The following is a 144179-nucleotide window of genomic DNA, read 5'->3' on the forward strand; positions in this document are numbered from 1 at the left end:
ATTAGCAGTTGACACAAAGATCGGCAATACCATATAAACTAAAGAAGATAGGCAAAGATTACAAGAATATCCGTGTAAAATCGTTCGATAGTCTAGAAAATGGCAAATGTCATTTAACGTCAATAAATGATAGCTGTTAAAAAATAGGAAACCCTAACAAAAAATTCGATTATGAACTGACGGGCCACAAGATAAAGGACGCCCCTAGCGTGAGAGTCAAGGAGTCACTTTCCAACTTCAAAAATCTCCCATTATAATGAAACTGCTAAGAAAGCTAATAAGATGTTAGGATATATCATTAGCAGGAACAAGTCCAGTGACAGGGGTCGGGGATTTTTTTCCCCCTCCAAACCTCTCTTGAAACTATTTTATAACGTGAAAACCCTCATACGTTCCTGTCTATATGTAGATCTCATCTATATTCTATAAGACTCCCACTGTATCACTTTGGTTTTTGCTTCCGAGGGCTGGCTGTTTGTGCTCCACCTAGATCTAGTTAAACCATGCAATACCCGGCAAACTGCTGCGTCACGTGATTACTTTGTGTGGCTGATGGCTCCTCAAGGGAGGGCCGTTTTGAAAAATGTTTCTTTCCCTACACCTGTAGCGAAGCTTTGGAACTCTACGTTCTTATGTCTTTCCCAGTAACTATGACCTGGCCCATTTTAAAAAACAGGTTTTTCACTTCCTCCAAAATTCGTAAATACTTTCCCTCGTCACTTTTTTTTTTTTCCCTCTCCTTCTACAATATCTATATTTCAATTAAGGCCCGGCCTTGATGTGGGCTTTTGTCCGTTACTGGAACCTTGAAAAAAAAAAAAAGCCACGTCCACCCGACAAAACCACAGATCATGAAGTACAGTGATGTGTGTGTGTCTATGTGGGGGAGTGCAGGGTAAGCGAGCAGAAATTGCTCCGCCTTCACTGAGGTGCCCTCCTCCTAAATCGGTTAGTTTTGTAAATGATAATTTTCTTCTTTCCAACCTTTCTCTTGTAAACATATAATATCAAACGCCTTCTAACAGTTCTTTGACTCAAGTCTGACCACCGGTGCTACTTCATTAAATGTATCAGTGATCTGCAAACTTTTCTGACGGCTTGTTTTTACAACTCGTAAGAGTTGTTTGACAAGTCGGCCATTGTATTTTGTTGGTCTTCCACTTATACTCTCGTTTTCGACATAACCTCTCTCTCCGTACCGCTTAAGAAGTTTATGTTCGGTCAAAGCATTAATTTTCAGCATTTCAGCAATCTGTCGCCCACTTAAACCCCCATCACTTAAAGTTACATTTGTTTGTTTCTCAATTCTTTTCCGCTCAGCCATATCGCTCGCAGACAAGTAAGCAAAAGAGGGACAACTCTTATTTTAATGACCAGTTACTCCGAGAAATCGTACCCAATTATGTTGTCCGGTTCTGTTTTGTAGCGTAAGTATACGACACCAAAACCCAGAACGACTTTGGTACAAAAAAAAAAGCAACCATTGTGTGGAAATTGTAGTTGTATCATGGGCATGAGGAGGTTTATCTTCATCGTTGCATGATACTCGACTTGCATTTTCCCCAAGTATATGATGTCATTGTAGCTGTAATGTGGGATATTCATTTTGAAAGGTCATGATCTTTTCTATTCACGAAAGACTGATGAATAGCACTCGCAAGATACCAAAATTTACCATCATCGTTACATTGGTACTAACACATGGATAATTTGAAGAAATACAAGACTAAGTCCTGATCTTTTCTATCCTCGAGTAATGAATTTTAGTTACATTAGTGCTAGCACATAGATAATTTGACTAATACAAGAACAAATCCTGATCGTTTCTATCCACGAGTAATGAAAAATAAAATCAAACACGACATTGCCATACCGTTAACCTATATTTTCAGTAAATCTCTCCAGGTTGGAATAGTCCAAAACTATCGCATATACTGCCACATTCAAAAAGGGAAGTTGCGAATTGCCTGGCAATTACCGTCCTAGCTGCCTCACATTAACTATAGGAAAGCTTCTGGAGTCGATTATTGCAGATAAAATCGTAGCCTACCTGGAACACCACAGTCTGATCGATAATACACACCATGGTTTTGTACCGCAGATCATGCCTTACAAACTTCCTTGAATTTTATCATTATTTTTTCAATACTCCGATAAGACAATAGCAAAATATCATATTTCTGGTCTTCCAGAAAGCACGTTTGGTTGATGCATAAAGTCCGGGGTTGCATATGAAATTGGAAAGAAGCTTGGTTATGTGATAGGAGGCAGTCATAATGAATGGCGAATCATCACATTGGTCACCTGTTACTAGTGGGGTCCCCTAGGCATTCGTACTTGGACCTATACTTTTCTTTATTCATGATAGCGTTACTACCGTACGGCTGAGTAACTTAAGTGTCCAAATTAGCAGTTGACACAAAGATCGGCAATACCATATAAACTAAAGAAGATAGGCAAAGATTACAAGAGGATCCACATAAAATCGTTCAATAGTCTAGAAAATGGCAAATGTCATTCAACGTCAATAAATGATAGCTGTTAAAAAATTGGAAACCTAACAAAAAATTCGATTATGAACTGACGGGCCACAAGATAAAGGACGACCCTAGTGTGAGAATCCACGAGTCACTTTCCAACTTCAAAAATCTCCCATTATAATGAAACTGCTAAGAAAGCTAATAAGATGATATATTATTAGCAGGAACAAGTCCAGTGACAGGAGTCGGGGATTTTTTTTCCCCCCTTCAAACCTCTCTTGATACTATTTTATAACGTGAAAACCCTCATGCTTTCCTGTCTATATGTAGGTCTCATCTATATTCTAAAAGACTCCCACTGTATCACTTTAGTTTTTGCTTCCGAGGGCTGGCTGTTTGTGTGCTCCACCTCTAGTTAAACAATGCAATACCCGGCAAACTGCTGCGTCACGTGATTACTTTGTGTGGCTGATGGCTCCTCAAGGGAGGGCCGTTTTGAAAAATTTCTTTCCCTACACCTCGTAGCGAAGCTTTGGAACTCTACGTTCTTATGTCTTTCCCAGTAACTATGACCTGGCCCATTTTAAAAAACAGGTTTTTCACTTCCAAAATTCGTAAATATTTACCCTCGTCACTTCTTTTTTTCTCTCCTTCTATAATATCTATATTTTAATTAAGGCCCGGCCTTGATGTGGGCTTTTGTCCGTTACTGGAACCTTGAAAAAAAAAAAAAAGCCACGTCCACCCGACAAAACCACAGATCATGAAGTACAGTGATGTGTGTGTGTGTCTATGTGGGGGAGTGCAGGGTAAGCGAGCAGAAATTGCTCCGCCTTCACTGAGGTGCCCTCCTCCTAAATCGGTTAGTTTTGTAAATGATAATTTTCTTCTTTCCAACCTTTCTCTTGTAAACATAGAATATCAAACGCCTTCTAACAGTTCTTTGACTCAAGTTTGACCACCGGTGCTACTTCATTAAATGTATCAGTGATCTGCAAACTTTTCTGACAGCTTGTTTTTACAACTCGCAAGAGTTGTTTGACAAGTCGGCCATTGTATTTTGTTAGTCTCCCACTTCTACTCTCGTTTTCGACATAACCTCTCTCTCCGTACCGCTTAAGAAGTTTATGTACGGTCAAAGCATTAATTTTCAGCATTTCAGCAATCTGTCGCCCACTTAAACCCCCATCACTTAAAGTTACATTTGTTTGTTTCTCAATTCTTTTCCGCTCAGCCATATCGTTCGCAGACAAGTAAGCAAAAGAGGGACAACTCTTATCTTAATGACCAGTTACTCCGAGAAATCGTACCCAATTATGTTGTCTGGTTCTGTTTTGTAGTGTAAGTATACGACACCAAAACCCAGAGCGAATTTGGTACAAAAAAAAAGCAACCATTGTGTGGAAATTGTAGTTGCATCAAGGGCATGAGGGGCTCACCTTCATCGTAGCATGATACTCGACTTGTATTTTCCCCAAGTATATGATGTCATTGCAGCTGTAATGTGGGATATTCATTTTGAAAGGTCATGGAAAAAATTACTCCTAAGAATTTAGCCAGCCACCACGTCATTGCTGCTGTAATGTGGGATGTTCAGTTTGCATAATAATAAAAATAATAAAAAAAGAAAGGGCTTCTAAGAAATTAGCCAGCCACCCCGTCATTGCTGCTGTAATGTGGGATATTCATTTTGTGTAATAATAAAAATAATAAAAAAAGAAAGGGCTCCTAAGAATTTAGCCAGCCACCCCGTCCCCTCCCTTTTTTAAACGGTGGCGGCAGGTGCGACGGTTAACCCGACATCCCTGCAAGAATTAATTTGAAGGTACAACGCTTGGGGTCAGTAAAATATCAACATCAGATTTCCACAATATCTAGGGTTTTACACTGATACTAACTAAATTTACCTTCTGCACAAAGTTGGAAGTAAAAAAACTGTTGTATTACAATAATTTTCTATCCTAAATGACTTGAATAATATCTGAATGGAAGTGTATATTTTTGCTGACCTACCCGCGTTTCAGTGTGGTGCCGTAGTAATAAATGGTAAACAATTTACCTTCGGCGCTCGTTGATTCAGGCTTAGCGAACCTGTTTATAGGACTTTGTTTTTTTCGGAAGTTCTGAAATGTCATGTGCCATAAAATATGGTGTTTTATTACCTCGATTTGTTTTTCCATTACCCACAAAAACTTGGGTCGACCTATACCCGAGGCATTTCATAAATTATTGATTTCTTGGCTAAAAATCAGGGGTCGACCTACACGAGATAGACTTATAGATAGCTGGGTGGACACAATGCTTAACTGGTATTGGTGTAGACAAACAGGTTAAGGGTGTCTGGAGTATGGTTCTTTATCACCCAATTTGTTGTTCTAATACCCTCACAAAATTGGGTCCACCAATACACGAAGCTTGGCCAAAAATCATGGGTTGACCTATACACGAGTTAGACCTATAGACATGTATATACGGTATATACTTTATTCATAACAGCCTATACCTTGTTCACTCAATCTGATAGCTGGGTGGACGCAAAGCTTTGCTGGTACTGGTGGAGACAAATAGGTGAAGGGTGTCACATTTTTGGAAAATACGAAGCAAGACAGAGTATAAAAATCTGAACGTACGGTAATATTAAAGGCTGCTTAGGAAGGGCCGATACAAAGGTAAAGCCTACACGACCAGAGCTCTGCCGTATTGGGTAGACACTACGTGTTTTCCGTTTTCAGTTGATAGTATCAACGTGAAACCAATGATTATGTTACGATAGTTAATAGTCTGAGAACTTATATCATACGTCCTTACAGAAAAGTCGGGGGATAATGCATTTCCATAAGAAGTTGATTCTCACAAACAATTCCGTTAAATATCGAGGCATATTTTCTTCGCATAACAAGCCCTCTTCTTGTTCCATGACAACGAAATCAAGCACATTTCATCCATTCCAAGTGGATATGAGTGGTATATTTAATAGTGGTAATTATCCCGAAGCTGGATTTTGTTCAGATACTGAATAACCTCGTAATAGTATTTAGAAAATAATAGCTACTTTTTTTTTTCTAGAGTAACACCATATATAAAAAAAATCCTGTCTAATACAAACTTTTGCTCGTGTAAAATAATAAATTCAGTGACTCTTATGTAACATTTAGCGTTCCTGACCGTGACGCATTCACAGGCTGCCCACGGTCGAACGCACAGGTTCGAACCCTGGTTAATGGCAGTCGGTCCACAATCAACCTAGCAGTTCATCAACTCCTAGGAGTTGGTCGATAAAATGGGTACCGGGCTCAGGCTAGGATATGTATATAATATATATATATATATATATATATATATATATATATATATATATATATATATATATATAATCATTATTATTATTATTATACTTTGTCGCTGTCTCCAGCGTTATCGAGGTAGCGCAAGGAAACAGACGAAAGAATGGCCCAACCCACCCACATACACTTGTATATACATACACGTCCACACACGCACATATACATACCTATACATTTCAACGTAAACATACACAGACATATACATATATACACATGTACCCTATGATTCACTTCCATCTCCATGGTTCCATTTGCTGGTAAGTTCACTGCCAGATAGCTAAAACACTTCACTTCCTCCAATTATTCTGCATTCAAACCCACATCCCAACAACTTGTCCTTTAACCATGCTGAACCCAATAAACTTGCTCTTATTCACAATTACTCTCAACCTTCTCCTTTCACGCACTTTTCCAAACTTAGTCACCAACTTTTACAGTTTCTCACTCAAATGAGTCGCCAGTGCTGTATCACTGTCGAGACCCAACTGACTCACGTCCCTTACCCTCACATCCCCAACAGACTGTTACTCGCCCCTCTCCAAAACTCTTGCACCTACCTCCCTAACCAACCCATCCATAAAGAAATTATACAACCATGGGGACATAACACAACCTTGCCGCAGACCGATCTTCACTGGGAACCAATCACTTCTCTCTCTTCCTACTCGTAAACATGCCTTACACCCTTGATAAAAACATCTCTCATTCTAGAAGCTTACTTCCCAACCATATGCCCTTAAGACTTTCCAAAATGCATCTCTATCAACCCTATAATATGCCTTCTCCAGATCTATAAATGCTACATACAAATCCATCTGTTTTTCTATGTATTTCTCACACATTCATTTCTATGTATTTCTCACACATTCTTCCAAACAAACACCAGATTCATACATCCTAAACCACTTCTATAACCATACCCTCCCATACAGTTTTCCTGGAATACTGAAAAAAAAACTTATGCCTCTGTAGCTTAAACACTCACCTTTATCCCCTTAGCTTTTGTACATTGGCACTATACATGCATTCCGCCAGTTCTCAGGCACTTCACCAAGCTCTATACATAGTGAATATCCTTACCAACCAAGAAAACACGGTCACCCCTTTTCTTAAGAAATTCGACTGGAATACTACTTAATCTGCCGCCTTGCCGGATTTCGTCTTCCGCAAAACTTTCACCACCTCTTTTCTCTTCACTAAACCACTCTTCCTGACACTTTCACTTCGCACACCACCTTAAACAAAATACCCCACATCTGCCAATCTATCATGAAACACATTTAACAAATCTTCAAAATACTCACTCCATCTCCTTCTCACTTTCTTAGTGCTTGTTATCACTTCCCCCTTGCCCCACTTCACCGATGTTCTCAACTATTCTGTTGTCTTACGCTCGTGATTTACTTCCTCCCAAAACATCTTTTTATCCTTTCTAAAGTTTAATGATACTCTCTCACCCCAATTCTCATTTGCCCTCTTTTTCAACCCGTGCACCTTCCTCTTGACCTCCTGCAGTTTTCTTTTATACACTTCCCAGTCACTTTCACTCCTTCCTTGTAGGTATATGTCTAATATCTATTATATACAATCGCCGTTTCCCGCGTCAGAGAAGTAGGGCGAGAAAACAGACGAAAAAAGAACCATCCCCTCATATATACGTACAAGCACAGGCACATACATATCAACATACACATACGCATAAACATGTATAAATACACATGAATATATTCATCTTTGCTTGTCTTCATCCATTTTCGGCGCCACCACGCCCCACATAAAGCAGATTCGCCACCCCTTGCGTCAGGAAGGTAGCTCCAGAAAATCAGACAAAAAAAGGCTACATTCGTTCACACTCAGTCTCTAGCTATCACGTGCAGTGCACCGAAACCACAGCTCCCCATCTACATTCATGCCCCAAAGACCTATCCATGGTATACCCCAGACGTTTCACACGTCCAGGTTTAGTCCAGTGATAGCACGTCGATCCCAGTACACCACATCATTACAATTCACCATGTTCTGCTCTCTCAACCACACTTTATATTACCACACATCTCTCTTACCCTTTCATTACTTAGTCGATCAAACCACCTCACACCACATATTATTATCAATAAATTCATTTCCAACATATGAATCCTACTCGGTACAACCGTATTTATAACCAATGCCTCGCAAGAATGTAATATTCTTGGAAATATTATTCCTTCAAACATACCTAATTCTGCTTCCAAAAGTAACCTCTCTTTCCACACATTCTTCTTCGCTACCAGAACCTTGGCCCCCTCCCCCATCCTATGATCTACCTCCACTTCCATGGGTCCATTTGCTGCTAAATTCACTCCCAGATATCTAAAACACTTCACTTCCTCTAATTTTTCTCCACTGAAACCCACATCCCATATAACATGTCCCTCAACCCTGCTCAACTTAATAAACTTGTTCTTATTCCTTATTACTATCAACTTTCTCTTTTCACACACTTTTCCAAACTTAGTCACCAACTTCTGCATTGTCTCACTCGAATCAGACATCAGTGCTGCATTATCAGGGAAACACAACTTCCCTTTCCCTTACATCCCCAACAGACTGCATACTTGCCTCTTCAAAACTCTGGCACTTACCTCCCTAACCACCCCATCCATAAATAAATTAAACAAACATTGGGACATCACACAATCCTGCCGCACACCGACCTTCAAAGGAAACCAATCACTCATCTCTCTTCTCTGCTCGTATACATGCCTTACACCCTTAATAAAAACTTGTCACTGCTTCTAGCAGCTTACCTCCCGCACCATATGCTCATAAGACCTTCTATAAAGCATCTCTATCAACCTTATCATATGCCTTCTCCAGATCTATATATGCTCAATACAAATCTATCTGTTTTCTATGTATTTCTCACACACATTCTTCAAAGGAAAAACCTGAACCATACATCCTATACCACTTCTAAAACCATACTGTTTCTCCTGTTATGCTTTGTACATGCCTTCGACCTCTCACTCAATACCCTCCCGTACAATTTCCAGGAATACTCAAGAAAATTATGTCTATGTAGCTTGAATACTCGCCTTTATCCCCTTAGCTTTAGTACAATTGCACTATACATGCATTCCGCCAATCCTCAGACACTTGACCATTATCCATACATATACTGAATATCCTTACCAACCAGTGAAGAACACAATCAAACCCATTTTTAATAAATTCAACTGCTTTACCATCCAAACCCGCCGCCTTGCCAAATTTCGTCTTCCGCAAGGCTTTCACCACCTTTTTTCTATTCACTAAACCACTTTTACTAATACTCTCACTTTGCATACCACCCTGACTAAAACACACTATATATGCCAGTACCTAATCAAACAGATTCAGCAAATCTTCAAATACTCATTCCATCTCACTTCATTAGTACATGTTAAACTTCCCTACATGCCCCCTTCACCGACGTTCCAATTTGTTCTCTTGTCTTACGCACGTTATTTATATCCTTCCAAAACATCTTTTTTTCTCACTAAAGTATAATGATACTCTCTCACCACAACTCTCATTTGCCCTTTTTTTCAACCCCTGCACCTTCATCTTGACATCCTGCCGGTTTCTCTTATACACCTCCCAGTCATTTGCATTCCTTCCTTGTAAGTATATATCTATTACTTATGATACAAGATCGCCGTTTCTCGCGTCAGAGACGTTGCGCGAGTAATTAGAGCAAAAAAGAACCAGCCACTCATATATACTTACAAATACATATCAATATATACATACACACATAAAGACATATACATGTATATATATATATATATATATATATATATATATATATATATATATATATATATATATATATATATATATACACATGTGTATATGTATACATATGTATATATTAATACTTGCTTGACTTCATTACTTCCCGGCGCTCACCCGCCTCACAGGAAACAGATTCGCACCCCTTGCGTCAGCGAGGTAGCGCCAGGAAAACAAAAAAGGCTACATTCGTTCACACTCAGTCTCTAGCTATCATGTGTAGTGCACCAAAACCACAGCTCCCCATCCACATTCATGCACCACAGACCTTTCCATGGTATATCTCAAACGTTTCATATGTCCCGGTTTAGTCCAGTGACAACACGTCGATCCCAATACACCACATCATTCCAATTCATCCTCGTCTGCTCTCTCATCCACACGTTTTATTACCACACATCTCTCTTACCCTTTCATTACTTAGTCGATGAACCCACCTCACACCACATATTATCCTCAAACATTTCATTTCCAAGACATCCAACCTACTCCATATAACCCTATCTATAGCCAGTGCCTCGCAACCATACAATATTGTTGGAAATAGTATTCCTTGAAACATACCTATTTCTGCTTCCTGAAGTAACCTTCTCTTCATCCACACATTCTTCATCGCTACCAGAACCCTCATCCCCTCCCCCAGCCTATGATTCACTTCTATTTCCAAGGTTCCATTTGCTGCTAAGTTCACTACCAAATATCCAAAACACTTCACTTCCTTCAATCGTTCTCCATTCACACCCACGTCCAAACAACTTGTCCCTTAACCCTGCTGAACCTAATAAACTTGCTCTTATTCACAACTGTTCTGAACTTTCTCCTTTCACACACTTTTCCAAACCTAGTCACCAACTTTTACAGTTTCCCACTCGAATGAGCCGTCAGTGCTGTATCATTGGCCAAACACAACTGACCCACATCCCTTACCTTCACATACCCAACAGACTGTATAATGGCCCCCCTCCAATACTCTTTCACTAACCTTCCTAACCACCCTATCAATAAATAAATAAATAACCACGGGGACAATACACAACCTTGCCGCAGACCGACCTTCACTGGGAACCAATCACTCCTACTCGTACATATGCGTTACACCTTTGATAAAAACATCTGTTTCTAGAAGCTTACTTCCCACACCATATACCTTTAAGACCTTCCAAAATGTATCTCTATCATCCCTATAATATGACTTTTCCAGATCTATAAATGCTACATACAAATCCATCTGTTTTTCTATGTATTTCTCACACACATTCTTCCAAATAAACACCAAATTCAAACATCCTATACCACTTCTAAAACCATACTGCTCCTCCCAAAATGATGCTCTGTACATGCCTTCATTTTCTCAATTAATACCCTTCCATACAGTTTTCCTGGAATACATAAAAAAAAACTTATGCTTCTGTAGCGTATGGAATCACCTTTTCCCCCTTAGTCTTTGTACATTGGCACTATACATGCATTCCGCCAATCCTCAGGCACTTCACCATGCTCTATACATACAGTGAATATCCTTATCAACCAATCCACAACACAGTCACCCCTTTTCTTAAAAAATTGGACATCAATACTACTTAACCCGCCGCCTTGCCGGATTTCGTCTTTCGCAAAGCTTTCACCACCTCTTTTCTCTTCACTAAACCACTATTCCTGACACTCTCACTTCACACACCACCCTAACCAAAATACCCTACATCTGCTAATCTATAATGAAACACATTTAACAAATCTTCAAAATACTCACTACATCTCCTCACTTTCTTAGTACTTGTTATCACTTGCCCACCTTCACCGATATTCCCAACTGATCTCTTGTCTTACGCTTGATATTTACTTCCTTCCAAAACATCTTTTTTATCCTCCCTAAAGTTTAATGATACTCTCTCACCCCAACTCTCATTTGCCCTCTTTTTCAACCCCTGCACCTTCCTCTTGACCTCCTGAAGTTTTCTTTTTTACACCTCCCAGTCACTTGCATTCCTTCCTTGTAGGTATATATCTAATATTTATTATATACAATCGCCATTTCTCGCGCCAGAGACGTAGGGCGAAGAAACAGACGAAAAAAGAACTATCCAGTCATATATACATACAAGCACAGGCACATACATATCAACATACACATACGCATACACAGGTATATACATATATAAATACACATGCATATATTCCTCCTTGCTTGCCTTTATCCATTTTCGGCACCACCACGTCACACATAAAACAGATTCGCCACCCCTTGCGTCAGGGAGCTAGCTCCAGGAAATCAGACAAGAAAAGGCTAAATTCGTTCACACTGAGTCTCTAGCTATCATGTGTAGTGCACCGAAACCACAGCTCCCCATCCACATTCATGCTCCAAAGACCTATCCTTGGTATACCCCAGACGTTTCACATGTCCAGGTTTAGTCCAGTGACAACACGTCGATCCCAGTACACCACATCATTCCAATTCACCATATTCTGCTCTCTCAACCACACTTTATATTACCACACATCTCTCTTACCCTTTCATTATTTAGTCGATCAAACCACCTCACATCACATATTATCCTCAAAAATTTCATTTCCAACATTTCCAGCCTACTCCGTACAACCGTGTCTATAGCCAATATCTTGCAACCTTGTAATCTTCTTGAAAATATTATCCCTTCAAACATACCGAATTCTGCTTCCAGAAGTAACCTTCTCTCCACACATTCTTCATCGCTACCAGAACCTTGGCCCCTTCCCTTATCCTATGATTTACTTCCACTTCCATGGGTCCAATTGCTGCTAAATTCACAACTAATTATCTAAAACAATTCACTTCCTCCAGTTTTTCTCCACTGAAACCCTCATCCCAAACAACATGTCTCTCAACCCTGCTCAACCTAATAAATTTGTTCTTATTCCCTATTACTCTTAACTTTCTCTTTTCACACACTTTTCCAATCTTAGTCACCAACTTCTGCAGTTTCTCTCTCGAACCAGCCACCAGTGCTGCATTATCATGGATACACAACTGACTCACTTCCCTTGCCCTTACCTCCCTAACCACCCCATCCATAAACATATTAAACAACCATTGGGACATCATACAATCCTGCCGCAGACCTCGCTTCACTGGAAACCAATCACTCATCTCTTTTCTCTATTCGTACACATGCCTTACACCCTTGAAAAAAACTTGTCACTACTAGTAGGTTACCTCCCGCACCATATGCTCTTAAGACCTTCTATAAAGCATTTCAATCAACCTTATCATATGCCTTCTCCAGATCTATATATGCTACATACAAATTTATCTGTTTTCTATGTATTTCTCACAAACATTCTTCAAAGCAAAAACCTGATCCTTACATCCTATATCACTTCTAAAACCATACTGTTTCTCCTAATGTTATGCTTTGTACATGCCTTCGACCTCTCACTCAATACCCTCCCATATAATTTTCCAGGAAAACTCAAGATACTTTTGTTTCTGTAGCTTGAATACTCATCTTTATCTCCTTAGCTTTTGTACAATTACACTGAACATGCATTCCGCCAATCCTCAGACACTTGACCATTATCCATACATATACTGAATATCCTTACCAACCAGTTAAGAACAGAATCACCCCTTTCTTAATAAATTCAACTGCTTTATCATTCAAACCCGCCGCCTTGCCAGATTTCGTCTTCCGCAAGGCTTTCACCACCTCTTTTCTCTTCACTAAATCACTCTTCCTAACACTCTCACTTCGCATACCACCCTGACTAAAACACCCTATATATCTGTTATCAAACAGATTCAGCAAATCTTCAAAATACTCCCTCCAGCTCACTTCATTAATACATGTTAACACTTCCCGACATGCCCCCTTCACCGACGTTCCAATTTGTTCTCTAGTCTTACGTACGTTATTTACTTCCTTCCAAAACATCTTTTATTCTCACTAAAGTATAATGATACTCTCTCACCACAACTCTCATTTGCCCTCTTTTTCAACCCCTGAACCTTTCTCTTGACCCCCTGCCCGTTTCTCTTATACACCTCCCAGTCATTTGCATTCCTTCCTTGTTAGTATATATCTATTACTTATGATACAAGATCGCCGTTTCTCGGGTCAGAGACGCAGCGCGAGCAATTAGATGAAAAAAGAACCAACCACTCATATATACTTACAAATACATATCAACATATACATACACACATAGATATGTATATACATACATATGTATATATTCATACCTGCTTGACTTCATTCATTCCTGGCGCTAATCCGCCTAACAGGAAACAGATTCGCCATTCCTTGCGTCAGCGAGGTAGCGCCAGGAAAAAAAAAAAAAAAAAAAAAGGCTACCTTCGTTCACACTCAGTCTCTAGCTATCACGTGTAGTGTACCAAAACCACAGCTCCCCATCCACATTCATGCCCCACAGACATTTCCATGGTATATCCCAAACCTTTCACATGTCCAAGTTTAGTCCAGTGATAGCACGTCGATCCCAGTACACCACACCATTCCAATTCACCCTCTTCTGCTCTCTCATCCACATTTTTTATTACCACACATCTTTCTTACCTTTTCATTACTTAGTCGATCAAACCACCTCACACCACATATTATCCTCAAACATTTCATTTCCAACACATCCAACCTACTCCGTACAACCCTATCTATAGCCAGTGCCTTGCAATCATACAATATTGTTGGATATATTATTCCTTGAAACATACCTATTTCTGCTTCCTGAAGTAACCTTCTCTCCATCCACCCATTCTTCATCGCTACCAGAACCTTCATCCCTCCCCCACCCTATGATTCACTTCCATTTCCATGGTTTCATTTGCTACTAAGTTCACCGCCAGATATCTAAAACACTTCACTTCCTCCAATTGTTCTCCATTCAAACCCACATCCCAACAACATGTCCCTTAACCCTGCTTAATCCAATAAACTTGCTCTTATTCACAATTACTCTCAACTTTCTCCTTTCATACTTTTCCAAACCTAGTCACCAACTAATAACGTTTCTCTCTTGAATGAGCCGTCAGTGCTGTATCATTGGCCAAACACAACTGACTCACATCCTTTACCCTCACAGACCCAACAAACTGTATACTGGCCTTCCTCCAATACTCTTGCACTTACCTCTCTAACCACCCCATCCATAAATAAATTAAACAACCATGGGGACAATACACAACCTTGCCGCAGACCGACCTTCACTGGGAACCAATCACTCCTCTCTCTTCCTACTCGTACATATGCCTTACACCCTTGATAAAAACATCTCTTTTTCTAGAAGCTTACTTCCCACACCATAAACCCTGAGGACCTTCGAAAATGCATTTCGATGATCCCTATAACATGCCTTAACCAGATCTATAAATGCTACATACAATCCATCTGTTTTTCTATGTATTTCTCACACATTCTTCCAAACAAACACCAGATTCATACATCCTATACCACTTCTAAAACCATACTGCTCTTCACAAAATGATGCTTTGTACATGCCTTTATTCTCTCAATTAATATCCTCCCATGCAGTTTTCCTGGAATACTGAAAAACCTTACGCCTCTGTAGCTTGAACAATCACCTTTATCTCCTTAGCCTTTGTACTTTGCACTATACATGCATTCCGCCAATCCTCAGGCACTTCACCATGATCTATACATACCGTGAATATCCTTACCAACCAATCAACAACATAGTCACCCCTTTTCTTATGAAATTCGACTGCAATACTACTTAACTCGCCGCCTTGCCGGAATTCGTCTTCCGTAAAGCTTTCACCACCTCTTCTCTTCACTAAACCACTCTTCCTGACACTCTCACTTCACACACCACCGCAACCAAAATACCCTACATTTGCAAATCTATCATAAAACATTTAACAAACCTTCAAAATACTCACTGCATCTCTCTCTCACTTTCTTAGTACTTGTTATCACTTCCCCCCTTGCCCCCCTTCACCGTTGTTTCTAACTGATCTCTTGTCTTACGCTTGATATTTACTTCCTTCAAAACATCTTTTTATCCTCCCTAAAGTTTACTCTCTCATCCCAACTCTCATTTGCCCTCTTTTTCAACCCGTGCACCTTCCTCTCGACCTCCTGCAGTTTTCCTTTTTACACCTCCCAGCCATTTGCATTTCTTCCTTGAAGGTATATATCTAATATTTATTATATACAATCAACATTTCCCGCCTCAGAGACGTAGGGCGGGGAAACAGACAAAAAAAAAAAAACTTTCCAGTCATATACACATACAAGCACAGGCACATACATATCAACATGAACATACGCATACACAGGTATATACATATATAAATACACATGTATATATTCCTCCTTGCTTGCCTTTATCCATTTTCGGCACCACCACGCCACATATAAAACAGATTCGCCACCCCTTGTGTCAGAGAGGTAGCTCCAGTAGATCAGACAAAAAAAGGTTAAATTCGTTCACACTCAGGCCATAGCAATCATGTGTAGTGCACCGAAACCAGAGCTCCCCATCTACATTCATGCTCGAAAGACCTATCATGGTATACCCCAGACGTTTCACATGTCCAGGTTTAGTCCAGTGACAGCACATCGATCCCAGTACAGCACATCATTCCAATTCACCCTCCTCTGCTCTCTCAACAACACTTTATATTACCACACATCTCTCTTACCCTTTCATTATTTAGTCGATCAAACCACCTCACACCACATATTATCCTCAAAAATTTCATTTCCAACATTTCCAGCCTACTCCGTACAACCGTGTCTATAGCCAATACCTTGCAACCATGTAATATTCTTGGAAATATTATTCCTTCAAACATACCGAATTATGCTTCCAGAAGTAACCTTCTCTCCACACATTCTTCATCGCTACCAGAACCTTGGCCCCCTCCCTTATCCTATGATTTACTTCCACTTCCATGGGTCCAATTGCTGCTAAATTCACACCTAGATATCTAAAACACTTCACTTCCTCCAATTTTTCTCCACTGACACCCTCATCCCAAGTAAAATATCCCTCAACCCTGCTCAACCTAATGAATTTGTTCTTATTCCCAATTACTCTCAACTTTCTCTTTTCACACACTTTTCCAAACTTAGTCACCAACTTCTGCAGTTTCTCGAACCAGCCACCAGTGCCGCATTATCATGGATACACAACTGACTCACTTCCCTTGCCCTTACATCCCCAACAGACTTCATACTCGCCTCTCTCCAAAACTCTTGCACTTACCTCCCTAACCATCCCATCCATAAATATATTAAACAACCATTGGGACATCATACAATCCTGCCGCAGACCGACCTTCACTGGAAACCAATCACTCATCTCTTTTCTCTATTCGTACACATGCCTTACACCCTTGAAAAAAACTTGTCACTGCTTCTAGTAGCTTACCTCCCGCACCATATGCTCTTAAGACCTTCTATAAAGCATTTCAATCAACCTTATCATATGCCTTCTCCAGATCTATATATGCTACATACAAATTTATCTGTTTTCTATGTATTTCTCACAAACATTCTTCAAAGCAAAAACCTGATCCTTACATCCTATACCACTTCTAAAACCATACTGTTTCTCCTAATGTTATGCTTTGTACATGCTTTCGACCTCTCACTCAATACCCTGCCATATAATTTTCCAGGAATACTCAAGAAAATTATATCTATGTAGCTTGAATACTCACCTGTATCCCCTTCGCTTTTGTACAATTACACTGAACATGCATTCCGCCAATCCTCAAACACTTGACCATTATCCATACATATACTGAATATCCTTACCAACCAGTTAAGAACAGAATCACCCCTTTCTTAATAAATTCAACTGCTTTATCATGCTCTTAAGACCTTCTATAAAGCATTTCAATCAACCTTATCATATGCCTTCTCCAGATCTATATATGCTACATACAAGTTTATCTTTTTTCTATGTATTTCTCACAAACATTCTTTAAAGCAAAAACCTGATCCTTACATCCTATACCACTTCTAAAACCATACTGTTTCTCCTAAAGTTAGGCTTTGTACATGCCTTCGACCTCTCACTCAATACCCTCACATATAATTTTCCAGGAATACTCAAGATACTTTTGTCTCTGTAGCTTGAAGACTCATCTTTATCTCCTTAGCTTTTGTACAATTGCACTGAACATGCATTCCGCCAATCCTCAGACACTTGACCATTATCCATACATATACTGAATATCCTTACCAACCAGTTAAGAACAGAATCATCCCTTTCTTAATAAATTCAACTGCTTTATCATTCAAACCCGCCGCCTTGCCAGATTTCGTCTTCCGCAAGGCTTTCACCACCTCTTTTCTCTTCACTAAATCACTCTTCCTAACACTCTCACTTCGCATACCACCCTCACTAAAACACCCTATATATGCTAATCTGTTATCAAACAGATTCAGCAAATCTTCAAAATACTCACTCCATCTCACTTCATTAGTACATGTTAACACTTCCCTACATGCCCCCTTCACCGACGTTCCAATTTGTTCTCAAGTCTTACGTAAGTTATTTACTTCCTTCCAAAACATCTTTTATTCTCACTAAAGTATAATGATACTCTCTCACCACAACTCTCATTTGCCCTCTTTTTCAACCCCTTGACCTCCTGCTCGTTTCTCTTATACACCTCCCAGTCATTTGCATTCCTCCCTTGTTAGTATATATCTATTACTTATGATACAAGATCGCCGTTTCTCGCGTCAGAGACGCAGCGCGAGTAATTAGATGAAAAAAGAACCAACCACTCATATATACTTACAAATACATATCAATATATACATACACACATAGACATGTATATATATACATATGTATATATTCATAGCTGTTTGACTTCATTCATTCCAGGCGCTAATCCGCCTCACAGGAAACAGATTCGCCATTCTTTGCGTCAGCGAGGTAGCGCCATGAAAACAAACAAACAAACAAAAAAAAAAGGCTACCTTCGTTCACACTCAGTCTCTAGCTATCATGTGTAGTGCACCAAAACCACAGCTCCCCATCCACATTCATGCCCCACAGACCTTTCCATGGTATATCCCAAACCTTTCACATGTCCAGTGATAGCACGTCGATCCCAGTACACCACATCATTCCAATTCACCCTCTTCTGCTCTCTCATCCACATTTTTTATTACCACACATATCTCTTACCTTTTCATTACTTAGTCGATCAAACCACCTCACACCACATATTATCCTCAAACATTTCATTTCTAACACATCCATCCTACTCCGTACAACCCTATCTATAGCCAGTGCCTTGCAATCATACAATATTGTTGGATATATTATTCCTTGAAACATACCTATTTCTGCTTCCTGAAGTAACCTTCTCTCCATCCACACATTCTTCATCGCTACCAGAACCTTCATCCCCTCCCCTAGTATGATTCACTTTCATTTCCATGGTTTCATTTGCTACTAAGTTCACTGCCAGATATCTAAAACACTTCACTTCCTCCAATTGTTCTACATTCAAACCCACATCCCAACATGTCCCTTAACCCTGCTTAACCTAATAAACTTGCTCTTATTCACAATTACTCTCAACTTTCTCTTCCACACACTTTTCCAAGCTAGTCACCAACTAATAGCAGTTTCTCTTGAATGAGCCACAGTGCCTGATTATCATGGCCAAACACAACTGACTCACATCCTTTACCCTACACACCCAACAAACTGTATACTGGCCTTCCTCCAAACTCTTGCACTTACCTCCTAACCACCCCATCCATAAATAATCAAACAACCATGGGGACATACACAACCTTGCCGCAGACCGACTTCACTGGGAACCAATCACTCATCTCTCTTCCTATCTCGTACAATGCCTTACACCCTTGATAAAAAATCTTTCATCTTCTAGAAGCTTACTCCCCACCATAACCTTGAAGACCTTCGTAAAATGCATTTCTATAACCTTATAACATGCCTTCTCCAGATCTATAATGCTACATAGAAATCATTTTTTCTATGTATTTCTCACAAACATTCTTCAAACAAAACCGATTCTTACATCCTATACCACTTCTAAAACCATACTGTTTCCAAAATGATGCTTTGTACATGCCTTTATTCTCTCAATTAATATCTTCCCATGCAGTTTTCCTGGAATACTGAAAAACCTTATGCCTCTGTAGCTTGAACAATCACCTTTATCCCCTTAGCCTTTGTACATTGGCACTATACATGCATTCCGCCAATCCTCAGGCACTTCACCATGCTCTGTACATACCGTGAATATCCTTACCAACCAATCAACAACATAGTCACCCCTTTTCTTATGAAATTCGACTGCAATACTACTTAACTCGCCGCCTTGCCGGAATTCGTCTTCCGTAAAGCTTTCACCACCTCTTCTCTTCACTAAACCACTCTTCCTGACACTCTCATTTCACACACCACCCTAACCAAAATACCCTACATCTGCCATATCATGAAACACATTTGACAAACCTTCAAAATACTCACTGCATCTCATTCTCACTTTCTTAGTACTTGTTATCACTTCCCCCTTGCCCCCCTTCACCGTTGTTTCCAACTGATCTCTGTCTTACGCTTGATATTTACTTCCTTCAAAACATCTTTTCATCCTCCCTAAAGTTTAATGATACTCTCTCACCCCAACTCTCATTTGCCCTCTTTTTCAACCCCTGCACTTTCCTTTTGACCTCATGCAGTTTTCTTTTTTACACCTCCCAGCCATTTGCATTTCTTCCCTGTAGGTATATATCTAATATTTATTATATACAATCGCCATTTCCCGCCTCATAGACGTAGGGCGAGGAAACAGATGAAAAAAAAAACTATCGTCATATATACATACAAGCACAGGCACATACATATTAACATAAACATACGCATACACAGGTATATACACATATAAATACACATGTATATATTCCTCCTTGCTTGCCTTTATCCATTTTCGGCACCACCACGCCCCACATAAAACAGATTCGCCACCCCTTGTGTCAGAGGTAGTTCCAGGAAATCAGACAAAAAAAGGGTAAAATCGTTCACACTCAGTCTCTAGCTATCATGTGTAGTGCACCAAAACCACAGCTCCCCATCCACATTCATGCCCCACAGACCTTTTCCATGGTATATCCCAAACCTTTCACATGTCCAGTGATAGCACGTCGATCCCAGTACACCACATCATTCCAATTCACCCTCTTCTGCTCTCTCATCCACATTTTTTATTACCACACATATCTCTTACCTTTTCATTACTTAGTCGATCAAACCACCTCACACCACATATTATCCTCAAAACAAACACATCCATCCTACTCCGTACAACCCTATCTATAGCCAGTGCCTTGCAATCATACAATATTGTTGGATATATTATTCCTTGAAACATACCTATTTCTGCTTCCTGAAGTAACCTTCTCTCCATCCACACATTCTTCATCGCTACCAGAACCTTCATCGCCTCCCCTAGTATGATTCACTTTCATTTCCATGGTTTCATTTGCTACTAAGTTCACTGCCAGATATCTAAAACACTTCACTTCCTCCAATTGTTCTACATTCAAACCCACATCCCAACATGTCCCTTAACCCTGCTTAACCTAATAAACTTGCTCTTATTCACAATTACTCTCAACTTTCTCCTTCCACACACTTTTCCAAGCATAGTCACCAACTAATAAAGTTTCTCACTTGAATGAGCCGTCAGTACTGTATCATTGGCCAAACACAACTGACTCACATCCTTTACCCTCACACACCCAACAAACTGTATACTGGCCTTCCTCCAATACTCTTGCACTTACCTCTCTAACCACCCCATCCATAAATAAATCAAACAACCATGGGGACAATACACAACCTTGCCGCAGACCGATCTTCACTGGGAACCAATCACTCCTCTCTCTTCCTACTCGTACATATGCCTTACACCCTTGATAAAAACATCTTTTTTTCTAGAAACTTACTTCCCACACCATAAACCCTGAGGACCTTCGAAAATGCATCTCTATGAACCCTATAACATGCCTTCTCCAGATCTATAAATGCTACATAGAAATCCATGTTTTTCTATGTATTTCTCACACACATTCTTCAAAACAAACACCAGATTCATACATCCTATACCACTTCTAAAACCATACTGCTCTTCACAAAATGATGCTTTGTACATGCCTTTATTCTCTCAATTAATATCTTCCCATGCAGTTTTCCTGGAATACTGAAAAACCTTATGCCTCTGTAGCTTGAACAATCACCTTTATCCCCTTAGCCTTTGTACATTGGCACTATACATGCATTCCGCCAATCCTCAGGCACTTCACCATGCTCTGTACATACCGTGAATATCCTTACCAACCAATCAACAACATAGTCACCCCTTTTCTTATGAAATTCGACTGCAATACTACTTAACTCGCCGCCTTGCCGGAATTCGTCTTCCGTAAAGCTTTCACCACCTCTTCTCTTCACTAAACCACTCTTCCTGACACACTCATTTCACACACCACCCTAACCAAAATACCCTACATCTGCCATATCATGAAACACATTTGACAAACCTTCAAAATACTCACTGCATCTCATTCTCACTTTCTTAGTACTTGTTATCACTTCCCCCTTGCCCCCCTTCACCGTTGTTTCCAACTGATCTCTGTCTTACGCTTGATATTTACTTCCTTCAAAACATCTTTTCATCCTCCCTAAAGTTTAATGATACTCTCTCACCCCAACTCTCATTTGCCCTCTTTTTCAACCCCTGCACTTTCCTTTTGACCTCATGCAGTTTTCTTTTTTACACCTCCCAGCCATTTGCATTTCTTCCCTGTAGGTATATATCTAATATTTATTATATACAATCGCCATTTCCCGCCTCAGAGACGTAGGGCGAGGAAACAGACGAAAAAAAAAAAACTATCGTCATATATACATACAAGCACAGGCACATACATATTAACATAAACATACGCATACACAGGTATATACACGTATAAATACACATGTATATATTCCTCCTTGCTTGCCTTTATCCATTTTCGGCACCACCACGCCCCACATAAAACAGATTCGCCACCCCTTGTGTCAGAGAGGTAGTTCCAGGAAATCAGACAAAAAAAAGGGTAAAATCGTTCACACTCAGTCTATAGCTATCATGTGTAGTGCACCGAAACCAGAGGTCACCATCTACATTCATGCTCGAAAGACCTATCATGGTATACCCCAGACGTTTCACATGTCCAGGTTTAGTCCAGTGACAGCACGTCAATCCCAGTACAGCACATCATTCCAATTCACCCTCTTCTGCTCTCTCAACCACACTTTATATTACCACACATCTCTCTTACCCTTTCATTATTTAGTCGATCAAACCACTTCCCACCACATATTATCCTCAAAAATTTCATTTCCAACATTTCCAGCCTACTCCGTATAACCGTGTCTTTAGCCAATATCTTGCAACCAGGTAATATTCTTGAAAATATTATTCCTTCAAACATACCGAATTCTGCTTCCAGAAGTAACCTTCTCTGTTTCCACACATTCTTCGGTAATGCACCGAAACCACAGCTCTCCATCCACATCCAGGCCCCACAGACCTTTACATGGTATACCCCTGACGTTTCACTTGTTCTAGTTCAGTCCAGTGACAGCATGTCGATCCCGGTACACATCATTCAAATTCACCCTTTTTTGTTCTCTAAACCACACTCTTTTGGTCTCTAAATCACACTCTTTTCATTACCACACATCTTTCTTATCTTTCATTAGTTATTCGATCAAATCACCTCACGACACATATCCCTAAACATTTGATTTCTAACCCATCCACTCTGCTCCGTACATCCATATCTGTAGACAATGCCTTGCAACCATATAATATTGTTGGAAACATTATTCCTTCAGACATACCTATTTCTGCTTCTTATAGTAACCTTCTCTTTTCCCAAACATTCTTAATCGCCACCAAAACCTTCGGCCCCTATCCCACCCTTTGATTCACTTCCACTTCCATTTGCTGCTAAGTTCACTCCCAGATATCAAAAACACTTCACTTCCTCCAATTTTTCTCCATTCAAACCCACCTCCCAACTAACTTGTCCCTAAACCCTGCTGAACCTAATAAACTTGCTCTTATTCACAGTTACTCTCAACTTTCTCCTTTCACACATTTTTCCAAACTTAGTCACTAACTTCTGCAGTTTCTCACTCGAATCAGGAACCAGTGCTGTATCATCGGCGAAACACAACTGACACTTCCCAGGCCCTCTCATCCCCAACAGACTGCATAATCGCCCCTCTCCAAAACTCTTGCACTTACCTCTCTAACCATCCCATCCATCAATAAATAAAACAACCATGGGGACATTCCACAACCCTGCCACAGACCGATCTTCACTGGGAACCAATCACTCCTCTCTCTTCCTACTCGTACACATGCCTTACAACCTTGATAAAAACTTCTCATTGCTTCTAGCAGCTCACCTCGCACATCATAAACTCTTAAGACCTTCCACAAAGCATCTCTATCAACCCTATCCAATGCCTTCACATCCCAACTAACTCATCCCTCAACCCTGCTGGAACCTAATAACCTTGCTATTATTCACATTTATTCTCAACTTTCTCTTTTCACACACTTTTCAGAACTCAGTCTGCAGTTCTCTCGATGAGCCACCAGTGCTTTATCATCGGCGAACTAGAGACTCACTTCGCAGGCCCTCTCATCCTCCACACACTGCATACTCGCCATTCTCTCCAAAACTCGTGCATTTACCTCCCTAACCAACCCATCCATAATCAAATTAAACAACCTTGCGGATAAGATCTAGTGAAGCACAAGAACTAGAGATGAGCAATTAAATTTGCCTAACTCGGAAGGTTTACATAGAAAAAAGGAATGATCTAATTATTACCTTTTGAGTGAATAAATACTGATGAAGATAATTGAACAGTTCCCCGACAGATGTAGGAACAGATCGACTTAAGGATATAGCACGAAACTAAGCAAAACATTTATAGAAAAATGTGAAGATGTGCACTTATAGAATGAGCGGTGGTTGACAGGAACAGATTGAACGAAGACAACTCGCTGTATAGGCGAGATAATGGCTTTGGCGGGAAAGAGCGACGTTTTGACGAGAAATACTCGACGGCTAAGAGGTCTTACCGTCTCTCAATATCAAAAGTAAAGATGTTTAGCCGGGAATCTATCAACACACATGATTTGCAAGCTCATTTGGCGGTGTCAGGGATGTTTGACACAGTGATACAAATTATCGTCTTAAAGCAATAACGAATATGAAGTTTTGGCGAGAAATGGTTATTATTATATCCACGTCAGTTTAATATATGACACCCAAGTGCCTAACGCCAGCCCCGATGAAAAGAGGGGTAGGGGGGACGGAAGGGGTCGTTGGCCATCGTTACATAATACCCTGCAAGCACTATGTATCGTGCTGTCCAAATTTAAGATCTTTTCAGCAAGTTAAGATTAAAGTAAAATTAAGAGAGAAATAGTACCTATGAGCCTAAGAACATGGCCGAATCACTTCTTGAAATGGGGCGGGGGAGGTTTGGTGTCCTGGGGTCCGAGCTGTCTCTCGACTGCCGTGCTTATCTCCACCCAACATTAAATTTCGAAGGCCGGAAATTATGCTGGTCGGATCACTAATGTTACTGCTTAAGCTACTAAGAATGAGGTACATTTTAACTTACATATACATACAACGTCTAGGAGGAGCGGAAGTCTTAACACAATGTGAAGAGTTGCCTTTTAAAATCACTTGCAAATATGGCGTTTGGGCGGGAAAATGTTAGCACAAAAATGAACTTGAACCTATTTATGTCATCTAAGTGCTTCATGCCTCTTCTCAACATTGGCCTTTGGGCCCAGAACCTCTGCATGTTTGACTAAAAACGTTATTACCTAGTATAGTAAAAGTAAAGTCCATGTTGACTAACTAGAGATTGGGGGGGGGATCCTGTCTACCTCCTCATCTACATGCTTACTGTAACAATGTGGGACCACTTATGTATGAAGGTTTTTCCTACATGACAGTTATTTCAGGCAACCTTTGAGCTCAAGCACTAAAGTCAGAAGAAAAAAAAATGATGCTCATCCTTAATCAACACTGAAGAAATTGACAAGACACTCCGATACATGGATGCATCAAAGGGGTCTCCCTTATTTTCCCTGATCACTTAAAATTTCCTATGTTCATATACAACACCCTATTTTGATTATTGATCAATCTGTGAAACGAAGATTCACATGCACCAACATGCCTGGATGTACACTAGTTAAAATCAGTCGCATACCTAGCAGCCTAACAGTTACACCAGCACATAGTTTGGACCACACTCGGCTCCTCATATACAACACTCATTTCCCTTCCTCCATAAAAAATTCTCAGCTCCACCCAACGTTCAAAGTCATCACTTACCTCTTCTTTGTTCATCTTCTTCATCAGCTGCAAGTTCAGTATAAATATATCCACGCACTGCCTTAAAAAACACTCTGTCAGCCAGAACATGGTCGACAAAGGTTGACGTTGACAACAAATTCACGCGCTTCAAGAAAATTTTGTCTCATCCCCCTCGCACGACTTCGGTATCATTTCATACATTTATATATAAAAAACACTGCTCAGGTTACAGAAATTTTTATTTGATATTAGATTTGAATAAGAGATATCAAATTAAGTCTTAAAATGCTTATATCACATGTAAAATTATAATAAATCTTCATTTTTTAAGCACAAGTCAGTGTCAGATGGTTAGAATTATGTCGAACTTTGACGTCTCCCGCCAGGCCTTTACTCGGACGGGGCTTGTGTGCTTTCTAGAAGTGATATTCATAGGATGTTGCCCTTATTCCTTCACCTGTGGAAAACAGAGACACATAACTATGATCAAGGATCATAAGGTGAGTTCATAACCTCCATTTTATCCGTCAGTGGATAATTTTAAGTGTAAAGCATATCTGTACAGTACATAGGCCGAGGGGGATGACTCGAGTTACCACATAGTACTATTTGTGATTAATATCTGTGTGTTACAGGGTGAGGGTTTTATATTGTTACCTTACTTGGTATATATGTACCATGTATTTACTTGTATATGTATATACACGGACACAACCTGAACTAAAGTGTGGGAATAACCCTGAAACTTTGACAGAGTGGAATGCCCGTGTTGTGAAGTACCACCAAGTCTGAGGCAGATTACATTGCCACAGAATTTTAGGTTAAGTTTTGGTTAAGTGATCACCGACACCTCTCTTGGGTATGCTGCATACACACACTCGGGGCAAAAGTGCTTACCGTAGTCTTCAGGTCAATATATTATTTATGGCTTCTAATGGCAACTGCCACTGACATGGGCATACAGGTGGTCTGTAAGGTGAAGCGTTAAGGGCTTACATGCACTGCAAGGGCTTACATGCACTACATGGTATATAAATTGGGGTTAGGGATTATTTGGCTTCGGCCTTTACAGATCACAAAACTTGTCCTATAGCACGGCCTTGTTCGAGCCAGAAAGAAAAAATCGTTGGCTTTAAGACGAAATATAATGAAATTATGCAAAGAAGTTCTTGATTATAGATGAGAATTTTCTTATGTATATGTTCAGTTTAGCTTTGCATTCCTATTACCTTTGGATGAGTGATTTTGTTTTGCAATTTTTTTTGGTAAATGAATACAATAACAACTGTTATGTGTGGTATGGATCATTGTGTGTGAGTAAACTATATGAGTTAATAGTGCTGAGAGTTATGTATATTAGGGGAAAATGCAGGGTCAAAGGAGAGGAGAGTTGGTAAGACATTTCACTATTGTTATTCATTGGCATTAGCTCAATGTTTAATCATGGTTTTTACTACTATGATTCAACTAAAATATTGTACATTTAAGATGAATTTCGACTATTAGGAAGGTTAGCAAGGTTTTTTAGGTGCTGTTGATTTTTTCTTATGTGTTCCACTAACCATTCTTTTACAATAGCCCCACCATCACCTTATTTTATATCATTTTGATTTACATTAGCCCCACCATCACCTTATTTTATATCATCTATAAAGATTTATTGCTATAAATCATGCTCTGCAATTGGAGTTTTACTGTTTATTTAGCCACAGAATTTCATGTGATTAGAACAGTTTTCCATGACATTTAGTAGATACCAGTATGCAGTCCTTTTACTCATCTAAATGGTATAATCATTGCTTTTCCTCAGTCTTTGAAGGTTTTTAGGTTCAGTTTTTAGGTCTTTCGTCATATATATATATATATATATATATATATATATATACCTCGCAAACGCGGGAGACAGCGACAAAGTATAATATATAAAATATAATAAATATATATATATATATATATATATATATATATATATATATATATATATATATATATATATATATATTCTTATACTCTTTTTCTTTTCATCTGATTCACTCTGCCTTTATTGGGGCATGTATTGTCCATGCCACAACAGTCACTGTAAAGAAAAGATGCAATGTAAACATTTTTTGAATTAAGATAAGTCAGTGGTAGCTGTGATCTCGATGAATTAATTCAGTGTTCATAATGAAGGTTGGTTGGTTTGTTGGGCTTTAGGCCTATCTGCTATCAGGGTAATTATGGTTGTCAGCATCAAGGTGCATCCACCAACTGAAAAAAATTTTAACACCTTCTGGTGTTAAGGATAATTCGAAGACTTCTCACACTCACTGCACATGTGGTCTATGCAAGTGAAAAGGTAACAAGCACTTCTATTGTTGTGGAATTTTACATTTCTCTGTAACATACTGAACATGGGATGAGGATGTGTGTGAATGATTTAATTAGATGTATATACATGCTTTGTCCACCCATTGAGACTGGGAACAGAGTCAGTGATAATATACAAATTAGATTATACACAAATTGTAATTGTTATGGTGTGCTTGAAAAGTAAACCACACCAAGGTAGAAATTACCATTTTAAAGAAAACATTACAAATGCTTAATATTTATCTATTGCTGGACCTTTTTCTTCTTTATTGGCATCATCAGTATCTGTATCTCTTTGCTAGTGTGTTAGCAGATATACTAGATTATGCAGATCATGGAATGAATAATTTACCTTTTAAGTCTCCAGACTTACACACAATTGTTTCCTGCATTACAGATAAGAAAGAGAAGATTGTAGCGACAAGGATGTTGCAGTGGAGATACATTAAGAATGCTATGCCACTGTGTACCTTGGGGTGGCTTTATTTAGTCCAAGGAATTCCATATGGCTTGCAGGACAAGTTCATTCCAATTCAGCTTCGATCACTTGGCTTGCAGTATTCAAGGTGGGTGGACTTTGGTGAATACAGTTATCTCAACAAGAATTAACCACCATTTAAACATGATCCCCTCTCATTGATGTGAAATTTCCATTTGCATATACTGGATGCATTTGTAGGAAATATGTACTTAGTCATGTCATTTTTAATTAAGCCCTTTATTCCATTACACATATTTTGCATGAGCTAGGCAACTTGACAGTTATTTGTTATAGATGTGTTCTGGCTCTCTTTCAAGGCTGTATGCCAAGCCTGGGTGGTAGCTGAGTTGGTCATGCACAATCATTTTTTTAGCTGTTTTCAGAGAACCATGTAGTTGATCCTGAATTATGTGAAGATGATAGTGATTTGTATGCAAACCATGTAAAGATTGATTTTATGGTCCTAAGCTTTTTGAGCAATGAAAGTTAACCACAATGAAGCAGGGAAAGGTGTTTGTAGCAAAAGCAGAGGCATTGTTGCCAGAGCCCACCTGAACTTGACATCACTGTGTCTTGCTGGTGCAGCTAATAATTTTGTAAGCTTTTGTAACTGTTGTGATTAAAAAATTATCATCATGATATATATATATATATATATATATATATATATATATATATATATATATATATATACATATATATATATATATATATATATATATATATATATATATATATATATATCCAGTGATAATTTTTTATATTTTTTATTTTTAATCAGATTTAAATTTTTGATTTTATTACATGACAGCTAGAGACTGAGTGTGAATGAATGTGGCCTTTGTTGTCTTTTCCTAGCACTACCTTGTGTACATGAGGGGGAGGGGGTTGTTATTTCATGTGTGGAGGGATGGCGATGGGAATGAATAAAGGCAGACAGTATGAATTATGTACATGTGTATATATGTATATGTCTGTGTGTGTATATATATGTATACTTTGAGATGTATAGTTATGTATATTTGTGTGTGTGGACGTGTATGTATATACATGTGTATGTGGATGGGTTGGGCCATTCTTTCGTCTGTTTCCTTGTGCTACCTCGCTAATGCGGGAGACAGCGACAAAGCAAAATAAACAAATAAGAATAATGATTATATTTTATTATTTTTTTTTTGTTGGGAAGCTTCCCTTCCCATTTTTTTCCCCAGATGGTGTCACTCTCATTTCCATCCTTTGATATTATCAGCTTTATAAAGAACCCTCCCCATTGATATAACGTCTCCTATGATAGACAGATTAAAAAATTAGGAAATTTAAGGAAAGTATGTTTTGATGAAGAAATTTGCATGGTGAAATGATAGAAGTGCATTCACTGTAAGGGTATGTAGAAAGAGACCAAAGAAAAAATCTTGAATGAAGCTAGTTAGAGTAGATATTGAGAGACATTCAGAAAATTTTCAGGACAAAGCATTACAGGGCAGATGGAAGAAAGATATGTGTGTACATGATGTGGTTTCTCAGTAAGTAAGGAAAATTTTTCTCTGGCCATCGTTATGTATTGTAGGAAAGCCAGCTAGATGTTAACGATAAAGATAGAAATGGAAAATGGAGTATTAGAGGTTGAAATTTTTGAAAGGGATAATGGATATTGAAAGAAGGCATATTGATGTTGCTGTGAGTTAAATGTGTTGGATATACTTGGAATGTTTCAGCCTGCACTAATTTTAGTGAGTGTGGGAGGCACCTGAGGCTGACAATTACACTGCAGACACTAAATCTGGGTTTGGGGGAAATGGATTGTGATTATGATATGACATTTTAATGTAAATTATGATTAAAGTAATTTGAAAGAATAGAGGATGAAAAGTTGCTTTTTGAATAAATCAATGTAAGTTGTGACAGTGAAGTTAGTGGGTTGATGAATGGTGATGTGGAAAAATGGATTAAAAACAATAAATGATAAAAAGACATGTGATTGTATGGATAGTCATAAAGAGGTGTATATTATAATTGTAGTATATGAAGTTCTGAATTGATTTTGTTATTTTTGCACTATGTAATGTTAATTGCAGACTTCAAATTAAAGGCTCGTTTTAGGAAGCTTTAATAGAATGGTAATGTTTTAAGCATATCATTTGTGAGATAGGGGCATAAGTCTGAGGCTTTTTTTGTATTGTTTGTTATGATTTTTACAGAACTAGTTACATCACTAAGTTAGCCCTTCTCAAGTGGGAGGTTGTCTATCATTACAGATGACATTAAGAATGTTAGTGTAAAGACTTTTCAGGATGATTTGTTGAAATGACACTACTTTTCACATGACTGATTTTTTTCCAGTGTTTCTTTGATGAAGGTGCTCTTGGTGCCATGGGTAGCTAAAGGATTATGGGCGCCAGTAGTGGAGGTGTGGGGTGGCAGGTATCTGTGGCTGCTTACATCGCTTCTTGCTCTTGGAATATCTGCTTATACAGGTATCTCTGAGTATACATTTTTCATTTACATACTTAGTCACACAGTAGAGGATTTTGCCCTTTGATCATTGCTCTAAAATTGATGATAGGGTAACTTGTTTATCTGACTTAGTCTTCCACTTTAGATTAACGTATTTACCTAACATAATCTCCCAGTTTTTTGTATCACACCCTCTTGCATGTTCAGGCCTTGAGCACTTGAAGTTTCTTGCACTCCATCCTTCCATCTCCTCGATGGTTACCCCTTTTCCTATTTTCCATCCATTTCCAACTTGTTTACCCTCATGGTTAGCCTTTCCATATGGCCAAACCTTTTCAACACACCCCATTCTGCTATCATAATACTACAGCTCTGTTTTACTCTATCATTTCTCACTTGATCAACCCTCCACACATCTCATTTTCAACACATTCACGCTCTTTTTCACTTTCTGATCTGTGGCCCATGCCTTGCATTCATGTAACACCATTGGGACTACTGTTTGATCAGACATTTCCTTCTTTGCCCTTACGGACACTATCCTCACTTTTCACACATTTCTCATTGCACTCAGGACCTTATCTACTACCTCCTGGACACTGAGCTCTCTTTCCACACATTCCTCATTGCATCCAGAACCTTAATCCCCCTCATTGACCTAATGGCTAACTTCAGCTCTCATGGTTTTATCTGCTGCTATCCACATCGACTCCCAAGTATCTGAAATATTCCACATCCTATAGCTTTATCCATTCAGTCTCATACCAGCCTACCTGTCTCACTTCCTTCCTGGACCTAATAACCTTGCTTTCATTTACATCAACTCACTTTCTTTGTTCACAATCTATCCCAGGTCTCAGACACTAGCTTCGGCAGTTTTTTTGCTTGACTTTGTGAGCAGAACTCTATCATCAGCACACAGTAACTGCCTCCCAACCCCTGCTACAATAGACTTCATATCTGTCCATCTTTCCCAGATCCTTGAATATACCTCCCTCACCACCTCATCCAAAAACAGATTGAACAGCCATAGTGACATCATACACCCTTGCCAAAGACCCACCTTCATCTGTAACCAACCTCCATCCTCTCTTCCAACTTGCACACATGCCTTACTCTCATGATAGAAACTCTTATTTGCTTCTTGCAGTTTTCATCCCATACCATCTTTTCATAACACCTTTGACTGTGTTATATACTTTTGCCAGGTCCCTTGATGTCAGATACATTGTTTTTAGCTTCAAATTTGCAATTGTTTCATGCCCTGCTTGGAGTTTTCCTTTGAGTGGTAGTCAGCCTTGGTTGGACAGTGTAGTACTGGGTAGATGAGTATCCATATCAGGTTTGAACTTTCCAGTATGTTGCAAAGGAATATCGTTGCCAATAAGCAAGTGGCAGCCTTCCATTTTGAGTTTAGGCTCCCTTGTATTTATAAGGCTGACCATCCACATATATCCTCTTTGACAACCTTACTTACTCATGAGTGAAAAAGAATTTTCTTCAGCGCCTGATTTTTTTTTCAGGCTCTTTTATAAACCCAGAGAATACAATGAGCATAGGATGTATGTTGCTGGCCCTCAATGTATTTTCAGCAGTACAGGATATAACTGTTGATGGATTAGCTCTTCAAATACTTCCTGATGATCAGCTTGGCTTAGGAAACACAGTACAGGTTAGTGTAAGGATTAAAGATTGCATTGGTCCTTAGATTGTTTTTTAATTACTATGATGGTTTAGTGAGTTTGAATATTTGGAATAATTGGTTAAGGAGTTTATAAGATTATTGGAATAGAAATGAATGTTGGTAATACTTTTGTGTGAAGTCGCAATGAGAAAATGAGACATTAATGAAGGACTTTAAGAAGTGCAGTGGAATGGCATTCATTTTTTTTCTTTCTTCGAGCATCTAGAAATTATGGTATATGCAATGCTATATGCCATTTTTTTAAGACTTTCCTAGATCTAAAAAATCATCTAATATCACAATTTTGTTCATGTCATGACACAATGGGTTTAATAAGTCATTTTTGTCTCCCAATACATGTAGAGTACATCACTTTTATAACACCCATTTTCCATAAAATTTATTTAGAAAACTAACGAGTTATTATATAGATTGTCTCAGAATTGTACCTTTCTACTCCCAAAATAGTTTGGGTTTAGAAAATTATATATATTGATGCATGTCTTGCTGATGACAAGTTGAATTTTTTAATGAACTGAATCTCTTCTTCATTTTGACAACATACATATTGCTTATTCTCTACAGGTCACATTTCACTTTTGAATTACCTGCAAATCACTATTCACATTAATGATGATATTTTGAATACATATATTCTCTAATAATTTTTAGTATTAGATGCTGCTTTGTCACATATACACATAGCAACACATGCCATAGTGATGGAAAGCCACACTTCCTTGACTAGTCAATAAGATGTTATTTACTACCTAAGATCACTGTGTAATATTTGCATCAAGAGTAATTCTTGGCTTTAGATATCTTGTAAGTAAATGTGGATTTCCTTCAGTAACAGGAGGAAAATCCAAATACATAGGGCCTACACATTTAAGTTCTGCCTGATGCCAATTTAAGAAGCCTATTTCAACCTCCTGCTGTGGGCTTTATGAAATGAGTGGGTTAATACATGGGTGCTTCTTATTGTGAACATAAATCAAAGGATTAAGGGTTTCAAACTATGAGTGCAAGTGCTGTAGTGTTCACCAGGTGTTTGTCTGTCTATGTATCCTGATGTGGGAAACGGCCATCAAGTTTGATGAGAAAAGAATGATTTATACCAATTTTAGAATAATGTGTATGGTCCATTTACACCATTTTTTAAGGTATGCAGGTGTAAGATATAAACAGTCAAGAAATTCCTCACGTGTCTCCTTCGCCTATTGAGTTTCTAGCTGTCTTGAAGACTTACTCTTTTTAAAATCTTTTAGCCCTTTCAAAATTAGTAACAGTCCAGCATTTGTTGGTTTGCTTTTGACAAGAAAATACATCAGTCTTTACATATAACAGGATTTACTGATGTGATCTCAGAGTGGATAAAGTCTTGTTAATGAAGCAGTCTGTTTTCCTGGATGATGATAATCTTGAATGTATTCAAGTATTACACACAACAGCATGCTGTACTGTATGTGAGGAGATATTTTCCAGAAGCATCAACGATTTAAACGTACGTTCTTTTGCAAACTTGCATCACATTGTTCAAGCTTTTAATGTAAATACTAATGCAGATGCAGTAGCATTTGTGTAGATCCTCTGTCCATTCATATGGGTTTAATGTAAACAAGCATGGAACCTCCTCTTAACGTAAGACTGGATGTTAATGTATTATGAAAGTAGAAGTCCTACCAATACAGTACTTTATTTTGTCATATGATATTCTTTGATAATTTCAAGTAACAAACAGAACAGCATAGTGTGCTGTATGCAAGAAAATATGTCCTTAACTAATGAGCTTTTGATAAGGAGGTACTTTCTTATATGAAGTTCTGAAATAATGAGAGATTGATAAGGGAGGTACTTTCTCATGTGGAGTTGCTTGAAAATGCTTAAGTTTTGAAGTTACATGCAAGTGAAAATGGTGCAGTGTTCACATGGAGTTTATCTGTCCATGAATCCAGATTTAATATTAAACAAATGTATCAGTGCTCCATTGCTCTCCAGCTGTTTTCAAAGTTGTGGCTTAACTTTGGGTGCAGTTTGAAATAAAGCTTTGCTTTTATTTAAGTGTATACACATTCCACTTCATACAGTATTATAATACAGAAACTGAGCCTCTTGAGAAAGTTAAGTGATGTATGCTGTGATAAGAAAATATTGTATGAAGCAAACAAGGATGAAAAGGAAGTATAACTCAACAGTGAAGCATATGGATATAGATATATAGAGAAATAATGATCTGGTGGAACTAAGTGCAGGATTATGTGGTGGGAAAATGACAAATATTGATTTGGAATTTGATGACATATGGAGAGAGTTATGCATGAGCTATCCTGCATTAGTGAGATGAGGTCAGTCAGTTCAGAGTTCAGCTTCCACGTGATTTATCTCGCAACTTTTATATCATATTTCATGTAAACTCTTTGATGATTTTAGTTATGTTATGAAAGTGATATAATTGTTTTTAGGTCCTCTCCATTTTTCTTTGAGCAAAAGATTATGAGGGCATAGGAAAAACTGAGCAAAATTTTTAATGAATTTTGAATGCATTTGTGACAACCACAGTTTAATGTTTTTACTTTTGCAAAATTCATCTATCTCTTCATACCTTTCTTGAAAGAATTTTAATGTTTGTTTTTCCTTTACTTTCAGGTGGTTCTTTATAAGATTGGCTGCCTTGTAGGTGGTGCAGGACTCACCTTTTTGTTGGCTCTTACTAGTTGGCCAGTAACCTTCGTCACCCTAGCTCTTGTGTATTTCTTTACTGCTGTATGGGCATCTCGTTTATCAATCAAGAGTAATTTGTCAGTGGTTTGCCCAGAACCAGAATTAGAAAGTGATGGTGATACCAGAAATATAACATCAGATGAGACTCCTTTGTACAATGTTGAGGAAGATGCAAGGAAGATTACGGCCACAGAAGGATTCTTGCAACCCCAGTTTGATTCACAGTGGAAGCAAATATTTTCAATTTTGAAGAAAGTTGTTCACACCCCAGGAACTTTATGGTTAAGTACTTATGTTTTTCTGTATAAAATGGGTGAGAGAGGGGCCATTAACAACATGCCATTATTCATATTGGATATGGGTTTATCAAAACAAAGTTTAGCCTTTTGGAATGGAACCATTTGTCAGGGACTTTCCATATTGGGATCCTTTTATGGGGGGATTGTTTTAGCAAAAGCAAGAACTAGTATTAAGACTGTACTTATAACATATTCCAGTTTTAGATTATTTATTGTTATGTTTCAGTGTTTTGTGGTTTTCCTTTTTCAGCAACTTTCTTTAGGAAATGAAAATGTAATTATTGTACATTCATTAGGAATTTTATCTTTGTGTTTATTAAGCTATAGTAGTGGAGTGATATCTACAGCTTCATTCACCCTTATGATGAGGGTCAGTAGAGAGTGCAGTGAGGAAGCAAGAGCAAGTCATTATAGTACACTGGCATCCATAGAGGTTGCTGGGAAGCTGCTCTTTGCAACACTTGCAGGATTCATTATTGATAGGACTGGAATGTTAAGGACATTTGCATTATTTACTTGTTTAAGTGCACTTCCACTGTTAGTCTTGATAACTATGCCTGACAAATTATGTCGTTTGAAAAAAGATTAAACTAAACTGCTCTGTTTGTGTTGCCACGTACCAAGAGATGAATGGTCACATGCATGACATGCTGTATGAAAATGATCATAATTGTAATATATATATATATATATATACATGTATATATTTTTTTTCATAGTTTGTCATTTCCCATATTGTGGGTTAATTTCAGGAGCAGATGAAAAATGTCCTGATATGCTCACATGCTCTCTCTAGTTGCCATGTATAATGCGTAGAAACAAAAGCCTCTCCTATCTACAGCCAAGCCTTGCAGACCTTTATGGTATCCCCTGCCCATTTCAAATATCCTGTTTCAGCCCATTGACAGCACATGTATTCCTATGCACCACAATGTTCCAATTCAAATCATCCCATGCCTGCTTCACACCTTGCATGTTCAGGCCTCAGTCATTTAAAGCACTTTCATACTGTCCTTCCACCTCCTAGGTTACCATCTTGTTCCCTCTACTAACAACATGATACCCTCTTAGCTAGGCTCTTGTTACTCACCCTCACCCCAAATCTGTACTGTTTCAATACACCCTCTGCTACTGTCATACATATCTTTTTACTACCACACTTTTCACTTATCTTACTATGTCTTATTTAGTCAACCCTCCTCTGCACATCCTCACCCCAAACATTTAATTTTTCTCTTTTTTGAACTAGAGCTTATGCCTTGCATTCATATGCCCATGAATCTATTCTGTCTTTTACTTCAACTCTACTTTACCAATAGACTTGTCTCTTTTGCTACCATTTCTTTTCAATTCTTTGTAGTTTTTCCATCTCTTTCAAACTTCACAATTTGTTGTTAGCATTCTTTTAGTCTTGCAAGCTACTGTCTTGTTCCTTGCACAGTTGCCTGTCTTTATTTATCACATTCTAAATACTTTATTTTCTTTTTAAACTTTCATTTGTTTTCCGAGATCTTCATTTGCTGTCCTCTCATTTGTACTTACCATCCTCTTTACACTCTTTATCCATCACATTTTTTTGGTAGAAGCTTCTATCATATTCTCTTTCTCAACTACCAACATATTTGAATCTTTATTTCACCATTCTGTACTTCTCTTTCTGCAACTTATACATGCAGTGCCACACATGGCTATGACAGCTTCCAGTAAAGCATTCTTAAATTGTCTCCGCATCATCTTCGTCTGTACTGTTTGACTTTTCAGCACTTCTGTGGACTTTTTTCCTCAACATTTCTTTTGTTATCCTAAACTTGTTTTTATTTGATTTTAGTCATGCACCAGGCTATGAGAGAAGGTTAACCTGCATACAGTATTTCCTTATTACTTTTAGGGTTACATTCCTGGAAATCACCTCAAATGCCAGAACCATGAATCACTGTCCAAAGGGCATATGAGAAAAACAGGATTAGGTTCCATGACTTAGAACTGGATTCACATCGATGTAAATAGTTGATTGTAGGATTTTTACTGAGATTTTATTTCCATTTCCATGCAGCAACAGCAACCATACTTACTGTGGGATGGTCTAGCCTCAGTAGACATTCTATGCTGTATATCATGTAATGTGAATATATTAAAAATGTGTTTTATTTTTTATATTTGACCCTGTCTCCTTGTGAGGTAGCACCAGGAATAAATGAAGAAATATCATATCTACTCATCTGTTCCCTAGCTGTTGTGAAATGCACCAAAACCACAGCTTCCTGTCCACAACCAGGCCCTAGAGACCTTTCTAGGGTTTACCCTGAATGTTTCACATTCCCTGGCTCACTCTGTTGACAGCATTTCGTCCCCAGTATACAGCGTTGTTCCAGTTTACTCTAATCCTTGCATGCCTTTCGCCCTCCTAAATGTTCAGACCCTGATCGCTCAAAGTATTTTTTCACTCCACCCTTCCATCTCCAATTTGGAATCCCTGTTCTTTATTTATTGGTGTTCCCATGTTTTATTGTCTAGCTATCTATCTCTGATGCCTGTTCCCTTTGGAAGCTCCCTTAAGGGTGTGGCCATGCCAAGATTCTCCATAACTAACTTGAGTGCTACATGTTAGCCAAACCTGTAACAGGCACAGGCTACTGGCAGAGGGCAACTGCAGTGTTTTCAGAGGCTCCTACCCAATGTTTCTACCTAATTTTCCTGCCTATTCCAACTTATTATTTCTAACTAATGTTCCCAGCTAATGCTCCTTCTTACTACTTCTACCTGATGTTTCTACCTCATGCTCCTGTCGAACATTCCCTCCAAGTACTTCTATCTGTTGCTCGTGTTATTTTGCCAAAAGGCACGGTAATTGCATAGCTCTTACCACAGGTAAGTCTAGAGGTATGAAAAATGAGTTGTCTACATATTGTGTTTGTGGACAGAATGTCAGCAGTTCATTTGTGGTGGGGCAGAAAGAGGAGACAGCTACCTGGGTCAAAGGAGTGTAACTTGACAACTACTGAAGTGCTGGTTCATTACGCAGCCATCACTTTTCAAAGTTCCCAGGCAGATAGAACTTGTAATTTACTTCTCAGGCTAGTAGCTGCCCACAGTTTACTACCTATTTTATTTGCGTTTTCTTACTGTCTGGTGTTTATAAAAGATATGTAGACTTACTCTGGGTCTCTATTTTGAGAACCGAAAATATTTTGACTGGGCCAGAGTGAAAAGGAGTTTACATGGCTTGTTCAAATTAATCAAACGATAACAATTATCGAGACCGTTTTAGTTCGTACTATCCTAGCCATTAATTGGTTTCTTTTTCGTTTTATAGAATACATTTGATTGAGAAACACTATTGATTATTGACATCAAAAAAGATCTGCATATGTACCTGTTTAACATTTAAAACAGCAAATTGCAATACCTTAACCCGATTTCATTTGGAGTATTATTCACGTAGCTGCAGCATATGGTAGACGTAGACGTCATACTCAAGAAAATTATAAAACAGTTACATATATTGCAAAACAAGAAGTTACTGTGATTCTTAGGTTTTGATGTATTTTGGTATAGTTACAGTGACAGTATATGCTACAGAACCTGTTCTTCAAAAATTAGTATTGTTACGATTTGATGAAAGCCTAGTCGTATTTGGAATTCTTCACATCGGTACGACTTGAATGGACGTCAATATTATGGTGAGTTTGGTAGTCAGTTTAAAAGATAAAAATGAGGCACAGAAGTTTTGCACTTTACCTCTCACGTTATTGGGGAAAAACTTATTTGGGTGATGGTGTCTGCATTATAGAGTTTGATACTCATACAAAGATGTACACAAGTTATCTTGCTAAATTTTGTATGGAAAGCAATCTGCTGAATGCCAGTAGATTTCAAATTACTTTTTTGAAATGGCTCAATGAAGGAATGACTCCATCTTCGAATACTGAACAGTTATATTTTAAGATTTGTACTGTATTTTGCCTCCTTCCAGTTATCCTGGGTCCAATCTATACAGCTCATTGTTTTTTGGCCAAAACTACTAATTATTTACTGGTTTTGTGAGCCATTAACGTATGATATTCACAGAAAAAGTGTCTAAGGCAAACCAATAGAAATGAATAGCACGAAGTGTAAATCTATGAATCGATCTCTGTCCAAATTAGCCATTGGTCGTTTGTTGATGAAACATTTCGGTTATAACACTCTCGTCATTTGATATTCGATATGAGTAATAAAAGTAATTTGAAGGCTTTTTAACTTGCTATGTGATATTAGTCACGAAAGCTAGCATGTTTTCATGTATTATCGCATGAGAATGTGTGAATAACCCTTGCCGAGTTAATGTTTCTGGGAGTTGGTATCCCTGTATGTTAATGTATAGGGTTTAGCTAGAATATATGTAGACCACATAACCTATTGCTTGTGGTTCAATAACTATATTAAGAGGCTACTTATCTAGACTTATTGTATAGACTTCATAACGTACGTCGATCTGTATTTTCCCCTCATAAGCACTATAACGTTGGTAAACCTGTAATGTTGTTTCCCGCCTTTTTCGTACGATCATTTGGGGTGCTGCGGTGCAAGACCTCGTACCTCACACTCACGTTTTTTTGGGCGAGTGAAACTGTGTTGTTGAGATTATTGATATTTCATATTTCTGCAAGACATAAATTTGCGCACACCCGATTTTAAAAGGCGTCAACTTAGTAAACATTATATGTGAATGGACATTAATGGCCCTCAAGAATCTACTGGCTTCCGATGCAGACTGGTCACTACTTTCATTTTCCTGTTGCAATACTGGTAAGTTAATGATAACGGTAGGTACCTGTAGCTTAAACACTCAAGTGGTAGTCAGTGCCATACTTTTATGGTATAGACTAAAATGAGTTAATCTATGGTCCGCGGGAAATTCAAAATGAATTAAACGACCGTTACAGTGTGTGGATGATAAGAAAATTGACTTGTCTGTATATGTTTAGGGCCATTATAACATCCAGTTTTGTAATATTAGGTATGAATGTTGCAATGCTTTCATACTTTAATCACATTACAATGTGTGAAGAGCTTGTTGTCTGTAGTGATGCATGGCGTAAAGTTGGTAGTTTCGCTAATCATTGTTTGGGAGTATAGCAACACTGTACGTGGATACCACACAACTTGCAGATTGTAGTTCGAAAACTGTTGATAAAGGCCAGTAAAACAGACATTTTATATGTATATAATAAGGGTGGTAGACCCGTACTACGTTTTCCCTCCTTTAGTACGAACAGTGGAACTGCAGGCGTTTACAACTCGATCGTTCATTGTTTTCGGCGAGTGAAATGTCATTTAATCTATTCATAAGAATCTTGAATTTACACAGCTGCTTTGAAAGTATTAAATGATAAAACATTTCGCATGAGTGGCCGTTAATATCAGGACTACGGGGTTCTAAAGTAGAATAGTCTAGGCTTTTATTCCGTTTTGATCCTGGTAAATTACCGTATCAGCAGTCACTAGTTGCTTAGGCACCCCAGTGATATCATCAAAATTGATGGCATAAGCTTGGTTTTAACCCATGTTATACTTGAAAGCCAAAAAACTAATACAAATTAGATTTATTTAAATCTTTGTGCAAGATTTTATATTATAGATTCAAAATGATACATTTCCACGTAAGAAAATATCTCGTAACCTCGCTCGTTTGGCACTCGTCACATTGTCGAAATTATGAAACGCCATCATATCTCCCCAAATATTATAATTTTAGCGAAATTGGGTAAGTGGATGTCCAGTGGCCCGGGTGAAAAAAGTTTAATCCTTGATCTGATTCTAATTTAAATAGGTATATCTTTTTCGTATATAGGTCAGATAAGGCATATGTCAACATAGTATGAATACTCTAAGCAAAGAGATTTGTTGTATAAAAGATATAACGAACACAGTCTGAAACACTTGAATTTAAGGAATACAGTGCTTTCTCGCTGAAACTGTTCTGGTCACATACACACGCATAATGTTTATGCGCCAAACAGAGCTACTGGTGTTGTTGAGTCACTGCTTCGGCAATTTTGATGCAAGGGATCGAATCTTGGTGCGAGAAGAGGTGAATGCAAGAGTATATGGGTATGATATGGAGGCATTGGGCACCAGGTGTACGTGAAAATGGGGGTACTGCTTGTCGAGTTGTGTAGTTTCCGAAAATTTGTGATCGGGAATACTTTGCTTAAAAATGAATTTGCTTCGTAATATACGTAGGGTGAACAAAGCTAGGGGGTCAGCAGGCTCTACTGAAGTATGTGTTAGTGACGTGTGCAATGGAGTAAGCTGGATATGAGAGCTGAGATGGGCAGTGGGTAGGATGTCTGATCATTTTTTGTGGAGGAAGTATTAACGGTGCAGCGGGAGTATTAGGGTATGACATGGGATGAATGAGAGTGGGGATCTTTGTAAAGGAAATGGTAGAGAATGTTGGAGGGAAGTGACGGAGGTATTACAGAATGTTGGAGGAGTGTTGTGAGGTTGGAGGGAGGTCAGGGAGATCGGAGAGCCGGAGGGGAGGCTCTGGTGTGGAGACAGATGGCAGGAGACCAAACCAGAGGTCTTTAAGGTGCTCAGAATCTCAAGTACTTAATTACTTATGAAGTAAAGGGCTTAATTTTCTTCATTATTTCATCCCTAATTATCTTTTAATTTCATTTCAATGACCATTATTCAACTCTACTCCGTCCTCAAGCGCCGCTTTATATTGTCTTTCGTCCCACACTAATTATGAAATTACCATCACCTGAAAACACTTGATAGAAGGGATATTTAGAATGGCTATTCGTCTGAGAAAAGCATTAGAAAAACACATTTAAGGTTTTTTAACAAAATGTATACTTTCCTTTGAACTACTATGATGACATGTTGACGGAGATAAGACAGTACAAGATGCAGGAAAAATGATTACCGAATGTATAGAATATTACAGTATTTTCAAGCAAAAATTTAAACTCGTTAATATAACCTTAAGATGCCGTTTCCGGCTATAATGAAATGGATTTTGCTGAAATGAAGAGAAATATTAGTTTATCTATGAATGAAAATATATCGTTTGAATATGTTTAATAGAATATATCCATAAAGAACAGTTGTTCTCTGCTGAGTGATGCCGTAATTAATTCCAAGGCCACACGGTAGTCAACAAAGTTCGAGATAAGTCACCCCTTAAGATGGCTAGCAAATTACCTGGACGAACATATACGTGTGTGTGCGATCGAAGACACCAGTCATCTTCCCTGTTGTGTCCGATGATTAGTTATAAATCTATCGAAACATTATGAGACGCGTCTAGTGGCATCTGGTTGGTATACCTGATTAGCTGGACGAAGATAAACAGACGTTGAAACATGACAGAAGATCGTTCATATCATGTGTGGTTATCACATCAAACGTAATGTCTTGTACTTGTGAGAATGATTACAGTTACTGACTACGTGGTACAGATACCACAGTGATCTTTATTTATGACCTCCTGTAATGAACTGAAAACGTGATGGTATGATAAACTATCGACCCTAAGCAGGTATTTACTGGGTTAAGGGATGTTGTAGATGTGTGTAAACATTGAACCGTATAGGGTCTGCTCATAGACCTGACATGAGCTCATTCTACGCATGTACTGGTGATGTGAGTATGACCTAACTGCGCATCAGTGGCGGCTAAGCACCACCGAACAGTAAATAATAAACTGGCCACTTGTTTCACTGGTACCAGGCCGGGTACCAGGCCTGCCACATGTACATAAGTGGCACAGGCACGTGTGTAGGTTGGCTCAACCTTTCCATTAAGTTTTTGCCAAAATTGAGGAAGATGATTGTCTTTGACTGTACACGCCACATAAACAGGAATTGGATACCAAGTGTCTCGAGAGTCCGTACTTATTTACAGGAAGAATGAACCACTTCCCTTTGATTTAACAAGTGTAGCACATATATGTATACCAAGTCCATGATTCGATTTTAACATGTGTAGTGAATTCTGCCTTCGAATACGGACTTTTGAGACACCGTGTACATAGGTACTTCATTCTTCATGGTGTAAATGAGCATTACAGCTGTACGTTTTCCTCGTGAATATGAAGAGTAGATTCTAGTGTGAATATTGAGAGTAAATTCCCGTGCGAAAGACGAGCAACAGACAGCCCGTTGGTCAATGTTTATCTATTTTGTACTTCAATCCATCAAATCCCTAAAACTAAGTTGATGAGGAGAGGATAGAACACTAAGAAGGCTCATCCGCATCCTCCTCTCCCTCCTGTAATGTCTCTCGTATTTCTCTTTAGCTCCGCGCACAAGTTACATAGTAAATCTATAACCAGTTCTGGGTTCAGTCACATGCACAAACCTAGAAAAAATCTGGCTTCTGGCGTGCCCGTGGGATTGCACCGTCGTGTTTAAGGGTCGCACTGTTGTGCTGAGGGGGTTAAGCGAGAGTCGTCAAAGACGTGTTCTCATGTTGGAAATACTACCAGAGAAATGGCTAGTTGAACCTAAAAAGATAGAATCAAGATGTCATGCGAGACATGATATATGTTCGTTAATTCTTACATGCCAGACGCTTGTCCTCCTCGCTCCCTATGAACCACACACACACACACACATATATAATAAAACATCATCATCATTGATTAATATAACTTTATTTCTGACTATAGCTCCTGATGTATATATCCACGTACATATCTGTCTCCCATAAATGTAATGGAAGACTAATATAATGGCTCTAAGCCCTAAACAATGGAGGGCGTAGATAAGGGGGGCCCTGGCCTTATCCCAGAGGGCGCTTCCCTCTCACACATAAGCCTCAGCAAGCCAACAAGGTGAGAGGCTCATTAACAGTCGGGTGTGGCCAAGGTAAATATTGGCCCAGCAGCTGGCGACACAGTCGCGCGTCCACCTGTTTGTTCAGGTAATGGATGTAGCCTTGCGCTAGCTAGGTGACACCGCCATCTCTCGTTACTGCCTCCCATTGAACACACTCGACTTGCACCTTTTTTTTTTCGTCTTGGTGACGATGGGGGATATATATATATATATATATATATATATATATATATATATATATATATATATATATATATATATATATAAATATATATATAATTTATTTTTTCCTGGTTGATGGAGAGGTTCACGTAAGTGTTCGCTTTTTCCTTTTGATATTGAAGTAAATGTTAGACTTTGCTTTTTTCACATTACGCAGAAAGATGAATTATTTTTTTTATGTAGACCCACGTAAACACGATTGCTTTTCACACGCGCACACTGATGATAGACGTACGCACATGCACGGTTGCACGCATAAAAGTACAGATAAAGTACTGGGAACAATAGGAACAGAAACACCGGCACAAGGAACAATAGGAACAGAAACACCGGCACAAGGAACAATGTAAACAGAAACAAAAGCATCAGGAACAATGTAAACAGAAACAAAAGCATCAGGAACAATGTAAACAGAAACAAAAGCATCAGGAACAATGTAAACAGAAACAAAAGCATCAGGAACAATGTAAACAGAAACAAAAGCATCAGGAACAATGTAAACAGAAACAAAAGCATCAGGAACAATGTAAACAGAAACAAAAGCATCAGGAACAATGTAAACAGAAACAAAAGCATCAGGAACAATGTAAACAGAAACAAAAGCATCAGGAACAATGTAAACAGAAACAAAAGCATCAGGAACAATGTAAACAGAAACAAAAGCATCAGGAACAATAGGAACAATAACATTAGCATCAGCAGCAACACCAGAATCGCTCAGCATTTCATTAACTGCAAAAGAAGCTGCAAAAGTAGGCCGTTACTAACGATCGTAACAACAAGTGGTCTAACAACACCAAGGTAGTTAGAGACAACAGTGGAAACGATCATAACAGCATCATTAGTAACCAGCAGGTTTAGCTATTGCCGTGGTAAATGTTGTGGTCTTGGGCACTGGCGTTTATAACCATATTAAGAAGATGCTTGACGTCATATTTTCACCGTCTGTCCCCTTCAGGCAGAGTCTATATAAACGCCTCTCTAGGGCGCCACTTCCCTCAAGATCCACTTTCCAATTATGACGTGGGCGGATCTACACCCATAAATGCTTCACGCCACCGACGTATAACACTCTTAGAACCCAAGGGGACGGACGCTTCATATATTGCCGGGAAAATGATGCGAGTATATAAATTATAAACTCAATTACTGGGTATTATCGATGTATATAGCTAAGTGGTTCTGCCCCCACCAATATCCTGAGACCATAACTTATAAGGGGAAAAATTAATACCCGGCTTGACTTCATGTTTTCGTATATAAAGAACGACTTTGAGAAAAATCTACGAAGTGAGTGAAAAAGCGGGCTCGCCATTTTGATGTTATGAATTGTTCACTCTATGACCACAAGTGGACGACAGTAAACACGACGTCTGGTAGAGAGACGTCTCTGGTCTCGTATAATAACTTTCTGAAATCCTACCCAAAGTTTAACAGCTCAAGCAAAACTGTAGGAAAAAAAAAAAAAAGGGGCATAGAAGTTGGAAGTCTTTCAGTGGCTCAGGGAGGCGGCAACTCGACAATTCATCAAAGTCTTCCCCTCTCTCCCTCTCCCTCCCGAGTCCGAGGAAGCTCTGAAAGGGAGACGAAAGGAAGAGATGAGGCCGCTAAGATTATGGGAATAGGAGGTCTTAGTGGAGGTGTGGTAGGTGTGGGGGGTGGTGTAAGGAGAAGGTGTATTGACTTGTTAAAAAGTGTTGCTGGGGTGTAAAGGGAAGGTGTAGTGGTTTGTTCAAAGGAGCGTTGGGGTTGTAAACTTAAGGACGTCAAGATATAACGAACAGTTGCCTAGTGGTGTAAAGAGGGTGTTGCGGATGTAACGAATGAGACTTTAGGGGTTTAAAAGAACGTCTGCTTATGAAAAGCCAGCGACTGGGGTGTGGTGAAGGAGTTTCTAGAGGTGTAGGGAAGCGTTTGGAATTAAAGAAAAACGTTTTGATCGTATGGAGAGAATGTCGAAATATATATATATATATATATATATATATATATATATATATATATATATATATATATATATATATATAGACTACCGAAATCTAACATTGTCATAGCAAGTCATAACCAACGCATCGTATCAATGATTGCACTACAACAAGGTTCCATTAAGCCTTCAGTCTGCTGCGCCACTTCATTCCGGTCGAGGTGACGGCTTATTTTCACCACACGTTCATTAATATTAATTGATGAGAGCTGCAGCCGCGCTCCTCGCTGCAGCCAGGTAAAGACCATAATGGAAATTCGACAGTGACGGAGATAGATTGGCCAACACTAGTCTATATTTACACTCCTCAAACATGTGTGACGAATGTACGTACGCTGTGTGTGTGTGTGTGTGTGTGTGTGTGTGTGTGTGTGTGTGTGTGTGTGTGTAATTACCTATTTGAAATTACCTATTTGTACTGCGTCAGGAAATGAGTTTTACTCTCGTGGGGCCACATTTCTCTCCAGTGTGTGTGTGCTCGTCTTTGTGTTTTTGTTTACTTGTATGTGCCTATGTATGTATCTGTGAGTACATATACTATTTGTGATTACTCTCGGTGAATTACGCCAGGCCTCCATTGTCGACTGACCTGACCTCTTTTCCGGAAGTAAATATTTAAAATTGTTTACTGACTCTCGTGTAACCTTGGAGAGCATTGTCTTTAGATTTCACCATAATCAACAATTCTTCCATCTGATTCTGATACAAATTTGAACATCTAAACATGATTCTCCTAATTCCTGTGACTCATACCCCAGCTTCATTTTAATTTCATTTTTTTCCTTTATCTTTAAGGGGACTAAATTCTCCATGAGCACGTTGCGGTGCCCGAACTGTGCAGGAAGGGGCTCTGGTAATATCAAGATGGACCTAGAAAGCCAGTGACGACTATTATCTTGCTCGTGGTACCCTTATTTAGCTTTGGGCTGGACGGACTCTTGAGATACACGACACTGAATCGAACTGGGAAGTGAACTCTGAGGACGCCTAGAAGTGGAACACGGAGGAGCAAGATGGAAGCCGAAGTGGAGACTATGAAGAGAGAAAGACAAGGTCTTCCCCGAGTGACTGAGACTAGAGGGAAAGAGGAAGGAAGACGAATATAGATCACAAGTCATTTGAAAAGGAGGAGAAGACAACATCCTGCATGAGTTCAGGGTTTGTGTTAACGTGGAAAGTAGATAGTCTTAGGAAACATGGATTATACCAATGAAAGAAAGATCAGAGTCGCTCTGCATCTGGGCGGAGGTAATAAGGTCGGTATGATGCAAGGTAACATAAGGTAGAGATTTGGTCATCGAACATGATGAACTTTGTGAAGGCTCACTGGGAGTGGACGATGGAAAGAGGTATACAGATATCAGAGTTATGTTAAGTGACCTGTGGCGCTGTGCTGCTGAAGGTGAACAAGAGAATGAGGGAGTCTTGGTCATCTTTGGTGAAGGTAACAGAAACACTGACAAATGCTGTGTGTGTGTCATTCACCGACAGCTAGTGCGTGTGTATCGCATCTCCATAAAGAACGAGTCTTCAAACTCGGGGTTTGAAAGGCGGGAGTCGAGTATCCTCGATAGCTAGGCACATTTTTTCTGATACTTCATGATTATAATCACTGAGCTTTGCTCATATGCTAAGCCATGATGTCCTTGTCAGTCTGGAAGGATGATCCTGGGTGGTGTAGTCGGTCTGGAAGGATGACCCTGGGTGGTGTATATCCACAAGAGACCTTTTAAGTCCAGGTTCTCGCTCCCTGCTGGCGCACCTGGAAATGTTAGCCATCCCGTTGATGACCGGGAGTACCACTCTTCGACGGCCGTTGGCTGGGGGGTAAGTGTATTCCTAGTCCTGGGTAGTGACGCCGGCTAGGGAGGTGTCGGGAAGCATGACGTATGTACTCGTGTCCGGGACGAACTGCCAAACAAAACCGTCACACTCCACTGGGAAGCAAGCCCTCTTGCAAGACACTGCGATGGAAACCTGTCTAGTGAAGGCCAACGTTCCCGATCTAAACAAGAATCTTGGAGATGTAGTGGTAACACACCTCATTACTAAACTACGCCCCAAAGACTTCAACCTCTTGAACCACCACGACTTGACAAGATTCAGGAAGCTTTCCTCGCCATAGTCAAGAATCGATGATTAAGAACGAATTCTGAACGGGTGGTTATGTTCAGACCAGAAGACACGATCAGCAAGACTCCCTATGGATACAGCTTTAACTACCACAGTTCCGCCCGACTGTTGGATAAGAGAAGACACTAGCGACAGAAATCATCTTCATTGAATGGTACACACCCACACAAAAAGACCAATTAGGTCACTTCAGCACCATCATTCTACGTCCATTCATCTTGTGATTATTCAACTGATACATATGCCAGCGGTCCAGACACTTGGTAGCCACTTTGCTAAATCAGAGCCATTGAGAATACGCAGTTAGCTTCAACCAGAATCACAGTGTGCAGTAAATCTTGCCCAAGAAGTAAGTAACTCTGTAGTCTGCCCCAGTTGTCAAGGGAGGTCTCACGCTGCGAACGTCTTACCACAGAAGCACTTGCCACATACAACCCAATGGGTAATATTAACCTTTTCACTCTTGTATTCCTACTCGTTCAGAGTCTCCCTACGAAGGGAAAAATATCATCGTGGCGATGAGTGCAAGCGACGGGCTAGATGCTCTTACCAAACAAGGTACCCAGAAACCTGCCCCCACCATCGTGCACACTGAAGTGTCAACGATATTAAGAAGTATAATACATATTTTCTCATGTGGAAATTGTGCAAGACATATGTAGAGGCCTGTACCATCTCTACTAGTGCATCTTTGTATGGGTATGTGGCCTCCTTCCCTTCTCTTGACTTCACCAAGGAGTTACAAAGACTGAACCTACTGCACGTCGACGAAATTTCTTCATTTAGGATAATCATGAGTGGAAGAAAAGGATGCACGTTTCATTTCTAGGTCTTAAAAAAAAAAAGGCCTTTGACAACCGCTGGATTATTACGTCCCAAGGGATTTAGTTAAGAACTGTCAGAGTTTAGTATCTATCAGCCAAAAGTACGACCAGTTGCCCGAACTTCAGAACGTATAGAAAGTTCCTAATATCATCAACGTATGGAATTCAGAACTGGAAAGTCGTGGAGTGAAGTTTGATGTGAACAAAGTGGAGGTGATGATGGTGTTCAGACAGACAAGAAAGAACTTTAAGATTTGGTTGAGGACAGATGATAGATTTTACTCTTATGTTTAAGTAATTGTTAACAGATAAGGACCATTATTAACATAAGAATCTGAATTGTAAGTCTCGACAATTAGTGTAAGGAGCAAAAGACACCGCAGAGATGAGAGGACTGAGCCTGATTCAAAGGTAGCAGGGATGAGGAACAGAACCAAGATAAGTGAACTTGATGCGAAATCATTCTTAAGTTTTAAGAGGACGCATCTACGCTGGTATGACCCACTCAGGCGTATGAATGAGGACGGACACCACCCTGAATGGTATCATGCACTGTTGGGTGAGGGTCAGGGACCATTAGGACGCACTATTAGGATGGAGACGAAGTATAGAACAGAAGCTAAGGATCATCACGATACGAGACGGAAGAAGAACAAGTCTGCCTCTGGAATAGGAGGTGGAATTAGGAAGCTTGGCAGAACTAGAACTGGTTCTCGCGGAAAGTCTTCAGGTGAATATTCTTTCTCATTTGTTTATTCATTATCGTTTCATTTCAATTACTTGTTAAAGGTCTCAGTTTGCTATTTAACACTAACGTGTTAATTCGATTTCATTTATGTAATTTGAATTCAAATTTCCTATCCAAATTTCCTTTCAGGTTCTTAACCACCTCAAGACCTACTTGTTTTACATGATTTCAGTTACAGGCTTTTGATCATATGTTCGTTTTAACTTTGCTGTGCATTTCATTTTCTTCATTAATAAGTTGAATGCACACACTTTCCTGCTCATGCAATGCATCAGGCGAGCTGGTCCGTTGTGGTTATGTTGTAATATCTTCCTCTGTAACACTGTCTTCCTACATCGATTAACTGTTACTAAAGCAACGAGGTCTACGCTGAGTCTTCACAGGATATTGAATTACAAACGTGTCTCTAATATTTGTACGATTTCTTGAAGGATTTTCCCGCCAAGATTTTTGCTACGTAGAGCAAAGTCTGCTCGGAAAAGCCCTCTCAAAATAGCTGTAATGTTTAATTGTGGGATCGTAACGTCTATACGTGCCCCGTGACTGAAGCAATGCATCAAGCATGATTCCTGGCATGTGTCATCGTGCAGGACAATATCCGTGGCACCATCAGTCTAGCCGAGGGAGAGCTGTGTAGTAGAATGTTGACGGTGTTTCATTGCACGAAATATAAAGTCCATTCGTGCGCCTTTCGCTGCTCTGTCAGCGTGTTCCAGTATTTCTCTTAACGCGCTACAAGATAGCACTCCGCTAAGTCATCAAAATCAATTCGAGAATAGTTATTGCATTTCATTTGTGATATTCTGTCGATAATGGAAAATACTTGTTTGTAAATTGACCTGTCAGTCTCCTTGTTGGAACCCCCATTGTGTTTTACAAAAGCAATTTCCGTACTGTTCATTCTCTAAATTGTATTTTCTGACCGTAAGGATTAGTTTCTTTTATATACTCCTTTTTTTTTGATAAGGATTTTGGTTGGATACGTAATAAGTACATTGTAACGACTTTCCGTAAGCCAGATACAGTTGCTCTGTCCCGTAATCTATATCAGATGCGTCTCGGAAACCATAACATTGAGTGACACGATCATTTCGAGCATCGACACTCGGCAGCAAAACAGAAGAAAATCCCTTTAAATCACCATCCAAAGCTTCCGACTCTACTTGGGGTGTCCGTCATACGTCGGTGGTAGCCATCTCCCCCCAAAAACATAAAATGATACTCGCCCTAAATCTTTCTCTGAATCGGATAAGGACGAAGAAGCTGCATAAACAAATACTTCACTAGATATTAATTCTCCCTCCTCCTCTCTCCCTCCCTCCCTCACCCGCGCGTATAATACCGGTGGCATAAATTATCATCTCTCTCTCTGGCCCCCCTTCCCTTGCGTCACTGGTGGATATCGCGTGTGTTGTTGGCCAGTCCCGCCCGTCGAGAGAGAGAGAGAGAGAGAGAGAGAGAGAGAGAGAGAGAGAGAGAGAGAGAGAGAGAGAGAGAGAGAGAGAGAGAGAGAACTTTGCGAGAGGGAGGGAAATGAATTATGCTGACAAAGCCGCCCTAAAAGTTCGCTGCCAGCCTCGTCCGTCACGACCCGCGCTCATGACAACCTTTACATTTATCATGCACACTCCTGTGCAGGATTTTTGTGTGTGTGTGTGTGTGAAGCAGAGGGTGGGACTCTCGAGGGTTTCGCCCGGATGTTCAGCTGTTTACATTTGGTGGCTGGTGCCTCCCATCTGGTGCCAGTGTTAGTGGAAACTGTTGATGTTGGGAAGGAAGACTTTGGCTCTTATCTTTTATCATTGTGGATGTGTATGTTTTGTATGTCTTTATATTCTCTTTGTCTAGTGTTAGATGTATATCTATGAGTCATATGTTTTTGTTTATTCATTCTTATATGTTTACTGTGTGTGTGTGTGTGTGTGTGTGTGTGTGTGTGTGTGTGTGTGTGTGTGTATTATGTCTAAATCTCTACTTTCTACTGTATCAAATCGGCCACGTCCCCGGGAGCAGTGGTTAGGCAGCACGTCACAATGGATGGCACCACGGGAGTAGTTCAAGTGAGGAGGAGGAGAAAGAACTCGCCCATTATTCACTCTCTCTGCTCAACACAACACCACGCCTTATGCTGCCCTGTGTACTTACCCTCCTTCACAGCCCCCTCCTGTGACTTTGCTTGATACTTCTTGAGTAATCCTTATCAGACCCTGCCAGGAATAGATTGATCAGCATTTGGTTATCTAAAGTCGGAAAGAGATCCTTGCATCTGCCTCACCCGGGGACCACCTTGTCTCTTGATTCGTAGGGATCTCCTGCCTCGCCCTGCACACAGCGCATCTCTATAGTCTTCTGCTCCTCATGGATTATCTTCCATACGTAGGGCGTCCCTGTAATTAATCCCCCACTTCCCTGAGAACCCTTCTCCCCTGCACATCCACCCACTAACCCTGTAAGCTTCTGATGCCTGCTTCACAGAGGGTCTTAGTCTTCCCACGTACTTGTAGGATTTCCTTATTAATTCCCAGTCTCCAGGGATCTCCAGAAGAACCCCCTAAATTCTCTCGCTCCGACTTGCACCGATGCCACCTAACCCTCAGTGGAACATATATGTAAACCCTCCCTCCCTACATACACACACACACACACACACACTCGCATCTCATAGGTTTCTTTTTTTCCTAATGGATGGTCATCGGGAGGGGAAGCGGAAGGCGTTAGACAGGGAAGGTAAAGTTGAGAAAGAGAGGATAGGCCTCCCATTGGCCTGGCCTTCAATACAGAGAGCAGCGGAGCACCCGACCCGGGCCCCCCCCAAAGCCTCCGGCGGTGGTGCTCCTCCCTCACTGGTTCTCGGACAGGTTTATGGCCTCTCTGTGTTATTTTGCTGGTGAGCCATTATGCTGGCGGCACTGAATCTATGGCCTCCATCCTCTACCCTGATGGTTTTCTCTTCCTCCTGCCCTTAACTTCCTTCCTTTCTCTGTAACTGCTTACTTCCTCCTCCTCCTCCTCCTGCTCTTTCTTTCTTGTTACGACCCAACCATCACATGTTTCGTTGTTGTCTTGTTATTTTGACTTGTTCCTATTTACCTGCGAGGAATTTTTGACTTAAAGCTTCATGAAAAACTGTGTAATTGGTTTTCCTCGAGCATTTCTATTTATAACGTTGTTTTTCCACGTTAGCGAAGTAGCGCCATTAACGGACGAAAAAAAGGCCGCATAATTATCACATCTATTCTCTAGCTGTCATGCGTAGTGCACCGAAATCACAGTCCCTTATCCACCACCAGGCGCCAGAGACCTTACTAAGGTTTTCCTTGGCTGCTTCACATGCCCTGGTTCAGTCCATTGCCAGTACATCGCTCCCCGTGTACCATATCGTTCCAGTTTACTTTATTTCCCAAACTCGGACAACAACTTCTGCAGTTTCTCGCTTAAATCTGCCGTGTCATCTGCGAACGGCATTCGACTAACGTTCCCCATCCCTAGCATACCGTAAGCTCGTTCTATCTCTCCAAGACCCTGGCATTTACTCCCACATCACTCTATCCATAAACAGATCAAACAGCCATGGTGCCATTACACAATGATGTCATTGCCTGTAGCAGCTAATGCATTTCTTTTTCTTTTTTTTTTAATTCTTCTGTAGTATTTGAATATTTCCTAAGTGAACATTTCTCCCTTTCCCTTGCTGTTTATATATCTCCTCTCTGTCCCTCTGCCTCCCTCCTGCCTCTCCCTTCCGGAGCAGTATTCAACGCACTACAGGTGGATGAGGAAGACAGCAGGAGCCTAATGTCCCTTGTAGCAGCTGTGATGATGGCCTGCTTATGGCCATTACGACACATATTTCCCTCTTTACACCGACTCTTTTCCCCTCCCGGTCTTTTTGTTTCGGGTCTCTGGGAGTGTATCTCCAGACACAACATAGATGAGCTTCTCTCTGCATCTTTTTTTCTCGGAGCTTCATAGGTTTTTCTTGTTTTCTTACCTTTTTTTCTGTGCTAGTATCTCCAGACTTAAGCGTCAAGCATTTGGCGAAGAAAACGTAATTCCTCGTTAAAGAAGTCTGCTTGTATTGTCTTGGCTTCGGGTCAATCGTTGAATCTTAAAGCCTGTCATGGCACTGACGATGAGAGAGAGAGAGAGAGAGAGAGAGAGAGAGAGAGAGAGAGAGAGAGAGAGAGAGAGAGAGAGAGAGAGAAGAGAGAGAGAGGTATGCGGGATAAGGACTAGACGTAATGGAAAGGGATTAACCACTTCCAGTAGGGCACTGCGATCGTTCATCAGAGCGGTAACCCCCACCCAGGCCTTTGACCTGACGCTCAAGGGTCAGGTTTGGTCAAATACCAGGCCATCTTACCCAACGGTCGTACCGTCGTGTGTTAAAGGGGTAGTACAATTGTACTCGAATGTTCTTAACGTCCTGCCGCTAACTGGTAGTGTCTCTTGTTTCAGACTATGAGACGAACTTCTTCGTTCGCCACATCAGCGGGTGTAATATACACACCAGAACAGATGTCTCTCACATTTGACCAACCACACGACTATCGGGTTGTCAAGGAACCTCCAAGTTCAGGTAAGTGTGCGAGTTTCCATACAGTTTTAACAAGCATCAGAGCCTTTTATTTTGAGGGTATTTAAGTCATGTCTTAGCCTTAATCTTCCGCTTCTCCTGGACTGAGGTTAATGTGGTCTTTGACTTTGTAATCGGTTCTTCCCACATTAGGGACAAATGCATTTCGTGAAATGACGTCCCGATTCGCAACTTCGCCATTAGAGCAAGCGTATAGCAAGGACGCTTCACTGTAGTGTTGTGTCAATATACGCATGACAGTTACTTGTGTGGGAAAGAATATAAAGTGTTGACCTCCGCTTGTTCTTAACTGATTATTTACGATAGCTGATGCGCAATTCCCCCGCCCCCTCTCTCTATCTCTCTCCTTCTCTATTCATCTTTTCCCCCACGTCAATCTCTGTTCTTCGCTCTTCCTGCCACACATTTGGGTAATCCCCTTTGACCGGGATTAACGAACGGAGATGCCGTAATTACCCAAATATTCATGTGGGGGGTTGGGTGTGGGGTGGGGGGCATTTACTGTGTAGTGCTTTCGCTGACGTATTAAAGCACGACTGAAGAGCTTGACCTTAGCTTAAAGCTGAACCTGATGTCGGTCCCTTTGTTTGCACGTCAGCTTGGCTCTACGTGGAACAGCCGCAAATATCATAGATATTTTTTTTTTCTTGACCCCATCATAGATGAGGTGAGTTTATGGAATTCTTTTTTTTTTAAGAGACGCCTTTTGTGTTTTTTTTTAATTGTGACCTACAATTTTATTAGTATATTTTTGTGTTTGGTACTTTTTCAGTAAATACTTTTTTTCTGAGTTGTCTTTGTAGATTATCATTACTGTTGATGTCTGTAGCTGATGCTTGTGTTATGGTAGATACTTTTTCGTAGCAGATACTTTTCCTGTAGCGGATACTTTTCGTAGTAGATACTTTTTGGTAGAAAATATCTATTTGTAGGAAATACTTTATGTCGTTTTTAAACTGCTTTTTTGAAACTGAAATTTGTTTACTGGCATATACTTTTTTAGTATGTATTTTGTAGCTAATACTTTACGTTCAGGTTTAGCCTGAATGCAGTGGTAACTTTGAATCAAACTCGGTCTCCACAGTGAGCGTGGATGGGGTCGTAAGAACTGAAACTCATACACATTTCAGACTAATATATTTTCATAGTATGTGTTTCTGCACCTTCGTTTTTTTTAAGCGTATTTACTCTCGATGTACGTGACACATGCGCGTCACTGTATAACGTCTGGGTGATTCGAAGCTTCAGTTTGTCAGGTTCATATCCTCCTCAGAACCCGTTTCGCTTGGCTTCCTCCTCCGCGTCCGCGCGTATGACTTGGTCAGAACCCTCAGCGCAGAGGTCCGCGAAGCGCAATAGGCCCCTTGGCTTCTCCGGGGTCTGCGCACGCACGTTCTGCACCGCCGCGCCTCCTGCGCATAATACCTCCCCCCACCATGCGGAGCCCAAGTCACACGAGGGTTAAAGTTGCCAAAGAAATGTAAATTGTCCCGTGGCCTTGATGCTGGCCGTGATGGGTCGACAGAGGTCGAATCTGTATCGGATCTCTGTGTGTGGGGGTAACGAATGGTTGCTTCTAGCGTGATACTGGGCTTTGTGCAGGGAGGGGCCAAGCCTGACTGATGGAAAGGAGGAGGCTAAGGGTTGGGGGGAGGTTGGTGAGGGAGGGAGGAAGGGTTTGGTGTTGGGGAGGAGGGTGATGCGTCGCTTTAGAAAGTATATTGTATAATCTGTCTACTGAAGTCAGGCGAAAACCCATTGTAATATCTACCATTTTTTTTTTTCTTCCCCCTTTTTGCGCCACCGCTTATATGATTAATACCAGTCGCTACAGTGAACTAGCTACTGATAGCAGAAAAAAGATTGAAAAAGAAAAAAGAAAAAAGCTAAATCGTTCGGGGTTGCCCGCTGACGTGAGTTACGAGGAGGAAGGAAGTAAGGAAGGAAGGAAGGAAGGAAGGAAGGAAGGAAGGAAGGGATGTCCAGGTTTCAGATGACGGTCATGTGGAGCTGAGACGTTCACGATACGAAAGTTCCAACAAGGAACACGCTTCAGGAACTTGTTATTCACATGCTCATCCAATGCAATTTATACTATTAGTAATAATGAGTATTGATCCTTGCCATCTCCACGACTCATGGGTTAGGAAATACTTCCAAAGGACATGTTTTACTTAGGGTGTTAGTGATACAGTAAGAATAAACGAACTGATAAATGATTTCATAAACCTTATAGACATATATGATATGTACATATTCATTTAGTGATTTAGGGTTTGTGTAGGAAACCTGAAGAAAAACTCCTATATTAACACAAAGGGACTAAATACAGCGATCCTCAGTGATGCATATGTGCCACAGAGGAAGGCGAGCTCAGTAGCTGTTGGGTGACGTATGTCTGCCAAAAGAGCGTGTATCTTGAACAATCAGGCAGGAGGCTAGCGGATCTCCCCGGGGCAATCACATCCACGTCACCCAACATAACAATATTTCCAAGGGGGGAGGCTGCGGAGCCAGCAGCTGTTTTCAGATAGCTTCATCCAGGCGGACGTGGGTTGCAATTCATCCATCAAGGTGGCTGCTCATTCTTTACCACAGTTTTCATTTGCATTCGTGAGTTTTCAGTTACGGTGTTTTCCCAGCTGCGTCGTATACTGTGGGACTTATGAGGAAAGGTATTGTGTTTTTACTCTTGCTTATGGCGTCTCAAAAGTCGTATTTTTCATATATATAAATATTTCCTAAGTATTTCTTGTCGTAAGATGACCTGCGTCAGCGAGTTTACGTCAGTTTGTTCAACAGAGGAACGTGGAAAGTATCGTCATTCGAAGCACAAGAGGACGATAAGCAGTGAGACTCCCCGAAGTTGGGAATTTTAAACATGAGGATTTTCCCCAAGTTTAATTTAGGAGAGAGAGAGAGAGAGAGAGAGAGAGAGAGAGAGAGAGAGAGAGAGAGAGAGAGAGAGAGAGAGACGCCCGGGTGATGTTCTCTGGTATAAAAGTCTGGAGAAAAAGCTGTTACATATTTGGCTGGTGTGGGTGTTTATGGCTCGTGGTGGATCCTATGTTGTTGCCAGACTCTACCATCAAGATCGGATGAGGAGGGACTGGCAATGACGGTGGAAAATTTGACAGATATCGACACCGTTTCTGTGTCGCTCGGTTTTCGGTCCTCCGTTTTCTTTAGGTTGTTTGACCTGCGCGGAGGTTACGGGTATATTGTGTGTTTTCGCCCGTGTTTCTCTGTATGTTTCGATATACGTGAAGGTTTGTGTGATTCATACTATGGAATTGTTTGTGTATCATACAGGAGTAGTTTTACACTTGTGTTGCCCCGTCTATTAACCTTCTTCACATACCATGTCTTAACCTTATATCTATACAGACGTACACATGCCAGCTTATCTATATCAGGTCATCTGTCAACCAGTCCCGAATGGGAGCCAGCTTATATCAGGTGGGCTCTTAACCAGTCCCGAATGGGAGGATGAACAACTGAGTTGGCTGTGGGCCTTCCGCCCATCCCGGGATTCGAACCTGGTCCCGTTAGATTTCATGGGTCGCAATGACAACCACTGCACTACGGTGTTTGTGTATGCGCTGTATTATGTTTCTCTCTGTATGTTTGTGCGTCGGCCTTTCTTTTCACGTGTGTAAACTCCATACTCGAGTTTTTGTGCAGTCTGTCTTGAGCGTCTGTTTGTTGCATGAACAGCAGCCCAGTGTTTGCTAGATGTAGGTGTATGTTTTTATATATATATATATATATATATATATATATACTTTTTTCCACTAGAAGGTTCTCCTGAACCAAACGTTCAGCTTGTGTTACATATTGATATAATACAATGGTTGTCAGGGTAGATTTCCAGCTGCCTTTGGCCTTCTGCAAAAATTTCCAGTTGCCTTTGGTCGTCTGAGAAGATTTCCAGTTGTCGTTGGTGGTCAGCGAAGATATCCAGTTCTCCAAAGCTGCCGTCAGGCTCAGGTGGCATTGCTCGTCTGATACACTGACGACCAACAAGACGGTCGAAGACGAGAAAACACATGAAGAATTACAGGAATCGAACATGAGATGGAACTGTACAGAAAACTGAAAATATCGACAACGCTTTCATCAAGCGGCCTGAATGAATATCTAATTTCGTATCTCTCTTATGAATATAATGTTTTCCAATTTTTTTCGCTCGTCATTAGACGACACGTTTTACCGACTTAAGGTAGTGTTACATTTAGATTTGGTTTAATGTTTTTGGGGAAATTTAAAACCCGTTTAGTTCCCTTCTCGTAGACTGTGGCTCAGAACACGAATGGAGTTGGTCGTCTCTGTACGCTGGTGAGGGGAGGTAGGCAACGGTAAACTTGGTGTGTTTGTGAGTGATGTGTGTACCTCAGCCGGGTATAAATAAGCTTTGCTTTAGGGTGTTCCCCAGTGTATGTGTGTGTGTGCGTGTGTGACAAGATACATTCAATTAGCTAAGGTTAGAATTATATAGCAGCATGGAGGACATCATTTCTACGAGGCATCCTGGGAGTTAACAAGGGAAGGGGAAGGCTGCCGACATTTTTCCTCCCCCGAGGCCTAAATATAGATATTAAAGCAACAGATGGAATCCCCACCCCCTCCTTCCTCCTTCCTCACCCCCAGCACCGAACTAATACCAGAGCCGATATATATGATGTCATCACTTCCTCTCTTATCTCCCCTCCACACGCTACCTCCGCCTCTCATCTTCCTCTATTTTGCCACTACAATATTAGCTATTCCCATTTTCCTTTAATCTCTAGAATTATTTTTCTTCTGCTCGTATGTTTTTGCTTAACTGGTTTTCATCTTATTTTTTTGTCTTGTTCATTTTGTTACTTTATGACTTGCACTACATCTCTTTACTCTGTCTTGAGTCGCTTTTTTACCTTGCTTCTGATCTTCATAATTTTCTCCTCGTATTGCACTAGTCACCCCCTCACATTTTCTAATAGTTTTCGTTTTCACGTCCTGTCCATTTTCTTTGAACTGCGTTTTTTCCCCCCTTTCTCTGCCATTCTCTTCCTTTTCATTATTTCGTGATTTTTCTTCTTGGCATCTTTATTTCCTCTTATTTTTCTATTCTACTCGCATGTCTTTTCACTTTCGCTTGTCATTGTTCCCAATTTTCTCTTTTTTCTCAATCAATCTCTGCGTTTGTCTTTACATTCGTATCCTTTCCTGTACACTTGTTTCTTCTCATCCTTTAATCATTCTGTACCCTCGTCTCATTCCGTTCCATGCTTAAATCTGTCTCTACTTCATACTTTCTTACATCACTCTCCACTCCCCGTCTCCTAGTTCCGTTCCATGTATTCCTCCTTTCCACTAAGCCTCATTTTCTACTCGTCCCTTTCAATGAATCACTCGTTACACTCGTGCCTGTCCCTCCTCGTCTTCCCACTTTTGCTGTCGATGCTGGTATGAACTGGTAGAGCCGCCAGGGAGACAGTCAGACAGACAGACAGCCACCCGGCAGGACCGGTCGACCGAACCGGTGGCTGTGATTGGTACGGCCGGTTCCCATATTCCACCAGATTGAAGATCTGGGCGGGTCGCTGGGAATGAAGGAGAGCCATGTATGGAAGAGCGACCACCTCCTTTATCCTTTGGATTGGGTCAGATTGGGGGAGGGGGGGGGGGGCCTGCCTCAGTAAAATTTACAAGGGGAGGATTTCCTATATTAACCCAATGGTCTGGGTGTATTTTCTGAGGGATTCCTATATCAGCAGAGGACTTCTATATCACTCTAGGGCATTCTTATGTGGGAAAGATCTTAAGAGAGAAATGAACAACTTGACGTGCACATTAGATGGATGACATGGTATATATATATATATATATATATATATATATATATATATATATATATATATATATATATATATATATATATAATATATATATATGTATATATATATATATATATATATATATATATATATATATATATATATATATATATATATATATATATTATATATATATATATTGTTTCATGAATATTTCACCTTTAAAAGTTCACTGTTACCGAATTCCCTAGTTTTATACGTTGCTACATCAAAAAAAGCCCGAACGCATTTGTTAATGCGTCATAAAGGTGTTACGTTTTTCATATGCAACATATTGTAACTATATCCAGACTTAATTGTTTCACTATCACTTTGTTGAACGATTTTTCTTTTTTTTTTTCGGTTTCACAGGCCATGATTTTATTTATATGGTTCAGATAGTACTTTTTCGTTTATTGCAAATCTTTGACCTTTTAGCAGTTCGCAAAACCCATGACTCTCCCTGAATATCAACTCGTTCACGGTGCATCCCTCTGTCCCATTTATATAGTTGTAGTTGGTACGTGCGTCCGAAAAGATATCGTGTGACGAAGTGATCATGTTGAAGTGGAAATAACGAGGGGAAAATAGGGATTACAGATAGTGTCTTTATCGCAATGGGACTCCTTCGTCTAATTAGGCTATCCACGTGATATTCCTGTTGAAGAAGCTTAAAGCTTGAATGAATTGCTTGAACTTTCGTCACAAGATAAGCGCATCTCATTCTGACCTTATACTTTGGGTTGCTGACATTTAGCGGAATAAAACTAATGTAATAGAAAGGAATTCAAACGGCAACAGACCAATTGGTTCTAACGCGACTGTTTGTGATACTAAAGGACAAACTACTGGATTAGTGAGGCAAGAACAGAAAGACATAATGAAAAACTCTTTGATTATCAAAGGAAGTGCAAAGAAAGTCAATCGTGGATTTGAAGTGAAATATCTATATACTTGCGTGTTTAAACGTGTCCATGATACTGCCCTCACCTCCTTTAAGTATGTCAATAATCCTGTTGAAGAAAAAGTATTTGGCCTCGTTTGAGGTTTAACCCGATTCGTTGAGGGTCAGGTCAGTGGCCATCTATCGTAACCCAGGGGTCGTGCTTTCGTGTTTCAAGGAACACTGGCATTGCATGAAATACCGTCAAGTTCTTGCGTAGTACAAGGTAAGATGACGTGCGTGTGTGAGTTTAGGGGTTGTGTATATATATCAAGAACTAATCCACTCCAGGTAAATACAAACTAGAGGCAGCACATCGAGCCAAACTAAACATCTGTTGCCACACGGTGTTAACCCACTTCCTCGTTGTAATGAGAAATTTTTGGCTATTCTTTTTTCTCTTTTAGTATATCAGGTGCAGGATGTGCACAGCGCAATCTCCTTCAGCAAGAGGCCGTCCATCTCGACGTATACACACAGGAAGCTGAAGCCTCCAAGTCTTGTTTATTTCATTATCAAAAGCTGCTATAAAAAGAGTTCTTTGCATGTCTCGCGGGATCTTCCACTTGATTGCGTCTGGGACTTAAGGAACGGAGCGGGGGGGAAAGTTCTGGCTTAGTGTGAGGAACGGGCCAGGCCAGGCCGGGCCAAGGGGCGCGGCCACTCCTGCCAATGGGGGAGGGAATGCTGGCTGTTGGGGTGGTCGTGAAGAACGAGGCGCGACACGCTAAGAAAGAGAAGAAATTGGGGAGTAAATATACCACGGTAAGATAGATGGTGCAGAGGGTAAGTCTGAGGAAAGAGTGAGGGATAGAGAACGTGAGAGAATTAAAAGAAGGGAGAGTTGTTGTCAGGGTAGAGGGGACTTAATGTTAAGACTTAAGGGCGTGGCATGATGGTGGTGGACGAGGACTAACGAGATGAAGCGGAGGAAGACAAAAGATACAAGACGTGAGAGAGAGGAAGAGAAAGAAGATTCAACCAGATAGGCGAGAGTGTAGGAGTAAGATATCTTCGTTGAAGGGTACGAAGGAAACGAGAATAAACTTTTTATACACGCGGGTTGTGTGTGTGTGTGTATATATATCTCTCTCGCTAGGTAGTGAGGGGAGGATTAAGCAATGAAGGAAGCTGGGAAAGAGCAGAGGATACTGGGGTAGGAAGAGGCAATGTTGCGGAAGGTATAACGAACTGAGGAAAGGAGAGAAAGTGTCGTATGAGAGGGGGAGAGAGAATAGGAGTGTACATAAGGTGGGAGAATGTCGTCCAGTTGAAGAGAATGGAAGAGGGAGGACAAAGAATATGAGAAGGAAAATGATGGAATTTCTACGGAGGTAGACAGCAAAATAAGAATAGAATATTGAATGAATGATTAAAAGCTAGTATTTAGAACGAGGGTACTATCACATTATACATTCCAAGACCTTCTTAAAGGCACTACAGATTCGAGGCAGCCTGCACTCCATTTAGGAGCAGAGTGATGAAGGATTATCCGTTGGAGCGAAAAGGTCATTGTCGAGTCTTATCTTTTCCTTCCTCTGATGATCATGATACAGCCTCGCTGAAGAGATTCCTTCGCTCGCAGTGTAACAACTCGTAGGCCAGAGTCCAGCTACGCCTTAATATAGATGAAAGAAAACTTGTTGGACTTAGGGTTGTCGAGGGAGGTTGTGCGGAAGTCGAAGATTTGATGCCCATCCTGCAGTTATGTTTATCTTTAGTTTGTTGATCAACATAACTGTTAGGAGCTTAGTTACCTCGTCAATACTACCGGGGACTTGGCTATACGAAGTGGCCCTTAAGTATTTCCTATTGTTTCTCACTCTATGATCTGGTTTGTCTCTTGCCTCTTTCTGTCTTATCAAACTTCACCACTGCTTGGATCACTCTGGTTCTTAGCCACACTCACAGGCTATATGCGTCGAGATTTTTTTTTTTTCCCTTCCGTCACAAATTTTGAAAAAAAAACTATTACCGTTTTGAGATGGACCGTCGAAAACAGGGACGTCACACTGTATAACCATCTCCATTGAACACCAATAATTTTTCCCCAGTAACATCATGGCTCTTAGACCAACGACGCGCTTGCAGACTTTTCGTACGGTTTTAGAACGATCATATGAATCAATTACGGACATCTTCATCTGATTTACTCTAGTGTCCAAAAGAAGGAGGAGTTAGCTGGGTAGCCATACGAAATGCTTGACGTCACAGTTCAGCGAGGTTCGCTGCGGTTTAGTGTTCAGCAAAGAACAGACGAGGATACAATTTGATTCAAACTTTTTCCATGTCGAGACTCGTAATGCTCAAAAGAGGAAGTATACCACAAGCTAGTGGCGTCTCTGTCCCGTTTGTAGAAGTGTCTGTCTTGTTCGATGGCTAGGCTAGTTGGCTGGCTGCCTGGTTGTCATGGCGTGGATCATGTGGTATTAAAGGGCACCAGTGTGTGGTGACGTTATCCTAGTAAACATAATATTATCCTAGTAAACATAATGATCATATTCTTTGAATTAACTGCAGTCTAAGGATGAAAATAAACATATGAAACCCAGAGAGGTAATTTGACACGTACTTAAAGTATGGATTGTATATCATTAACGTTAGATTTCTCTCGTGGTTGCATGACACCCTCCCATGGAAGAGAACTTTGATAGGATGACGCTAACCCACACGGTAGCTAGCATGTCAGGGAACTATATGGTAAGGTGTTAGACCCACGTTACATCATGATAATCACATGGTAACATAATACGCCGGGATGTTACACTGTCACGCACACCACACGAACGGGCATCGAATTTGAAAGGGAGTGTGGTTAAGAGGGGGGTTTAATGAAGTAAGACCTGCTGTTAGGGAATACTTGAAGTTGGTATTTGCTGAACGAGAAATAATTGGAAACCTTCAGAGTTAGCTCTCCTGAACTGAGGTATATATACACTTGATAAGGATTCGAATGGTATTCCCATATGATCTTTTGTTTTTTCAAATTTCTTTTATAATTGTTATACGTAAAGGTTGTTTGCTTGGGTAAAACTATACCAGGAAGCAGACAGGCATAGTGGGCTTGACTGTCTAACAGCATCCCCATGACTGTCCCTCTCATGCCGGGATAATTATCAGGTATATAATGCCATTGTTTGCATACGGAATGGTCGGTTAGTATTGGAAATAGCATTAAAGCACGATATTTAGATTTCATTTTAGATATCGCCGAGTTTTAACCTTTTAACTGGGAGAATTTTGCAGATCGAATGCGATCATTGGTAACGAGACTATTTTTCATCTATTATATAGATTTCGTAATAGAAAAATGGGAGAAAAATATTACATGTCGAGAAAGGATGCTGTGGCAACCTGGCGGTCAACCGCTCTCTGGTATAGAGGCCTCAAAACACATTCAGTTTGGTGGACTGCCAGTAACACTGTGATGTTTATTGCCAATGGCAGCCATTTGCAGGCTAATCTGCGCTTGGCGTACGAAATAGCCGCCATGAAAAAGGTCTCTCAAACTTTACAAAGAATCGGGAAAGTAGGTTAAAAGAATTGAATGCTAAACACGAATCGGCGAGGTGATGGTTGCGAGAGGCCGCTGTGTACTGGCCTCGATTGGTATGGATTGATGGTTTAGGTAACTGGAGTGAAAGATATGATTATCGTCCTTGACCGATGAATAGTAACTCTAGGAGATCAGTGAACAGGAGAAGGGCAGAAAAGTGCATAACAACGGTCCACGTTTTCTTCGACTTCCAACTGGTATCTGTGTTACAGGAAATGGGAAGAAAATATAGAAATTCAATATCTGAATCTATATCAAACAAATATGAAGAAAAATACTTTACTATCACGATGCTTTCGTAGGTAATACCTAGTGAACACTGGCTTTTGTAAGCAGTCAGACGTCTCGCTCGATATATTTCAACCCCCTTGAGCACGACGGCACGATCCTCTTGAGTACGACTACAAGGGCGATCATACCCAAGAATTGTACCGACGTGCTCAAGGGTCGTGCCATTGCACTCGAGGATCGCACGTCGTGGTAAAGGGTCGCACTACGTCGTGTTTGAAGGGTGTTGTGTCTTCGAACTGAAGGAGTGAGTCAGTGATAAGCGACAACATGCAGTCGGTAAAACTAAATCATTTACTGACATTAACCTCTTTGTGTGTGTGTGCGCGTGTGTGTGTGTGGGACGGGAGAAATGGCGCGAGTCAGCCATGGCGAAAGGCAGTAATGATATTAATCTAACGTAACAACGCCTCTGCCTCCGCCGCTCCCAGCCTAACACAGCACACATAATCTTTATTAAACCCAGGAAGACGAAGGCTGTGTTTCCCTATAAATTTTCAGAACGATCCTGTTGTGTCTTTTAGAGGAAAGTTTTGTGATAACATCATTCATGCATACGTGGACCAGCGTTGCCAAGCACCCAAAGTTGGCTAATATTTCTCAGTGTTCTTGCCCAGCCCCAAGATTAAAATGACTGAACAAATAGTCAACTCGGCGACACTTATGAGAGCAGAATTTATTTTTGGTATATCACATATCATCAGCGCCGGGTTTACTCTGCAGGATTGAGGATGGAACATAAATCTTAAGACAAATATACTCGAGGTACGAAACTCCATTGGAAGGGTGACTGTGACCCGAAAGAAAGGGGGTGAGGTTGGTGGCAGGGAGATTGTGGGGGTGAGGTTGGTGGCAGGGAGATTGTGGGGGTGAGGTTGGTGGCAGGGAGATTGTGGGGGTGAGGCTGGTGGCAGGGAGATTGTGGGGGGTGAGGTTGGTGGCAGGGAGATTGTGGGGGATGAGGTTGGTGGCAGGGAGATTGTTGGGGTGAGGTTGGTGGCAGGGAGATTGTGGGGGGTGAGGTTGGTGGCAGGGAGATTGTGGGGGGTGAGGTTGGTGGCAGGGAGATTGTTGGGGTGAGGTTGGTGGCAGGGAGATTGTGGGGGTGAGGTTGGTGGCAGGGAGATTGTTGGGGTGAGGTTGGTGGCAGGGAGATTGTGGGGGTGAACTTGATGGCAGGAGGGTTGTGGAGGTGAGGTTGATGGCAGCACGGGGCTGTGGGGGTGAGGTTGGTGGCAGGGAGATTGTGGGGGTGAGGTTGGTGACAGGGAGATTGTGGGGGTGAACTTGATGGCAGGGGGGTTGTGGAGGTGAGGTTGATGGCAGCACGGGGCTGTGGGGGTGAGGTTGGTGGCAGCACGGGTTTGTGGAGGTGAGGTTGGTGGCAGCACGGGGTTGTGGACGTGAGGTTCATCACCGGTCTATTTGGGAAACTGGACGTTTCACTGGTTGGTCTGGAGAGAGAAGAGAGAGAGAGAGAGAGAGAGAGAGAGAGAGAGAGAGAGAGAGAGAGAGAGAGAGAGAGAGAGAGAGAGAGGATGCTAAGTGGAGGTGTTTTTCGTTACTGCTTGGCTGCATATATTGCCAGGGGTTTAACGACGAGATGGCGGCTCGCCTGTTGGTTCTGTATATCATATTAGGATTTAGATGTTGACACTGGACTCGGTGTAAGTGGCAGGGAGGATAGTGGGTGGGGCAGGAGGAGGAGGAGGAGGAGGCATCACCAAGTTGTCATTTTGATGATGTGTGTTTTGTGTGCGTTTCCAGGCTTGAGGGTGAGGGATAGTGTGGTAGGTGGATGGAAGTTGGTGTGTAGTAGGTGGAAGGTGATGAGTGTTCAGTGGGATGGTATGTTGAAGGTTAAGTGGGATGGTAGGTGGATTTTAGGTGTGTGATGGAGTGAGGTACGTGGGTGTTCAGTGTGTGGTCAATAGGATAGCATGTGGTATGTAGGTGGTTAGTGACGTGTAACAAGTGACTGAAAAACACAGACACAGAAAAGATGACATACATAGACGTGCACAGAATAGATAAGGCACAGACGAACACAGACAGAAAGACACAGACATAAACCTCCTACGAATTCTGTCACTTCTGTCGCCAAACATAACTTCTTTTGACTTAAAGCCTTTCAAGAAGGGCGGAGAGGAAAAGTTGGGTCGTCTGATATACTTAGGAGAATATCTGTGTCAGTCGGGAGTCTGTGGCGACTTGCTTATTTATGGTGGATCATCACCATAACCCCGGCTCTCTTGTCTCTCCTCACCTGCACCGTGCCTCCTCGCATGTCACTACGACTTCATCATCTCGCCATGGGGGTGTGTAACTCCGCCTGCCTCGAAGAATGCAACGGAGGATGGTTGTGTAAGTTTACTGAGGCAAGTGATGACATGATCTTTATTGAACGGGATCCCGTAGATGGGATAAATCATCCCAAGACACCTACAGTCTGGGATGGGTGATGGCAATACAGTGTGGCATTAGTGTGAGGTTCCTAGCCCAGTTTATTTATTTTTGTCTGTTGTGTTCTTTTGAATGGATGGTTCAATACGTATTTTCCGTGGCCTCCCTCTGTAAATATATGTAAGTGTGTGTATCTGTGGCTTTGTCTACATGTGTCCGTCTATTTCTCTCTGTACGACAAAAACGTACACACCAAATACACAAGCACATGCTCGTTTTAATGTACGTGAAAATCGGCAAGAAAACATAGCGTCATCTTTAGAAATTTAGCATTGACAGGTTTACACTGGGGAATGTATCCGTCCACCCCAACAGATTTGTCTCCGTCACACTCATACTTTGAGTTTTATTTGGAAAGCTAAACAGAACTGGAAGAGTCTGGAAATGAAGAAAATTTCTCGTTTATTCAAACTTCATTGCTTCAGTGTACTGACAAAGTATTTGTCTTGGTTTAACTTTAGGTTGCATAGCAGGATGGTGTAGACGGAGGCAAGTATAAAACCTGGAGTGTAGTACGTTGAGACACGAAAGTCGTGCTGTTGTGCTCAAAGGTCATCCCATCTTGCTCAAGGGTCGTACTGTCGTGCTCAAAGGTCATCCCATCTTGCTCAAGGGTCGTACTGTCGTGCTCAAAGGTCATCCCGTCTTGCTCAAGGGTCGTACTTAAGTCATACAGTCCTGGTAAATGAGCTATGTGCTAGACGCACAATATTACCTGGGGGTAGTGCATATCTTTAGCGATATAATCTTTTAACATATCCTCCATCTTGTCCTCTCATCATCTCCTTTATGTCTTTTATTTTCATTGTCTCTCATCCCTTCCACTAATAGGACCCTGTCAACCCCTTTTTCCACCTTTCTCCTTCTCTTGCCCATCTCCTTTTTCCATATTTCTTCTTCTCTTGCCCATCTCCTTTTTCCATATTTCTCCTTCACTTGCCCATCTCCTTCCTCCATCCATGTCTCGCAGTCGTTCTCATCCTCAGTCCTACAAACCTCCTTCTCATGTCCCCTTCCCTCCCACCTCGACCAGCCTCCCTACCCCAGCAAGCACCAGGTCCTCTCCCTCCCTCTCTCCAGCACTCTCGCTCTGCCCCATTCACTTTACTTCTCTACAGGATTTATAGCCGAGTAAGCAGCAATATTTTGAGAGGAAGGCTTTTTTTTTTTTTTTCTTCCCCTCCCTCCCTCCAGCGTGCAGCGCTGTCGGTTCCCGCTGGGCTGGCGTGGCCGTCTTGCAGGAGCTGGTGGCGCCCATGGGAGTGATTGGCTCGGCTCTCCTTAAGACTCAACTGTTGCCGGGCTATTTAATTAGGGAAAATGTCCGTTCCGTCCGCCTTCTCCAGTTGATTAAATGCCGCCCCCGTAGCTAGTTGCCAGTCTGGGATATAACTTCCATTTGGTCCGATTCGTTCTAGTGGAGCGTCTGGTGCTAGGGGTCCGAATTTCACCTTCTCAGTGTTTCAGGTTTTTTTTTTCCCCCCTTCTCTGAGGACGATCCTGGACTCCGGTGTATTTTCGTTATCGTACGGTATTTCCCGAAGAATTAATTTTCCTTAATTTGATGTTCATTTGGATGCAAGAAAGTGCTAACAAGTTGGGTCATGGAGATGAGACTGGCTGCGTTGTAGACTTGTCAATATCGACTTTAGAAGCTACAGTTATGGATGAAGTTCAGTCTGTGTTTTGAATTAATTGCCTTTCCACTTACAAGGGCGAGGGTTAAGTGTATGTAAGAATGCAGCTCTTGTGAGAATTGACTGACATTTGCACACAACTTGGATCTTCAGCCTCGCAGGCTGGCCAAGCTCAGGGAAAGTCTCGTAGCTTCGTATAGAAACGCAATTGGAGATGGAAGAGTCTGGATCTACTCTGTGTGAGCATGTATGGTCTTGGAATTACCTTGAACACCTGAAGAAGGTGTTTGAAGAGCTTGAATCGTTCTAAAGAAAATATCCTGAACGCCTTCAGGACTTTGGTGTAATAACTTGACGCTGACGGCTTAATGACCCTGGTAGTAGATAGTCCTAAAGCCCCAAATAATCGGTTAATCAGTCTAGTAATCACATGCCCCGGGGTGAAGGATTAATCGTAGAGATCAATAAGCATTACTCACACCTCTCCTGAAGGCTCATGAAGGCTCATGAATGAGAGTATTCGAAAATGTTACGTGACAGTTGAGAATATTGAGAACAACTTAGAGTAATGCGAAACAAGAATATTTTGATATACCTGAGGGTAATAGGGACAAAGAGGGATTATCGTACCAATATTTGAGAATATCGAGAGACAGGTTAGAATACCGTATGAGAAAAAATTGCCCTTCTAAAGTGAGAATTATTTGTGCGAAGTTTATCAGGTGGACGATCTGTGGTGACGAGGTCCCACCCATGTATAGCGGTCGTGACAGGTAGTGAACCATTACCTGGCCATGACAACGTTTACTCTACCGCCCTCCCATCAACATCCACTGTCCCTTCCCACACCCTCCCGTCCTCTTTCGCGTGTTTAGTCCCTCTCCCCCCACTCCCCCGTGCCCCGCTGCACCAATCCTCTTGATTCAGTCCTCCAACAATTGTTTGCTGGTAGTTTGCACAGCCCCACTACTTTCGCTCTCCCCAGCTTGTCTTGTCCTCTTTTGACTGTCATCTGACATGCTCCTATACACCCTCCTGGTACAACCATCCCTCTGTCATGGGTAATGTTTTGCTCAAACTCTTTCTACTTCCCCTCCTACCATTGAATGTTCTTCCTCACTCCCATACTCCACCATTTCACCATTGCATGTTACTTCTTTGCCCTGTCTTACCTCTTCAACTGCAAATTACCAAATTATAACACAACCACTCCTTCGCAACAACTTCTAACCTGAAGTGCAGCTGACACATAGGATATATACTTTGCCTATAAGAAACTCTCATATACAACACAACCTCTCTCTCTCTCTCTCTCTCTCTCTCTCTCTCTCTCTCTCTCTCCTGCAACACGGCCCCACTCGCACCACACCTGCAGGACGCCCTCGACCCTCAGCGGCGTCCTTAGGATACGTTCGTTCCTTACTGTCCACCCGACTCCTCTTCCGTGGTACTGCTCACAACGTGTTAACACACCTTCACTTGCAACTCTGCCTTTGCACTACCCTCACGTGCAGCACGGCCCGTGCACTACCTTCACGTGCAGCACGGCCCGTGCACTACCTTCACGTGCAGCTCGCCTCTCCTTCAACAAACCCTTCACCTGCACCACGGCCGAGAGGCGAAATGCACGACCCTCACCTGCAACATGGCCCATCCCTACAGCATTTACTACCCTCATCAGCAACGTAACCTGGAACACCTGCAACACTGCCCCCCCCCTCCCCCCTTCTCCCGTGTCCTTGTGTTGCTGCGCCTCCTCATCCAGCTGGACCCACATCCTGGATAAATCTGTTCCAGAATGAGGACCTCTTCCCCACCCCCTTGCTGTGCTGAATGTGTCTTGCCTCCCCTGCCACCTCGTCATCCCACCTGCTCTCCATCCTCCTCGCTCCGCCCCTTCTCCCTGCCTCTCCTACTCCTCTTCCTCCCCGGCGTGGCCCCGCCGCGCCCCGCCCCGCCCCAGTCCTCGCTGGCCCCGTGAGGCGAGATTGCCACAATTTGGTCGTCATCACGTCGTGTGCCTGGCCTGGGCAGGATACTCCTCACCGAGTCCGACTGTTCCACGCGCAAAAATCTTTTCCCAGAGAAGACTTTTCAAGCGACGACACTGAAATAGCCGATGGTTCTTGAGAGCGTTCACGGTTTCCGATATTGTCATGACGAACTTCGCAAAATTCACGCGGGAATTCGGAAACGTATAAAAATATCATTGCAAACTTGCGCGTATCTTTTGTTGGGGCTTCTGCTAAGGATGTCTCTCCTAGTGTTTCCATCTGTGTATAATTCTACGATTATCATACACGTTAACATACGTGTATATATATTTGAGCATTGTAGATCTAGATATGATACAGATGCGAGACACAGACTCTGCCAGAGAGTCTGTAAGGAGAGAGAGAGAGAGAGGCAAGATTGTGTGACGTATCCCCGTGTGACTCCAACTTGAAATATAAATCATCCACTCGTGTCTCGGCTTACCCCACCGGACCTGACACCTGCTCTCCTGTCTCGATGCGTTTTCTCCTCATCGCTCACCTCCTCCTTCGTGGAAAGATAACACTTGGGTTAATACTGCGCTGCTATACGCTATATAAAGGAATGAGATGCAGAATGAGCTGCACGCTGTTACAGTGTAGATATACCATAACGAGATGCTGATATCCAGTACGTTCTATTTTTGCATGAACCTTGAAACTCGAAGATTTAGGTACAGTACTGGGAATACGTACATTGTGGCATGTGTCACATATTGGAAAGATAAGTTGTAGGGATTATGCAAAGCTCTTTGTTCTCCTGTTTCAAACGTTATAGTATACGGTAATGTTACTTGATTGATAAAAGCCAGATGAAACAATCTAATAGTATTAGATTGATTCTAACCAAATCGAAAACTAATCCAACCCCACTAGCTTGACTTTACCACAAGAGTCCATTATACATAAGTCATATAACCAAAATGTTTATCCCCATTTCAGCCAAACTCCAACACCACCACCACTCGTGGGCCAAATGTGACCAGGCAACGCCATGTCTTGTAGCCTAACACAAAAAAATGACGTACCGTTGTTCTGTCTTCTCGCTGCCCCTGTTAACTTCTGCTGTACTCGGCTGCTTGTCTGTGTATTCGTCGTATTTCCAACATCACCCGCGTGTTGATCTGGAGACGTGTTTCCTTGATCTAATCCTTGATTTTCTCGTTCCTGTGGACGTCACCTGCTTTACCTGTAGGTGTCATCTCTGCTTGTCTATTTACGTTGCTTCTGTTGCCTTCACCATGTATGCCTGTGGTGTTCAGACCAGCATGTTTACGTTGCTTCCGTTGCTGTCTCCCGTTGTGCTACTGTTTATCTCCGTCCGTTTTTTACATTGTTTGTTACCTTAACCTGTTTATTACTGCGTCATTTGGTATCTCTGTGTTGCACCTGGTGGAAATCTCCTTTTTGTCTCTGGCTTCTTTTATTTGTCTCCTTTATGCACAAACTCATTGTTTACGTTTATGTACACACTGAGCTGTTTGCACTTCAAGACTAAAGCTTAGGTAGAGTTGTACCCAATATACCGTATCATCACACACGGGAAATACTCTGGTCTGCAAATACTTCATACACAGTGATGGGTCATTTACAGGTGTCCTCCGCTGTGGATGTGTCTCCTCCGTTGACTCTGCTCTTTTGTATCGAGGAGTTTAAGGCAACAGTAAACCGAAACTTACACTCAAGATGCCATTGAATCTTTACATCATTTTTCCCTTCATTTAGGATATGTACTGTTGTAGAGCAAGACGGGTCAGGAAGAATACTCTCCCCAAGATAATCTCAAAGGAAGTATGACTCCGCCCACTTAAATAATTTGCCACCGATATTTGAGAGACGTAGACGATCTTCGTTACACGATATTTGAAAGACGTAGACGATCTTCGTCACACAGTCGCCTCGACGATATTCTTGTACATCAAGATTTTCTGGGTGGAATCATGTTCCCATTTTCCTGTAGTGATTTAAAACTATATATTATTTTTTCTGTTGCTGTAGCCTATGCATTCTCTGTATAGTTTCCCTCCAGTACATTGCATATGGCGTTACGGAACAAAGACTTGACCAAAAAGTCTTTTAGAAATGGAGCAAATCTCTGCTTTTTTTGACGCAGATTGGGAAGGGGACGACATGGCAACGTCTGGTGCACCTGTTGCTTTACTGTGGTTTGCATGTGGTGTTCCCAGGAAGTTAGGGGGAGGAGGAGGGGGGGTCCACAGGTGGCGTGGGGTGGAATGGGGTAGTGGCGGAACTGGAGGAGGGTGAGGCGGGAGAGGTGTTGTTGTTGGCGGGGGGGGGATGATGAGTGATGTGAGGGGCGGGCAAGGTACATACATGGCTGGAGGAATATATGAGGGGAGGGGGAAGACGATGTTATAGGGAGGGAAGGAGGGATTATGTGAAGATGTTGGAAGATACGTTTGGGGAAGGGGGAGAATATGAGGGAGGGGATGGGAGGGAACGAAGGAAATCATGAGGGTGGCAGGAGGAGAGAAACGAAATATGATTGAGGGAAAGAGATCTGAATGAGAGGGAAAGATATGAGGGAGGAGGAAATTGTGGAGCACAGCGGGAGAATATATATATGTAGAGGGAGTGAGGGAAGGAGGAGGTGGATGCGAGAGAGGGGAAAAAAAGGATCTAAAGAGCCGAGGATATGTGAGGGTAGGGAGGTGCGGTAAGGCCAGGTAGGTAAGAGGACAGAGAGAGAGAGAGAGAGAGAGAGAGAGAGAGAGAGAGAGAGAGAGAGAGAGAGAGAGAGAGAGAGAGAGAGAGAGGCTGGCTCAGGCAGGAGTGTAGTCCATCAAGATTTATTACATCGTCTCCCACCGGTGAACCCAGCGTAATGGGAATCGATCCTCGAACTAAATTAAACTTTTTCCTCCCACTCCTCACAAGAGAAGAGAACAGAGACAGTCTCTGGCGATACTTATGAACGTATTAACGCTAGCTCGCTGCATCCATTCCTGCTAATCGTTTCTTTTAGATACAGGAACTCTGCCAAGAACAGTGAACGTTCACTGAACGCGTTAGTTACTTGGGTGGAATTCGTATTGGTGTGTGTCTGTGTGTTTACCTGGGCCTCTCAGAGCGTCCGTGCGTTCCTCTGGTGTTGCTTACAATAACCTGGATTGATGGGATACAGGCAAGACGCCCTTGTCTGATGTTCCTCATCTCTCTTCTTGGGTGATTATGATCACGACACAACACACGGAGGTCTGACATACATTAGAAGCGGAAGTGTACCTAAGTATTACACAGGGATCGTATGGGTTCGAATCCTGGGAGTGGCAGTCGATCCACAACCATCCAAGGTGTTATTCTTCTCCTCGGGGCTTTCGATGAAGGGTAATTGGTTTAGGCTTGTGTGTGTGTGTGTGTGTGTGTGTGTGTGTGTGTGTGTGTGTGTGTGCATACGTTGGAGTGAAGACGTGGTACACTTATACACGTACAATGTTAAGAGACGGGGCTACACGAGTGTAAAACTTTGTTACACAGAAATTGACACACACACGCACACACATTGCCGATGGAATCATTACTAGTTGAATAATACTTCCATGTGAATTAATCTACCTACCAAACACCTCCGTGATATGAGCGTGTTTGAGTATATTTGTGTGTCTAGGTAAGTAAGATGGTTCTAGTGACCATAAGTGATGCCAGGTCAAGATAAGAACTGTATCATCAGATAAGGATTCCTCTTTCCATCAACCCTATGCAGCTAGGCTCAAAATGATGATCTGTTCTTCTACAACCTCGAGACCATTATTATTCTATTCTCGCCTTTATACGTCTCCGTCATAAGATCAAAAATTTCTGGATGATGTTCATCTTTCTGTCATATGTTGCATCCTTACCCTTATGACTCCTTAACGTATGGCCGGATTTTGCTCAACTTGCTGTGGCAACCATACACTTGTTGCACGCTCGACCTTGTTGATTCCCAACCACAAGACCCAGATTTCCCTTTTTTTTCCCCCCACTCCCTGTCGACGTTTCTTCCATTTTCACCCTTATGGTCTTTCATCATAACACCCAAACTCCGGCAGCATGTCTCGTCCCTCTTGGATGAAGGCAAGGTAGTCTGACTCGTGTCGCCAGGGGACATAAGACCTCGAGTCTCTTTGCTCGGTGGAGTCGAGAACTCTCTGCCGGAATTCCCTCGACGAAAAATCTGCGAGAAGGTTTGCATATCGGGATTAAAATCAGAGTGCTCATTTTCAAGACAATGAAGATCCGTTTCCTGGGCGATGATCGCTGAAGGGGGGGAAGGAGTGGCAGGCGACTTCAGGTGGTTGCAGACGACATCACATCCCGGAGGAACTTAAGGGGTCGTGACAAACGACATCGCCAGGGTGGTTGGCGAGTGTCGTCGTGTGGTCGTCGTGTGGCCATGGACGAATCCAGCGGTGGAGATGGGGCGATCCGGGGGGCGGTTCGTTGGTCCAGACGACAGCAGATGGTCGTGGAAGGCAAGGAGTTCGATAGATGTCCCGAGAGTTTCAGAAGGTGGCAGAAACGGTTGCAGACGACATCAGGTGGGAGTAGGAGGCGGGAGTCCTTGGGGGGGGGGGGGGGGTACAAGAGACGACAGGCGACAGTGTTGCTAGAGACGTAAACCCTGTGACACACTGATTGGTCTCGCATATGAGTGTTATGTACGTGACCTCAAACACTTGCCTCACACCTCATACTCGCTTCACACACTTTCCTCGTCTCGTACTTGCTTCACATGTGTGCCTCATCTCACATGTAGCTCCAGCAGCTGTATCAGAAACCACCCCCTCCCTCTTCTTGCACTGCTTGCTATGCATTTTACTACACACACACACACACACACACACACACACACACACACACACACACACACTCCCCTCCATCTTTAAACCATCTTAAGATGAAGTTCGCAACACGTACCTATCTACGTATTACAAGTCGTCTTAGCGTTAATATATCTCTCATTAAATATTCATAGTCACCACTTATCGGATGAATCTTGAGTGCGATAAGGGGTTCCGAACGCCCTTAGCGGCTGGGTCTTGAGCAAGCTGTCTGATATATGTGTAAATTCAGGATGGGCGAGCGTGGTGGCAGACTGGCTCAGTTCATGAATAACTTGACCACCAGATGGGGGTAGGGAGGGGGGGGGGGGGCGCATGCAGCACCACCCTGGCTCGCTCACCCACCCACCCACCCCACTTTGAGCTCGCTGCCTTATCTAACTTTACACTGAGGCATCACAAACTTCACATATTTACCAGGATGGATTGACTGTAAATGGATGCCTCGAGGAGAGAGTCTCTCTCTCTCTCTCTCTCTCTCTCTCTCTCTGGATATATTGTGGAACTTTTTCTTTTATTCTCTATATTTCTCTTTTTACTGTTAGAAGGTGTATGGTGTTTTCCTCTCACTGGCTTTGAGAAATCAAGAGATCTCCCCCCCCCCCCTCTCTCTCTCTCTCTCTCTCTCTCTCTCTCTCTCTCTCTCTCTCTCTCTCTCTCTCTCTCTCTCTCTCTCTCTTTCTCAAGGCCTTTTTTTTTATCACCAGTATGACGGTTCTTGTGATAGGTATAACCATGATATTCGTGGGGCTGCCATGAGAAAAAAAAAAGGGGGAAAAATAAACACTCCAATTCTAAATGAGTTATTCGGTCTATCGCACACACATCATAAACAGAAAAGGCATATAATGAAAGGGATTTACACTAATATGCTTTATTGGTTTCCATGACAGATTTGATTGTGTTGGTGAATTGTTTGATTGAATTAATTGATTACCGGTTAATTGGGGGAACATGTGGATTAGTATTATGCTGTTGATGATGCTGTGACATGAACCATTCACTGTGCACTCGATAATGATCATTTTGATAAACGTGGTAACTCGTTTAATTGGCTTTGAAACAGCTAGAGAGAGAGAGAGAGAGAGAGAGAGAGAGAGAGAGAGAGAGAGAGAGAGAGAGAGAGAGAGAGAGAGAGTCACAGTCGTTTTGAGATACTGGAAAAAGATGACCTTTCATGATCTAAACAGCTGTAGCAAGATAATTTACCTGGGATTCAGACAGGAATTTAAAAACGGAAAAACGTCAGATTATACGGAAACTTCAACGGTAATTTCGGAGTACTGCGAAAATGCTTGACTGAGCTGATGAAAGAAATCTGTTAATGATACCAATTGTTTCAACAGAATGGTAGTTTATAGAGCGTTCACAAAAAAAAAAAAAACGGTACAGAGCAGAAATTTTGAATAGAATGCCATCTGATCGTGGGAGCAACGTCGAATGCCAAAGCAAAGACTATAAGAATTGAAGTTTCGACGAAATATGAATGTATAGAAGATTTGTGATAAGGAACAAACATGAGTTCTAAACAGGACCTCAGGTTATTAAGTGGTCTAAGAAGACCCATGTTCACTGGTAGACAAATGACTCCAGGCAAACAGAAGCTGTAAGAGGAACTTGGAGCAAAGGTGCCAGCCGGAAGAGGTGTTTGAATAGAACATCAGGTGGGAGAGGTGTTTGAACAGGACGCCAGGAGGCAGATGAGTAACAACAGAGCCAATAAACAGAAGTGGCAACAGTACGAGCAAAGCAGGATTTTTCATCTGACGCCTCAACAGAATGCCAGCTGAAAGACTCGACAGGATAACAGAGGAACTGATCAACAGAGATGGTTCATCAGAACGTCTACAAAACCTCTACTTCAGAAGAAAAAAAGAATGTTAATCAATGTGGGTTTCGTGAGAACGCCAATGGGCAAAGTCCCTCCTCAAAACTCTGGGAGGTAAAGTACGATTTCGTGTGGTTACAACCTTCTCTTTCCTTCTGTGCACACGAAATCATCACATATATATTCTTCCGGGGGACATTACCCCACACACTTGTGTTCATCTCCACTGCCAACATGTTTTGCATGTTGCTAGAATGAGGATTAACTCTCCAACATGGTTCGTTTCCCCCGCCAGCATATCTCATTCCCCGCCGAATCATTTGGGTACACTACTTAAAGACATCACCCAGCGGGAGAGGATGGGTCTTTCTGGGGACAATGGAAGATGGCAAGGGGAGATAAGGGTTGCTGAAGGCTTATAGGAAGCTCTGCTTCTTAAACAGCCAGCATCCACGATATTAAGGCAACCATTACCCTTTACCACAGCCATCGATCGCATCTGTCTATCACCATTAACCACACGTGCCACAACCTCTCCATTATGCTAACCGCATTTACCCCTCAACCATGTTTACCACCCTCACCTTATTACGCACTGCCACACACCATCCCCCCCCACAACCCATCTAATCTCATTATCTCGAGCAACCACAACACTGACAGCACCTGCCACCAACGCCCTAACTATCACCTGACCTCTCCTACCCCCTTAAGAACGACGGTGCAGTACCTGAGCTCGACGGTGTGACCCTTATGTATATAATCAAGTGACTTTTGACCCGACGCTGAAGAGCAGAAATGACACGAGTAGTAACAGAAGAAGCTGCAGCAAACAGTGGAAACGGCAGAAACTATAACAGCCATGGCAACAACAAGAGAAACGGACACAATCTCGGCAGCTACGATCTTGCAACCTCACCTGTGTTAGCTATACCTCCTCCTCCTCCTGCTACAACAGGCGCATATAACCGTAGATATTAGCACTTTACTATCGCCTGGGTAGATCACAGCCTCTGTGGTGATGCGCTCCAGTATGTGCTGAAGGATTAACAGAAGTTATTGTTGCCGGGATGGAAGCACGTACCCCTTCCTCCTCTATGACTACCTCTCCTTCCAATTCGTGTTCAGTCATTCCTGTTCTGAGGCCATTCATGCGAGGGGACTTGAATATCGGACGTGGAAAAACTCCTCCCCCCCTCCTTCCCTCCAACTTCAATTCGGCTTTCATCTCCGCCCAAGTCATTGCAAGTTTGTTATCCGTCGGACGAAGCGTCCCCTTTGTGAGAATGATGGCGACTCCTGTTCATCTACTGATAGGTCTCTCTGGCCTGTAGCCAAGAGCATCTGTAACAACTACAGTTGTATTGGATTTCTATAACCTCTCCATTTCAGACGATACTGTAGCAGTCTCCCCCTCATGTCTGGTTTCCCCTTCGTGTTGACCTCGGTAATGCTTTTCCAAACATCTACGAACTGAAAGCTTTTCAAAAAGACAGATTCACCACAGCCTCCTAATATAAGACATTTCTTTTTCTTTTTTCTTCCTATCTTCAGTTTTTCTTATATTTACGTCTTAACCTCGATGTGTAGCTTCATCCATGACTGGAGTCTTCAACATGTAACAATAATCAGAAGTGTCAGCAAATACGTCACTAACAGCAGAAGCTGTGAGCAGCACCAGCCACATCAACAGGAGGAGGAGGAGCAAGAGCGGTCGAATCGCCAGGAGATGCAGCAGCAGTAAAAGCAGCAGAAATAGCGGCAGCAAAGCAGTCGGATCTATACAAGCAGCAGCAACATAGCACCACTCGTAACGACAAAAACAGGAGCAGTAGCAGTCGAAGTAGCATGAGTAGGAGCAGGAGCAGCAGCAGGAGCGGCAGTCTCAGCAGGCTACATCAGACCCCGTGTCTCCACAAGACTTGTCCCCTGAAGAGGTAGTGAAACACGGCGCACAATATCCCAGGACTTTTGTCTGTCTCGGAAATGAGCTGCCATTCAAACAATGTGTGCAAGTTTGCATGACAAATACAGGCACGTAGCTCAGACTAAGCTGTTGTTTGCCGGGGATAACTGCCATTGTTTTACTATTTTGAAGTCGATACTTGTGTGACTGTCTCGTATGAATCACTCAAGTCGGTAGGGAAGTAATGCACACGACAAATACTTGCACAGCGGCGCCACGCTGTAATAACAGGGATTCGTATTACTCTGTGCTTTATATTCTCTCTCTCTCTCTCTCTCTCTCTCTCTCTCTCTCTCTCTCTCTCTCTCTCTCTCTCTCTCTCTCTCTCTTAAAAGCTCTATCAGGGGAGCGAGTTGTCATGTCGCAAGGATGATTTATGGTGTAGAGAGAGAGAGGGAGACGACGGCGTCTGTGTCTGTCCCAGACTTGTTTAGTTTTGCAACTCTTTGTGGTACGGTGGTCGTGCTTAATATCAGCGCTTTGTTACCAGGTAGGTGTGTTCTTGTATATGTCTGTCTGTCTGCCAGCCACTCTCTCTCTCTGTCTCTCTCTCTCTCCCTCAACACATCTTTCCTTCATTACTTTCCCCACATTCTTCTTCCTCCCTTCCCTTCCTTATTTACTCCAACACAACTTTCCTATAATACTCTCCCACTCTCTCTCTCTCTCTCTCTCTCTCTCTCTCTCTCTCTCTCTCTCTCTCTCTCTCTCACACACACACACACACGCACCTCTTACCATCGTCCTTTTCGTGTGAATCTTCTCATCACAGCAAACGAATCCGAAGTCGTAAATAACATCCCAGTAATGAACGAAGGGAAAGGCTATTGCGACCACATTTGATCGGTATGACTGTTGGCTCTGAAGTTGTTTGTAATCATGGCTTTTCCATTAAAAAAGAACTGTGATTCTAGAGTTCAAAGGTAAATTGCGTGGAATGCATTAGATGTAATAACATACCAGATATTCACATCACTTAACAAGTCTTTTATCACTGTGAGTCACGTGTGTGACTTAACATTTCCACGACTGATACCAAATGTCTACTGTAACGAGTATGGTACAAAACGCTGCTGGTGAAAAGTTGTGACCTGGTTGACATGACCTATCCCTGGCTTGACGTGACCTTACCTTGACCTGGTATCTGGACAAAGTTGTGCCAGTTAAGAATATTCTACCGCGTCCATTGTAAGGACTAGTCTTTCTCTTCACATAATTATCTCCTACACATGAGAATGAGTTGAAAGTTTCACTGCCAAGAATGTGTGAAGGGGCTTCACTGCCATGAATCGGTTGAGGGTTTCTGTGCCAATTTCACTGGCTTCCGCCACATATACTGCCTTAAATTCAGACTTCTTGAATTGAGTTAATCCCTCAAACAGGTCCGTATCTATATTTGATTTAAAAAAGGCTCCTTGTATGTATATACACACTCGGTCTGACAATCCTTGCTTCATATACAATATCTTAAGGTTTATTTACGTCCTAATTGTTGATAGACCATTCACTTCCTTGGCATAACAACATCAAACTCCTTTACTTCAAGCTGTAACTACTTCCCTAATTACATAGTTTAGTCTCTAACGTATGGTAATGTCTCGACACAATTTCTCTTCCTGTATATTCAAATTTCACTCCTCTACGTTGAATGCTGAAGCACTCGGGTAATTTTCGTTACTATGGCACAGTCTGTAGTCTTTAGAGAATATTTTCTTTGCTTACCATTCTAGAACATGAATATCTGGGTTACCGTAGAGACATATTCTCCTTAGGGTAATGTAATACTTGTTCCAAGTCTCGTAATGTTGTTATTTATAACTAGGACCAATTTGAAGATGATGTTAGAGTGAACAGTTGTGTTGTCTTAGGAATGTGGGAGCAACAGATTAAGTTGTGTTGGACGTGAAAGGTGTTTCTGGAGATTTTTACCCTCGCACCATTGAGAAGAACTGGTCGACGCTTGAGTTATCCTGGGAGAAACATCTGGTCGTCTGCTTGTGTTATGCTGGGAGGGAACATTGGTTCGATGTTTGATTCATCCTCTGAGAAGCATGTAGTTTGCTTGTGTTACTTTCTAGAGGAACATCTGGTCGACGTTTTGTGTTGAACCTGGAAGAAACATCTGGTCGACTCGTTACCTTGCCCTATGAGCATTTTCCCATTACAATCCTAGTGTTTAGCGCAGGAGGCATCTGTCTGGTCGACTTTAGAGGACAAGGAATAACCCAACTCCCAGGTGGGTCGAATGGTCTATTGTGTTTGAAGGTCAAATAGGGCAGAGAGCCAAGGGTCACCTTTACGAGGGGAGGAAAGATAAAAATCACTTCCAAACACCAGTTTGCTTTATTGTCTTAGCTGAAAAATAAAGGGATATTTTAATTCCCATTTAGTAATATAACAAAAGATGAGAAACAAAAGCATTGAACCTCACATCCACAAAGAAGATTAAAGGCATGAAGTAATTTCTCCCCTCGACACACAATAAAGGAAAATATGTTGACGAAAAAACCAGCATGACATCACTCAAATCTCGACAAGAAAATAAAACATGCATTTTGTACAACTTGTCACACACAAAAAAGCAATTTGAATCACCTCGTGCTTGAAACAAACACTAGCACATATTTTTTTTTTACCTCGTATATTTTTATTTTGCATGATCTAATTCCATGGGTTGAACTAATATATATATACATACATACATATATATATATATATATATATATATATATATATATATATATATATATATATATATATATATATATATATATTATCCCTGGGGATAGGGGAGAAAGAATACTTCCCGCGTATTCCCTGCGTGTCGTAGAAGGCGACTAAAAGGGAAGGGAGCTGGGGGCTAGAAATCCTCCCCTCTCATTTTTTTTTTAATCTTCTAAAAGAAGGAACAGAGAAGGGGGCCAGGTGAGGATATTCCCTCAAAGGCCCAGTCCTCTGTTCTTAACGCTACCTCGCTAACGCGGGAAATGGCGAATAGTTTGAAGAAAGAAAGAATATATATATATATATATATATATATATATATATATATATATATATATATATATATATATATATATATATATATGATGCCTTAGTTTGAATTTAAAATGTTACCTTCATTATTGTCCTAAGGTCAGTAGGTTGTTAACCCTAATGGATTAAAAGTTGTAGGTATTACCAGGTTTCGAGCGGGCGGTTCAAGAAAACCACTGGAGGATCATAAATGCTTGGTAACCCCGAGTTTAACGAGGACAGAAACACCTTCGAATTTGCTTCGGCTCACCTTAAGCTGCCTGTGGGTCCGAATATGTCGTCCTACAATGATAGTGTCACGTACTTGCAGTGAAAAATCGTGTACCTAAAGAAGTCAATTTACGTATATCCCATGTCAAGGTTTGATCCAAGTTATCAAAATCAAAGTTGGGACACTGATGAGTTCCTTAGCTTGTTCACTGGTGACGTGTCTGATATGGGGCTTTTACTGTGGAAAGTGACTCTTCCCCAACTATTTTTCTACACGTACCCCTGGCAACGCGGCTCTTCATCGTGCGTCTGGCAGCTAGTCGACAACAAACCATTACGGTGCGTTCATTATGAAAGTTTGTACAGTTCCCTGAAAAACTTTAGAACTAATGGATTTTCAGAATTACCTACATAAGGGCGAATGAAAGTAATCATGTTGGAAACCGGTAGCTACTCTCTCTCTCTCTCTCTCTCTCTCTCTCTCTCCCGGCACCCCTGGCTGGCCTTGGTGTTCATCAGGTTGAGGCCGGGATTGGACAAACACATGAGTGGTGTTCAATGATTAATCGTTCCTCCTCTCCTGCACTGGAGTCGAACCGACCATTGTTCAAACGCCTGTGAATGTATATATATATATATTTTTTTTTTTCACCGTATTTCCATTTTCTTTATCTTCTTTCCCAACCCAACCCCCCTCCTTACCCACCCCAGATATTAGACCCTACGTGGCGAGTTTGAATCATGGTTAGAAATAGATGAACGAGAGACGACTATAGCTTGGTGGTGCTGGGCAGGTTCGAGTCTGGCGTCCGATTGACATTTTAGTTAAATGAGAGAGAGAGAGAGAGAGAGAGAGAGAGAGAGAGAGAGAGAGAGAGAGAGAGAGAGAGAGAGAGAGAGAGGAGCACGGGGGGATAGTGAGGTATGATGGTGTGGAGGTGGTGGTGGAGGAGGAGGAGGAGGACAATTTATAGTGAGGGATGATGATAACAATTCATCTTCATCAATCTTGCTCCCCAGTCCCAATAAACACAGCGAGCGGTGGAATGAAATTGATGGGAATTACAGCATTGGCGTAGGGAGGAGGAGGAGGAGGAGGGTATCCGTCCGGGAAGGGAGAGAGAGAGGGAGGGAGGAAGAGGAGGTGAGGCAAGGAGGGAGGGAGGGAGAGATGAAGAGGAAATTGAAGAGATACGAGAAAGTAAGATGTTAGGGAAAAAAAGCCCAAAGACACAGACAATTCATGAAGTAGAGGAAATTCGAGACTTGAGGACGTGTTGAACTAGGAGGCGGAGGAGGAGGAGGAGGAGGAGGAGGAGAGGATGAAGGAAGAGATGGCAGGACAATTAATGGTGACAGTGGCGCGGCCACCTTATCCGCGCACCATCCACTTCCTAATGAACCAGTGGAACGTAACCAGACCTGGCCGGAGGCACTCGCCTCCCACACCAGCAGTCGAGGAGCACTGAAGGGTTAAGGTAGCATCCCAGGAGCAGTGATAGAGCACTGAAGGGCTAAGGTAGCACCCCAGGAGCAGTGACGGAGCACTGAAGGGCTAAGGTAGCAACCCAGGAGCAGTGATAGAGCACTGAAGGGCTAAGGTAGCAACCCAGGAACAGTGACGGAGCACTGAAGGGTTAAAGTAGCACCCCAGGAACAGTGACGGAGCACTGAAGGGTTAAGGTAGCACCCCAGGAACAGTGACGGAGCACTGAAGGGTTAAGGTAACGCACTAGAGGTAATGAAGCACTAGAGAGTTAAGGTAATCAACAGTGAAGGAACAGTGGATGGTGAAGGTCACACGTGCGTTACGTATGTTTAACATTATCTGGTTACCTTCCTGGTGATTTAGAATGTGTGGTATTTGGAGGATACACTATGCAACATCGCCCTTGAAGACGACGGGATAGACCTCGAGCACAACTACACGAGTATAATAACACTGAAAACAACGGTGATCTTTGAGTACGAGAGCCTACCCTTGGGCCATGTCAAAGGCCGATACTTAAGGGTCATCCATCGTTGTAAGTGGTCGTACAATCGTCCTTAAGGGTCCTCCCATCTCATGCTGACGGGTTCAAGCATTGATTTGAGGGTAGAGAGAGAGAGAGAGAGAGAGAGAGAGAGAGAGAGAGAGAGAGAGAGAGAGAGAGAGAGAGAGAGAGAGCTGCTATACGTCGACGGAGCAGTGAGGCAGGTGACGGACTGTGAACCGCTAGCCTCACGGCCCCCACTAGCGGCGGTAGCCGGAGACGCTCTTTATAGCGGAATATCTCCAAGAGCGCTCGAGAATGTTGCCGTAACGTATGAATATTTGTATAGCTAATGGAAGACGTATCCTTGCAAGGGGGGGAATAAGCAAAAGGTTGACAAATATTTACACAGGTGTTGGCCAAACTTCGATTTTGTAAATTCACTTAGTAAGTCGACACCTTGGGCTGTCAAGATGCTAGTGTACGTGTGCGTTCGAGGCGGAAATGTAGCGGGAAGCGACGTAGGAAATCGACTGGGGATATCGACATTTTCAGGCTTTAAGAGCTGATAAGATGCCAAGGCGGACCTCGTCCGAAAGGATAAATTCTTGACGTTATTATAAGTTTATGTCTCTATAATGGAGTTTGCGTAGATACAGTGGCGCTTGCGTAGATACAGTGGCACTCGTCCCTCTGTGTGTAATTACCTGTATGTAAATGACGTATTCGTACGGTACAGGGAGGGAGCGCTACACTCGTGAGGTGCCACATGACTTGAACTATTTTGCAACTTTTTAAACCTTCTGTATACTGGCCGCACTGAGTCTCGTTGCTCAGTGTATCACAGTCATTCACTGCACTAATACTACAGAATCATCTGCTTAGATCTTTTCTTGTTTAATTCTGTGAAATCTAGTTGTTTCATTTTTTGCATATTTCGATGCATTTGTTTATGTACTCTATCTATTTTCCCCTCGTATTTGTATACACGCACTCGTGTGTGTGTGTGTGTGTGTGTGTGTGTGTGTGTGTGTTTTAGGGCACCTGCTGATGTCTTAAAGGAAAAGGGAAGTTGAAAGTGAACGTGAAGTACGATGGTTGTGTTCATGAACTAATATGGAGGTGATTATGTCTTCATACTTGCATAAATAGCACGTTTGATAATCGTCAGTGGCTGAAGAATTTGAGGAACTGTTGATGTGGAGCTGGGCAACATAGATGTTAATGAATATAAGAAAAAAAGAATATAGTAACAGGTTAAGTGCCATATGTGTTTCTGAAGTGCAGGCTCGTGTGTGGTGTTGAAGGGAACCATCTATACCGAGTGTAAAGTTAATCGCTAGACACCAGACGGTGCAGATGTTTAAGTCACGCACAAGTCAAATGAGGCAGAGAGACGGGTATAAAGTAATTAAAATGGAGTTTAGGAAAGCAGTGGGGGTGATGAAGTGATATAAGCGGTGTTACCTGGCTGAGAACCGCTTGTTTCTCTCGGGTTTAGCAACACAGTTCATGTCTGAGGAGAATCAGTTGGAGGGATGGAATTAGGGATTATGTGGGTGAAGAAGCTCCAGGATGTGGCTAGATGTTACGGGTGAACTTCCTTACTTTATCTACCGAAAGTGACACAAGAGGAGGATGAAGGTTGTTGATGCTGGATACTATATCGCTTCCACGTTCTTCTGAAAGCCTTGGGAACACTTGCACTGCGAACTATTAAGAACTACATGTTCGCCTAGAAAGTACCTGTTGAAACGACTTGTTGATGCTAGAGAGAGGCGGGAAAGGCATGACTGGTTACGGAACATGGAAATATGGGAGACGCAACAGCTGGTGCAAAGGCAACAGTCGGGGACTTGTGTGTGTTGATGATATCATGCCAACGAAGATGCTTGGATTCATACACCCTAAGGTGGCATTACCTTATTTCGCCATTTCTGTTTACCGCTCGTTTACAAAGTAGAACGTGAGTTTATCGTACGAATAATTGAAATTGATAACCGAGTTAATATAATGAACAGTGGGTCATCGGTGCTCGGCATGATCCTCCGGTCACGCTGTACCGGCATCCACTACTCACTGTTCTTCCCCTCTGCAGACCTCCAGAAGGTATGGGAGGTTCTGGGTCTCGATCCCCCGGACCGTCTACCCCGGGGTGTCCTGCCCAGCGCCGACGCTGAGATCGACGTGTCGGATGCCTTCTCCATGGTCCTCCGTTCCCAGTGCAGTGGTGAGCACTACTCCCTCTTCTTTCCTCCCACTGGCCTGCGGAAGGTTTGGGACGCCCTTGGTCTCCCCAAGCACGGTCCCTTACCCCGTGGATTCTCCCTGGAGAAGGTGTCTGGATCTTCTGAAAAAGAGTTGCCAGCAGGTGGCTCTGCAGAAGAGATGGTGCTTCGATCTCAGTGCTCGGGAGAGCATTACTCCCTCTTCTTCCCTTCTGAAGACCTGCAGAAGGTCTGGGGGGCGCTCGGTCTGATTGCCCCACACACCTTGCCCAAGGGCTTCTCCCTCTAGAAGGAAACTACTCCTTGAGAGGGTGAAGCTGGGTTCGTAATGGGGGGACGGGCTTATAATTGTTTGTCTTTTAAAACATCCTCTTACATCATTAGTTATTCAAAATATCTAGTAAAACATTAAAAGAATCTAGGGTATAGTCAAGATGTTGTGTTCGGAAGATGGGGGTGGCATGAAAATGACCTGCTAACTGTTTATGGCGAAGGTCAAGGGCCACCTGGTGTTGAGGGTGTAGTGAAGATGGGTTTGATATTTTGTCTTCCCTACATAATGAACATAAATGTCAATCATACTGCCAAGAAAGACATAATTGCGTCAGTCGAGAAAGTCAGTTTTTTTTTTTTTATTTTAGATTGCTTTTTATCACATTATATATTAAATCCATTGATTTTCTTGCATCCCACGCCAGAGAGCTTGTGGATGAAGCGTTTGTCAGCAAGTGTGTGTTGTCGCTCGTGTCAACACATGAAGGTGCATGGTGAGGGGGTAGACGCATGTGTAGCAATTATAAACATCCTGAGGTCATCATTTCCATGTGTATAGTTTGTGATTTGTATTTCTATGGGAGATGGGCGGCAGTGATCCAGTCTGTTGACTATTCCGGTGTCAGTATAGTGATTATCTTCAACTCAACACCGAATAATTTTTGTTATAAAAAAGTATGTCTCAGATTCTCAAAGTAGAGCCAAATATACTGATGAAGACGCCACCATTTGTTTACAAAAACCGTATGTCTCATTGTTGATGATCTCTCGCCATTATATCCAACTTCTGTTATCACTATCGCAAGCCTAGACAGAGTCTCGCATATCTCATGCTCTCACTATCATGTCCAGCCACGTCACTTTCACTATCGATCTCACACAGCCACCACCTCAATTTTCCCCCCCAGGCACGTCTTTCCCTCTCACCAAGCACAACCTTAACTCCTGCATCATCATCATCATCAGACGGTCACCTTTCACCAAACTCATGACTTCCCGTCGTGACCAGAACCCATCATTCTAGGCCAGCGTGTCAGGCATCATACTGCTGCATCCCTTGGTGTAGCGATGGGTGGATGATGATGAATGATCCAAAGGTGTTTCTGAACCTCTCTATCTATACCCTCTTTTCTGGGCTGCCCCGTGTGGGTGTGTCTAGTCATCCTCGTGATCCAACACTTCTTTGCTCTTCTTCTTGATTCAGTGTCTGTTCTCTGCCTCATATTGGTTGCGAATATCCTCACAGAGAAACGTATACGTACATGCAAAGAGGCATATTAGCACAGAGAGAGAGAGAAAGAGAGAGAGAGAGAGAGAGATAGGGATGGTCCTGAATGTTTTTACACTTCACTCGAAAGAGAAAGATAGAAAGAGGGAGGGAGAGTGTGTGTGTACCATATCTTTCTAACCTTCATGCTCTTATTTACCTTTCAACCCCAAGGTCGTCACATCTCCCCCTCGTCAGAGGCAAGGAAAAAAAAAAAGGAAAAAAGAAAATCGCCATCATTTATCTCTGTAATTAAAGTGCAGTGTCTGTAATCAAGGTTTCTTGTCTGTAATCTTCTCTCTGTACTCCTCCCTCCCTCTCTCTCTCTCTCCCCCTGTGGTCTGAGCCCTGAATTTTCCAAGCTCTGGCCCCTTACCCAAGCCCTCCTCCTCCTCCCCAGCCCTCGGGGTCTGCACCTACCTACCCACCCTGTATGCAGGAGGGATGAGGAGTTTATTAGTGGGTTTGGTGGACTCGGTGTGCGTGGGTATGTTTGTTAGGCTGGGGAGGGCGAGATGTCATTAAAGTCTCTCGTGAAAACTTGTTATTCTACATTCCATGTTTTTCGTTTTCTGTTATGCTTTATATTCATCCATTTTTTTCTTTAATTAACTCTCGTCTCGTTTTCAATATACTTTCCCCTGTCTGTACTATAACTTATATTCATACGTACTCTCTCATTCTCTTTTGTTTAACTCTAATCTAAACTTTGATGTCTTATATTTTTTTTCTTACTGTTGTTTTTTTTTCCGTTTATTCAATGAAAACCTGTTTTTAAAGGCACCCTATCTTTTTTTGCCTGTAGTTAATCATGCTTCTTGAAATCCATGACAGATCTTACCCACTACATATACCAAGCCATACCTCGCCTTGCATCATGTAATTGCATTATGCATAGCTTTTATTAGCCTGTATTCCTTGTGTATTTAACAGTTTCGCTCCCGTATCATACATATTTTGGAAACATCCGTTTATCTAAAACTTTCTTCTGTGTAAATGTAGTTTTTCTTTATATCAAAACGTACACCATCTAATATACGGTGAGGGAGGCAGACGTGTTTCATGTGAATACATTTGTACATCTTTTAACTAACCACATGTGAAATGCTTCACATAATGCATATTATATTACGAGTACATCTTGTCATGCCAGTGCATTATGTATTACTAGTGCGTGACCCGTACATCATGTATTACCAGTACATCATGGATAACTGATACATCATGTGTGTAACTGTTTCTCTTTTTTCCCATATCAATATCTGTAGTTCCGTCATACCTCCGCTGGGGTTCCCTGCCTCACAACACCTTTATTTCGCCCATCGCTATCTCCGTCTTTATTCCCAGTGTTCCTGTGTCCATGTGCACTCTCTCATCTTCCTTCTCTTACCCAGTTATTCGCTCCCTCTCTTCTTTGATGTGTACAGCTTTTCGTCCTCCAGTGCATCCCCTTCACTTTTATATTTCTATGTTTTATTGTCTGTTCCTATTTTTTCCCCCACACCCTTTCTCAATTATGATCGTCTGCATCCCTGATTTTTTTCCCCCTCCCTTCTCTTCGCCTACACTTTTATTGAGTATTTGGCTTCTCTCTTTCTCTAACCATATTTCTTTCCTATGGTCAGTAAATCTATTTTTTTTTTCCATGAAGGAGTTACTTAACAAATCCATCTTATCGTGTGTGTTCTGTACATACATTCGTAGCGATTACAGCAGCCAGAAGAAAACTTTGCTTTGACTTGGAATATATTCTCTCCCCCCCCCCATGTGATGAACCTCTGGTGAGAGGAGGATATTCGCCAGACAGATATTTTCACTAGTATTAATTGATGATACACGAAACACAATACACGGCAGCAGTTTTTTACCACTGCATTCGACTTGACTTTTATAGAAGGTATCTTTTTTGTTTCCTGGGTTTTGTGTGTAGTTTCCTTTGACTTACACACTCGCTCACACACGGAAATAAACTTTTATGCACACACACACCCACACATGCACACGCACACATGCAATAGATAGTGTAGGTGTAGGACAATTCGAGGACATGGTAGGAAATTCAGGAGGAGAGTTATTTAAGAAATGTGTGAAATGGTACTTTTATGGTATGAAAAGTGGTGAATGAATGGAGTGAAATGACTGAGGACGTGGTTAATGCAGACATTATACATGAACTACAGAAGTTGTATGATAGTAGGGAATGTTTGATTAGTGATGTTCACACGAGAGTACACCTCCCTCCCTCCTCGCTCAATGAAAATTTGTAATTTTACACCCTCCCACACACACACACACACACTCACACACACACACACACACACTCACACACACACACATGCTTATAAGCACACCTTTAGCATTACACAGCTATTGGTTCCATGTTGAATAAACTGTGATGCATTGTTTAACTTCCTCCTACCTTCACATGAATCGATATAGCCAAACGAACGAACCTGTGGGTGTATGGAAGACACCCTGATAGCTGGTGGTAAACACCTTCCACGTCGCCTGACCAGTGATTTCTATATGATTTTGTCTGATTGGCTTTTACAGGAGCGAAAGTTGTGTCTTGCTTTACATGAAACATGTCTTGATGTAGTTTTATTTTCTCTAGCTCTATGTAGGGATTATATCTGCCTTATCATAGCTTTTTTTAGAAGATTTATGGTATCTCTGTGTCAAGAGTGTTAAGGTACTTTTGTGTTTGGATCAGTTTTATTGTAATTGGGATGAAGCATCGTCTGTCATCAACTTGTATACGGATTGAGACATCCTCTTTCAGCATGATAATCACCTTTTCTTATCTGTCTATATATCGCAAGAATATGGCTACTTCTGCTTCGTACCAGCTGAAGGTAAGGCTTCTTGTGTACTTCTGGTGTTATAAAACGTGAGGACACCATCTCCTTGCATTATACACCGCTGAAGTTCGTTTTTTATCTTAACTTTCAGGTTTCTTAAGTGTAAGAAGGTGCCTGATCGGTTTTGTAAGGATGATACTCGCCTCGTATGCCTTCAACTTTAAGCACCTTTCATGTTATTTAGATTTCACATCGATGAGGTTCCCTGAGTTTTCAATATTCACTCCAGCTAGTCCCTCTGTCCTCTCTTGTATTTCACAGGGACGAGGCTCCCTCTCCCTAACAACAACAACTTTCAGCGGGACCAGTGCTAACCTTCCCACGCTATTCAGCAATATTGGATTAACTTATCTCTCGGGCCACGTTCACCATTCTTGGCTTCTTAATCTCTCGCTCCCTGTTGTCCCCTTGACCCGACTTTGCTATCATTTCTTTTCTATCTGTTGTCTTAAAGCAACTTTAAAGGATGCTTTTCTTATACCATGAAACTGAGTGAAACCTCTCGGCTTATGGTACGTGTTTGTGTATGATTGTGTTCGTTGTAGCTTGGTAAAAGATAAGGATGCTGTGAAGATGAAAACGTAACGAAAATGAGCTTACAATGAAGATAACGGTGTTGTGGTGACGAAGATGTAATGAAGATGGTGTGGAGGTATCTGCAGTGAAGATGAGGAGGTACTGAAGATGGGGATGGAGTGGCCATGTAGCTTAGTAAAGATGAGGATGTATTTGTCTCTCCCCATTTAGGAGGAAAATAATTTACTTATTTTCTCCATTTTTCATCCTAGTAATCAGAAATCGAACCTTGGTCTTTGACCTGACCCATGAAGGTCAGATCAAAGGAGAGTCGTGTCTAGGACATGAAGATGAACGTTAGTTTAAGGGTAAAGTGAGTGTAAGGTTATGTAAGGTGTGGTGAATATAAGTTTGCTGTGTTGTCGTCTCTGTTGCACACTTCTTGGTTTGAGGTAGTGTGGAGAGAGGGAGACATGATGTATTCGATCGCCTATCTTTACATTTATCTTCCTTCTTTTTCCCATCGTGTTTCGCCTTCATCGTAGTATTCCTGCAGTCTAACCATCTTTTTTATTCTCGTGTTTCTTGCCATCGACAGCGATCTACCCTTTCCTCAAATTCAATTAATTGATTGTCCACAACCACACCGATGTTTTCCTCCCGCTCCCAGGCTCTGGGCTCGCAGTAATTGTGTTATCTTGGAGCTGGCTCTCACCTCCCTAGCCCCATGCACGCCTCGCTTCTTTGCGCTTTTTTTTTTGTGTGTGTATGTCCAATTCCCACGTCTGTCTCGTCCCCACGCTTTTAAAAACTGATATCTTTGTCCAGTTCCTGTCTCTCTCTCTCTCTCTCTCTCTCTCTCTCTCTCTCTCTCTCTCTCTCTCTCTCTCTCTCTCTCTCTCTCATCTCTCTCCAGGCTTGTGCTATCTTAGTACATGTCTCGTGTGGCCCTGATGTTTTCTCGAATCTCAATTATATTTCTCAAAAACATTTTCTTCCTAACGTCTTATTCAGATTTTGATGTTTGATATTCCTTTAATCAATAGTTTCTTTTCTCACCTGCTGTACCCTCCCATTCCCCCTTGCTTTGTACAGCCATTACCGTATTGCTGGCCGCCAAGATCCACCTCTTAACTCGCTCGAACTCTCCTGACCTTCTGAACTTCTGCAAGCTATTTACTGTGTAATGCTTCTCCTCTGACCTTCTCGGCTTTCTTACCCTTCAGCTTGTCTCCTTACATGCAACGCTATCCATGCCTCGTCCCCTCACTGCTTACCTACACACACTCCTTCCTTTTCCCTCCCTCTTCAGAGACACACATTCTTTAGGTTGATTCTGCGTCATTTTTCTTCTCATTTTCTCCCTCCATCACCTTCCGGTTCTCCTTCCCCGTTGTTCGAGGTCTTCCTCGTCGTCCCAGATCCCTCACATGTCCTGCTGGTCACCTCTCGGTTCTTGCCCGTCCGTCCACTCTCCCGTTAATTCCAGATTTTGCCGCGGCGTTGTCCCCTCCAATGGCGTGTGGCAGTGTCACTTGGGAGGGTCTGCGGCCGGCCAGCCATCGGTCGGTCGACCATCTACCCCTCCTCCCCCAAGGCGGGTTCCTCCTGTGGCTCGTTGGTCGGTCGACCAGCAACACCCCTCCCCACCCCGGGCGAATCCCTCGTGCATTAATCTGTTTAGTCTCTCTCTCTCTCTCTCTCTCTCTCTCTCTCTCTCTCTCTCTCTCACTTGTTTTTCCCCGCCAACCATGTCTCTCTCCCTACGCATTACATTCCCCCCCGCTCCCCTCATTGATCTGTTTCTTTTTTTAACCCTCCTACATACCCACACACACACACACACACACACACACATATATATATATATATATATATATATATATATATATATATATATATATATATATATATATATATATATATATATATATATATATCGACATACTTGCATGACTACCTGTTATGATAGGCATCATATTTCATGCCACATATCCCTCCCTAGAGTAGACGTATGTCTGTTTTACTCACAGGATTGGAAAAGGCAGATTTATCAATACATTTCCCTCTCTATCCATTCTTGGGATTGCTCCTCCTAGGTCCGTCACGTTCAATTCACGTCTTGGGGCCCATTTGTATCAGTGCTTGTTAATGTTGATGTGCCACGCATCGTTGGTATTGCTTCAAACATTCATTATGTGTGTCTTTATTTCATCCATTGTGGTAGGAGCTTTTCTTACCGTCTAAGATACAGGCATTTCTTGGATGGATCATCTTTTTTTTTTTTTTCAAAACCAAGTCCTCAAAGGCAATGTTACTAACGGTATATTTCTTGTTGCCGATGCTTTTGTTTGGGAAAATAGTATTTCTTGCTTTTGTTTGGGAAAATAGCATTTGTTGCTTTTGTTTGGGAAAATAGTATTTGATGCTTTTGTTTGGGAAAATAGTATTTGTTGCTTTTGTTTGGGAAAATAGTATTTGTTGCTTTTGTTTGATAAAATAGTATTTGTTGCTTTTGTTTGGGAAAATGGTATTTGTTGTTGTACAAGTTCTTTTTATCGCTTTTCTTGTAGTAATTGTTATTTGTTGGCTTCGTTGTGTAGATCTTTGTTCATCGCTTTTTTAGACTTTTTTGTTCTTTAAGATCACTGTTCTTACGTCTTGTATCATAGACTAATGTTCAATAGCCTTTAAGATCAGTCTGTCTAAACTTACCCCATCTAATATAATTTCATTTAAATTCACTTCAGATTAAGTCAATTCAAATTCATCATCGTTTAAGAAGGATGAGTTAGTATAATCCAGTATCGTTCAAGTTGAGTAGCTGAGTATAATTAAACTCTCGTTTGAAATGTTTAATAGAATGATATTTACAAATTGTAAAAATAATCTATTGAGATAATACCTGTTTAGGCAAATGCTAGTTTTAACTTGATTGTATTTGTACAGAAAAGAGAGAGAGAGAAAAAAAAAGTATTTTCAGAGGTTCCAGCAGCTCCCAGCAGATTAAAAACTGTAATATTTATAACATCCTTTGGTGTAAAGTAATTTGGTGTAATCATAATGTGTGTAGAGTAATCTAGTGTAATCAGAATGTGTACTTTACCATAAGAGAATTCAAGAGGAGGTTGTTCTAGCCACAGGGCAAGGAAGAGCTGTAGTGCTGTGCCTGTATTAATTCTCAGGCTCGAGGGAGAGTTGTGCTCAACATTTACTTCATAAGCCTGAGGAGGGCGGCTACCCAAGCCCTACCACCATCCTTGGGTCCCTAATTGCTAGCCTTCGTTAGGGACTTCATACCCTTCTCATTGTGGTAAAGGGGGATGAAGGGATACACACACATACACACACACACACACACACACACACACACACACACACACACACCAACTGGCATGTGATCTATTGGTCACAAACGAAAACGCTCATTAACAGTACGATATATTTCCATGTGATTTGAATCTTCCTTTTCAAGAGTTGAGAACATTAAGATGCGTTTACCTCAGGGACACAGCGACATTATGCATCTGCCCGTAGGGCGCCATAGACATAAGGAGAGTATCTACAGCTTAAATAACCACCCACACTCACAAGCCTTCACCCCCATTGTGGTATAAGGCAATATTATTGATCTCATTCGGGTCTGCTGGAGGCTTGACAAAGTGTAAGACTTCAGGATATTAAGGGATTGGTTAACCCAGCTCTCTATCCCATCACGAAGATCCTTCCGATCGAATTGATCATAACTTATTGACCTTTTTATTACGCAAATAACATTCTAGTGCCCTTTGTCTTCTGCTTTTTTCCATATGCAAATTAAGAAGTAGGTATGGTGGTGTCGCACCCATTGCTGACAGTCGGACTCATCATTGCGAGGCAGCTTGGTCAGCTGTCAGAAGCGTCAAGCTGATCAGAAACTTCTGTCAAGGTCGAAGGAGCTTTGCTGTGGTATGCCATCGAGCTGTGCAGCAACATGGCATGTACCGCGTCGCTTCGTCTGCAGCCCTGCCTACGACAAAACTCTTGTCAAGATGATTTTAAGAATGCTGCCAACTCTCTCTTTTTTCCTCTCTCGTCCAGTTGTTCTACCGTGCATCATCAACACTACTTTTAGTTTGGACAAGGTCGAATCGCCCTCGCACCCCTTTTCCAGCCTGACCTGTCATAACAATCGTATGCAGTTTTTCTAGTAGGGAGACATCATTCTTGCAAGGGAGCTCATTAAACTGTGAGGACTCTGTCCTAAATGTAACATCATCATCACCATCAACCGGGATATTTCGGACACTTTATCAGCAGTCGTGTTGGGTTGGAGCCTCGACTATCAACATAGAAGGCTGCATTTCACCCGCTGTTCGTACCTCTGGGTGCTATGGCCATCGATGGGTGATGCAAGAAAGATGAAAGACAAAGAGTCGAGAACATTTACCTCCACGTTGCCTTCCTCCTCGAAACGCGTTAGCTACTTCTACATACCCACACCATCCTTCACCAGCGACAGCTTCTAGAAATAAGACAAAACGATGGTGATGGTGTTGCTACCATGCTTCGAACCTTTGAACTCCCTTGTTCCTGCCACTGCCCAGATGAAGCAGAACCCCCAGCTCCTCAGGCCTGACACAAGGGTCAGCCTCTCTGACAGTGTAACCTCGTATGCCAAGAAGAGGGGCAGGTAGTTAGCGTCAGGCCTACGTATGTGCTTCTTCATTGGCTGTCACACGTTCATAGATGATTTAAGAAGACTCGACTACGTGCTACTGACTTGAGGGAAAGCAATACAACCTCGTAAAACAACAAAGTCTTCCTGTGTTCTGCTTACTTCAGAGCCTCTGGGACCTTGGGGGAAGTACGCCCTCCAGTTTCTTAATGACTTCGGCTTCCGGTTCATCGATTCGATGAGCGATGTGAGGGGCGGTCACGTGTCTAGTTCAGCACCATAATATAGCTCTACAGAGAGGGAACATGAACCCCTCTCACACTAGATGGACGATCGTAATGACCTGTAATGTGAATCATATATATATATATATATATATATATATATATATATATATATATATATATATATATATATATATATATATAGCTTTAGGCATATGAACTATGAGGGTGATAGAGATAATTTTCAGCACCTTCTTCAGGTGCTGAAGAGAATTCTAAGAACACGTACACACACTCTCTGTGTATGTGTGTTTGGGTGTGCATGTGTCTTTGTGCATGGGCGTTTGGGTATGTATACATCTGCGTACGTGTCTATTCATTATCAATATGCATATCTCTATACCCATTCGACTTATAATCTTCATGATTTCTGTACAAGAATATCTAATCGGCTTTCCGTAATTTGCATTATTCTACAACTTAGAATCATACCTCCTTCTTGGGCCGATTTTTTTTTTGTGTTTTCGCGCCACGGGAAATCGTGAGGAGTGAGGATGACAAATCCTGATGTGACAGCAAAGACGGGTGGGCTGGGCCCGGAAATAAGACAGGAGGGCGGGAAGGGTAGAGGGTCGGCTTTAATTACTCCATGGCCAGCCCCGGCTGACTGGCTGCTGACCGGCCGGCCAACTGGCTAACTGACTGACTGGCTGGCTGGCTGGCCGGCCAACTGGCCAGCTAGCTGGCTGACTGGCTGACTGAGTGAGTGACTGACTGGCTGACTGGTAGGCAGGTAGGCCAGCACTAACTTTGTGACTATTGATCACAATCGCTGTCATCCCTCACATGCCAGACACGCAGGCTATTGGATACAAGATATTCACACCCGCATATATTGACATATACATATATATACATGTACATGTATGCATACACGGTGAATATATAAATATATATGCTGAAGGGGCTGTATAATGTTGATACACTATAGATAACACAGAGGGAAATGCGGAAGGGGGGCGACATATTGCGAGTAGGTCAGGGTGTGGGAGAGGTATAGTGCTGGAGAGGGTGGCGCTTATGTAAGGGGTCTATATATCTTGGGTCAGCGTAGTCGTAACGTAGTATAGAGGTGATAGTGTTGTGGGTGTTGACAGGTCACGATGTGGTGTTTACATAGTGCAGGAGTGGAGGTGTAGGGGAGGTATAGTGTTAGCAGGTCATGGGGTAGTGGGTGCATAATGTTAGTATGATATAGTGTAGCGGCGATATACAGTGTACGCTGACAGTACAATGACGGGGCTGTGGGGCATGGAGGGGCACCAAGGGGCGCAGTGTAGGGATGGTAAAGGGGCGGCAGTTTAAAGGGTGCACAGTGTAGGGATGGTAGAGGGGCGGCAGTTTAGGGGTGGCACAGTGTAAGGATAGATGGGTGGCCATGTCAGGGCGTGCACAGTAAAGGGGTGGCAGGGTGGTGGAACGAGGGTAGAGGGACGGCAGTTCAGGTCGGCACAGTGTAGGGGGTGGTGGGGTGGTGGGGTGGCAGTTTAGGGGCGGCACAGTGCCACCCGGTGATGACCTCCTCTTCAACCGGTGCCGGACTGGCGGGTTCTGGGCCACGTCCGAACACTCCGTCTGACTCGGGCTTCGTCAGCCAACCTCTGGATCGAAGACCATGAACACTATAATTCGTCTATACTTCAATATAGGTTCCTATGAACATTGAATAGTTCTAGACATATAACTTCTTTTATAGTTGCCCTACAGAACATATATACATGAACTCTACTCACTATTCTGCATTTTCTTCTAATAAATTTCCCATATATATATATATATATATATATATATAATATATATATATATATATATATATATATATATATATATATATATATATATACCAGTGTGGTGACAAGCCTATATGTATTACAGAAATCTGAAATGCATGATAGGACGCCGATGATATAATCACACATCCACCATCCTACAACCCTCCAGAAACACAAAGCAAACGACGACTGGTCAAGTTACAACTATACTGGGTTATGAAGGGTTATGAAGGGTTATGAAGGGTTATGGGGAGGTTGTACCTCCAGTGGAACATCTGAGTGTCTGATCTCCCTAGGTGACCTCCCTCACGACACCTGTTGGCCGGGTTGGTGATGGCAGAGCCTCACCTGAACATACGTGAAGCCACAGGTGAGAATATTTCGATCCCATGGCAGGAATGTGGAGATATGAGATAACGAGAGACGGGCGATCACAGAGTAATGTGAGGTATGTCGGGTGTTTACCTAGCTAAGAAGATGGAGTTCCATCTACCTGAGAGGATGGACTCCATCTAAGATATGCCACACATGGAGTGCCCACAGCTGTATATACCAGTGGGACCCGCTCATACCCTTGCCTCGATAGATTGCTCCCTGGCTGAAGCCCTCACACTGTGCCACGTTAACTCATCCTTATTGTCTCCTCCTCCTTCTCTGGTTATATCCTAATGATCTCGTGTTTCTCGCTAGTTATCTCCCGGCTCTCTCTCTCTCGTTTCTCACTGGTTAATCTTCTAATTCATTCCTTTTTCTCTGTTTATGATCCCCTAATTATCGCCTATTGCTTACTGGTTATCTTCTACTTATCTCCTGTTTCTCGCTGGTTATCTCCTAATCATCCCCTGTGCCTCGCTGTCTATCTACTAACTTTCCCCCCAATTACATTATTTTTTTTTTCTATGTAGAAAGTAATACCCGGGAAGTGTGTTTGAACTATGTTGTTCAATCGTACCCAATACTTCTACCGAGTTTAAAGTCAATCCATGTTGCCATTTTGAACTGGATTAATCCGATCACGTAGGTATATGGAGAGCAATGGTATCCCTTTATTAAAAGGTGTTCTTCCTCCCTTCGGGCTGGTCTATAAATGGGTATAGGCTACGGCTTGTGTGTGTGTGTGTGTGTGTGTGTGTGTGTGGTGCGTACATAAAAGATTAAGAGGCTGGACGACACGAGTATAAAACTCCCTCTCCCTGTAACACACAAATGGTAACCTCTCGCACACACAGAGCCAGGTCGACTTCTGCTCTGGGTGACGGTGGTGCAGGGAACCTAAATTGTTGCAGAAATGGCTCGACCAGAAATAAATGCATAAGTTCTTTCCTTCCTGGTGGCATGAGTACATCTGTGTACTGGAATCTCCTACGGTGCAGTACATCTGTGTACTGGAATTACCCGCGGTATAGTACACCTGTGTACTGGAGTCCATATAAAACATACAAATATTCCTTTTACAAAATTCATTTTTTTTAAACTGAGTAATCTTAGTTTTTACCCAGATTTCATTGTCTTATGATATTCTTAGTTCCTCGCACAGTCGCAAAGATGGTTTGAACGAGTCTTAGAATATAACTGGGCAACACTAACCCGGAATAAATGATGCACCTTTCCAGTATGAGTCTCCGAGGCCACATAATATATTGCAAACTGACGGGTCAAATTCCTCCGCGTGTGTGAATCTTCATATATATATATTTCTTTTTTCCTATTTTATTTCCCTAAGGTGGCATTTTCTCCCGCCCACTGTGGTGGTGGACTCGGGAAGAAAAACTTCTGGCCTCATTATGACATCATTGTGTGGTGTAATTAAAATACAGACTGGAGACAAAGGGGCTAGACAAAGACATAGCCATCACCATCACCACCACCACCACGATCATCGTCAAACTCACGCCCAGCCAGCCTCCCTGATACCCACGGATCAGAGGGGGCGTCGACCCTTCTACCCCTCCTCTGTTATAGGTGCTGTGTGTGTGTGTGTGTGTGTGTGTGTGTGTGTGTGTGTGTGTGCATACACATGAGAGTAAAGAAACGGTGCCAATATGCAAGGTTAAGAGACGGGGCAACGCGAGTGCAAAACTCTTTCCCTCTAACACAGAAGTAGTGATTACAGGAAAGACTGGGCCCTCCACGTGTGTACGTAGAGCCCCTCCTCCCTCCTCCTCCTCTCCGTACTGTATAGACATATGATTAATAATTACCTATACGTCCATATAGTATAAGAGGACATGGTTAATACAGACAGCATATATAACTTTTAAGAAGTTGTATGTCAATACAAACCGTTCCGGAGATGAAGGGCGCCCACGAGTGTGTAACCCTCCACCCACAACAGTATAGATAGATAATTACATATGCGAAAAAAAAGCTAATTAAGACTCTGTGCTTCATATCAACTTGTGGATGCTTATATGATGTGGGCGATGATAGGCGATCTAGGAGCGCCAGGCACCACAATGTTATGGAGACTTAAGACTCCAGAAGGAGGGTCACCAGATACTCCACCTGAACACTCACTCCAACACTACATCATTTCCAGCTTTATACATACGTCGCTAGGATATACCGTGGAATGTAATTCCCAAACATATTTCGTAACCATTTTCACACACACACAAAAAAAGACGCTAGTGAATAATTTCCCAGAGTATTCTCTCCCTCTCCCCCTCCCCCCTCCGCCCCCCCTTCCACTGTACCCCCCAAACAAACAAACAAACAAAAAAAAAAAGGTAAGTGTTGAATACTGTAACACACATGCATCATGGAATATTATCGAGTTAGCTCGCTGAAACAGCCCAGTTGACTGTCGGCAGACACACACACACACGGAGAGCTTGTGTTCAAAAAAAGGATAGTGAGTGACTATTGAGCATGAGAGAGAGAGAGAGAGAGAGAGAGAGAGAGAGAGAGAGAGAGAGAGAGAGAGAGAGAGAGAGTCACGTCAGAAGTTTGAGCTGAATGATCACAACCTTCACACAGGTAACAACCCTGGTCACACACACACACACGCACGTACATGTAGTCGTCCCCCCACATCCCCCAGTGTGTTGCAGGGCGAAACCTTCCCCTTGGCTAAGGAGGATGAGGATCTCTCTCTCTCTCTCTCTCTCTCTCTCTCTCTCTCTCTCTCTCTCTCTCTCTCTCTCTCTCTCTCTCCCTGAAGGATTCCTGGCGTGGTGACATCCGCTGAAAATCCATTCGAGAGTCTTATCCAATGAGGCGAGAGCAGGCGGCACCATCTTGGTCCCGGGCGAGCATGGAGGGATGTGACGTTTTGTTGATTTCCCGAAGCCCTCCTCCCTGTGACGCTCACGTCTGGGGTAATGACTTACCAGTTTTAAGCAATGCTGTGTGTGTGTGTGTGTTGGACGCTACCATCGTCGAATCCCGGTGCTACGTTAACGGCAAGATTTCGTTAACTAGAAATAGTATTTTCCGTGTGAGTTATTACCATTAGATTTCCATAAAGCAATATTTCCAGCGCATGAATCATGCGCTGGAAAGCCGTAAACAATTTTATGTGAAAGGGGGCTGGATTTTTGTGTTCGTTTGGGAGCATTCAGCGAGGGGGTGGCTGGGGAAGTGGCGGGGCTAAAGGGGGGGCGCGGGGGGCTGGCTAGTTGTTATGGAAGCCTAGCCGGGAGTGACTCCAGTGACGTCACTTTACGACCGGTGGTAACGGCCCTCCAGGGTGGGCTGGATGATGAGGAACCAGGGCGGGGAGGGTGCAGTGGGCGCCACGTTTCTCCTCCCTCACTGCCGGAGCCTCGCCACTCGCCCTCACACACTTCAGGCTGGATTCGTTCTCGGATCATTTTATTTATATCAATAGATTGTGTGTGTGTGTGTGTGTGTGTGTGTGTGGGTGTGTGTGGTACTCGACACCACACACGAGCAATATACGACGTAATGAATGACCCTCTCTCATTGAACGAAGGCTTTCCAGCCTGTATTCTTCCTAGTATCATGCCTTCGTGTAACATCGTGTCGTCTGTCGATTTCATGTACCGCTCCTACTCGTACAAGAGTTACCCTGAGTTACTGTATCAGCTTTTAGGTAAGGTTCATTTCTCATGGGCATTCTGTTTTTTTTGACTGCATTAACTCACGTAAGGATAATCTCTTATATGAATTTGTTTTCTCCTTTGCATTTAGAACAACAATTAAGATCTGTTATGTTCTTAAAGGGAGATGATAACTGATACAGGGCAGGCAGTAGTCCTACCCTTAGTGGCTGCTGTGTCATGGTTCACTCAAGGTTCTTCTGTTATATACATATGATGCCATTGTATATGATAACACACACACACACACACACACACACACACACACACACAAACTGTAAGCTTTTCTTTGAACTGTAATGAATCCTCGTAAAAATCGTCTTACTATATGTGGGAAAACATCGGTTACGATGTGTTGTTTGTTTAGCGAGTAAAAAAAAAAGAGAGAAATTATGGGAAGGGTGTGTGAGAGGACGAGGACAGTGTGTGGGGTGTGTGGGTGTGGGGGATGGGATGGTGGCGTCTCAGACCTACATCTTACGGGTGATAAAGCCGGCGGCACAAGCAGTTAACAATCACCATCTTGTCAACTATAAAACTAAGCCCGTAGGAGAGAGAGAGAGAGAGAGAGAGAGAGAGAGAGAGAGAGAGAGAGAGAGAGAGAGAGAGAGAGAGAGAGAGAGAGAGAGGCCTAACCTCACAGCATTGCACTCTCGTCCTGACTCCGTGTTATGGTCCTACGGAAGTAGAATGTATTGTATACGGTTCAATTTGGCTTAGTCTCGCCACACTTTTGTGTGTGTTTGGGTAAGATACCTCTTTCTTCCCCCCTCCTCGTCTCCGGAAGATGCACCATGTGTAAAATGGCGCCTCAGACAACGGACAATGTTCAACGTGGTTTTTTTTCCCCCACTGATGGGAAATTAGCGTAGAATATATATTCTTGATGTAATTATAGGAGGGAAATGAGGCTAGCGCGTCTAGGCCAACTGGAGCGTAAGAGGAAACATGCTTAGGCCGTGAGTGTAGCATAGAGGACTTGCGATGAATTCATTTGGTCCCCTTGAGCACGTCGGTACGACCCTTGAGAGCACGTCGGTACGGCCCTTGAGCACGTCGGTACGACCCTTGAGAGCACGTCGGTACGGCCCTTGAGCACGTCGGTACGACCCTTAAGCACGTTGGTACGTCTCTTGAGCACGACGATATGGTCCTTCAGCATGACTGTACGACCCCTTGAACACGACGGTAGGATCCTTGAACACGACGGTAGGACCCTAGGGCACGATGGCACGATGGTAGGATCCATGAGCACGACGGTAGGATACTGGAGGACTGGACGAGACGATCCTTATCGGAGAATGTCAGGATCGTCAGACAAAGTTATTGGATCCTGATTAGAATCCTCCCTCGCTGTGAATGGTGTCCACCCACCTCTGATGGCAACCGTGTGGACTGTGAATTGAAGGCCACGTATACCATGAGGTGGAGGTACCATGAATGAAGGCCACGTATACCATGAGGTGGAGCTACCATGAATGAAGGCCACGTATACCGTGAGGTGGAGGTACCATGAATGAAGGCCACGTATACCATGAGGTGGAGCTACCATGAATGAAGGCCACGTATACCGTGAGGTGGAGGTACCATGAATGAAGGCCACGTATACCATGAGGTGGAGGTACCATGAATGAAGGCCACGTATACCGTGAGGTGGAGGTACCATGAATGAAGGCCACGTATACCATGAGGTGGAGGTACCATGAATGAAGGCCACGTATACCGTGAGGTGGAGGTACCATGAATGAAGGCCACGTATACCATGAGGTGGAGGTACCATGAATGAAGGCCACGTATACCGTGAGGTGGAGGTACCATGAATGAAGGCCACGTATACCATGAGGTGGAGCTACCATGAATGAAGGCCACGTATACCATGAGGTGGAGCTACCATGAAGGAAGGCCACGTATACCATGAGGTGGAGCTACCATGAATGAAGGCCACGTATACCGTGAGGTGGAGGTACCATGAATGAAGGCCACGTATACCATGAGGTGGAGCTACCATGAATGAAGGGGCCCCGCTTGATCTGCGACAGAAAGATAATCATGGTAACGATTGGAGAGAGGCCATGAGAAGGGGCCACTCATTACTCTGAGATGAGGCTATCATGAGTGGAACATTTTGAACTGTGAGAATCATCGTCTGGATGGTGGATGAGGATGAGATTATGAGTAGTCTGTGAGCGAGGGTCTCCTGGGGTGATTGGTTTAGGACTCCCTGCGTTACGGCTGGGGCCAACGAGGGGTAGAAGTGGAGGCAGTTTACGTCACGGGTAATGATAACCTTTGACCTCACAAAAGCCATTATGGACGATGGGTTGGAAGTTTGTTCGAGGTCATGTGTCCGGCCGGCTTATACCATGAGTATGGGTCGCATGTTCCATGAGCGGACGCTTCTCAGGGCATGAATGGAGGTCGCCCCGTGCCATGGACTGAGGCAGCCAGGTTCATGAGTAGGAACTGCCTAATTCATGGGCGAGTTCAGTCTAAGCCATGAGCGAAGAAGGCCCTTTGAACCATGAAGGGAAATTGCTTCGGCTCTGGAACGCCGTCTTAAACATGAGTGGAGACCGACCGGGTTAAGAATGGCTACCGTTCAAGGCCAAGTGAAAGGACACACACACACACACACACACACACACACACACGTGCAGAAAGGTTATCTGCTTGTTTGCCTGTATGTGTGTGTGTGTGTGTGTGTGTGTGTCATGCTGGTGGCAGTGGTGGTTGCATTGCTGCCCCGTGAGTTGTGGCGGGGGAGACCCTTGGATGAAAGTAATACTCAAGTTTAATTAAGATAATTTGCCGCACCGCTGACTGGACCGCTTCTTTGTGTGGTCCAGGCCCGCCCTCTCTCCCTCCCACCGTACGCCACCTGCCCACCTCTCCACTGGTGAGTCACACTGAAGAGAATGGATAATACTTTAGTCTTGGGTTCTCAAATTTCACTACATCAATTATAATATGAGTGTTACAAGAATAAAACGATGAATAAAGAAGAAATTAAGTAATTTGGGGAAGATAATTACGTTATAATTACATGGGTATGATATATGCATAATTCTAAAGCACTCGAGCGTATAGTGGAAATGTATATAGTATGCATTGTGACACACGAAGGGTGTGAATCGTTAGTGTCTGTCTGTTCATGTGTCATGTGATATTCTCCCTTGTTACACCATAACTTTGTAATGCATGGAATTAGGCAGTTCCAGATTTGTACCTTTACGTAATGGTCGAATGCAAGAAATGTCTTGATATGTCTGTTCCTGACGATGTCTCGTTGTGGCTGGAAACTACAAAAAGGGATGAACAATGTGTGGGGAGTTTTATAATGTTAGTGTTGTCTGTCGCCTCCATCCAGTTCATCCTTGTTATCTCTGATAATGATGGACTACCGGTTGGCTGTGGTTAAAGGCTTGGGTCACCTTTAACCTTCTGAGGAAGAAGGTGCGACCCTTGAACACGACGGGCGCAACTCTCGCGTATAATGGCTTGACTTTTGACCTAAACCTGTAGTGTCTTGTATGTCTTGTCATACTCGAGAGGTCACGCGTTTTCTACTATACTTTGTTTTTTGTTTCATTGTTGAAAACGTAGTGTGGGCCACTGAGAACGTGGTGTTCGATTTGAATGGTTAGTCACCGATTATTTTTCTCTTTAGGTAGTTATTAAGATTTGGATGGTGCGCCTGCCCTAGCTTCTACCTTGAGATATCTCTCATCTTGAGTTACTGTTATATAACTAGACACATTTTGGCCAACAGAAGCTCTTCTCCCTCGGTCAAGTTCACATGAGACTCGTCTTTTACCGTGTGATATTACGCCTTGGTATATGTGACGTCAGAGGTGGTTAATTCATACTGCAGGAACATTATTTCACTCTTCTCAATCACTCATATCCTGTTGGACACATCCCTATCACTGTTACATCATATGTAGCATCTTTGTCCACTGCTGTGGGCACACGACAGTGAACACCTTAAGAGTCTTCTACAGTGTTGTATGAATAATCCCCTCGACCTTTTGTTTCAGACGGTCATCTGCTGGCACGGTGTATGACGTCTTAGATGCTCAGCTACTGGCACGGTGCGTGACGTCTTACGTCAGCCAGCGATGATATGTCTGACGCTAAAAGTGTACTTCTGACGTTCTCTGGTGAGTACAGAAATTTGCTATACCAAGTTTCCTTTTTTCTTTTTCAAAATTTAACACATCGTATATATATATATATATATATATATATATATATATATATATATATATATATATATATATATATATATATATATATATACACACTCACACACACACACAATTTTTGTAAATACGTCCATCCTTCTCATCAGGTAAGACGATCTTTCTTAATTGTGAATATCAATATAATATTAGAATATATTTTGCTTTTTGTTTTGCCATTGAACTCGCCACTTGCAACAACCGTGACGGTGAGGAGCTGGTGGAACTTGGCGCTTCTCTTGACTTTGGGTAACTGTAAGCAGAGTTATCTTATGGGAAGTTGGTTTAGTCCTGCTAGTGTACGTTGACCAAACTTATGGTAGTTTTGTTCATATAGTGTTATACACTAAGTGACGAATGGTTGTCTTGTGCGCAGCCTCGGTGGTGTACAATCAGATTGACTTAGGATGGTTCTGACCTCGGTGTGGCTGTAGGAGGAGTGATAAATAGACGATGTTTTCAGCGTTGTTCTTGATATGTAATGACGGTGATGCATAGTCGCCCTGCTCATATTTCTGATTCATGAATTCATACGTAAACATATATCCATTGTGTGATGACGCAAGTCTTGGTGTATAATCAGCATACACAATGATGTTACCTACAGGAATGGGTTGTAATGGGCTTATACATCACAATGTTGTCAGCAGCCGTGATATACGAGTCCGAAATTATACTCGTGAGTGAGCTAAGTTACTTTTTCTGTCTATAGATGGCAGCACCAGCATTGTTTACATTTTCCAGCTAATGGCGGCTTGACCAAAGTCTTTGTCTTCATTTAGGGAAAAGAATATACCACTGACGGCTCCAAGGGTACTTAGAAAGGTTGATGTAAGACGCGGGAATAAAAAGTCTCTAACTTCTGCCTTCTAGTTGGAAACCGTCTGGCCCTAATTAGGTAATGATGTACCACGGAGGACCAGGAATTGCCTTTGAATTATTCTCGGAAAACCAGCGAGGTTTGGGGGCAAAGTCCTGGACCTTCTGATTCTCACAGACATCGTCGGGTGACGGAGGGCGTCGCGTGCAAATCAAGCTCCCTCAGCCTTTCCTAAGCACCTAGCGCCACTGTCAGCCGACATCGTCTGCTTCCCTGAATTCCCGCACTCTTCTGGCCGTGCGGGCCAAAGGTTCTCCTCACACGATCACCGAAAAGACGTGAGCGAAGTCATTTGACATCGAGTAAAGAGTAAGAGCTAATTTGAATACACGATAAATCTTGTCTCTTATTCACATCTCAAAATCCAGATAAAATTTAGGAGGCTGGAGCATCCGTGTTTTCGTGTCTCAGAACTTAACAGGGTCCTGATTTATGAGCTTTCTTTTATGGAAGTTTAAAGGGTGTTGTGATGGCAATTATATGAGTGTGTGTGTGTGTGTGTGTTTGTGTGTTTGTGTGGCTGGCTCAGTCTGTTGGAGATGGACGACTAGGCTGCGGTGGAGGGTTGGGTGTGTGGTGTTGCCGTATATCACTCCGCTAATGTTGATCATCTGCCCCACCGTCATAACGTGATAAATGGCGTGTTGTTAATATTATGAGGGGTGAGTGGGGGAGGGGGGGGGTCTGTGTCTTACCTCTGGTGGGCGAGTGGGGTCGAGGAGGATGTAATTATGATGCGTTTTTTTTTTCTTCTTAGTTTTCAAAAGATAAATGCTCCATTCTTTTAGGGCATATGCACCGTTGATTTTAGCCTCACTCAAAAAAAGGAACTTGTTTTTGTTTGTATCTACGTATCTCTCTTAAGGATTTGACATCCATGACGCTATTTTGTTTTTCTGACAGTAAGGTTATGTTTATAGAGTACTCGTTACATTTACAGTGGACAGAGCAAGGGAAAGTGATTCGTACTAATTGGTATGGAATAAGAGGATTTTCTGGGAATTTCATTTAGTCTTTCTGATCATCCCTCTCGACTGAACCTTTGGTCTTATAAGCAATCATGTTGGAAGAACTTTGGTTCACGGAGCGAACTGAGAACAGGAAACAAATGAGGTACAGTGTGTCTGATTTCTACAATAAACACAGGCAATGTCAGCAACTAGGAAGAGGACGAGGAGGGGTTGATGATATATAAGAGGAAACAAGCGTAATTTAAATCCTTATGTAAGAGGGGATGAGGGGTGAAAATTATATTCGCAAACATTTGAATGAGCTAGATATGATGCAGTGGAATGCCTTTATGTTGTAATACCAAAGATATCCGACAGACTATCATAGGAAAAATGAAAGATAAATGACTAACTAATTTATCGTGGGATTAATCTCAAGCAAGTATACATACATCATAACGAAGATCGTACGTAATCAGGACGAATACTATCAGTCACTAACTTTGGAGCCTTCTGAATAACTTTAGATAGCCTTGACCAAGTGTTCCAGGGTGCCATTAAGTGTCTCCCAGTCTTCATCCCTCCCACTGTTCCGTCGTCTTTTATTAGTGCTGTCCTCGATCCGTTCCGTATTCCGATCAGCTGTTCTTCTTGGTCTCTGTGGTTCGGTGGCTTGGGCTCATGATGGGTTGGTCTCCATGATGAGGAGAGAAGGATCATGATTGGAATTTCAAACGTCATTTTGTTAGCGATCATAGGTATATTTAGCCAGTGCCATAGGGATTTTCAGCAATGGAGCTCACAGAATAAAAAACATACGAATATTTTTAAGTTAATGTAAGTAGTGAATATTTATTAGTGGTTCAGAAGGATTTTTGGCACATGACGTTACCATCATCGTACAATGGATGTGATATTTCTTTTATCTCTCTCTCTCTTGTATCATATCTCTAGAGTTATGCTTTCCTACATCGTCCTGGGTGAATTATCTCATGATATACGTGTTTGTATCCTGTCAAGCTAGGGATACAAAACAATTACGAGTGATATATCTTCTTGTTTCTTTACATATCCTCCACTGATGGCCATCAATAAATCCCTCGGGATTTCCTGAGGGTATATAAAAAAAAAAAAGAGGGATCAGATTTGAAATAAGAACCTCATTAAAGTCCCTCGCCAAACTAATCCAACTTTTCAAATCACGTTCCTCATTTAAGTATTCCAATTAGGTAAAATGAACAGGTACGTGTCAGGCTTCCGTAAAAGGAAGAAGTTGAGTAAGATTTAACGGGAGGTTTGGTAGACTTAAGACTCTACCCTGTTGGTGATAGAATAACAGACGACCACTCCAGCCAACTGGTTATAACAACAGAAAACAACATTACAACTTCATACACTCGTGCTATATCTTACGAATGAGTTACGTTTATTACCTTCCAATCATCAACAGTATCTTGAGATAATTTTCACGAATGGAATATGAACTAGGCCTATTGATGTTAAAGATGGGGAATGGAAGACCATAGGGCAACTAAGGAAACGCAATAAGAAAGGAATCGAATCGTTCCTATGTATCAAATTGCTTATAGGATTATGATACACCAACTAGGCAGTGCTAAGGACGTAAGAACGGAGAACCTCAGAAGTTTCTAATGCTTCTCTCGCCATACTGGACACCACAAGAAGGCTAGGAGTAGAGAAAGTCATGAGAGAGATGGATAGAGGAATGTTTCGTGGATAGAAAGATGGGTATTTGGTATGGTTACGGCTCCTGTTGATAGGAGAAACAGGAGCTGAGCTTGTTGGTAGAATGTGGAAAGAGACGTGATGGACGGATGATAATGGAACGGAACAGCAAGGATGGTTAGAGTGTTGATGGAATGGGACTTGATAAACGACGTTGGTTGTAATGGAGGGGACTTCCTGTTGGGGCCTGACACGATAAAAAGCTATATGCATCGATGGGTTAGGAGGATCTGGAAGTTTGAGTAGTGATGGAACGGGACAGGAGGGAAGATTAGAAGGTGATGGGATTTATAATATGATGGAGGGTCGGGTTGTGAGAGGGTGGATGGTGTAGATTGAGATGGGAAAGAAGAAGTGGAAGGTGTGAAGGCAAAATGGAAAAAAGGAGGAGAGACATGGATGATAATGGACGGGAAAGCAAAAGTCGCTTGGTAATGGAATATGTCATGAAAGGACATTAGGTGGTAATGGAATGGAGTAAGGAAGTTAGGTAGCAATGGAATGGAATAGGTGACCTTTTTTGGGACTATAATAGAACAGGAGGGGACGTTAGATAAGAATGGAGTGAGAATTCAGGAAAGGCTAAATAGTGCTGGGATGGGTTGTAGGTGACAATGGTAGATGATAGTGGTAATGTGGCGGGAGGAAAGCTTGTATGGTAGATGGGTAAAAGGGGATAGCAAGTTTGGTGACTATGGCTGTGAACACTCTCCCTTCCTCTGCCTATTTCTCCCTGTATCTCGTCTGTTCTTCCTATCTCCCACTCTCCCCACCTATTTCTCCTCCCCGCCTGGGTTTCATATCCTCCCCGCAACCCTTTGACTGTTTTTACGGGCCATCGGGAGAGGGTTCCCCTGCCAGCGCTGTGCTGGCGTGTGTCTGGGTGGTGCCAGTACCAGACCCCTGCCCTGCCACGCCCTCCCTCCCTCCCTCCCTCTCTCCCTCTTCTCGCATACCTTCCCCTCTCCTTCTCACACCCTTGCCCGCTTTTCCCTCCCTCTCACGACCTCTTCCCTCCTTCCTCTCGCTACTTATCACCTCCTTGCCATTTCCCTTACGCTCCCCTCTGTTTCCTCTCCCACTCTTTCCCTTCCATCTCCATATCTCTTCCCCCTCCCACTAGTGCCTTAGGTCGTACTGCCTTCATCTCTCCCTTGTCCTCTCCCGGTATCATCTCTCCCCATTTTCTCCTCTTCCTTCATCAGTGACCACCCATCCTCCATCCTCTTATCCTCCTCTCTTGCTACTCTTCTCTTCTCCTTTCCACTTTCTTACCTTATCACTACTTGTTCTCTCTCCTCCTACGCTTGTCCTTGCCATAGCCCCTACATCACTCCTCTATTTCTCTCCTATCCTCGTTGTCTTTTCCCTCCCCATTCCTCCATCCATTACCCTTCTTCCATCGTTCCCTTCATCCCATCCCATCGTCTCTCTCTTGCTTTCTCCCCATTTCATCGCCTATCCTCCCCCTCACCTTAGAGTTGTTGCCTCCCTCCCTCCCTCTCAGGGCCTCTCTTTCCCTCTATCTCCCACCATGTCTCCTCCTTCACCTTTCACTATCTCCACTTCGTACTACCTCCAGCGACCACCAGATACCATGCCTCCCGTGCCTACTTCCTTCACAACCAACTGCTTCACATTTCCACTCCTTCATTCTCCCTACTGCCTCAGCTTCCTACTGCATCGCTCTGCTGCCTGTCTTTCTCTCTTGCTGTCTCTAAGTTCCTCCGCTTCTCCCTTTTATTGTCCCAATCTTTTCGCTGCCCAGCTTCTCACTACTGTTAGCTGATACTGCCATAGTTTTCATATCTTCAGTTTACTAGCGTCTTTCACTACCTTCCTTTCCACCCTCAATCATCTCTTAACTGCCTGTAGTGACCCTCAGACCTCTGTGTCTACAACGTCCATTCCCTCCACCGTCTCGACCTTCCATGTCACCTCCCACTGACACCATCCTCCCCGTGTAACCTCCTCCAATTGCCTGCACGTCCCATGACCTATCGCCTGCACCTACTGTCTCCACCCTCTCCGCTGCCCCTCATCCTCCCACCACCTCTTTTCTCATTCCCTACAGTCACCCTGTACCTTAAGCGTTCTCCACTGCTTGAACCTCACCACTGCTTCCACTGCCTCTCCCTCCCACTGTTACCGATTAGCGTCGTCTGCGTCACTGAGATGTTAACAGTTTAAAGGTGCTTGGTTCTGCCAGTGTCCCGGTGCAGTGCCGATCCATCTTCCAGTTAAGGGAGACGTTCTTGCTCAGTTCGTCCAGCCATCATGTCTAAGGTGTGCAGCAAGTGTTGAGGACAACTTTCCTGCCTCACTCACCTCTCAGCCAGCAACAGGTTTACTCGGTATAGGACTGGGACACAAGATGACCGTCTTTTGTTCATGCTTTTGGCACGACAGCACGAATCGATGTGCACGACGTTGCAAATTCTTGAGCACGAGGGTTCGATCCTCGAATACGAAGTTACGACCCTTGAATACGAAGTTACAACCCTTGGGCATGATTGTACGACCCTCGGGTACGTCGGCGTGACCTTCAGACCCAAATCAATAAACACTTTTCAATCTTGCTCTGGTCTTCAAGATCATCTGACATCAGTGGTGTCGCATGAAAGATGACTGGAGGAAGTTTATGTTAATTCTCACTATTTACAGGACACACTTTTGTGACCATCAGTGGTCCCGTCATGTTGTTTGAAAGTACAGACGCACGATGATCATGATCTTTGGGCAAAGAGACCCAGGGGGTAGTGAAAGTGATGAACTTGAACATTATGGTGGTACTGGGAGCCACTTTTGATAGACATAACACCCGAATAAGGACGTGTGAGCCGGTGCTTCTCGACTATCCTTCTGCTTTACTATCCTGTTCTTACCACATTATAGTTTAAGTCGGCAGATAATCTTGTCCTGGACCATTAGCGGGTCCTGTTCTCCGTCCTTCCTATGCGTTCCAGTGTTCCGTTGTTCTTCTACCATCATATCTCCTGGACCATTAGCGGGTCCTGTTCTCCGTCCTTCCTATGCGTTCCGGTGTTCCGTTGTTCTTCTACCATCATATCTCCTGGACCATTAGCGGGTCCTGTTATCGGTCCTTCCTATGCGTTCCAGTGTTCCGTTGTTCTTCTACCATCATATCTCCTAGACCATTAGCGGGTCCTGTTCTCCGTCCTTCCTATGCGTTCCGGTGTTCCGTTGTTCTTGTACCCTCAGATCTCTTGTTATGTTTATCTCGTGTACTGCCATGTTCCTCTGTGTACATCCCTGTAGCCGATAAGAGGTTATCGGCCTTGTAGATTACAGATATGCAGTTTAGAGTCAAATGCCACACCATTACTCGTAATATACTACCTGACATCCAGTCACCATAACAGACATAGCTCACCAGTCCTTACTTGTTAAAGTAGAATATATATGAACCATTTCCTCTCTATGACTTTAATATCTCACAAGCCCTTTTGACGACAAGCATTCCCGGAACGTACAAGGGAATTCTTCCCTGGAATGAAAATGCCATTTACATTAACATGAGAATTCGGCGAGCCAGTTGAAAAATTACTTGGTACTTATATGAGGGAATACGTGAACAGCTGGTCTGGAGGGGTGTGATGGAGCCTTTAGCCTGCAGACGCCACCCTTTGTCCTCGTATTGTATGACCTTTTACAGCTCATTAAGCAGGACGGTACGACCCTTGACCATGACTGTACGAACGTTGTACATGACTGTACGACCGTTGAACATGACTGTACGACCCTTGAACATGACTGTACGACCCTTGAGCATTGACTGTACGACCCTTACGCACGACGGTGCGACCCTTGAGCACGAAGTTTCAAAGTTAACATGGCCTTAGACTTGAACCGTAAGGGTCGGATCAAAGGCCAGGCCTTCGTACCCATACGTCACGCCTTCGTGCCCAAGGGTCGTACTTTCATGCCTAAAGGTTGCGTCTTTATGCTTTAGGTATCAACGTATAACGTATGTGTAACTTTACGTTAGATGAGTAACGAATATAAGTAAACTTGACCTTCAGTGAATACTGCCCTTTGAATAACACTGCTGTTTGAATCTGTTTATGACATATTTCGTAAATGATTGTTTGGCCATACAGTCTGCCTCGAATACGTTGTTGTACTGGATAACTGAATTCTGCTAATAGATTTCTGTGCATCATATACTATTGTACAGATGCACTGTACAGAAACATGTACATGAAACAGTAAATAATCATGTCTTGTCAGAGCTAACTCAAAATTAGTAAACTTGACCGGTTGTGAGAGTGTATTTCACACATCAGTATACATAGAAACCTATCCAAAAAATTGCCTATCAGAATGAAAGAATAAGAAGTAACCATGATAGTAATGTGCATATGTACTGTGCATACATCTATACATAGAAATATAGCAGAGAAGTATGTGTAAGTGAATATAGATGGGATAGAAGAGATAGCAGTTAATTAAATCTTGCAGGTATATTTACCACAACACTGAGGTCTCCACCTCCTTTAGCCTATACCACCCCAGACAACCAAGAGCGGGCGCGCGCGCGCACTGCGATTACTCACACAGCCCAGCCCGGTGACAAGAACTTCGGCCGGTGAACAACTTGGCGATCATTAAATTTCGCTTAGTACAGGTGGAGGAGGAGATGAGGCAAGTATGGTCCCCCGTCCCTCATCACCGCCACCATTACAGACAACTTCACTCATTCCCTCGTTCACATTCACTCATTCACATGTTCCTTCGTTCACAGTCTCTCGTTCACATTCACTCATTCACATGTTCCTTCGTTCACAGTCCCTCGTTCACATTCGCAAGTATTACGTTTGATTGTTCTTAAGGAGAATAGGAAATGTGTGTGTGTGTGTGTGTGTGTGTGTGTGTGTGTGTATGTGTGTGTGTGTGATTGCAATTCATCATTGCTATTAGTGTGTTAGATGGAGAAAGTTTTACACTTGTGTAGCCCCGTCTCTTAACCTTGTATATACACTATGTTTTTACTCATATATATATATATATATATATATATATATATATATATATATATATATATATATATATATATATATATATATATATATATACCACAGTCTAAACGAAGCATGTGTGTGTGTGTGTGTGTGTGTGTGTGTGTGTGTGTGTGTGTGTGTGTGTGTGTTTGAGAGTCTGGATCCAGTACGCAGGTTCATGAAATGTCCTGGAATGTCGCTTTTAGAAGCGATGAAATATCTCCCAAAGAAAAAAAAAAAAGAGAGTAGGAAAGAAAGGAGGAAAAAGTTTGGCGTGAATTCTTCCATTGGTGGCAGAGCTTTGATGGATATACGTGGGTCCTCAAACCCTTGAAATATTTCCTTTTATTGGGCAATATATCAAGGTTTTCCCGGGATTTACGAGCGCCAGTATAGCTTTCCGCTGTTATTGTTGTGAGAGGCGACACGCGATGTGGCGCGGATTTATGACTGTCGCGTTATGATGAGTTATGAGTGGATACAGTAGGCTGCAGCAGCAGCAGCACCGGCACCAGCAGCTACATTCTCTCCCTCCCTCCCTCCCTCATCCTGCAGGGCAACACGGCGCTGCGACTCGCCAGGCGACACGGTGTTCCACCTCCCTCTCGTCTCACTAGGCGACACAGCGCGCCATTTCCCTCTCATCTCGCCAGGCAACACACTAGGAGGGAGAGAAAGGGAAAAGAAAGAGCATGTGTGTGTGTGTGTGTGTGTGTGTGTGTGTGTGTGTGTGTGTGTGTGTTTTATGAAAGTGTGATAGTCATATGCATGATCTTGAATGTGGGTTCCACACACATATGCAGATGCATAGCACACTGGTACTAAGTCTTCTTACATTATCTTGCATACTGTCGTCTACACTGGTGTGTGTGTGTGTGTGTGTGTGTGTGTGTGTGTGTGTGTGTGTGCCCCCGCACTACACAACTCGCAACACAGACAGCAGGCTTGGCATGAGTTTATGAATCGGTTTGTTGTTTAACACTGTAGGGTTACTTGACGCCCAGGACTGCAAACACCCATAGACAACGGTGCCTCGTTCGATAAACTAAGACAAGCATATGAGATGAGCAATTTACAGGCATACTAGTGATGAATCTACTGCCTATATGAATACACAGTGGGTTGTAATCTACCCAGGATGTAGATAAATCAGAAGGGCGTAGATTATGATCTCTACTCGCTACGTTTCGTGTGATCATCCGAGCGGGTATCGTCAAATCTTTGTAGACCGACTTTAAGATTTTCATCAGTTCGTGATGATAGATTACCACCGTAGTTTGCGATCGTTGTGAGGTAAGTGCAGAGGAGACTCTTTCCTGGTTAGTCTGATGATGTGAGTGATATGTGAGCTCTGCAATTCACAGAAACCTTGGTTTATTCATATTGCGTCCATATGTCACAAGACGCCCGGCAAGGTTGGTAGAAGGGGAGGTTGCGTGTCACATGTACAGTAGTGGAGGAGGGTGTATGTATAAGGAAGATGAGATCACTACCTTACATCTAGGCCAGGGAAGGTATTAGGGACTCGCATTGAATCCTCTTCCTATTGTTAGTATGCTTTCAGATCTGATTTCCAGGGCCGTATACAGAGAGCAACTCCAGTTGAAATTATTACCACAGTTATATTTCGTGTAAGTTCAACGGGTTAGAACCCTGTTGTAATCCCGAGGTAAATTGTTTCACGTAGTAAAAGTAGCAGATTTCCCTTCGTCTCGGGAAGGTAATTACTGCCAAGACTGAACGTGGAAAAAAAAAATCTGCAAGTATCCTGTAGTTGTGGAGGCTAATTATTATTAAGGGCCAAAATTAAAAGTTGCGTCTCTCCCCTACCTCGGGTAGGTAATTATTACGAGAATCCAAGATAAAAAGGTACGGCTCTTCCCTAGTCCCTAACTGATTATTACTCTGAGTCAGAGCAGAACCATTTTCATCTCTTAGATTAGCGAGTGTTACAACGAGCTGAGGAAGAGGAGGAGGAGGAGGGTGAGGGTGAGAGAAAAGGAGAGAGGGAGGGAGGGAGAGGGATACAGAGAGCGATATTCCCTGTACAAAACACCGGGAGTGAATGTGGCGAAGTTGCTAGAGAGAGTCATAACCAAGATGAACACATCTCCAGACCATATCCTTTAGCCCCCCCTCGTCTACCAAAAGCCCCCCTCGTCTTCACAGACAGTTGAAGAATAAAAAATATTTAGATTCATATCCACGCCATGAGTGAGCGTTGCATTTCTTAGGAGCTGCACATGGTCCCACACTTTCCCACCATGAGCTTGGTATGGTCCGAGGGGCAGGGTTGGCCAGAGGAACAGCAGAGAGAAAGGATGGGTCCAAAAGTAACGACCGGAAGATTACACATACGACATTTTCTTTTAGCAGACAATCATTTTCTTTTTTCTTTCTGTACGTTGCGTGTCTAAGGGTTATGTGAATGTGTAGAGATAAAGTTAAACGTTTCAGTTGATTTCAAGAACGTTAATAGACTTTTTATTGTAGTGAATATCATTTGTGGATATTGAGTACGTGCGTTGTCGACATACTGGAACAGCGTTTTTAATCGGCAGGTTATTTTTCTTCATATAGTCATCTGGTGGAGAAATCTAAAGGTCCTCTTGGAATATATGTCGACGAATATTCCATAGTATTGTGATCACTACATCATTATTGATCGTAATCGCAAACCTTGCCATTCGCCCTATCCAACTCTATATCACTGATAACTTGCTCATGTTGAAAAACACGAATGAAAATAGGTTAGATATAGTATCTATGTAATGCAAGGAATATAAGGTAATTTTATTACAACAGTTGCATGGGATTTAAAGGTATTGTAAAGTAACAAATCCTGTTTTCCGTTGAAAGGGACAGACTATCCCGACGAATGAAAGGTCCTGCAAGGGATATAAGGTAATTTTGTCATTACAACAGTTGCATGGGATTTAAAGGTATCATAGAGTAACATATCCTGTCCTTTTACCATTGAAAGGGACAGACTATCCCGACGAATGAAAGGTCCAACTCTTATAGTGCCATTAGAAAACAATCGTAACTCAACATCATCAACGTCTTAACTGCTGTTCTGTTAAACTTACAGAAATTATAATAGTAATCCTCGCTGAATAATCTCTCTCAGACAAGCGTCCTCAAGTCACAATATCTCTCGCTGCAATCGTTCTCTCTCTCTCTCTCTCTCTCTCTCTCTCTCTCTCTCTCTCTCTCTCTCTCTCTCTCTCTCTCTCTCTCTCTCTCTCGCACGAACAAAGACGACACCCCTAGTGAAAACAACCCCTTCGGTAGGGGCAGACCATAGATGGGTGTTCTGAAGCAGTAGGGAGGAGGGAAGGGGGTTCAGTTCGGTTAGGGGGATGGTGGGGTGTGGGGGCTGCTGTGGCTGGCACTGCGGGTGTCCCATTAAACTAATGGAAAGGCTGTGTTGTGGAGCCTGCAGTGCCACTTCAAGACTGTAAAAGAAAAAGGCAAGTAATTCCTGCTGACGAACGGTAGGGCGAGCCTCCCTGGGATGTGTCCTGGGATTCACCAGGATGGGGTTAATGGGACATTCTGTACTATTTCTGGGATACGTAATTCCAGAGATGTTACAATATGTAAGAGGAAATGTTCTCACTCGCTCTACTATCAATGAAATTTTGATAACATCTCATATTTTCGAGACATTTATTCCATTATCTTTTACCATTGCTATTTTCGTATCAATTATTATTATCATAATTATTACCTTTGTTATCATTATCATTATCTTTATTATTATTATTATTATTATTATTATTATCATTATCATTATTATTATTATCATTTAGAGCAGATGTGATATATGGGGGGCGTCGTGTTAGCCATGGGCTGAAGCAGGGTATATGAAGTGGTCAAGATGAACCATGAAGTAATCTGTGTGGCTTGGCTTTGGACAGTAAACTATGGTTTCAGATTACACTATAACTGACAACTTGAGAGTACATGTGTAGCAAACAAGGCCATTATTCGTTTGTTCTTGACGCAACCTCGCCAGAGCAGGAGAGGCAGTTAGGTATAAAGAAACTTATTGTAACTACTCCTACTACTAATTTCGTTTACGTTCGTACGTCAAAGTGAAAATTAGAAAGAGCTAGAATGGGAGGAACGTGTGTGCCAAACAAGTAGAAATGTGAAGCGAAGAAACGCGCACAAAAGAAGAATTAAATGCTGCAATAAAGTAACAATAAAAGATACGGATTCGGATATACGATAATTAAACTAATAAATCAGGAACGTTTTCGCGTTTATGTATTGGTTTTCCCTCTGGTTTATCTTGGTTTATCTGTTCCTCTTTTATCACTACTGTCTTTCCACTACCCGTGTTCATCTCCTTCTGCTGTATCATTTCTTCATTGCTGTTGTTCTTATTATTGCTGTTGTTCTCTTGATTAATCATTTATATTTATTACTGTTATCGTGACGTCAGTACGGATGGGAATCAGAAAGAATCATGATTCATTAAGGAATATTATCTTCACTTTCATCATTGCCATATCTTGTTCTTGTCTCGTATATTCTTTCATATTTTGCAAGTCTGTCTTCCACTCTCATCATCATCATCACCTTCTTTGCTTATTATCTTCTCATTCTTCTTCAGCCCTCTTTCTTCTTATACATCATCAGTCTTCTCTCTATTCCCTTTCCTTGCTTTCTTCAACGCCATAATGAATCTAATTTTTCTTATTGTTTCACATCTCTTCTTCTTATCACTCTCCTATTCTCTTATCTTCTAATGAACTTTTTTCTTCTTCGTTATCACGATTTCTACTCTTTTCTTCTTCTTCTGCTGTTCGTATTGTCTTCCTCCTCCTCTTCTACCTGTCATGATCATCATTATCACTATTTTCTTCCTTTTATTCTTGGTCTTCTCGTGTTTCAATCTTTACATCATTCTCTCTCTTCCCCCATTCTTATCTTCGTGATATATTCCGTTTTTCTTTGTTTACTTCGTTTTTTCGTATCCATTCTTTCCCCTCCTCCTCCTATTATATCACTCCCCTTCTGTTATGCCTCTCCCACTCTCCCTTTTCTTTTATCCTCTTGCCTTTCACTCTTTTCTTTTCCATTACTCTTCCATTCATCTTACGTTTTCCACCACATTTTTCACATTTCACCTCTTCCTCTTTTCTTCTCTCTTGTCTTCTTTCTTCACCTTTCTTCTTCTTCTTCTTCTTCCTTCTCCTCCTCCTCCCCGAGACAGTATGAGGACTACCACATTGTCATCCCTATAGCTGCAGGGTATGGGCTCCTGCCTTATCTACCTTGCTGTCTTATCTCTTCCTTTATCTGGGGTCGGCTGCCTGGGGCAAGGTCCTTGGGAGGTCTCTCGAGGGCGCGTGGAGAGGCAGGGGTCTCGCTGAAGGGGTGGCTTGTGATCACACTGGAAATGGGAAAGTAAATTGTGGCGTAGGAGGAAGGACGTGGTAGATTGCCACAGTCGTGCAGCTGTGGTGGATAGATAGAGGTGAGGGGGTAGGTTGTTGAAGGAGGTAGGTTGTTGAAGGGGCAGGTTGTCGAAGGGGATAGGTTGTTGAAGGGGGTAGGTTGTTGAAGGGGGTTAGTTGTTGATGGGGGGTAAGTTGTTGAAGGGGGTTAGTTGTTGATGGGGGGGTAAGTTGTTGAAGGGGGTTAGTTGTTGAAAGGGGTTAGTTGTTGAAGGTGGTTAGTTGTTTGAGGGGGGGGGGGGTTGGAGTTGCGGGGGTAGGTAGAGTTGAGAAGGTAGGTAGTTGAAGAGGATACGTAGGGTTGATGGGGGATAGGTGGAATGGTGGGGATAGGTAGAGTTGTGGGGAATAGGCAGACTTGAGGTTGAGTATCAAATTCGTAGGACTGAGGTAACTACAAATTGCAGGGACGTATGATAGATCGATATCATTGGTAAATGGTAGAACTAATGGTGTGCGCGTGTGCAGTGTTAGGAACGAATTATACGAAAGATGGACAGATAGGAATGGAAGGATGGATGGATGGGAGATGAACGGTGGACGGAATGGTAGGAAGTAGATCCAAACTGTGAATGGTAAGAAGGAAAATAGGATGTGATCGGCCCTACACATTCAGCTGGTTGGGATGGTAAGATCCAGGGTTGGAAACTCGGAAACAGGTGTACGAAGAGTGATGCAGATGGACCCAAAGATGGTATAGCTGGTGGAATAATGATCATTGAACCAAAACCTTCTTGTGAAAATGAAAGAGAACTTCTTAATTTAGGGAACTGAGCGAACACTCAAAATAGCAATCTTATTCTTACGAACAGAACGATAGGTCGAGTAATAAGGATGGAGTGAGGGAGAGTTGTATTTCAAGATCTTGTGTGATGAAGAAACGAATGAAAATGATAATGAGGAAATATTCAGATCAAGGAAATAAGAAGCAAGAGTAAATTGTCACATGATACAGTGGAGAGGTTATTGGTTTGGTTTGAGAAATCAGAAATGGTTTAGAAAGAGGAAAACAAGAGCATATCTGAATAAAGGATTGTTTGTTTATGTTTGTGGTGGTGAGGGGAGAGATGTGGCGTGGGAGGCAGGGAGAGGCGTGTGTGTGGTGGTTCACTGATGTGGGATTAACCGCTGATGGATGGAGCAGGTGATGGAGGGAGGCCAAGGGGCTGCTGTCAGCGAGGGAGGGAGAGAGAGAGAGAGAGAGAGAGAGAGAGAGAGAGAGAGAGAGAGAGAGAGAGAGAGAGAGAGAGAGAGAGAGTATCTATCTGTCTATCTGTTTGTGTTTTTTTCTCTGAATATGTCAAAGCTATAAACATATCTATATCTCTATCTATATATGTGTGTCTATCTATCTACAGTATTAATAGCAGTAGTAGTAGCAGAAGCAGCAGCAGTAATAATAGCAGTAGCAGTAGATGTAGTAATATTAGCAGTTCAGTACAAATTTATCAAATTTAAAGACCCAAAAATTAATTCAACTTCAACTTTAACAATACAAGGTCAATTTTCTATTATATCCATAATTGATGACACCCACACACGACAGGAAGGTGAGATGATGATGGCATTTGTTACCAATAAACTGTCAAGCAAAAATGTAAGCAAACACACTTTGCTTCTGGGTTAGAAGAGCCTCGAGGCAGAGTTTGAGGGGAATTGAATATAGAGTTAGAGGGGAGTCAGAGAGCCAGTATATGTGCGATGACGGGTCCCCAGTGTTGTAGTGTTTGTATAAGTGGCAAAAGTAATTTGCGAATCGAATATTGGGGTTCTGGGTAGGAGAACGTACACTTCAGTATCCTCAGTTTAGGTAAGGTTAACCTTGACAGTGCTATACTGTGTTTAGGGTCGGTTTACCATCGTGTTAACACTAACACTGGTATACTGTGTTTGATAATAGTTTACCATGAGGTTCTCCTGCAAGACTTGTATATTGTATTTGTATTTAGCTTGCCATAAGGTCATACCATAGCAGTGGTATGCTAAGTGTTTATAATTAGTTTACCTTGATGCTTATATTTAGTTTACCATAAAGTATACCCAAGCTTTAATATGCTGAGTATGTTGGTTGCTTTTTCAGAAAGGGTTTTTGAAGACCTTACACGAGGCGAGGAAATAGAAGGATGGAAGAGGATGATTGAAGGATTCTGTGGAAGGGATTAAGGAGAGAGAGAGAGAGAGAGAGAGAGAGAGAGAGAGAGAGAGAGAGAGAGAGAGAGAGAGACTGGTGATGGATTGGGCGGGTTATAAGGACGAGGAAAGTGCAAGGCGATGGAAGGGTTGAGTGGGAGGGGAATGGAAGGGGTGGATGGGGGCTACGAGCGACGCATAGGGGGAGAGGGAGGGGGAAGGGAAGGTTTTGCGTTGAAATGGAATTAAGTGGTGATGGATGGGTAGCCGATGGACGGAGGAGGATGAATGGTCTCCTCAGAGAGAGAGAGAGAGAGAGAGAGAGAGAGAGAGAGAGAGAGAGAGAGAGAGAGAGAGAGAGAGAGAGAGAGATCTTGCATAGGTATTAAGATGCCTTGCTAGATTTACATGTATTATCCTTGTTTTCTCGTCCTTGAAATGGGTGTGGGTAAATCTATATAAGGGTGAGTATCAGCCCATGAGTAAATGTGCGTAAGTGAGGACGAGTGTACAAAGGAAATGAGAGATTTGCCTGAAAATCCTGGCCAAACAGACGGACATACACACGTGACTATAAATGCCATAATACAGTACAGGGAATATACACGTATTACAGCAACTACATAAACGAGAATTTACCATTGGAAGTTGTGTGTGTGTGTGTGTGTGTGTGTGTGTGTGTGTGTGTGTGTGTGTGTGTGTATTTTGTTGTTTTTCCTCGTTCAAATTTGATATCGCCCGGTGGGTGATGGATTAGGGCCCCATGTAAAACTCTCTCTCGTTCGTTTTAGTATGATTGATATTTTGATTGGGAGGTTGTGGGTGAGCGAGCTGATACCCTGATGTGCAGGACGAGGGTTTGGTTGTGTTCTGATGTGCACTGTGGGTGAGTGTAGGCCTTATGGTTGGCAGGATGTAGACAAAGCAATGATATGATAAGCAGAATGTTGGTGGGTTTGATGGTTCTCTGATTGTGACACTTGGTGGGTTTGATGGTTCTCTGATTGTGACACTCTTGGTGGGTTTAATGATTCTCTGATTGTGACACTCTTGGTGGGTTTAATGATTCTCTGATTGTGACACTGTTGGTGGGTTTAACGATTCTCTGATTGTGACACTCTTGGTGAGTTTAATGATTCTCTGATTGTGACACTGTTGGTGGGTTTGATGATTCTCTGATTGTGACACTGTTGGTGAGTTTAATGATTCTCTGATTGTGACACTGTTGGTGGGTTTAATGATTCTCTGGTTCGTAGACTTCGAGGATTACTATAATATGGTAGACAGGATGTTGGTATAGGCGGCAACCATTATTTTACTGACAGTTTTAGGGTGGCTGATGCACCGTCATCTCCTACCGGCTGAGATCCCTCGTCCCATCGTTGCAGTTCGGCATCACAACCCGCATCGAACCCGTCCTTGCCCGTGTAGGCCACAGCAAGAGCTGCTCCATCCCATCTGTTGTGAACATTGTAGATAAGCATCTTGTTTATACAACAATGTTTTACCCCCCCACCCCCACCTCCCCTTTTCATAGTCCCTCTGTCATAATGTATGTCTTTCTTATTTTTCAGTCTCCCGCCTTAGGAAAGTAGCGCCAGGAACAGACTGAGAAATTCCCTCACATCCACCGTCTATCTATTATGTAAAATGCACTAAAATCTGAGTCCACTATCCACAACCAGACGTATATATATATATATATATATATATATATATATATATATATATATATATATATATATATATATATATCTTCAGCCTTTGGCTGCATGTAACCGATAAATCAGAGGTGATCATTACACACACACACACACACACACACACACACACACATCACCTTCCATGTGTGTTATGTGAAAGTAAAGGACAACATAGAGAAGTCGTATATATACATGCTAGGGAAGAACCACCTGCCAAACTACACAACAACAGCCCTTCTAACTTTGTTGATTGATAAACTTGCGCTCGACAATTGAAGGTAGGCCTTGGGAAAGACAGAGCTAAACCACACCACACAGTAGAGCAGAGTTTGCCACGTAAATCCTGCGTTCACCGTACCTTAACAGTCGGGATATTTGAGATATTCAAGGGTTCGATATTGCCAGTGGGAGTAGACCTGTTCCCTTGAACACGAAGGTGATGGAATTCCAGGTTCTAATTTAGGGTTTGGTATATACCTGCCAATCCCAGAGAGGCCCGTTCGTTGTCGACGGTAGCCGGCTGGTAGGTTGCTAGGTAGGGTGGCTACGTGTGTTCTGATTGGCTGCTTGAGGCCACAGGACTGTGTACCATTTTGGCTGACAGACCCACTCAATGTTTTGATTTGTTTATATGACGTTATAAGTGGTTGGATTGTGAGGCAGTACTGGAAGGAATGTCTATATCGTCTTGAATGTGTATTGAATCTAATTTGCTTTGTCTAGTGATAAACGTAGGAATGTATATAGTCTTGAATGTGTATTGACTCTAATTTGCATTGTTTAGTGGTAGACGTAGGAATGTATATAGTCTTGAATGTGTATTGATTCTAATTTGCATTGTTTAGTGGTAAACGTATTTGTCGGTCGCTGGAATCTTTAGAAAACTTTGAAATTTTTGTCATGGTTCGGTACTTCGTTTTCGTCAACACACATCCGAGTTCATTTTCTTTCTAGCTTGCCATAATAGCGTGGACCAGAGTATACACTCGATGACGTAGTGGCCCGCTGAGTGGTGTAGTATAAGCCGTAGCTGGTGATGTAGAGCCTGGCAGACTACCACCCCCACACAGCACTGCTGGTGGAGAGGAAAACATGCATTGTTATCAGCGCCACACACCATGTACACACAAGGATCGTTTACCGCCTTGGTCTTGGGTCAGGCACGGAGCTATAGCCCTCTGGCCCATTATTTAGTAGGGAGGGAAGTTACTTATATGTTAATCAATACTAATTACCTGTGAGCCTGTACTGACCCGCCTTACTTTCATCTAAGACCTCATCACTTAAAGCAGCTGGTCAATAGGACAGAACAAAACAGACTTGAATATCTCGTGTGACTGGTGGGTTATAATGCACGTTTTGCCATAGCGGAACTCCACCCACCCACCCCGGCTCCTCTGTAACCTTTTAACACGTAGTTTGATATCGCTTTCACGAGTCCTGAGGAGTTAGCCAGCTCGACCCTCTGAACTTTCCCGTGCCATAGGACCCAACCCTCTCTCTATAATTACAGTATATAAGTTACATTGATTGGGTTGCACAACCACCAGACAGCGCCCTCTCAGAGTGTTCCAAGCAATTTTGTGTATTAAATGCGTCAGTAAGGTTCACCTGCCCTGCCTTTACCTGGCAATTAGAGATAATTGAATCATTTGGCTTGATTTACCTGGCATATCACGAAGGCCTTCAGGTGTGCAGTGACGTCAGTGTCTTGTTATTTCTTTTATCTGCTGCTCGGAGATTATCCGCCTGAGGACTGTGGGAAGGAGGTGAGGACTGTGGGAAGAAGGTGAGGACTGTGGGAAGAAGGTGAGGACTGTGGGAAGGAGGTGAGGACTGTGGGAAGAAGGTGAGGACTGTGGGAAGAAGGTGAGGACTATGGGAAGGAGGTGAGGACTGTGGGAAGAAGGTGAGGATTGTGGGAAGAAGGTGAGGACTATGGGAAGGAGGTGAGGACTGTGAAGTGAGACTGTGGGAAGGGAGGTGAGGACTGTGGGAAGGGAGGTGAGGACTGTGGGAAGGAGGTGAGGACTGTGGGAAGGAGGTGAGGACTGTGGGAAGGAGTGAGGATTGTGGGAAGGAGATGAGGACTGTGGGAAGAAGGTGGGGACTGTGGGAAGGGAGGTGAGGACTGTGGGAAGGAGGTGAGGACTGTGGGAAGGAGATGAGGACTGTGGGAAGGAGATGAGGACTGTGGAAAGAAGGTGGGGACTGTGGGAAGGGAGGTGAAGACTGTGGGGAGAAGGTGAGGACTGTGGGAAGGAGGTGAGGACTGTGGGAAGGAAGTGAGGACTGTACTACTGGTTGAATGCTGCCCACAACTGTCTGCTGTTCTAAGCTTCCAGCGGAACTGCATTTCGTTGTCGCTTGTGTACTAAGCAGCGAGTCTGAGGATGAGAGAGATAAAAAGAGCGATTTTACTAGATACATTGACACGTGGGAAGATGAATAGATGAGAGAGAGAGAGAGAGAGAGAGAGAGAGAGAGAGAGAGAGAGAGAGAGAGAGAGAGAGAGAGAGAGAGACAAAAATGATCTTTCGTGGGACACTCTTGAGTGGCGTGGCTGAAAAGTGCAGCGATGCGATACAATGGAACCAAAATTGATACTTGGAAAAGTTTTTGAGTAAAAGTTGTACTTCAATTACTGTAAAATGAGATTCATTATAAAAGTTTGTTAGCTGATTACAGCGGAGGCAGTCATAGAGAGGTTAGCAGTAATTTTAAAACGAAAGTTATTAAGTTCGGCGGAATAATTTGTAGTCGTGATGGCTGCTCCGTCATCTTGGCAAGTGATGCGTCATGTCGTAGGAAGGCATACACATAATATATATATATATATATATATATATATATATATATATATATATATATATATATATATATATATATATATTATGGTGGTAAACGAAAGCGAGCTTGGAAAGAAAGCTTGCGTGGAGATATACCAGGAAAGACTGAGTGTAGAATGGCAAGAGGTGAGAATAAATGAAAGTGAGGGAATGGGTCAGGAATGGGAGGTATGTAGGGTAGCGGTGTTGACATGTGCAAGAGAAGTGTTTAGCTTGCGGAAGGTGGGAGGTGGGCATGGGAGGAAACGGAGTGAGTGGCGGAATGACGAACAGGAGTTGCTAGTGAAAGAGAAGAGAGGGAGGTGTATTGAGCACTACTTACAGGGAAGGAGTATCAGTGATTAGGAAATGTACAAGAGAAAGCGGCTGGAGGCCAAGAGGAAAGGCACAGGGGATGAAAAAGAGGGCAAATGAGAGTTTTAGTATACAGACAAAAAGTGACCATCTGGACACGATCTGGGATACATTTTGGATCCATGATGAGGCTGGTAAGCCTTTCACACTCCCGCTCACACGGGGAACACGAGCAACATGATGACACAATCCGCTGTTAGAAGCATGACTTACGTAAGTTCGACCGTGTTCTATCCTATTTCCTTCACAGTGTTACGTGGTCTTATTGTCGCGCTCTGTGGGGAAGTTAGCGATACTGAGGCAGAGGAACAGAGGCGAATGTAAGGTCCATCGATTCTCCGGAGGTGTAGCCCACGTAAGCTCATCATGCTGGTGATAATACCTGGATGTCTACTTTCTTTCCCTGTGTCTTAGTTAACTGTAAGCTGACGACGATTGTAGTTTTGTCCTTACGGTGAACTAAATCATCCCTTTCATCATGTTTAGATCTTAAGCTTATGGTGAGGGTAGATGGATAAGGGGCACGACATATGGGTAAGGTGATGTCATTTTCTGTAAAAAAAGAAAATAAGTTCTGAGGGTTGAGGATGTGTGGGGCCCCCATATGGGTGAGTGCTCCGCCTGTTGTGGACTGGCTCGAGGATATGGGAAGAAAATATACTGCTCTGTTTTTACCTCGGTTGGGACTTGTTTGTGTACGGGAAGGGTGAGGGGGGGGGGTCTTTTGGGGTCTTTTTTTTTTTAAAAACTCTAGGTCGACCATCTGATCATTACGGTGGATGTGTTCGTTTGTCGAAGGGTCTCTAGGTAGATGTTGTAGGAGGTTCGTTTTAGGGATGAGATTTTTGTCGGTGTTGGTTCTGAATGCTAGGGAGTTACGGGGAGTGGAGGGAATATAGAAGGAGGATGGTTGGTAGGAGTTGAGTGTATGAAGTGATGTGCTGGGGAAGAGGGTAGCTAGGGTGTGGGTGATTTCGTTCCCCGAGTGAAGGATTCCTTGAGTATAATGAACCTTGAGGAAATTCTTGATGAATCTTTGTCTAGAAGACCTTCCTCTTTTACAGTGATGTGGAAGGATTGGAAAAATGGGTCTTTGTCTCCACCTGACAAAGTTATAGTCATTATTATGCTCCTCATAAACTTTCAAGTTTTCATTGAGGAAGTTTGGAAGGTCATAAATTTTCAGTGATAGTGGGCGTTGAGTGAGGTTGTGCAAGGGGGTTGACTTGGGGTTAATACGCCGGGATTAGAGTAGATGTAAGGTTGCTTTTCCTAAGAATATAGGAATATTAAGAGCTGAAGCTGATTTTGGTTTATGTTTTGGCACTGGAGTCACTGAGGTCCCTTTAGAGGGATATTAGAACCACCACCAGTACCTGAGGGGCACAATCAGTTATTGTTGTCCCTCGAACAGGACAGAAGTGCCTTAGGGTCCCGCTTGAAACTGTAGACTATCGCCAGAAAAATAGGATCCAATTTGATAGTTGGGATCATGCAGTGACATGGAGTATCTGTATTTTATGGGGCTTAATGGTAATACTTGGAGCCAGTATTACAAATTGGTCTATCATAACTAACGACTTGATTACGGGAGCACTATAATTGATCACTACGACTGCTGTTGGTAAAGGATGAATACCTCACCGTTGGCCGTTCGAACCCCCAGTAATGAGAGAACTCGTCAGACGCCAAAGAGTAAATCCAGTTCCTCGCCGTGTCTTGGGGACGTCCTGGACAAGAACATGGCCACCAGCGAGAAAGTATTGGTCCCCAGCAGTGCTGGAATCTTCTCACCTCCTTCACCACCAGCAGGAGCGCCGCCAGCAGAAGGGAAGAAGAGCCCACCTGCCTTTGAAAAAGTCTGCATCGTTCCTTTTAAAGACCCCGGACTAACTTTATGACTTGGCCAGTCTGATCCACTTGTCGCGAGGGGATTCTTCCGCTCCTCGTTACTCACCTCGTCTTTTTCTTTTTCCTTCTCTTTTCTCTCTCTCTCTCTCTCTCTCTCTCTCTCTCTTCTCTCTCTCTCTCTCTCTCTCTCTCTCTCTCTCTCTGGCCCTTGGTGACACCTCGTCTTAGGCACTCGTAGATGGGTGGGTAGTTAGGTTTCTTGCACTCGTTCTTTCTCTCTTCTTTGACCTGTTCTTACCTTAGCATTCACAGGGAGAAATTGCTGCGCCACTTACATGCCTGTATAAGGCTATATCTCATATTTGAACATTTTTTTAGGGTTATACATAAACTGACTGTCTTCAAGAGTTTTTTTCTTGATTATATATATATATATATATATATATATATATATATATATATATATATATATATATATATATATATATATATATATATATATTGGGAATGACTGTAGGTGATACGTGTTAGAAACTTTGAAAGGAGCTTAAAATTTTGATGCGAAAAAGAATGGTCTCCCGTTTTCCTCAACATTTTATAACCTCTCTGAGAAGTTTTAATGGAGACAATTAAGAGGAAAAAGTATTGTAAGAAAAATGCCGAAAACTTTTACCACTACGAACGTAATTTTGGTGACTCAAGTTGTAGAGATTGTGATTAATTCATGTAATTGAATCTTTGGCTAATTGTTGTCATGAATGATGGTAATAATAATGCGGTGTGTCATACTGTATGGCTGAATTGTCACAAAGACTTTGTGGAAGAACATGTGTCTTGATTGTAAGGTACGAGTCACTTGTGGCCATGAGAATGTTTAGAAGTTTTACAACCATCTGTTGATCCTCATCTGACTGTTTGCTTCGGTATTCTGTTAAGGCCTCCTGTCTGTTGTGGCACTGTATGTCTGAAGATACAGACTGTCTGTCACATTACTTGTGTGTTAAGTCTGGTTGTTAATATTTTCTCTAACTCTTCTTTCTTTTATTTTCTTGTCTTTCATTCCGTATTCACCTATCATCTCCATCTGTTTTTTTTTCTTCTTCCTCCACCACTACGTAGTTCATTACCACTCCTTGCCTGGAGGTTTCCTTTATTAGATAATATATGATTAACTAACTCTATCTTTCCCCACACCACATCTTCAGTACAGTACACGTCTGTGTAGAAGAAGAGACATGTATGACCAGCTCTCAGCACTTGTGGCTACCTCCACCACAACTGCTACTTGTGTTCCTATACCACGCTTGTGTTAAAGGGAAGAACTGATTTGAAAATGATTTTTCCGTCCGTATGTTAGTTTTCTACCTTTACTGCAACCAGAGTATTTTTGATTTGGGTCGTAGTTGATTTGCTATATGGTTATGTTTTTATGATTTTCTGCCTCGATAGCGAGGTGATTAGCCAGGTATATATATATATATATATATATATATATATATATATATATATATATATATATATATATATATATAACCATTATAACCATCAGTTAGAAATAATTTGGACACCATTAGGTGTTTTGAGATAAGGACCATACACGTTCTCACTGCATATATATATATATATATATATATATATATATATATATATATATATATATATATATATATATATATATATGGTCCCTGGTAGGATATTTCAGTAGGTATGAACAGTAGTAGGTGGGAAAGCAGTTTAGATATCGCTAGGATCAGACTGGCAGTGGCTAGCTGGCACTTGTCTACACAATAAGTCCGACCTCTGCTGCTCTAGGTGACCATATTGGATTCGCCCATTGAGAACTGGTATAGCAGTACCAGCCACCGGCCTTGTGGACTCGATAGACAGTCTCGATTGGACCGGTCACGCGCCAACGGCGAGTTCTACGTCGATATCTGTCCTCAGGGGAAATTCTCCTTTCAAAACAAATAACGCAGATATTTTCCTCCCGCCCCGCTTTTATCGCTTCGAATCTAAAACTCGCAGTCCTTGGCCACTGGGAATCTGACGTTTTCCCCAGCAGTATAGTTCAATTTATGAGAGTATCCCCGTCAAGATTTCATTTAGATTGGATGAAAAAGCTCGTGAATATTCATTTCTTGGCGTGAAAAACACATTAAACGAACGCTAACAAGCCATCAAGTGTAAAGTGGAAAACAGCGCCAGACGTGGGCCTCACTGAGGACGGACGCTCCATTGTGAAGCAACAGATATTCGGCCGTAACTGCGTCATTACCGTCACTGTGTTGACCTTTATTGGGTAGACGTCACCATAACTGTCCTGTTAGCTTCAGAAATTTCATTTTAGTTCTGGATCAGTTTACAGTCTCGCTTTATATGTTGATCGCTGGGGGATGGGTGTTTCACCTGGGAGAAGAAATGGTTTGATCAACACAAACACAGTTGTTAGAGATCGGTAGGTGTTTCACCTGGGAGAAGAAATGGTTTGATCAATACAAACACAGTTGTTAGAGATCGGTAGGTGTTTCACCTGGGAGAAGAAATGGTTTGATCAATACAAACACCGTTGTTACGTCTGTTATTTTGCCGGGAATCAAGCTGGTTTGTTGTGGTCTGGTTTACACACGGAGTGTCTGGGAATGGAGAATGTATAGTGGAGGAGGAGCAGCACCTTCACCCCAACTGCCTTGTTATATACACTACTACTCTTTGTTAGCTTCCTGTGACACGTGTGTGTGTGTGTGTGTGTGTGTGTGTGTGTGTAAGGGCAGAAATTCTTATCTTTAGAATACTAGTCCCCCTTTTTGTTTGGGGGGAGGGCTAATTTTTGACATTGAATTCTTTGAATGATTATATCAGATGTATATATATATATATATATATATATATATATATATATATATATTTCAATTTTTTTCTCGTATTATAAACGGTCAGTATGATATTTGATCATTGTAATTTCACATCAAGGAATATAAGTTTTACATTGTGTAATTAACAAAATTTAGAGCCAAAATTAAAACATTATTAATTTTTGATAGTCTTCAAAACATATGTTTATGTATTTTTAGATAAAACTCTCATTATTTTGGCTTCTAATTAACCAGTAATGACTATTTTCTTTTCTTTATTGGAATGGTTAATGCCAAACGTAAATGAGTCTTTAAACCTCATAACTATAATGTTATATATCAATGTAAAGTAAGGCTCTTTGACCCATGATGCGCTGCAGACTGCGCAGTGTGTCTTCTTGATGCAGGACGTCGGATAATGAAGCAGAAATAACCAAATTATTGTTATATTTTGTGGACATCATTTATTCGTAAATCAACCTGCTTGCAGTACGGTGATGAATCAGAAACTATGAAAGACATAGCGTATAGGTCTTACAAGGTTAACCCACAAGTTAAAAAGTGTTGTGATAAATGTATATAAACTAGATCTTCACTCTAAAACTGCCATTACTGATGGCATTATATTCAAACGCCAACTTCGTAGGCTACCCACCGTCTTTCTATACAGTATGAATCAATTTGCTTCAGCCTACCACACGTTGTCCAAAACCAATCTTACCTCGTCCCCTCCTTAGAAATTACTTCATGATTACCCCCCATCCAGCCAAACCCTGGTCTTAGATATGTTTACTCGATGCCCATAATGTTGAACTCCTTACGTGGGTGCATTCAGCCGTGCGAGAGGCGAGTTTCTCCAGCCAAGTCGATGCTACACAGACCTTTATTACACACAATCTGTAAACCGATTACCGAAATCCTCGGCGATTCATAACGCTGTGTTGGCTGCCAAGATGACGGGCCCAGGAGAACCCCCCAGCACCACATCTATACTCCCAACATACCAGAATGGCTTCCTTTTATCTTTTCTTCCAGGGGAAATGGGGTAAATGTTGATCACTGTTTTTGGATACGTAGATGTTAGGAGAATGTTTAAGGCCAGGCGTTGTTGGATCGAGTAACGTTGTGTGTGTTATGTTGTGTGTGTGTGTGTGTGTGTGTGTGTGTGTGTGTGTGTGTGTGTATGTACAAGGGAAGGATATTTTCGTTTATGGTCACATATTTGTAAGGTATTTTTATGTTCTTTTTTATGTTATTTTAATATTTGATTATATTGTTCGAGTCGTCTTGACCTTAATACCATCACCAGTTTGTTTCCTCTCTCTCTCTCACCACCTGGCAAGTCGCCCTGGTCAGGCTCTTCTCCCTACCACTCCACTCCCTACCACAGTAGTTTCCACTGGAAAAACCATCCCCCATCACCATGAACCATCCCCCATCACCATGAACCATCCCCCATCACCATGAACCATCCCCATCACCATGAACCATCCCCATCACCATGAACCATCCCCATCACCAGGAACCATCCCCATCACCATGAACCATCCCCATCACCAGGAACCATCCCCATCACCATGAACCATCCCATCACCAGGAACCATCCCCATCACCATGAACCATCCCCATCACCATGAACCATCCCCATCACCATGAACCATCCCCATCACCATGAACCATCCCCATCACCATGAACCATCCCCCATCACCATGAACCATCCCCATCACCATGAACCATCCCCATCACCATGAACCATCCCCATCACCATGAACCATCCCCATCACCATGAACCATCCCATCACCAGGAACCATCCCCATCACCATGAACCATCCCCATCACCATGAACCATCCCCATCACCATGAACCATCCCCATCACCATGAACCATCCCCATCACCATGAACCATCCCCATCACCATGAACCATCCCCATCACCATGAACCATCCCCATCACCATGAACCATCCCCATCACCAGGAACCATCCCCATCACCAGGAACCATCCCCATCACCATGAACCATCCCCCATCACCATGAACCATCCCCATCACCATGAACCATCCCCATCACCATGAACCATCCCCATCACCATGAACCATCCCCATCACCAGGAACCATCCCCATCACCATGAACCATCCCCATCACCATGAACCATCCCCATCACCATGAACCATCCCCATCACCATGAACCATCCCCATCACCATGAACCATCCCCATCACCAGGAACCATCCCCATCACCAGGAACCATCCCCATCACCATGAACCATCCCCCATCACCATGAACCATCCCCATCACCATGAACCATCCCCATCACCATGAACCATCCCCATCACCATGAACCATCCCCATCACCATGAACCATCCCCATCACCAGGAACCATCCCCATCACCATGAACCATCCCCATCACCATATCTTGCACACGGTCCTCTCCCATCTCAGCCTTCAGTCCCTCCTCACACTCATCTAACGCTGAGCCAACCACACGACCTAGCGGTTGCTGCAGACTTGATCCCCCGCTGTACACAGCGGAGAAATAATACATAAAACCCCCCCACTGACCTTTGCTATCCCCCGTCTGCCGATCCTACCACACGCCAGTGACGACCTGATCAGCAAAACCACAGCAAGGCGTGCCTATAAACTTCAATAATTGCCTGAAATTACAGCTGAAGTTACAGGAGCGAGTTGCGGGCTGGGCCAGGGTAAGGCAAACTGCTGCATTAGGTCTCCCGTGTCGATTTATATCATGTGGGAAGCGGTTAATGACGATAACCATCGAGGGGGAGACTGCAGTAATTAGCGTCAGAGGGGCCCAAGCAGGCTAGCCAGTCGCCCCGTCGGCTCTTGCTCAAAACTGCAGCAAGGGGGAAGGGTCTGCTGGGTTTTGCGTTCAAAGTCAGGAACACGATGTAGTGGTGGCCCACTGGTAGGTGGTTGAGGGTGGGTGGTGGGGTGGGGTGGTTACTGGCTAAGGTTTTTCTCCTGATCTGGTTTGATATGAAAAGTAAGAGGGGGTCACTCCCACATGACTGGTGACTAGTGCCACGTCCTTGAGCATGTCTGGTCGAGTTTTTTGGGGGGACGATAGTGTGGCTTTGAAGTTGACCAGAGTGGATGATAAATGATGACACTGGAGGGGTATCTCATGTGTATGATTACCAATTTGTATTGTATGGAAAGGGAGTTTTACACTTGTGGTAGTCCATCTCGCGCGCGTGTGTGTGTGTGTGTGTGTGTGTGTGTGTGTGTGTGTGTGGCTGTGTTTGTGTGGCTACACTTCTCTCCTGTTCGTGTGTATGATCTAAGCTCAATGTACAAAGTCTAGATTTCAGTCAGCCCTCACGTCATACCAAGCCACGTCACACACACACACACACACACACACACACACACACACAAACTCCACCACACCAGTCGTTTACCATGGGCTGGGGCCCCTAGCCAGCCATCATCTCCTCCTCCTCCTCCTTCATTATAATTGTCATTCCATGCGATTGTCGTGTATAACCTTCACCTTAGTGACGGCTCAGCTTGGCATTGTCCCAGTCATAATTAATCTCCTGCCACATTTCCTTTCCATTTAGCGAGACAATAAACAGTGTTCCAACCCTCGCCACCTGGGAGCCAACACTGTTCATTAATGTTCACAATTTAGACTCTTTTTTTTTTTAAGGGTTTTCAATCCTTTGTAAAACTCTCTATTATTTTTTTTTCTCCTCTCTCCCATCAGAGGACCGTCAAAAACTCATTAATCTCCCACAATGTAACATTCAAGAACACGATTCGATTTTTTTTTTTTGTGTGGATGTATGTAACTTGTTGGTCTAACATTGTCTGAGGGTTTAGATGACTGTGTTGTGTGTTGGTTGAGTTGAGGTGACACAAGAACATTATTTCTGTATTCTAGATTTGGTATTTGTTTTCTCATCTATGATTATATCGTTACGTTTATATATATATATATATATATATATATATATATATATATATATATATATATATATATATATATATATCCCTGGGAATAGGGAAGAAAGAATACTTCCCACGTATTCCCTGCGTGTCGTAGAAGGCGACTAAAAGGGGAGGGAGCGAGGGGCTGGAAATCCTCCCCTCTCATTATTTTTTTTTCTAATTTTCCAAAAGAAGGAACAGAGAAGGGGGTCCAGGTGAGGATATTCCCTCAAAGGCCCAGTTCTCTGTTCTTAACGCTACCTCGCTAACGCGGGAAATGGCGAATAGTTTGAAAGAAAAACAAAGATATATATATATATATATATATATATATATATATATATATATATATATATATATATATATATATATATATATATATATATATATATTTCTATATATATATATATATATATATATATATATATATATATATATATATATATATATATATATATATATATATATATATTCTGAAGATGTACTTTTGATTTTTGGTCTTGAGATGTTCTTAGTGCTGTAGTAAGCAGGTTAGACGTCAGAAGGCTTATCACACAATGTTGTTGTGGAACTAGATGAAGCTGTATCTGACCGTAGTTAACTGTAGTAGTCAGTTGTAGATTGTCAACGTAAGGTGGTATGTGGAAGAAATGATAATCCGGAAGCATTGATGGAAATTTTGGCCAGGTGATATTCTAGGTGGTAAGAAAATGGTATACTTGAGCAGCGGTAGATAGATAGATATAGATAGATAGACGGATAGAGAGATAGAGATAGAAAGATAGATAGATAGATAGATAGATAGATAGATAGAGAGAGAGAGAGAGAGAGAGAGAGAGAGAGAGAGAGAGAGAGAGAGAGAGAGACAGAGAGACTCTACATCCAAAGGTAGGAAGGCAATTTCACCCATAAAGACCATTTTTCTGTCCGCGACTGATATAAACATGACTCCTACCAGTATCATGTGAGTGTTGAACGAAGGGTTAATGTCTATCAGGGGTAAATGACTGATTGGTCTACGACCCATTATGGGTAATTGGTCGAGGTAGGGTTACGTCACGGGTGGTAGAGAGGATGCGATGTTTTACCCTGTGAGGCCGGGGTTTGTGTGTGTGTGTGTGTGTGATGATGGACAGATAGGAAATGGGTAATTACTAAATGGATCGTAAAGCCATCAACCGAAATTTATTCGTTCGGTCTCTACAACTGTTATTCTTACACTATTCAGACATTTCTGGTAACTAATGAATAACTTATAACTTCATAGCACACAACAATAACAATGAGTTCTGTCCATTGTATCATACACATCATCGTATCATTAACTCGAGATACCTTTGTTTATCATTTTGCTTTGAGCTTCGATATCACCCATCATTTTTTTTTTATCATGAATATCGTCAATAGTGTCTATCGTTTGTAGATAATCTCACGACTTTTCATCATTAACCTATCGTCTTCACGACTCTTCATCATTAACCTATCGTCTTCACGACTCTTCATCATTAACCTATCGTCTTCACGACTCTTCATCATTAACCTATCGTCTTCACGACTCATCATCATTAACCTATCGTCTTCACGACTCTTCATTAACCTATCGTCTTCTGAAACGTAAACACACGTCATTCTACCCCTTATTACTACCCATCCTCTTCATTCATCTCCTCTTCATTATCCCTTTCTCATTGTAGCTCTATTGTTTTCTTGACTGTATCCAATCATCGTCCCCATGTTTATTATCCGATCTTCTCCTTATCTTTATCAACCATTTTCCCTGTTAACACCATACATTCCTCTACATCATCATCATTTCCCATCTTCGTTTCATCATCATACCTCCTCTTTTTTTTTCCCCAATCATTCATCCCATTTTCCAATGACCATATCTCGTGTATTTCCACCCATCATCATGAAATATCAATATCGCCCCTTCTTCTTCCTCTTCATTATCACCCTCTACCTTCCTCCCATCATTATCACCTTGTATTCCTCTCTTCCATGACCCCTCTTCCTCCCCACTTCGGACCTTTGATCTTCGTGGCATCAGAGGCTAAAGTCGTACGAGGATTTTTTTTTTTTCCCCCCAAAAGAGAATAATTAACTTGTCTGGGAATAATGTTGCGCGCGTAGCGTTTTCTTCCCGCAAATCCTCTTTACGAAGGAGGTGAAGCCTGGACACAAGAGCCTTATAGCCAATGTTTAGAGTCTTATGCTCAGGTTCTGTGATTCATATAATGAAGTTCTTGAAAGTTAGGGCGAGAGGGGTGATGAGGTACCGAAAGCTCTATTAAGAGTTTTACAGTCTTATAGCGAGGTGCTTTGAGTGTTATTGTGACCTTCTTGTAGCCTTATTAAGTTGTAACGTGTCCTTACATTGTAAGGTTCCCTTATCCCAGTGGAGAGGTTCTTACTTAGGCAGTTCTTACTTAGGCAAGGTCCTTGAAGACTTATAGAAGGGTGCTTGTACTCTGACGTTCTTAGAGTCTTACAATGGAGTTGTATGCGTCTTATGACATGGGTTCTTCCCTGGCAAGGTCCTTGAAGACTTATAGTAAGGTTCTTGTGTTCGTATGATGTTCTGAGTCTTATTGTAGAGCTGTTAAGTCTTATGAAAAGGTTCCTCTAACTTTATAGAAAGGTTCTTCCTCGACAAGGGTCCTTGAGCCATACTGTGAAGCAATTGAAGTCTTATAGCAAGGTTTCTTGAGCTTTATAGAAAGTTCTTTTCTCGATAAGGTTCCTATGGACGGATAAGGAGGATTGGAAGGTGTACAGAGAAGTGGAGGATGGTTTCAAGCCACCAAAGGGGCAAGAAATGCCATCTATATCATGCCTTAAGACGATTGAATGCATAAGCTTATGCTGAGGCTTATGCCTACGTACCCTATACTGTCGTAGCTTATATACCAAGCTTTATGTAAAGAAGGTACTATGTCGTAGACACAACTAAGGCTTATTGTAAACCTTATCTAGGAAGGTTTCCTGCTTTGGGTATAAATTGGCTACATAGTCGTCCAGGATTATCTGAAAGGCTTTGTAATGAGCTTTATAAAAGGAGATTCTCAAGTCTTATGGATATTTGAGCACATGCAAAGAGACACATGTATTTCGTATCGCCTGAAGCCTTATTAGTACACATGTTGAAAGTTCTCACATAGAATGTATAAGCGAGTCTCACGGAATGCATTATACTTGGAAAGACTTGCATACAGCCCTATCCTAAGCCTTATCCGATGATGTCTAATGAATAAATCGATCATACTCCTATTGTTTCATCGGTAATTATTGTATTCCATTATATGATTGAATCGTATTTCAAGTCATTTCTGTAAAACGTGTGAATCATAACAGCGTCTCATTGTAAGCCTCACACGAGCTGGTGTGATCTTCGGTTTCAGAAACCATTGATATAACGTTTAACAATATGCTCTGTAGAGAGTCTCACACTAGGAAACTATTGTTATTTTTTACGTAAATGATTATAAAACTAGGAACAGACCAGTGGAGTTACGTCAGCGGCAAACTACATCTACCACTATTGTACTGGTGGTACATCTACCACTATCGTACTGGTGGTACATCTACCACTATCGTACTGGTGGTACATCTACCACTATCGTACTGGTGGGACATCTACCACTATCGTACTGGTGGTACATCTACCACTATCGTACTGGTGGTACATCTACCACTATCGTACTGGTGCTACATCTACCACTATCGTACTGGTGCTACATCTACCACTATCGTACTGGTGCTACATCTACCACTATCGTACTGGTGCTACATCTACCACTATTGTACTGGTGCTACATCTACCACTATCGTACTGGTGGGACATCTACCACTATCGTACTGGTGGGACATCTACCACTATCGTACTGGTGGTACATCTACCACTATCGTACTGGTGGTACATCTACCACTATCGTACTGGTGGTACATCTACCACTATCGTACTGGTGCTACATCTACCACTATCGTACTGGTGGTACATCTACCACTATCGTACTGGTGCTACATCTACCACTATCGTACTGGTGCTACATCTACCACTATTGTACTGGTGCTACATCTACCACTATCGTACTGGTGCTACATCTACCACTATCGTACTGGTGCTACATCTACCACTATCGTACTGGTGCTACATCTACCACTATCGTACTGGTGGTACATTTACCACTATCGTACTGGTGGTACATCTACCACTATCGTACTGGTGCTACGTCTACCACTATCGTACTGGTGCTACGTCTACCACTATCGTACTGGTGGTACATCTACCACTATCGTCTTTTATTAGATCCTAAAAGGAAGAAATATAAATCCATTTTGATTCTACGCTTTAGACCTTGTTTAGTTTATCTGCTTCTGGCGCAGGAATGGGGTAATAAATGTTTACAAATGTTTCAGTTTGTTCTCATTAAGGTAAATGAACAGACGGGTCTAGCGGCAGCAACACACACACACACACACACACACACACACACACACACACATACACTAATCCAGTTGAGATTGTGTTTTATGAAGATTGTCACCTTGAATACATGAGGCAGCTCATTTACTTCGTGTATTTACCCCTTATTCATAGGGCATCTGTACATTTTGTTGGCTATATAACATATATGGAGGAGAGGTTTATTGATACAAGCGGAATTGAATGCTAGAAGGAAAGGGGGCTGTGCACATGTCTAGGTACTAAAGTGGATGAGAGCTCACTAGGACTTCTGCGTCTCTGTAGATGAGGATGAATGTCCATCAAAGCGTTGGTTACGGAAATTTCAACCAGAACAGTGAGGACTGTGGCCAATAGACGTGTAGGAATAGCCGAAGGAGTGAGTGAAGACAAAGGTCCCTGATAAAGGCACAGTAGAATGGATTGGATCTAGTAAGAAAATGGACTTAGAAGGATCAAAACACACTCCATATCAATAACCCATGTGATAACAAGTGATATAAGCTGAGGATAAGGATTCAGAAGTTAGTCTTCGGGAAAAAGAGCAGAATTTCAACCAGGTCAGAAAGTCAACGATGGCAAGAGGGGATTGGATCGTCGTGGTGTATCTGTGAATATTGAAGAGGTGGAACGTGGGTGAAAATCATCTAGCCTTCCTGGATATTGTCAGGGTTTTAGGTGCTGAACGAGGCTTGTTGTTGTCCCCCCTTCCCCTTCCAGCGAGTACTGGCTGCCAGACAAGAGATGTGTGTGTGTGTGTGTGTGTGTGTGTGTGTGTGTGTGTGTGTGTGACATTCTGACACTGGGAAATTGGCTTAGGCTTCATGACCAGTGATGGGAAAAGTTTACGGTGAAAACTGAAGATATCTCTATACTGCTTTCGTGTACGTGCCGGATGAAGGTCATTGATATATATATATATATATATATATATATATATATATATATATATATATATATATATATATATCTTTCTTTCTCTTTCATACTATTCGCCATTTCCCGCGTTAGCGAGCTAGCGTTAAGAACAGAGGACTGGGCCTCTGAGGGAATATCCTCACTTGGCCCCCTTCTCTGTTCCTTCTTTTGGAAAATTAGAAAAAAAAAAACGAGAGGGGAGGATTTCCAGCCTCCCATTCCCTTCCCTTTTAGTCGCCCTCTACAACACGCAGGGAATACGTGGGAAGTATTCTTTCTCCCCTATCCCCAGGGATGATATATATATATATATATATATATATATATATATATATATATATATATATATATATATATATATATATATATATGATCCAAGAACATCTATAAACAGAGCAACAGCATGATGGGAGAGTAGCGGGAATTGCTAATCAGATTTTCTGCTACACTACACTTGTACAGCCTCGCCCATCCTGTTGACATACCTAAGTTCATTTAGTAACGAACGTGGTTTTTCTTTCTCCTCGACTTTGATCATAGAGAGTTATCTGGCTTCTGTATGGCTCATGTAATTGATGGCTACTACGCTATTCCACCCGTGGAACAGGTACTTATATATGTTTAACCTCTTCCAGAATTTTCACTCATGAGTGGAATTTGAATATCCAAGTTACAGATGGTAGTTATAAGTGTATTTTCTGTCTTTGTTTGTTCCTAACCAGCTCTTCTGGCCTTGCCTGATGCTTCCTTACTTATGTGTAGTTTGGACAATGATCTTCACTCGCATCTTGCATCTTGGTGAATGAATGCACGTTACCTGATAGATCATAATGATGA

At 42.3% G+C, this 144179-nt stretch overlaps 1 protein-coding gene and 1 long non-coding RNA gene across 3 annotated transcripts; both read left to right on the plus strand.

Moving 5' to 3' along the window:
- Nucleotides 1-26414: 26414 nt before the first annotated feature.
- LOC139758802 (major facilitator superfamily domain-containing protein 3-like) lies at nt 26415-38260 on the plus strand. 2 transcript variants are annotated; one of them, XM_071680618.1, is made up of 5 exons: nt 26415-26561; nt 28811-28979; nt 31235-31368; nt 32872-33020; nt 35679-38260. In XM_071680618.1, exons 2-5 carry the CDS (start codon nt 28840-28842, stop codon nt 36639-36641), a joined length of 1386 nt encoding a protein of 461 aa, XP_071536719.1. In that variant the 5' UTR covers nt 26415-26561; nt 28811-28839; the 3' UTR covers nt 36642-38260. The 2 variants fall into 2 exon arrangements, with proteins under 2 accessions (XP_071536719.1, XP_071536720.1); XM_071680619.1 differs by lacking the exon at nt 26415-26561 and adding an exon at nt 26858-26970.
- Nucleotides 38261-49421: 11161 nt separating this feature from the next.
- LOC139758872 (uncharacterized) lies at nt 49422-108103 on the plus strand. The gene is made up of 3 exons (XR_011714959.1): nt 49422-50779; nt 55256-55376; nt 107989-108103. It is a non-coding gene; the product is annotated as an uncharacterized lncRNA (long non-coding RNA).
- The last annotated feature ends 36076 nt before the right edge of the window (nt 108104-144179 follow it).

Source organism: Panulirus ornatus, chromosome 31 (genome assembly GCF_036320965.1).
Source record: "Panulirus ornatus isolate Po-2019 chromosome 31, ASM3632096v1, whole genome shotgun sequence".
NCBI classification, from domain to species: Eukaryota; Metazoa; Arthropoda; class Malacostraca; order Decapoda; family Palinuridae; genus Panulirus; species Panulirus ornatus.

Bases quoted from the DNA above. Each gene is read 5' to 3' on its own strand.
- LOC139758802 (XM_071680618.1), top strand. From the start codon at position 28,840: ATGTTGCAGTGGAGATACATTAAGAATGCTATGCCACTGTGTACCTTG. The intron at 31,369-32,871 runs GTATCTCTGAGT...TTTTTTTTTCAG, and splicing joins TGGAATATCTGCTTATACAG to GCTCTTTTATAAACCCAGAG. The intron at 33,021-35,678 runs GTTAGTGTAAGG...CTTTACTTTCAG, and splicing joins GCTTAGGAAACACAGTACAG to GTGGTTCTTTATAAGATTGG.